This window comes from Phyllobates terribilis, unplaced genomic scaffold (assembly GCF_046119375.1).
Source record: "Phyllobates terribilis strain yellow unplaced genomic scaffold, ASM4611937v1 Scaffold_9__5_contigs__length_417890890, whole genome shotgun sequence".
Lineage (NCBI taxonomy): Eukaryota > Metazoa > Chordata > Amphibia > Anura > Dendrobatidae > Phyllobates > Phyllobates terribilis.
In genome coordinates this window covers 387,700,026-387,844,204 of record NW_027362769.1, presented here as the reverse complement: position 1 = coordinate 387,844,204, position 144,179 = coordinate 387,700,026, and the positions used below count along the sequence as shown (strand labels likewise).

At 46.2% G+C, this 144,179-nt stretch overlaps 1 protein-coding gene across 1 annotated transcript; it reads left to right on the top strand.

Moving 5' to 3' along the window:
• Positions 1-30,426: 30,426 nt before the first annotated feature.
• Positions 30,427-125,365, top strand: LOC141162491 (uncharacterized). The gene is made up of 9 exons (XM_073648659.1): positions 30,427-30,545; positions 53,488-53,817; positions 62,429-62,728; positions 64,595-64,699; positions 72,910-73,272; positions 75,474-75,782; positions 92,404-92,757; positions 98,191-98,272; positions 122,037-125,365. Exons 1-9 carry the CDS (start codon positions 30,497-30,499, stop codon positions 122,182-122,184), a joined length of 2,040 nt encoding a protein of 679 aa, XP_073504760.1. The 5' UTR covers positions 30,427-30,496; the 3' UTR covers positions 122,185-125,365.
• Positions 125,366-144,179: the final 18,814 nt, after the last annotated feature.

Genomic DNA, 144,179 nt, shown 5'->3' with positions numbered 1-144,179 from the left:
AATAGATCACTCTGCGTGTAATGGCTCTATATAATAGATCCCTCTGTGTGTAATGACTCTATATAATAGATCCCTCTGTGTGTAATGACTCTATATAATAGATCCCTCTGTGTGTGATGACTCTATTGCGTGTAATGACTCTATATAATAGATCCCTCTGTGTGTAATGACTCTATATAATAGATCCCTCTGTGTGTAATGACTCTATATAATAGATCCCTCTGTGTGTAATGACTCTATATAATAGATCCCTCTGCATGTAATGACTCTATATAATAGATCCCTCTGCGTGTAATGACTCTATATAATAGATCACTGTGTGTAATGACTCTATGTAATAGATCCCTCTGTGTGTAATGACTCTATATAATAGATCACTCTGTGTGTAATGACTCTATACAATAGATCACTCTGTGTGTAATGACTCTATATAATAGATCCCTCTGTGTGTAATGACTCTATATAATAGATCCCTCTGTGTGTAATGACTCTATATAATAGATCACTCTCTGTGTAATGACTCTATATAATAGATCCCTCTGCGTGTAATGACTCTATATAATAGATCCCTCTGTGTGTAATGACTCTATATAATAGATCCCTCTGTGTGGAATGACTCTATATAATAGATCACTCTGCATGTAATGACTCTATATAATAGATCCCTCTGTGTGTAATGACTCTGTATAATAGATACCTCTGTGTGTAATGACTCTATATAATAGATCAGTTTGTGTGTAATGACTCTATATAATAGATCCCTCTGTGTGTAATGACTCTATATAATAGATCCCTCTGTATGTAATGACTCTATATAATAGATCACTCTGCGTGTAATGACTCTATATAATAGATCCCTCTGCGTGTAATGACTCTATATAATAAATCCCTCTGTGTGTAATGACTCTATATAATAGATCCCTCTGTGTGTAATGACTCTATATAATAGATCCCTCTGCATGTAATGACTATATAATTAATCCCTCTGTGTGTAAAAACTCTATATAATAAATCCCTCTGTGTGTAATGACTCTATATAATAGATCCCTCTGTGTGTAATGACTCTATATAATAGATCCCTCTGTGTGTAATGACTCTATATAATAGATCACTCTGCGTGTAATGACTCTATATAATAGACCCCTCTACGTGTAATGACTCTATATAATAGATCACTCTGTGTGTAATGACTCTATATAATAGATCCCTCTGTGTGTAATGACTCTATATAATAGATCCCTCTGTGTTTGATGACTCTATATAATAGATCCCTCTGTGTGTAATGACTATATAATAGATCCCTCTATGTGTAATGACTCTATATAATAGATCCCTCTGTGTGTAATGACTCTATATAATAGATCCCTCTGTGTGTATTGACTCTATATAATAGATCCCTCTGCGTGTAATGACTCTATATAATAGATCACTCTGCGTATAATGACTCTATATAATAGATCCCTCTACGTGTAATGACTCTATATAATAGATCACTCTGTGTGTAATGACTCTATATAATAGATCCATCTGTGTGTAATGACTCTATATAATAGATCCCTCTGCGTGTAATGACTCTATATAATAGATCCCTCTGTGTGTAATGACTCTATATAATAGATCCCTCTGCGTGTAATGACTCTATATAATAGATCACTCTGCGTATAATGACTCTATATAATAGATCCCTCTACGTGTAATGACTCTATATAATAGATCACTCTGTGTGTAATGACTCTATATAATAGATCCGTCTGTGTGTAATGACTCTATATAATAGATCCCTCTGCGTGTAATGACTCTATATAATACATCCCTCTGCGTGTAATGACTCTATATAATACATCGCTCTGCGTGTAATGACTCTATATAATAGATCCCACTGTGTGTAATGACTCTATATAATAGATCCCTCTGTGTGTAATGACTCTATATAATAGATCCCTCTGTGTGTAATGACTCTATATAATAGATCCCTCTGTGTGTAATGACTCTATATAATAGATCCCTCTGTGTGTAATGACTCTATATAATAGATCACTCTGCGTGTAATGACTCTATATAATAGTTCCCTCTGCGTGTAATGACTCTATATAATAGATCACTCTGCGTGTAATGACTCTATATAATAGATCCCTCTGTGTGTAATGACTCTATATAATAGATCACTCTGCGTGCAATGACTCTATATAATACATCCCTCTGTGTGTAATGACTCTATATAATAGATCCCTCTGTGTGTAATGACTCTATATAATACATCCCTCTGTGTGTAATGACTCTATATAATAGATCCCTCTGCGTGTAATGGCTCTATATAATAGATCCTTCTGTGTGTAATGACTCTATATAATAGATCACTCTGCGTGTAATGGCTTTATATAATAGATCCCTCTGCGTGTAATTACTCTATATAATAGATCCCTCTGTGTGTAATGACCCTATATAATAGATCCCTCTGTGTGTAATGACCCTATTGCGTGTAATGACTCTATATAATAGATCCGTCTGTGTGTAATGACTCTATATAATAGATCCTTCTGTGTGTAATGACTCTATATAATAGATCCCTCTATGTGTAGTGACTCTATATAATAGATCCCTCTGCGTGTAATGACTCTATATAATAGATCCCTCTGCGTGTAATGACTCTATATAATAGATCACTGTGTGTGTAATGACTCTATATAATAGATCCCTCTGTGTGTAGTGACTCTATATAATAGATCACTCTGTGTGTAATGACTGTATACAATAGATCACTCTGTGTGTAATGACTCTATATAATAGATCCCTCTGTGTGTAATGACTCTATATAATAGATCCCTCTGTGTGTAATGACTCTATATAATAGATCCCTCTGTGTGTAATGACTCTATATAATAGATCCCTCTGCGTGTAATGACTCTATATAATAGATCCCTCTGTGTATAATGACTCTATATAATAGATCCCTCTGTGTGTAATGACTCTATATAATAGATCACTCTGCGTGTAATGACTCTATATATTAGATCCCTCTGTGTGTAATGACGCTATATAATAGATCCCTCTGTGTGTAATGACTCTATATAATAGATCCCTCTGTGTGTAATGACTCTATATAATAGATCCCTCTGTGTGTAATGATTGTATATAATAGATCCCTCTGTGTGTAATGACTGTATATAATAGATCACTCTACGTGTAATGACTCTATATAATAGATCCCTCTATGTGTATTGACTCTATATAATAGATCACTCTGTGTGTAATGACTCTATATAATAGATCCCTCTGCGTGTAATGACTCTATATAATAGATCCCTCTGTGTGTAATGACTCTATATAATAGATCCCTCTGTGTGGAATGACTCTATATAATAGATCACTCTGCATGTAATGACTCTATATAATAGATCCCTCTGTGTGTAATGACTCTGTATAATAGATCCCTCTGTGTGTAATGACTCTATATAATAGATCAGTTTGTGTGTAATGACTCTATATAATAGATCCCTCTGTGTGTAATGACTCTATATAATAGATCCCTCTGTATGTAATGACTCTATATAATAGATCACTCTGCGTGTAATGACTCTATATAATAGATCCCTCTGCGTGTAATGACTCTATATAATAACTCCCTCTGTGTGTAATGACTCTATATAATAGATCCCTCTGTGTGTAATGACTCTATATAATAGATCCCTCTGCATGTAATGACTCTATATAATTAATCCCTCTGTGTGTAAAAACTCTATATAATAAATCCCTCTGTGTGTAATGACTCTATATAATAGATCCCTCTGTGTGTAATGACTCTATATAATAGATCCCTCTGTGTGTAATGACTCTATATAATAGATCACTCTGCGTGTAATGACTCTATATAATAGACCCCTCTACGTGTAATGACTCTATATAATAGATCACTCTGTGTGTAATGACTCTATATAATAGATCCCTCTGCGTGTAATGACTCTATATAATACATCCCTCTGCGTGTAATGACTCTATATAATACATCGCTCTGCGTGTAATGACTCTATATAATAGATCCCACTGTGTGTAATGACTCTATATAATAGATCCCTCTGTGTGTAATGACTCTATATAATAGATCCCTCTGTGTGTAATGACTCTATATAATAGATCCCTCTGTGTGTAATGACTCTATATAATAGATCCCTCTGTGTGTAATGACTCTATATAATAGATCACTCTGCGTGTAATGACTCTATATAATAGTTCCCTCTGCGTGTAATGACTCTATATAATAGATCACTCTGCGTGTAATGACTCTATATAATAGATCCCTCTGTGTGTAATGACTCTATATAATAGATCACTCTGCGTGCAATGACTCTATATAATACATCCCTCTGTGTGTAATGACTCTATATAATAGATCCCTCTGTGTGTAATGACTCTATATAATACATCCCTCTGTGTGTAATGACTCTATATAATAGATCCCTCTGCGTGTAATGGCTCTATATAATAGATCCTTCTGTGTGTAATGACTCTATATAATAGATCACTCTGCGTGTAATGGCTCTATATAATAGATCCCTCTGCGTGTAATTACTCTATATAATAGATCCCTCTGTGTGTAATGACCCTATATAATAGATCCCTCTGTGTGTAATGACCCTATTGCGTGTAATGACTCTATATAATAGATCCGTCTGTGTGTAATGACTCTATATAATAGATCCTTCTGTGTGTAATGACTCTATATAATAGATCCCTCTATGTGTAGTGACTCTATATAATAGATCCCTCTGCATGTAATGACTCTATATAATAGATCCCTCTGCGTGTAATGACTCTATATAATAGATCACTGTGTGTGTAATGACTCTATATAATAGATCCCTCTGTGTGTAGTGACTCTATATAATAGATCACTCTGTGTGTAATGACTGTATACAATAGATCACTCTGTGTGTAATGACTCTATATAATAGATCCCTCTGTGTGTAATGACTCTATATAATAGATCCCTCTGTGTGTAATGACTCTATATAATAGATCCCTCTGTGTGTAATGACTCTATATAATAGATCCCTCTGCGTGTAATGACTCTATATAATAGATCCCTCTGTGTGTAATGACTCTATATAATAGATCCCTCTGTGTGTAATGACTCTATATAATAGATCACTCTGCGTGTAATGACTCTATATAATAGATCCCTCTGTGTGTAATGACGCTATATAATAGATCCCTCTGTGTGTAATGACTCTATATAATAGATCCCTCTGTGTGTAATGACTCTATATAATAGATCCCTCTGTGTGTAATGACTGTATATAATAGATCCCTCTGTGTGTAATGACTGTATATAATAGATCACTCTTCGTGTAATGACTCTATATAATAGATCCCTCTATGTGTATTGACTCTATATAATAGATCACTCTGTGTGTAATGACTCTATATAATAGATCCCTCTGCGTGTAATGACTCTATATAATAGATCCCTCTGTGTGTAATGACTCTATATAATAGATCCCTCTGTGTGGAATGACTCTATATAATAGATCACTCTGCATGTAATGACTCTATATAATAGATCCCTCTGTGTGTAATGACTCTGTATAATAGATCCCTCTGTGTGTAATGACTCTATATAATAGATCAGTTTGTGTGTAATGACTCTATATAATAGATCCCTCTGTGTGTAATGACTCTATATAATAGATCCCTCTGTATGTAATGACTCTATATAATAGATCACTCTGCGTGTAATGACTCTATATAATAGATCCCTCTGCGTGTAATGACTCTATATAATAACTCCCTCTGTGTGTAATGACTCTATATAATAGATCCCTCTGTGTGTAATGACTCTATATAATAGATCCCTCTGCATGTAATGACTCTATATAATTAATCCCTCTGTGTGTAAAAACTCTATATAATAAATCCCTCTGTGTGTAATGACTCTATATAATAGATCCCTCTGTGTGTAATGACTCTATATAATAGATCCCTCTGTGTGTAATGACTCTATATAATAGATCACTCTGCGTGTAATGACTCTATATAATAGACCCCTCTACGTGTAATGACTCTATATAATAGATCACTCTGTGTGTAATGACTCTATATAATAGATCCCTCTGTGTGTAATGACTCTATATAATAGATCCCTCTGTGTTTGATGACTCTATATAATAGATCCCTCTGTGTGTAATGACTATATAATAGATCCCTCTATGTGTAATGACTCTATATAATAGATCCCTCTGTGTGTAATGACTCTATATAATAGATCCCTCTGTGTGTATTGACTCTATATAATAGATCCCTCTGCATGTAATGACTCTATATAATAGATCACTCTGCGTATAATGACTCTATATAATAGATCCCTCTACGTGTAATGACTCTATATAATAGATCACTCTGTGTGTAATGACTCTATATAATAGATCCATCTGTGTGTAATGACTCTATATAATAGATCCCTCTGCGTGTAATGACTCTATATAATAGATCCCTCTGTGTGTAATGACTCTATATAATAGATCCCTCTGCATGTAATGACTCTATATAATAGATCACTCTGCGTATAATGACTCTATATAATAGATCCCTCTACGTGTAATGACTCTATATAATAGATCACTCTGTGTGTAATGACTCTATATAATAGATCCGTCTGTGTGTAATGACTCTATATAATAGATCCCTCTGCGTGTAATGACTCTATATAATACATCCCTCTGCTTGTAATGACTCTATATAATACATCGCTCTGCGTGTAATGACTCTATATAATAGATCCCACTGTGTGTAATGACTCTATATAATAGATCCCTCTGTGTGTAATGACTCTATATAATAGATCCCTCTGTGTGTAATGACTCTATATAATAGATCCCTCTGTGTGTAATGACTCTATATAATAGATCCCTCTGTGTGTAATGACTCTATATAATAGATCACTCTGCGTGTAATGACTCTATATAATAGTTCCCTCTGCGTGTAATGACTCTATATAATAGATCACTCTGCGTGTAATGACTCTATATAATAGATCCCTCTGTGTGTAATGACTCTATATAATAGATCACTCTGCGTGCAATGACTCTATATAATACATCCCTCTGTGTGTAATGACTCTATATAATAGATCCCTCTGTGTGTAATGACTCTATATAATACATCCCTCTGTGTGTAATGACTCTATATAATAGATCCCTCTGCGTGTAATGGCTCTATATAATAGATCCCTCTGTGTGTAATGACTCTATATAATAGATCACTCTGCGTGTAATGGCTCTATATAATAGATCCCTCTGCGTGTAATGACTCTATATAATAGATCCCTCTGTGTGTAATGACCCTATATAATAGATCCCTCTGTGTGTAATGACCCTATTGCGTGTAATGACTCTATATAATAGATCCCTCTGTGTGTAATGACTCTATATAATAGATCCTTCTGTGTGTAATGACTCTATATAATAGATCCCTCTATGTGTAGTGACTCTATATAATAGATCCCTCTGCGTGTAATGACTCTATATAATAGATCCCTCTGCGTGTAATGACTCTATATAATAGATCACTGTGTGTGTAATGACTCTATATAATAGATCCCTCTGTGTGTAATGACTCTATATAATAGATCACTCTGTGTGTAATGACTGTATACAATAGATCACTCTGTGTGTAATGACTCTATATAATAGATCCCTCTGTGTGTAATGACTCTATATAATAGATCCCTCTGTGTGTAATGACTCTATATAATAGATCCCTCTGTGTGTAATGACTCTATATAATAGATCCCTCTGCGTGTAATGACTCTATATAATAGATCCCTCTGTGTGTAATGACTCTATATAATAGATCCCTCTGTGTGTAATGACTCTATATAATAGATCACTCTGCGTGTAATGACTCTATATAATAGATCCCTGTGTGTAATGACGCTATATAATAGATCCCTCTGTGTGTAATGACTCTATATAATAGATCCCTCTGTGTGTAATGACTCTATATAATAGATCCCTCTGTGTGTAATGACTCTATATAATAGATCCCTCTGTGTGTAATGACTCTATATAATAGATCACTCTACGTGTAATGACTCTATATAATAGATCCCTCTATGTGTATTGACTCTATATAATAGATCACTCTGTGTGTAATGACTCTATATAATAGATCACTCTGTGTGTAATGACTCTATATAATAGATCCCTGTGTGTAATGACTCTATATAATAGATCCCTCTGTGTGTAATGACTCTATATAATAGATCCCTCTGTGTGTAATGACTCTATATAATAGATCCCTCTGTGTGTAATGACTCTATATAATACATCCCTCTGTGTGTAATGACTCTATATAATAGATCCCTCTGTGTGTAATGACTCTATATAATACATCCCTCTGTGTGTAATGACTCAATATAATAGATCCCTCTGCGTGTAATGGCTCTATATAATAGATCCCTCTGTGTGTAATGACTCTATATAATAGATCACTCTGTGTGTAATGACTCTATATAATAGATCCCTCTGTGTGTAATGACTCTATATAAAAGATCCCTCTGTGTGTAATGACTCTATATAATACATCCCTCTGTGTGTAATGACTCTATCTAATAGATCCCTCTGCGTGTAATGGCTCTATATAATAGATCCCTCTGTGTGTAATGACTCTATATAATAGATCGCTCTGCGTGTAATGGCTCTATATAATAGATCCCTCTGTGTGTAATGACTCTATATAATAGATCGCTCTGTGTGTAATGACTCTATATAAAAGATCCCTCTGTGTGTAATGACTCTATTGTGTGTAATGACTCTATATAATAGATCCCTCTGTGTGTAATGACTCTATATAATAGATCCCTCTGTGTGTAATGACTCTATATAATAGATCCCTCTGTGCGTAATGACTCTATATAATAGATCCCTCTGCGTGTAATGACTCTATATAATAGATCCCTCTGTGTGTAATGACTCTATATAATAGATCACTGTGTGTGTAATGACTCTATATAATAGATCCCTCTGTGTGCAATGACTCTATATAATAGATCCCTCTGTGTGTAATGACTCTATATAATAGATCACTCTGCGTGTAATGACTCTATATAATAGTTCCCTCTGCGTGTAATGACTCTATATAATAGATCACTCTGCGTGTAATGACTCTATATAATAGATCCCTCTGTGTGTAATGACTCTATATAATAGATCACTCTGCGTGCAATGACTCTATATAATACATCCCTCTGTGTGTAATGACTCTATATAATAGATCCCTCTGTGTGTAATGACTCTATATAATACATCCCTCTGTGTGTAATGACTCTATATAATAGATCCCTCTGCGTGTAATGGCTCTATATAATAGATCCCTCTGTGTGTAATGACTCTATATAATAGATCACTCTGCGTGTAATGGCTCTATATAATAGATCCCTCTGCGTGTAATGACTCTATATAATAGATCCCTCTGTGTGTAATGACCCTATATAATAGATCCCTCTGTGTGTAATGACCCTATTGCGTGTAATGACTCTATATAATAGATCCCTCTGTGTGTAATGACTCTATATAATAGATCCTTCTGTGTGTAATGACTCTATATAATAGATCCCTCTATGTGTAGTGACTCTATATAATAGATCCCTCTGCGTGTAATGACTCTATATAATAGATCCCTCTGCGTGTAATGACTCTATATAATAGATCACTGTGTGTGTAATGACTCTATATAATAGATCCCTCTGTGTGTAATGACTCTATATAATAGATCACTCTGTGTGTAATGACTGTATACAATAGATCACTCTGTGTGTAATGACTCTATATAATAGATCCCTCTGTGTGTAATGACTCTATATAATAGATCCCTCTGTGTGTAATGACTCTATATAATAGATCCCTCTGTGTGTAATGACTCTATATAATAGATCCCTCTGCGTGTAATGACTCTATATAATAGATCCCTCTGTGTGTAATGACTCTATATAATAGATCCCTCTGTGTGTAATGACTCTATATAATAGATCACTCTGCGTGTAATGACTCTATATAATAGATCCCTGTGTGTAATGACGCTATATAATAGATCCCTCTGTGTGTAATGACTCTATATAATAGATCCCTCTGTGTGTAATGACTCTATATAATAGATCCCTCTGTGTGTAATGACTCTATATAATAGATCCCTCTGTGTGTAATGACTCTATATAATAGATCACTCTACGTGTAATGACTCTATATAATAGATCCCTCTATGTGTATTGACTCTATATAATAGATCACTCTGTGTGTAATGACTCTATATAATAGATCACTCTGTGTGTAATGACTCTATATAATAGATCCCTGTGTGTAATGACTCTATATAATAGATCCCTCTGTGTGTAATGACTCTATATAATAGATCCCTCTGTGTGTAATGACTCTATATAATAGATCCCTCTGTGTGTAATGACTCTATATAATACATCCCTCTGTGTGTAATGACTCTATATAATAGATCCCTCTGTGTGTAATGACTCTATATAATACATCCCTCTGTGTGTAATGACTCAATATAATAGATCCCTCTGCGTGTAATGGCTCTATATAATAGATCCCTCTGTGTGTAATGACTCTATATAATAGATCACTCTGTGTGTAATGACTCTATATAATAGATCCCTCTGTGTGTAATGACTCTATATAAAAGATCCCTCTGTGTGTAATGACTCTATATAATACATCCCTCTGTGTGTAATGACTCTATCTAATAGATCCCTCTGCGTGTAATGGCTCTATATAATAGATCCCTCTGTGTGTAATGACTCTATATAATAGATCGCTCTGCGTGTAATGGCTCTATATAATAGATCCCTCTGTGTGTAATGACTCTATATAATAGATCGCTCTGTGTGTAATGACTCTATATAAAAGATCCCTCTGTGTGTAATGACTCTATTGTGTGTAATGACTCTATATAATAGATCCCTCTGTGTGTAATGACTCTATATAATAGATCCCTCTGTGTGTAATGACTCTATATAATAGATCCCTCTGTGCGTAATGACTCTATATAATAGATCCCTCTGCGTGTAATGACTCTATATAATAGATCCCTCTGTGTGTAATGACTCTATATAATAGATCACTGTGTGTGTAATGACTCTATATAATAGATCCCTCTGTGTGCAATGACTCTATATAATAGATCACTCTGTGTGTAATGACTCTATACAATAGATCACTCTGTGTGTAATGACTCTATATAATAGATCCCTCTGTGTGTAATGACTCTATATAATAGTTCACTGTGTGTAATGACTCTATATAATAGATCACTCTGTGTGTAATGACTCTATATAATAGATCCCTCTGTGTGTAATGACTCTATATAATAGATCCCTCTGTGTGTAATGACTCTATATAATAGATCCCTCTGTGTGTAATGACTCTATATAATAGATCCCTCTGTGTGTAATGACTCTATATAATAGATCCCTCTGAGTGTAATGACTCTATATAATAGATCCCTCTGTGTGTAATGACTCTATATAATAGATCACTCTGGGTGTAATGACTCTATATAATAGACCGCTCTGTGTGTAATGACTCTACATAATAGATGACTCTGTGTGTAATGACTCTATATAATAGATCCCTCTGTGTGTAATGACTCCATATAATAGATCCCTCTGCATGTAATGACTCTATATAATAGATCCCTCTGTGTGTAATGACTCTATATAATAGATCCCTCTGTGTGTAATGACTCTATATAATAGATCCCTCTGTTTGTAATGACTCTATATAATAGATCCCTCTGTGTGTAATGACTCTATATAATAGATCACTCTGTGTAATGTCTCTATATAATAGATCCCTCTGTGTGTAATGACTCTATATAATAGATCCCTCTGTGTCTAATGACTCTATATAATAGATCCCTCTGTGTGTAATGACTCTATATAATAGATCACTCTGTGTGTAATGACTCTATATAATAGATCACTCTGTGTGTAATGACTCTATATAATAGATCCCTCCGTGTGTGATGACTCTATATAATAGATCCCTCTGCGTGTAATGTCTCTATATAATAGATCCCTCTGTGTGTAATGTCTCTATATAATAGATCCCTCTGTGTGTAATAACTCTATATAATAGATCCCTGTGTTTAATGACTATATAATAGATCACTCTGCGTGTAATGACTATATAATAGATCACTCTGCACGTAATGACTCTATATAATAGATCACTCTGCGTGTAATGACTATATATAATAGATCCCTCTGTGTGTAATGACTCTATATAATAGATCCCTCTGCGTGTAATGACTCTATATAATAGATCACTCTGCGTGTAATGACTCTATATAATAGATCACTCTGTGTGTAATGACTCTACTGTATATAATTGATCACTCTGTGTGTAATGACTCTATATAATAGATAACTCTGTGTGTAATGACTCTATATAATAGATCCCTCTGTGTGTAATTACTCTATATAATAGATCCCTCTGTGTGTATTGACTCTATATAATAGATCCCTCTGTGTGTAATGACTCTATATAATACATCCCTCTGTGTGTAATGACTCTATATAATAGATTCCTCTGTGTGTAATGACTCTATATAATACATCCCTCTGCGTGTAATGACTCTATATAATAGATCCCTCTGCGTGTAATGACTCTATATAATAGATCACTGTGTGTGTAATGACTCTATATAATAGATCCCTCTGTGTGTAGTGACTCTATATAATAGATCACTCTGTGTGTAATGACTGTATACAATAGATCACTCTGTGTGTAATGACTCTATATAATAGATCCCTCTGTGTGTAATGACTCTATATAATAGATCCCTCTGTGTGTAATGACTCTATATAATAGATCCCTCTGTGTGTAATGACTCTATATAATAGATCCCTCTGCGTGTAATGACTCTATATAATAGATCCCTCTGTGTGTAATGACTCTATATAATAGATCCCTCTGTGTGTAATGACTCTATATAATAGATCACTCTGCGTGTAATGACTCTATATAATAGATCCCTCTGTGTGTAATGACGCTATATAATAGATCCCTCTGTGTGTAATGACTCTATATAATAGATCCCTCTGTGTGTAATGACTCTATATAATAGATCCCTCTGTGTGTAATGACTGTATATAATAGATCCCTCTGTGTGTAATGACTGTATATAATAGATCACTCTACGTGTAATGACTCTATATAATAGATCCCTCTATGTGTATTGACTCTATATAATAGATCACTCTGTGTGTAATGACTCTATATAATAGATCCCTCTGCGTGTAATGACTCTATATAATAGATCCCTCTGTGTGTAATGACTCTATATAATAGATCCCTCTGTGTGGAATGACTCTATATAATAGATCACTCTGCATGTAATGACTCTATATAATAGATCCCTCTGTGTGTAATGACTCTGTATAATAGATCCCTCTGTGTGTAATGACTCTATATAATAGATCAGTTTGTGTGTAATGACTCTATATAATAGATCCCTCTGTGTGTAATGACTCTATATAATAGATCCCTCTGTATGTAATGACTCTATATAATAGATCACTCTGCGTGTAATGACTCTATATAATAGATCCCTCTGCGTGTAATGACTCTATATAATAACTCCCTCTGTGTGTAATGACTCTATATAATAGATCCCTCTGTGTGTAATGACTCTATATAATAGATCCCTCTGCATGTAATGACTCTATATAATTAATCCCTCTGTGTGTAAAAACTCTATATAATAAATCCCTCTGTGTGTAATGACTCTATATAATAGATCCCTCTGTGTGTAATGACTCTATATAATAGATCCCTCTGTGTGTAATGACTCTATATAATAGATCACTCTGCGTGTAATGACTCTATATAATAGACCCCTCTACGTGTAATGACTCTATATAATAGATCACTCTGTGTGTAATGACTCTATATAATAGATCCCTCTGTGTGTAATGACTCTATATAATAGATCCCTCTGTGTTTGATGACTCTATATAATAGATCCCTCTGTGTGTAATGACTATATAATAGATCCCTCTATGTGTAATGACTCTATATAATAGATCCCTCTGTGTGTAATGACTCTATATAATAGATCCCTCTGTGTGTATTGACTCTATATAATAGATCCCTCTGCATGTAATGACTCTATATAATAGATCACTCTGCGTATAATGACTCTATATAATAGATCCCTCTACGTGTAATGACTCTATATAATAGATCACTCTGTGTGTAATGACTCTATATAATAGATCCATCTGTGTGTAATGACTCTATATAATAGATCCCTCTGCGTGTAATGACTCTATATAATAGATCCCTCTGTGTGTAATGACTCTATATAATAGATCCCTCTGCATGTAATGACTCTATATAATAGATCACTCTGCGTATAATGACTCTATATAATAGATCCCTCTACGTGTAATGACTCTATATAATAGATCACTCTGTGTGTAATGACTCTATATAATAGATCCGTCTGTGTGTAATGACTCTATATAATAGATCCCTCTGCGTGTAATGACTCTATATAATACATCCCTCTGCTTGTAATGACTCTATATAATACATCGCTCTGCGTGTAATGACTCTATATAATAGATCCCACTGTGTGTAATGACTCTATATAATAGATCCCTCTGTGTTTAATGACTCTATATAATAGATCCCTCTGTGTGTAATGACTCTATATAATAGATCCCTCTGTGTGTAATGACTCTATATAATAGATCCCTCTGTGTGTAATGACTCTATATAATAGATCACTCTGCGTGTAATGACTCTATATAATAGTTCCCTCTGCGTGTAATGACTCTATATAATAGATCACTCTGCGTGTAATGACTCTATATAATAGATCCCTCTGTGTGTAATGACTCTATATAATAGATCACTCTGCGTGCAATGACTCTATATAATACATCCCTCTGTGTGTAATGACTCTATATAATAGATCCCTCTGTGTGTAATGACTCTATATAATACATCCCTCTGTGTGTAATGACTCTATATAATAGATCCCTCTGCGTGTAATGGCTCTATATAATAGATCCCTCTGTGTGTAATGACTCTATATAATAGATCACTCTGCGTGTAATGACTCTATATAATAGTTCCCTCTGCGTGTAATGACTCTATATAATAGATCACTCTGCGTGTAATGACTCTATATAATAGATCCCTCTGTGTGTAATGACTCTATATAATAGATCACTCTGCGTGCAATGACTCTATATAATACATCCCTCTGTGTGTAATGACTCTATATAATAGATCCCTCTGTGTGTAATGACTCTATATAATACATCCCTCTGTGTGTAATGACTCTATATAATAGATCCCTCTGCGTGTAATGGCTCTATATAATAGATCCCTCTGTGTGTAATGACTCTATATAATAGATCACTCTGCGTGTAATGACTCTATATAATAGTTCCCTCTGCGTGTAATGACTCTATATAATAGATCACTCTGCGTGTAATGACTCTATATAATAGATCCCTCTGTGTGTAATGACTCTATATAATAGATCACTCTGCGTGTAATGGCTCTATATAATAGATCCCTCTGTGTGTAATAACTCTATATAATAGATCCCTGTGTTTAATGACTATATAATAGATCACTCTGCGTGTAATGACTATATAATAGATCACTCTGCACGTAATGACTCTATATAATAGATCACTCTGCGTGTAATGACTATATATAATAGATCCCTCTGTGTGTAATGACCCTATATAATAGATCCCTCTGTGTGTAATGACCCTATTGCGTGTAATGACTCTATATAATAGATCCCTCTGTGTGTAATGACTCTATATAATAGATCCTTCTGTGTGTAATGACTCTATATAATAGATCCCTCTATGTGTAGTGACTCTATATAATAGATCCCTCTGCGTGTAATGACTCTATATAATAGATCCCTCTGCGTGTAATGACTCTATATAATAGATCACTGTGTGTGTAATGACTCTATATAATAGATCCCTCTGTGTGTAATGACTCTATATAATAGATCACTCTGTGTGTAATGACTGTATACAATAGATCACTCTGTGTGTAATGACTCTATATAATAGATCCCTCTGTGTGTAATGACTCTATATAATAGATCCCTCTGTGTGTAATGACTCTATATAATAGATCCCTCTGTGTGTAATGACTCTATATAATAGATCCCTCTGCGTGTAATGACTCTATATAATAGATCCCTCTGTGTGTAATGACTCTATATAATAGATCCCTCTGTGTGTAATGACTCTATATAATAGATCACTCTGCGTGTAATGACTCTATATAATAGATCCCTGTGTGTAATGACGCTATATAATAGATCCCTCTGTGTGTAATGACTCTATATAATAGATCCCTCTGTGTGTAATGACTCTATATAATAGATCCCTCTGTGTGTAATGACTCTATATAATAGATCCCTCTGTGTGTAATGACTCTATATAATAGATCACTCTACGTGTAATGACTCTATATAATAGATCCCTCTATGTGTATTGACTCTATATAATAGATCACTCTGTGTGTAATGACTCTATATAATAGATCACTCTGTGTGTAATGACTCTATATAATAGATCCCTGTGTGTAATGACTCTATATAATAGATCCCTCTGTGTGTAATGACTCTATATAATAGATCCCTCTGTGTGTAATGACTCTATATAATAGATCCCTCTGTGTGTAATGACTCTATATAATACATCCCTCTGTGTGTAATGACTCTATATAATAGATCCCTCTGTGTGTAATGACTCTATATAATACATCCCTCTGTGTGTAATGACTCAATATAATAGATCCCTCTGCGTGTAATGGCTCTATATAATAGATCCCTCTGTGTGTAATGACTCTATATAATAGATCACTCTGTGTGTAATGACTCTATATAATAGATCCCTCTGTGTGTAATGACTCTATATAAAAGATCCCTCTGTGTGTAATGACTCTATATAATACATCCCTCTGTGTGTAATGACTCTATCTAATAGATCCCTCTGCGTGTAATGGCTCTATATAATAGATCCCTCTGTGTGTAATGACTCTATATAATAGATCGCTCTGCGTGTAATGGCTCTATATAATAGATCCCTCTGTGTGTAATGACTCTATATAATAGATCGCTCTGTGTGTAATGACTCTATATAAAAGATCCCTCTGTGTGTAATGACTCTATTGTGTGTAATGACTCTATATAATAGATCCCTCTGTGTGTAATGACTCTATATAATAGATCCCTCTGTGTGTAATGACTCTATATAATAGATCCCTCTGTGCGTAATGACTCTATATAATAGATCCCTCTGCGTGTAATGACTCTATATAATAGATCCCTCTGTGTGTAATGACTCTATATAATAGATCACTGTGTGTGTAATGACTCTATATAATAGATCCCTCTGTGTGCAATGACTCTATATAATAGATCACTCTGTGTGTAATGACTCTATACAATAGATCACTCTGTGTGTAATGACTCTATATAATAGATCCCTCTGTGTGTAATGACTCTATATAATAGTTCACTGTGTGTAATGACTATATAATAGATCACTCTGTGTGTAATGACTCTATATAATAGATCCCTCTGTGTGTAATGACTCTATATAATAGATCCCTCTGTGTGTAATGACTCTATATAATAGATCCCTCTGTGTGTAATGACTCTATATAATAGATCCCTCTGTGTGTAATGACTCTATATAATAGATCCCTCTGAGTGTAATGACTCTATATAATAGATCCCTCTGTGTGTAATGACTCTATATAATAGATCACTCTGGGTGTAATGACTCTATATAATAGACCGCTCTGTGTGTAATGACTCTACATAATAGATCACTCTGTGTGTAATGACTCTATATAATAGATCCCTCTGTGTGTAATGACTCCATATAATAGATCCCTCTGCATGTAATGACTCTATATAATAGATCCCTCTGTGTGTAATGACTCTATATAATAGATCCCTCTGTGTGTAATGACTCTATATAATAGATCCCTCTGTTTGTAATGACTCTATATAATAGATCCCTCTGTGTGTAATGACTCTATATAATAGATCACTCTGTGTAATGTCTCTATATAATAGATCCCTCTGTGTGTAATGACTCTATATAATAGATCCCTCTGTGTCTAATGACTCTATATAATAGATCCCTCTGTGTGTAATGACTCTATATAATAGATCACTCTGTGTGTAATGACTCTATATAATAGATCCCTCTGTGTGTAATGACTCTATATAATAGATCACTCTGTGTGTAATGACTCTATATAATAGATCACTCTGTGTGTAATGACTCTATATAATAGATCCCTCCGTGTGTGATGACTCTATATAATAGATCCCTCTGCGTGTAATGTCTCTATATAATAGATCCCTCTGTGTGTAATGTCTCTATATAATAGATCCCTCTGTGTGTAATAACTCTATATAATAGATCCCTGTGTTTAATGACTATATAATAGATCACTCTGCGTGTAATGACTATATAATAGATCACTCTGCACGTAATGACTCTATATAATAGATCACTCTGCGTGTAATGACTATATATAATAGATCCCTCTGTGTGTAATGACTCTATATAATAGATCCCTCTGCGTGTAATGACTCTATATAATAGATCACTCTGCGTGTAATGACTCTATATAATAGATCACTCTGTGTGTAATGACTCTACTGTATATAATTGATCACTCTGTGTGTAATGACTCTATATAATAGATAACTCTGTGTGTAATGACTCTATATAATAGATCCCTCTGTGTGTAATTACTCTATATAATAGATCCCTCTGTGTGTATTGACTCTATATAATAGATCCCTCTGTGTGTAATGACTCTATATAATACATCCCTCTGTGTGTAATGACTCTATATAATAGATCCCTCTGTGTGTAATGACTCTATATAATACATCCCTCTGTGTGTAATGACTCAATATAATAGATCCCTCTGCGTGTAATGGCTCTATATAATAGATCCCTCTGTGTGTAATGACTCTATATAATAGATCACTCTGTGTGTAATGACTCTATATAATAGATCCCTCTGTGTGTAATGACTCTATATAAAAGATCCCTCTGTGTGTAATGACTCTATATAATACATCCCTCTTTGTGTAATGACTCTATCTAATAGATCCCTCTGCGTGTAATGGCTCTATATAATAGATCCCTCTGTGTGTAATGACTCTATATAATAGATCGCTCTGCGTGTAATGGCTCTATATAATAGATCCCTCTGTGTGTAATGACTCTATATAATAGATCGCTCTGTGTGTAATGACTCTATATAAAAGATCCCTCTGTGTGTAATGACTCTATTGTGTGTAATGACTCTATATAATAGATCCCTCTGTGTGTAATGACTCTATATAATAGATCCCTCTGTGTGTAATGACTCTATATAATAGATCCCTCTGTGCGTAATGACTCTATATAATAGATCCCTCTGCATGTAATGACTCTATATAATAGATCCCTCTGTGTGTAATGACTCTATATAATAGATCACTGTGTGTGTAATGACTCTATATAATAGATCCCTCTGTGTGCAATGACTCTATATAATAGATCACTCTGTGTGTAATGACTCTATACAATAGATCACTCTGTGTGTAATGACTCTATATAATAGATCCCTCTGTGTGTAATGACTCTATATAATAGTTCACTGTGTGTAATGACTCTATATAATAGATCACTCTGTGTGTAATGACTCTATATAATAGATCCCTCTGTGTGTAATGACTTTATATAATAGATCCCTCTGTGTGTAATGACTCTATATAATAGATCCCTCTGTGTGTAATGACTCTATATAATAGATCCCTCTGTGTGTAATGACTCTATATAATAGATCCCTCTGAGTGTAATGACTCTATATAATAGATCCCTCTGTGTGTAATGACTCTATATAATAGATCACTCTGGGTGTAATGACTCTATATAATAGACCGCTCTGTGTGTAATGACTCTATATAATAGATCACTCTCTGTGTAATGACTCTATATAATAGATCCCTCTGTGTGTAATGACTCCATATAATAGATCCCTCTGCATGTAATGACTCTATATAATAGATCCCTCTGTGTGTAATGACTCTATATAATAGATCCCTCTGTGTGTAATGACTCTATATAATAGATCCCTCTGTTTGTAATGACTCTATATAATAGATCCCTCTGTGTGTAATGACTCTATATAATAGATCACTCTGTGTAATGTCTCTATATAATAGATCCCTCTGTGTGTAATGACTCTATATAATAGATCCCTCTGTGTCTAATGACTCTATATAATAGATCCCTCTGTGTGTAATGACTCTATATAATAGATCACTCTGTGTGTAATGACTCTATATAATAGATCCCTCTGTGTGTAATGACTCTATATAATAGATCACTCTGTGTGTAATGACTCTATATAATAGATCACTCTGTGTGTAATGACTCTATATAATAGATCCCTCCGTGTGTGATGACTCTATATAATAGATCCCTCTGCGTGTAATGTCTCTATATAATAGATCCCTCTGTGTGTAATGTCTCTATATAATAGATCCCTCTGTGTGTAATGACTCTATATAATAGATCCCTGTGTTTAATGACTCTATATAATAGATCACTCTGCGTGTAATGACTATATAATAGATCACTCTGCACGTAATGACTCTATATAATAGATCACTCTGCGTGTAATGACTATATATAATAGATCCCTCTGTGTGTAATGACTCTATATAATAGATCCCTCTGCGTGTAATGACTCTATATAATAGATCACTCTGCGTGTAATGACTCTATATAATAGATCACTCTGTGTGTAATGACTCTACTGTATATAATTGATCACTCTGTGTGTAATGACTCTATATAATAGATAACTCTGTGTGTAATGACTCTATATAATAGATCCCTCTGTGTGTAATTACTCTATATAATAGATCCCTCTGTGTGTATTGACTCTATATAATAGATCCCTGTGTGTAATGACTCTATATAATAGATCACTCTGCGTGTAATTACTCTATATAATAGATCACTCTGTGTGTAATGACTCTATATAATAGATCCCTCTGTGTGTAATGACTCTATATAATAGATCCCTCTGTGTGTAATGACTCTATATAATAGATCCCTCTGCGTGAAATGACTCTATATAATAGATCCCTCGGTGTGTAATGACTCTATATAATAGATCCCTCGGTGTGTAATGACTCTATATAATAGATCACTCTGTATGTAATGACTCTATATAATAGATCCCTCTGTGCATAGTGACTCTATATAATAGATCACTCTGTGTGTAATTATAATAGATCCCTCTGTGTGTAATGACTCTATATAATAGATCAGCTTGGGTGTAATGACTCTATATAATAGATCCCTCTGTGTGTAATGACTCTATATAATAGATCCCTCTGCGTGTAATGACTCTATATAATAGATCACTCTGCGTGTAATGACTCTATATAATATATCCCTCTGTGTGTAATGACTCTATATAATAAATCCCTCTGTGTGTAATGACTCTATATAATAGATCCCTCTGTGTGTAATGACTCTATATAATAGATCACTCTGCGTATAATGACTCTATATAATAGATCCCTTTACGTGTAATGACTCTATATAATAGATCACTCTGTGTGTAATGACTCTATATAATAGATCCCTCTGCGTGTAATGGCTCTATATAATAGATCCCTCTGTGTGTAATGACTCTATATAATAGATCACTCTGCGTGTAATGGCTCTATATAATATATCCCTCTGTGTGTAATGACTCTATATAATAGATCCCTCTGTGTGTAATGACTCTATATAATAGATCCCTCTATGTGTAATGACTCTATATAATAGATCCCTCTGCGTGTAATGACTCTATATAATAGATCCCTCTGCGTGTAATGACTCTATATAATAGATCCCTCTGTGTGTAATGACTCTATATAATAGATCACTGTGTGTGTAATGACTCTATATAATAGATCCCTCTGTGTGTAATGACTCTATATAATAGATCACACTGTGTGTAATGACTCTATACAATAGATCACTCTGTGTGTAATGACTCTATATAATAGATCCCTCTGTGTGTAATGACTCTATATAATAGATCCCTCTGTGTGTAATGACTCTATATAATAGACCCCTTTGTGTGTAATGACTCTATATAATAGATCCCTCTGTGTGTAATGACTCTATATAATAGATCCCTCTGCGTGTAATGACTCTATATAATAGATCCCTCTGTGTGTAATGACTCTATATAATAGATCCCTCTGTGTGTAATGACTCTATATAATAGATCAGTTTGTGTGTAATGACTCTATATAATAGATCCCTCTGTGTGTAATGACTCTATATAATAGATCCCTCTGCATGTAATGACTCTATATAATAGATTACTCTGCGTGTAATGACTCTATATAATAGATCCCTCTGCGTGTAATGACTCTATATAATAAATCCCTCTGTGTGTAATGACTCTATATAATAGATCCCTCTGTGTGTAATGACTCTATATAATAGATCCCTCTACATGTAATGACTCTATATAATAGATCACTCTGTGTGTAATGACTCTATATAATAGATCCCTCTGTGTGTAATGACTCTATATAATAGATCCCTCTGTGTGTAATGACTCTATATAATAGATCCCTCTGTGTGTAATGACTCTATATAATACATCCCTCTGTGTGTAATGACTCTATATAATAGATCACTCTGCGTTAAATGACTCTATATAATAGATCCCTCTGTGTGTAATGACTCTATATAATAGATCACTCTGCGTGTAATGACTCTATATAATAGATCACTCTGCGTGTAATGACTCTATATAATAGATCCCTCTGTGTGTAATGACTTTATATAATAGATCACTCTGCGTGTAATGACTCTATATAATACATCCCTCTGTGTGTAATGACTCTATATAATACATCCCTCTGTGTGTAATGACTCTATATAATAGATCACTCTGCGTTAAATGACTCTATATAATAGATCCCTCTGTGTGTAATGACTCTATATAATAGATCACTCTGCGTGTAATGACTCTATATAATAGATCACTCTGCGTGTAATGACTCTATATAATAGATCCCTCTGTGTGTAATGACTTTATATAATAGATCACTCTGCGTGTAATGACTCTATATAATACATCCCTCTGTGTGTAATGACTCTATATAATACATCCCTCTGTGTGTAATGACTCTATATAATAGATCACTCTGCGTTAAATGACTCTATATAATAGATCCCTCTGTGTGTAATGACTCTATATAATAGATCACTCTGCGTGTAATGACTCTATATAATAGATCACTCTGCGTGTAATGACTCTATATAATAGATCCCTCTGTGTGTAATGACTTTATATAATAGATCACTCTGCGTGTAATGACTCTATATAATACATCCCTCTGTGTGTAATGACTCTGTCATGAAAACAACACCCACTCTTGGGTCAGACCTTGCAGCTCTCTGGCGCCCCATTATCCTGCTGGTCAAACACGGTATTGACAGAGGATAAGCACCGGTGCAGCTGCTCTAATTTATGTCGACTATTGCGGCACGTGATGTGACAGGACATATATATATACCACCAGTTCCTTCCAGGAACGTATATATACCTCCGACCAGCCACCCTCAAACCACAATATCACATAAATACTGGTATACTGCCACCACCGATCGCTTAACAGGTGGATCGGGTACCTGGTAGGTAACGTGAATTAGCGAGTGAGGAACGTGTTTGCTCGACATAGGACAAGAAGAAAGAAACTGGTAAATAATTAATGATTTACTCCCAAAAGGTGGGCAGTGTTTACAAAATATATACAAGATATTATAAAGGAGACAATTTACATGTATGCATAAACAGTTATTAAAATAAAAGGGATAAGTAATAGCAAAACCTGCTTCACAAGGTGATGGTCTCAGATTCTGTGGGGGGGACGGCTCCCCGGAAATTAGACTTGATTCCTTCACGTAGCGTGTAGTGCATGCGTCTGCGTCCCTGGTTGGAATGGCTTGAAAAATGGCCGATCTGGTTTTTAGCAAGCAGCCAAAACTCTGGGGAACACCCCTTATTTACCTTACAAGGGGGCTCGGATTTGCGAGCCCACCCAGCTGCAGAAGACCTAAAAAATCCTTCAGATTCCATATCTTGGTGTGGGGGGGTCCCACATCCAAGAGGGAGACATCATCTTGACCGTCACCAATATTCATGAAGATAGATATTAAATATGAAACCTCTATGACGCTCAGAATCTCAGAATCCATTATCTCAGTTCCCGGTCATTTCTCAGTTATGCAAGTTATACTATTGTAATGGGAAAAAGGTGAGCATTCAAAAAACGTGGTTCCGATGTTTCTGTCAGACCTGTGCGTGATTAAAATTGGCATAAAACGTTTGTACAATTAAACAATGGGATTTTTTTGGAGGGATTTTCCGGTTTGCACCAGCGCTTGCCCTGGACTGAGGTTTTATGGCGGGTCATAAAAATTCCTGATTTGGGGAAAAGCAAAAGTGAGTTCTATGTCTTCACTTACAAACAGATAGGGGGTGTTTTTTTTTTTCCTTTTTTAAAACATCTCTCATTTTTAAAAACTCGGGCAAAAATACCTTTTGCCTGACAGACTCTATATAATAGATCCCTCTGTGTGTAATGACTCTATATAATACATCCCTCTGTGTGTAATGACTCTATATAATAGATCCCTCTGCGTGTAATGGCTCTATATAATAGATCCCTCTGTGTGTAATGACTCTATATAATAGATCACTCTGCGTGTAATGGCTCTATATAATAGATCCCTCTGTGTGTAATGACTCTATATAATAGATCCCTCTGTGTGTAATGACTCTATATAAAACATCCCTCTGTGTATAATGACTCTATATAATAGATCCCTCTGCGTGTAATGGCTCTATATAATAGATCCCTCTGTGTGTAATGACTCTATATAATAGATCACTCTGCGTGTAATGGCTCTATATAATAGATCCCTCTGCGTGTAATGGCTCTATATAATAGATCCCTCTGTGTGTAATGACTCTATATAATAGATCGCTCTGCGTGTAATGACTCTATATAATAGATCCCTCTGTGTGCAATGACTCTATATAATAGATCACTCCGCGTGTAATGACTCTATATAATACATCCCTCTGTGTGTAATGACTCTATATAATAGATCCCTCTGTGTGTAATGACTCTATATAATACATCCCTCTGTGTGTAATGACTCTATATAATAGATCCCTCTGCATGTAATGGCTCTATATAATAGATCCCTCTGTGTGTAATGACTCTATATAATAGATCACTCTGCGTGTAATGGCTCTATATAATAGATCCCTCTGTGTGTAATGACTCTATATAATAGATCCCTCTGTGTGTAATGACTCTATATAATAGATCCCTCTGTGTGTAATGACTCCATTGTGTGTAATGACTCTATATAATAGATCCCTCTGTGTGTAATGGCTCTATATAATAGATCCCTCTGTGTGTAATGACTCTATATAATAGATCCCTCTGTGTGTAATGACTCTATATAATAGATCCCTCTGCGTGTAATGACTCTATATAATAGATCCCTCTGGGTGTAATGACTCTATATAATAGATCACTGTGTGTGTAATGACTCTATATAATAGATCCCTCTATGTGTAATGACTCTATATAATAGATCACTCTGTGTGTAATGACTCTATACAATAGATCACTCTGTGTGTAATGACTCTATATAATAGATCCCTCTGTGTGTAATGACTCTATATAATAGATCCCTCTGTGTGTAATGACTCTATATAATAGATCCCTCTGTGTGTAATGACTCTATATAATAGATCCCTCTGCGTGTAATGACTCTATATAATAGATCCCTCTGTGTGTAATGACTCTATATAATAGATCACTCTGCGTGTAATGACTCTATATAATAGATCCCTCTGTGTGTAATGACTCTATATAGTAGATCCCTCTGTGTGTAATGACTCTATATAATAGACTCCTCTGTGTGTAATGACTCTATATAATAGATCCCTGTGTGTAATGTCTCTATATAATAGATCACTCTGCGTGTAATGACTCTATATAATAGATCCCTCTGTGTGTAATGACTCTATATAATAGATCACTCTGCGTGTAATGACTCTATATAATAGATCCCTCTGTGTGTAATGACTCTATATAATAGATCCCTCTGTGTGTAATGACTCTATATAATAGATCCCTCTGTGTGTAATGACTCTATATAATAGATCCCTCTGTGTGTAATGACTCTATATAATAGATCCCTCTGTGTGTAATGACTCTATATAATACATCCCTCTGTGTGTAATGACTCAATATAATAGATCCCTCTGCGTGTAATTACTCTATATAATACATCCCTCTGTGTGTAATGACTCTATATAATAGATCCCTCTGCGTGTAATGGCTCTATATAATAGATCCCTCTGTGTGTAATGACTCTATATAATAGATCCCTCTGTGTGTAATGACTCTATATAATAGATCCCTCTGTGTGTAATGACTCTATTGCGTGTAATGACTCTATATAATAGATCCCTCTGTGTGTAGTGACTCTATATAATAGATCCCTCTGTGTGTAATGACTCTATATAATAGATCCCTCTGTGTGTAATGACTCTATATAATAGATCACTCTGTGTGTAATGACTCTATATAATAGATCCCTCTGTGTGTAATGACTATATAATAGATCCCTCTGTGTGTAATGACTCTATATAATAGATCCCTCTGTGTGTAATGACTCTATATAATACATCCCTCTGTGTGTAATGACTCTATATAATAGATCCCTCTGTGTGTAATGACTCTATATAATAGATCCCTCTGTGTGTAATGACTCTATATAATAGATCCCTCTGTGTGTAATGACTCTATATAATACATCCCTCTGTGTGTAATGACTCTATATAATAGATCCCTCTGCGTGTAATGACTCTATATAATAGATCCCTCTGTGTGTAATGACTCTAAATAATATATCCCTCTGTGTGTAATGACTCTATATAATAGATCACTCTGCGTGTAATGACTCTATATAATAGATCCCTCTGTGTGTAATGACTCTATATAGTAGATCCCTCTGTGTGTAATGACTCTATATAATAGACCCCTCTGTGTGTAATGACTCTATATAATAGATCCCTGTGTGTAATGACTCTATATAATAGATCACTCTGCGTGTAATGACTCTATATAATAGATCCCTCTGTGTGTAATGACTCTATATAATAGATCACTCTGCGTGTAATGACTTTATATAATAGATCCCTCTGTGTGTAATGACTCTATATAATAGATCCCTCTGTGTGTAATGACTCTATATAATAGATCCCTCTGTGTGTAATGACTTTATATAATAGATCCCTCTGTGTGTAATGACTCTATATAATAGATCCCTCTGTGTGTAATGACTCTATATAATACATCCCTCTGTGTGTAATGACTCAATATAATAGATCCCTCTGCGTGTAGTTACTCTATATAATACATCCCTCTGTGTGTAATGACTCTATATAATAGATCCCTCTGCGTGTAATGGCTCTATATAATAGATCCCTCTGTGTGTAATGACTCTATATAATAGATCCCTCTGTGTGTAATGACTCTATATAATAGATCCCTCTGTGTGTAATGACTCTATTGCGTGTAATGACTCTATATAATAGATCCCTCTGTGTGTAATGACTCTATATAATAGATCCCTCTGTGTGTAATGACTCTATATAATAGATCCCTCTGTGTGTAATGACTCTATATAATAGATCACTCTGTGTGTAATGACTCTATATAATAGATCCCTCTGTGTGTAATGACTCTATATAATACATCCCTCTGTGTGTAATGACTCTATATAATAGATCCCTCTGCGTGTAATGACTCTATATAATACATTCCTCTGTGTGTAATGACTATATAATAGATCCCTCTGCGTGTAATGGCTCTATATAATAGATCCCTCTGTGTGTAATGACTCTATATAATAGATCACTCTGCGTGTAATGGCTCTATATAATAGATCCCTCTGTGTGTAATGACTCTATATAATAGATCCCTCTGTGTGTAATGACTCTATATAATAGATCCCTCTGTGTGTAATGACTCTATTGCGTGTAATGACTCTATATAATAGATCCCTCTGTGTGTAATGACTCTATATAATAGATCCCTCTGTGTGTAATGACTCTATATAATAGATCCCTCTGTGTGTAATGACTCTATATAATAGATCCCTCTGCGTGTAATGACTCTATATAATAGATCCCTCTGTGTGTAATGACTCTATATAATAGATCACTGTGTGTGTAATGACTCTATATAATAGATCCCTGTGTGTAATGACTCTATATAATAGATCACTCTGTGTGTAATGACTCTATACAATAGATCCCTCTGTGTGTAATGACTCTATATAATAGATCCCTCTGTGTGTAATGACTCTATATAATAGATCCCTCTGTGTGTAATGACTCTATATAATAGATCGCTCTGTGTGTAATGACTCTATATAATAGACCGTTCTGTGTGTAATGACTCTATATAATAGATCCCTCTGTGTGTAATGACTCTATATAATAGATCACTCTGTGTGTAATGACTCTATATAATAGATCCCTCTGTGTGTAATGACTCTATATAATAGATCCCTCTGTGTGTAATGACTCTATATAATAGATCACTCTGTGTAATGACTCTATATAATAGATCCCTCTGTGTGTAATGACTCTATATAATAGATCCCTCTGTGTGTAATGACTCTATATAATAGATCACTCTGTGTGTAATGACTCTATATAATAGATCACTCTGTGTGTAATGACTCTATATAATAGATCCCTCTGTGTGTAATGACTCTATATAATAGATCCCTCTGTGTGTAATGACTCTATATAATAGATCCCTCTGTGTGTAATGACTCTATATAATAGATCCCTCTGTGTGTAATGACTCTATATAATAGATCCCTCTGTGTGTAATGACTCTATATAATAGATCACTCTGTGTGTAATGACTCTATATAATAGATCACTCTGTGTGTAATGACTCTATATAATAGATCCCTCTGTGTGTAATGACTCTATATAATAGATCCCTCTTGTGTGTAATGACTCTATATAATAGATCCCTCTGTGTGTAATGACTCTATATAATAGATCCCTCTGCGTGTAATGACTCTATATAATAGATCCCTCTGTGTGTAATGACTCTATATAATAGATCACTGTGTGTGTAATGACTCTATATAATAGATCCCTGTGTGCAATGACTCTATATGATAGATCACTCTGTGTGTAATGACTCTATACAATAGATCACTCTGTGTGTAATGACTCTATATAATAGATCCCTCTGTGTGTAATGACTCTATATAATAGATCACTCTGTGTAATGACTCTATATAATAGATCACTCTGTGTGTAATGACTCTATATAATAGATCCCTCTGTGTGTAATGACTCTATATAATAGATCACTGTGTGTGTAATGACTCTATATAATAGATCCCTGTGTGTAATGACTCTATATAATAGATCACTCTGTGTGTAATGACTCTATACAATAGATCCCTCTGTGTGTAATGACTCTATATAATAGATCCCTCTGTGTGTAATGACTCTATATAATAGATCCCTCTGTGTGTAATGACTCTATATAAATCCCTCTGTGTGTAATGACTCTATATAATAGATCCCTCTGTGCGTAATGACTCTATATAATAGATCGCTCTGTGTGTAATGACTCTATATAATAGATCACTCTGTATGTAATGACTCTATATAATAGATCACTCTGTGTGTAATGACTCTATATAATAGATCACTCTGTGTGTAATGACTCTATATAATAGATCACTCTGTGTGTAATGACTCTATATAATAGATCACTCTGTGTGTAATGGCTCTATATAATAGATCCCTCTGTGTGTAATGACTCTATATAATAGATCCCTCTGTGTGTAATGACTCTATATAATAGATCCCTCTGTGTGTAATGACTCCATATAATAGATCCCTCTGTGTGTAATGACTCTATATAATAGATCCCTCTGTGTGTAATGACTCCATATAATAGATCCCTCTGTGTGTAATGACTCTATATAATATAGGAGGTTCACTCTTCGTATTGAAGAACTGAAATAAATTAACTTTTTGATGATATTCTAATTTTGTGAGAAGCACCTGCACTATCTATACTGTACACAGAAATATACATCAAAATGCTGAATATATAGATCTAATACTCTACGATCATGGGTAGAGAAGAGATCTGAAACATGTCTGGAAAGAGTTAATTAAGAGAATAGAAAGTGAAAGTAGAAGATATTCCAAAGTTCAAGTTGGAGGGGGGGGTGGAAAAGTCTGAACTTTTGGATAAAATGGAGGCTGTCAGGACATTCCTGTTCTTCCTGCTTCTGCGTCCCTCAGGTCAGTAGGATTGTACAGGGACGGGCACTGAATAAGGGGACAATGCTGGTGACCTGGAGAACCTGCACTGCTAGGAGGTCGTGGTCACAGTGTGGTGGTAGATTGAGTCGGTGGTGGAGGGGGCCCTTCACAGATGGGTGGGGAGTGGCAGCAATGTGTACATTCATCTGCCCCCTGCCATCTTCTATAGTCGTTTTTCCTACAGTCCAGTGCAGATTTAGAATGTTAGAATCATTTTTTAGTTCTAGCTCCCCTTTTCCAGGGATAATACCCTGGGCCTGGTGTGTATTTTCCTTTACTTTACGGTGATTGAATCGTGTCCTTCTCCGCATATGCTGCTCCCTATAGCTTTCCGATCCTATACAAGTAGTAATGACGCACATGTTCCAGTGTTTTCACCTCTTGTGCAGCAGGGGATGTGGCACTGCGCTATGTGTCCTGGTCAGAAAGCTGCTTCCATTAAAGGGTTATTCCCATCTCCAAGATCCTTTCCCAATATGTAGTAGGTGAAATAATAATCTTAACAAATACCTTCAATTAGAAATGTATAGTTCTTCTGATTAGCTATGTCTCTTACCTCATGTGCAGGGCATTGCAGTAACTTATCCATGGTTACAACCACTAACAGCTAACTATATTAGTGGTCCTAACCATGGATACCTAAGCTACTGCCCTGCACATAGGGTAAGCAACATATCTAATCAGAAGAATATACTACATTTCTCATTGAAAGTATTTGCTAATATTATTACACCTACTATATATTGGGATAGGATCTTTGAGATGGGAGTACTCCTTTAAGAACTTACAGGTGTGTTCCTTACCTGGTTATTGATTTTTCGGAGTGTTTAATACTATTTGTGCACTAATTTAATAATCCCAGAAAAAGCAACTTTGAAAATTGTGCTGGGATGCAGTTGTCGATCCTGGTCTGTATCGCTGTGCTTTTTTTTTTTATTTATGGATGATATTTGACAGTTCTTTATGTAATTTCTATCATTTTATAATTTCCTCCATATTTAGTAGAGATGAACAACTCCATCCATACTGCCCTGGTCCGGCGGTCAGTCCGGTCCTCCATGGCACTTAATCACAGGGCGTAGTAAGCACAGAAGTGAAGACCGACCACCATGGAGGACCGAGCTGGACATCTGGCCAGCGCAGCACAAATGGAACTGATAATCTCAAGTTTTTATCTACCTTTTTACCTGATTATTTTGGTCACCACCTCCGCATAGTTTAGACTCACAAATATTTATGTGTATAAACTTCTTAAAATAGAAAATGCAACACTAAGGCCATGTTCTCACACTAGGTGCTTTTTCAGTGTTTTTTACGTGTTTTTTTTTTTAATGCAAATTTTCAGCTGCGTTTTACAGTACCAGCAAAGTCTTTGAGGTTTCAGATATCTCATGCACACACCTTGGTTTTTGTGTCATTAGTATTTTGTGCTTTGCATGCTTTTTTGCACAATAAAGAATGTCACTTCTTTCAGTGTTTTTTCTGCATTTTTTTTTCAGCGTTTTTCACCTATTGAAAGTATTGGGTAGTGAAAAAACGCCTAGTGTGAACATAGCTATCAGGTTTTGCTTCATTTTTAGTGAAAAAAAAAGGAAGTACAGCAACATGTGAAACTCATTTACTGCGATTTTAGCATCTTGTCTTGGTCACCTTAGATGGCAGTTTGGATTAGGACAGTTTAATCAACCCCTTTCTGACGTGGTACGTAATAGTACGCACCACGTCGGATCCCCCTGTTAGCGCAGGCTCCGACACTGAGCCCGCGCTAAATCGGGCACGTGTCAGCTGATCTATACACGTGACATGTGCCTGCAACAGCCGCGGGTGGAATCACGATCCGCCCGCGTCTGTTAACTAGTTAAATGCCGCTGTCAAACTCTGACAGCAGCATTTAACAGTGGGGCACCACCCATCTCCGCCCATCGGTGACCCTGTCACTTAATCGCGGGTCACCAATGGTTTTGCATGACAACCCGGGGTCTGCAGGAGACCCCTGCGGTTGTCATGTCCAGATTGCTATGAGCACGGCCCAGTGGTTAGTGCTCATAGCAAGTGAGCAAATCTGCTACATACAGGCGATCTGCTCATCACCGGTATGCAACAGAGCCGATCAGGAAAGTGCTACTTCTAGTCTCCCATAGAAACTATTGAAGCAAGCAAAAAGTAAAAAAAAAATGTTAAAAAAAATATTACAAAAATAAAAAAAATATATAAAAGTTTACATTTTTCGAGTACACAATATGGTAAAACCAGTAATGTCATTCAAAAGTACAACTCTTCCCCCAAAAAACAAGCCCTTACACGGCCATATTGACCCAAAAATAAAAGTTATGGCTCTGGGAACAAAGGGAGCAAAAAAATGAAAGCGCAAAAACAGAAATAGAGGATGTAAACCGCATTGAACGATTCCCCACGCATCCCTTGCAGTGCTATATTATTCATAGCTTGTAGTACTTGTCAGGGTAGGGTCACACAACCATTTTCTCTCCATCCAAGAAAAACAGTCCCATTATGCTGATCAGAATTTGATCAGAGTGGCATCAGTTTTTATCGGAGATGGAGAGAAAAAACAAAATTTCTCCACCTTCTCAATTGTGTCAGTCTGTGAAAATCGGACTACACCCAGATGTCATCTGGGCGCCTTTTGATGTTTTTCACAGGCACATAGACCTTTCCAATTTTGATAAAACACTTGGATCAAAATCAGGATGTCATCAATTTTTTCTTCGGCCCACTTGGTCCGAGGAAAAAAATCAGACGTGTGCACCGCCCGATATAATATGACGCGCCCCCTGGGCCGTGGGGAACTCGGTAGCTGGGCCGGTTGGTGCTGGGGGATGTCACGGTGGCAGTGACACGGTCCGTGACCCAGGGCGATCAATTAAAGGGAAAGTTAAAGGGGAATAAAGTTTTTAGAGATAATGTTCGTGACACCATCTGTGGTATGCAGCTATATGGGGCCGCCGCTGCGGTGCAGATCCACTGGAGCTGATGGTGACGCAGCAGAGTTGGTTCAGCTCTCCACAGGCAGAGCTAAGCTCCAGGGCAGAATATAGTGAATTGTGGAGGTAGATGTTGTTGGTGCTGTGTAGTGCAGGGCTGGTGATGGTGCAGCAATTATTCACAGACACAGTGGGGTGCAGTCTTCAGGTTTTACTCACAGTTGTTAAGGTTACACTTTCCGGATTATAACCACCCATGTCATCCTGTGTCCTCCTGGGTAGTGATCCCGCAATCTCTCAGGTACCTCAGGAGCACTTAAACGGGACCCCGTTCTATGTACCTCTCCAGGTCGTCTCACTGCGCTAGCTCTCGCCCTCCTGCCCTGTGCCTCACAATCAGTGTCCCAAACCAGTGACCTCGTCGGGTGATGTGCAGTCCCCTGGACCATATGCGGCCACCTTTTCGGCGATGTAATTGTGGCTGTTGGCTGCAGCACCTTGAAAATGCTGCAGCCTCAGGTTGTCTAGCTGAGCCTGGTTGTTCTCCACTAGTTTAGGGGCCTGTCCCCTCTCTGCAGCCTGATCCCTCCACGTCAGCGTAGATTCGGGCGCACGGGTGGCATCCGCACTCACCGTGCCCCTGAGATCCCCTCTGTTCCTCCTGGAGCCCTCCTCACTGTTCCTCTCTTCTTTCTTTCTTCCCCCTGGGCCTCTCTCACTGGGCCCTGCTCCTTTCTCCACTCCTCCTGAGCTCCTAGCTGTCTCTCCTCTGTACTGTCTCTCCTCAGAACTCCAACTCCCTCTAGAACCTTCCACCCTCTCTTTTATACTCCTACCCTCTGTGCTCCACTGAACTTCTTCTTCCTCCACCCACCTCCTCTACCTAGTTCCACCCTCCAGCTAGGGACCAGGGACTGTGCTCTCCCTTAGGAACTATCTCGTCCTTCCCTACTGAAGTGGAGTGTATTGGATGTGGGGATGTGGGATCCGGGTAGTGCTCCCTCCTTACCTGAGAGTGGGGTACCACACCTCTGGGTGAGATGCAGTACCTCTGTGGCGACTGGACCCGCAGGGGCGCCACAATAACATGGGTGCAAGAGCTATCTGTGAAAACCACAAATAGAACTTATCCAAGATAATCAGTCATGTGCACCAGCCATTGCACTAAGGCAGCAAGCTTTAGTGAGGGTTTCCATTTTTCCTTGAGGTCCACACAGGTCAAGGTGTGTTGCTGCAGCTCTCTATGAGAAACATGCTCCAGCCTGGCCAGTCTAGTCTTCATTCACTACGGCTTACAGGTCTGGCTAACACTTGACTTTCCAATGGGCATCACGCTTTCTAAAGACATCCCCGCTTGCCTGCTGTATGAGGTTACTTCTCTCATTTGGTACTTGGTTACTTCAGGACTTGCTACCTGAGTATAATCTTCTCTCTTCTTTACACACAACACCCTTAAATGATGCTGGTCTGCCAGTATGGCTGCCTTCTCCTTCAGTGCCTTCTCACTGACTGCTAAGAAGTAAGAACTAAGTTCCTAATGCCCACTCAACTCCTCCCAAACCATGGACCGACCCAGTTGTTAACCATGTCAGTATCAGGCTAACTAACCTGTTGCAGGCGACATAGATAAAATACACAGACAAAAGGAGATAAAAACAGATCTATATATTAAGTTAATACAGAGTCTTCAGAAGGGTGGAGATAGAGAATTAATTTATATACTGATCAGTTTTGATTTTAATATGAGACACCTGAGTGGCATTAAAGAGGCACTCCTATATATCTTTCCTATGATCAGGGTCGGACTGGGGTGCCTAGGGCCCACCAGGGGAACTGACTCTAGGGGCCCACACTACAGTCCACCATAAACGGTTTTATTACTTGTTATGCTTGTCTATAATGCACTATAGTTACATGATTGGCCGCGCTGTGAAGCACTGAGCGGCAGGACTTTCTTCGAACAGTCATTCCGTACTGCCGGAGTCCCTTTAATGGTAACTTGTCACCTTGAAAAACGCTATTTATCTGCAGATATAGGGGTAATCTGCAGGTAAATAGGGTTTAAAGCCTGGTTAGACGGCTTATTGGAAAAGCATTGGCTACACGGAGAAAATTACTGTAACGGGTCTGGGAGGCGGAACCTCTGAGCAACTTATACAAGGGGGCGGTCCTTGTAAGGAAGCGGGTGGCGACCAGGGAAGACAGGCAGGTAGTCACAGCAGGTGACCGGGACAGTCTCTGGGTAAACGGGCAGGAGATCACGGCAAGTGACCGGGACAGTCTCTGGGTAAAGGGTAGGTACGACCTGTGACGGCTGAGCTTCCAGGTAGGCTAGCAGGCAGATGGCAGATGTGTGCTCCCAGGTGAGCAGGCGAGAGTCTCTGGACAGGCAGGTGATCACAGCACGTGACGGCGGAGCCTCCAGGTAGGCTAACAGGCAGGTAGCAGATGAGCGCTCCCAGGTGAGCAGGCAAGAGTCTCTGGACTGGCAGGTGGTCACAGCACATGACGGCGGAGCCTCCAGGTAGACTAGCAGGCAGGTAGCAGGTGAGCGCTCCCAGGTGAGCGGGCAAGCTGGTCCATAGACAGACTGACAGGAGTCGGAAGGCAGACTGTCGGACCTCAGGCTAGCAAGCAGGTAAGCGGATAACAGGCAGGAATCAGACAGCAATCTGGCAGGAAACTGGCAGGTAACTGGCAGGTAACTGGAAACGGTACCTGAGGGCTGAAGCAGAGTAGTGAACAGTGCAACAACATTGCTCGGGCACCTCCATTTTGGAGGAGGTGCCTTATATATGGTGAAGTCCTCCGGCCATTGGCCGGGGACTCCTTAGGACGGCGCGCGCGGCCCCTTTAAGAGGGGGGGAGCGCGCGCGCCCTAAGCACCGTGGCCGGGAAGGAGCGCGCGCTGCCAGCAGAGCGGGAGGAGGACGCCGGGCTCGGAGCGGAGAGGTGAGGGGAACAGCGTCCCTGCCTAGCAGAGGGCAGGGACGCCGACGCTACAATTACATTTTATTCTCCCTGCCACCACTCGCTTCTTGTCATAGGGTCGGTGCAAGGAGGGAGACATTACAGTCACCACGAACTACAAAGTGAGGGTGCTGTTATAATGTCCGGCACCTTGATTGTGACATCTTCCATGAGCTTCATTGAATGACTAACATGGCAGCAGCACCTGGCAACTAGTGCTGAGCGAGCGTGGTCGGATAAGGTGTGATCCCAGCATGCTCGGGTGTTTTCCGAGTATCTTGTAGTGCTCTGCTACTATTCTCGAATCCCCAGGGTAGCATGTTTTGGGGCGGTAGACAGACGCAACACATGCGGTTTGTTAGGTAACCCCTGCATGTGTTGCGTCTGTCTACCGCCGCAAAACATGTTACCGCAGGGACTCGAGCATATTAGCAGAGCATTACAAGATACTCGGATAACACCCGAGCATGCTGGGATCACACCTTATCCGACCACACTCGCTCAGCACTAGTTGCCAGGTGCTGCTGCCATGTTAGTCATTCAATGAAGCTCAGCCTGAGGTTGGGCTCCATGGAAGTGTCACAATCAAGGTGCCGGACGTTATTGCAGCACGCTCACTTTGTAGTTCGCGGTGACTGTAATGTCTCTTATCCGACCACGCTCACTCAGCACTACTGGCAACCGAACAGCAACCTGCAACTGCGTCACAGGGGGCTGAAGGGAGCAGGTGACTGCATGCACCGGCCATTGTGCTATCTAAATGCCGCTGTCAGTGATTGACAAGGGCACTTAAATACTCAAAACAGCAGCAATCAAGGTGAGCTCTGATCACTGCTGTTACAGGCAGACGCCGGCTACGTAACACAGCCGACATCTGCCCGGTATGGAGCAGGCTCAGCTCCTGAACCTGCTCCATACAAGCACATCCCAATGGTGACAGTTATGACAAGGTTAGCAAATGTCACTTGTCTGTTCCTAAATGTGGAAAGAAAAATGGAATTCCCTAACACATGTGAAAGAGACCTAATAGATTTAGTAAAGGTGCCTCAAGCATATGAATGTTATTACACACCACAATGCACAGTTACATACACGCATCTTACAAAAATACATATTATTCCAGATACGCAGAAGCGCACAAACACATCAGTACATGAATACATCATCTGAACCACCATCATTTGTAATGTCAGGTCAGACCCATATATCTTTGTATCGCATAAACCTACAACTCCCAGTATGTAATTAACAATAGAGATACTGGGAGTTATCAGTCATCATCAGACTGCGGACCATACAGGAACCACAGTACTGATGAGACACAGGCAGGATCACAGATGAACATTTACATCCAGGTATCTTACCTGAGACGTCTTCTCTGATTAGAGTTGTTCTCTTTCTTTTCTTCCTCTTGTCCAGACTCCATGGTGACTTTTCTCATCCACAGCTCGTCTCTGCAGACTTCCATCTTCTCCGGTCTTCTGCAGCACATCCCCACACGATGCCCTTAAAGATAGCAGTGTCATTATAATGCTCCTGAACAAAAATATCTACACTGAGCCCCTGAATAAACCTAACTCTTACAATGCTCCCTGCACAAAACATGACATACACTGTATCCCTCTTATGATACCTGCTCTCCACACTGTCCTCTCCTTACCATACTGGGCCCCCTCTCCACACTGTCCTCTCCTTACCATACTGGGCCCCCTCTCCAAACTGTCCTCTCCTTACCATACTGGGCCCCCTCTCCACACTGTCCTCTCCATTCCATACTGGGCCCCCTCTCCACACTGTCCTCTCCTTACCATACTGGGCCCCCTCTTCACACTGTCCTCTCACTCTGTGTCCCCCCTATACTGTCCAGTCTCTATACTGTGCTCCTTCATCACACTCCCCCTCCTCAGCATACTGTTCCCCCCTTTCTGTGCCCTCACACTGTTTCCCCCATACTGCCGCATCTCCATTCCTTCCCCCACACTACCTAGTCTCTGTGCTGTGTCACCTCACACTTTTCTCCCTCCATACTGTCTCCTCACACTATTCCCCCACTCTCCATACTGTTTCCTCATACATCCCCCTTCCCCATTCTGTTACTGCACTCATTCCCACCCCTCCTCTGGTTCACCATACTGTTTCTTCACACATCTCCCCATTCTGTCTCCTAAAATTTCTCTCCCATCTCTCCCCAAATATAATAAATCTTCGGAAGACCACACAGACATGCAGAAACGCGCTTACACACACGAAAACAAGCGCACACAGACACATACTAAGGGCTCTTTCACACGTCAGTACATGCGGTGACAGTTTCCACACGTACCAGAGACATTGGTACATGTAGACCCATTCAAATGAATGTTTTTACCTGCTGCACCTCCCACAAAACATCCCGCACACTGCTGACAGCGCTCTTCCTAAGCACCAAGTGCTGAACGCTGCTCTCATCATAGATCCCTGCCGGCGCTGCGATCAGCAGCAGCAGAGTCAATGATGAGAGTAGTAGTCTACTCCCGCCGTGTAGAACTGTAAAAATAGGAATAAAATAAAAAAATCCTTATACTCACCTCTCCTAAGCGTCACCCGCTGTAATCCGTGCTAGCGCTCACGCCGAGGTGAACGACTCCTGCAGCGAGTGGGCCCCGGAGCTGCGCTCAACAAGGGGTGCCCTGTCAATCACTGAGCGCAGCTCCGGGGCCCGCTCGCTGCAGGAGTCATTCTCCTCGGCGTGAGCGCTCACACGGATCACAGCGGGTGACACTTAGGAGAGGTGAGTATAAGGATTCTTTTATTTTATTCCTATTTTTACAGTTGGACACGGAGGGAGTAGACTACTACTCTCATCATTGACCCTGCTGCTGCTGATCGCAGCATCGGCAGGGATCTATGATGAGGGCAGCGCTCAGCACCCGGCTCTTGGGAACAGCGCTAACTGTACACTGATTCCCAAGCGCCGATACGTGTCACACGGATGACACACAGGTGGACACGGATATCTCCAGTCCCGTAAATATCATGACATGTGAAAGAGCCCTAATATACACACGCAGATACACATACTCACAGAAATGGGGACAAGTACACACACAGGCAAGCACACACAGAAATGCACACGCAGTCATGCTCAGACAATCACACACAAAAATGCAGACACACAGGGAAGTACGCACACGTGTGAAGACACATATACACACGTAGACATGCAGGCACTCAAATACATACACACAAACACATGCAGGCATATACAGTACACACACACGCAGGCATATACACACACACTGTACACACACAGGCATATACACACACAGGCAGGCATATATACACACAGGCATATATACACACACAGGCAGGCATATACACACACACACACAAGCATATACACACACACGCATGCCGTCATATACACACACATGCAGGCATAAACACACACACGCAGGCATATACACACACACACACGCAGGCATATACACACACAAACAGGCATATAGACGCAGGCATATACACACACAGGCATATACACACACACACACAGCCATATACACACACACACACATGCAGGCATATACACACACACACATGCAGGCATATACACACACACACACACACAGGCATATACACAGACACACACACACACAGGCATATACACACACACACACATGTAGGCGTATACACACACACACATGCAGGCATATACACACACACAGGCATATATACACACACACACATGCAGGCATATATACACACACACAGCCATATACACACACACACATGCAGGCATATACACACACACACACAGCCATATACACACACACACATGCAGGCATATACACACACACACATGCAGGCATATACACACACACACACAGCCATATACACACACATACAAGCATATACACGCAGGTGACGCGCCCCTGGGCCTGCTGTGTCGTGCGGCATCGCGCGCACGGGGGCTTACCCGGAGCCGGATCAGATGGGGGTAGTAGTCTCGTGGCGGCGACCCGGTCCGTGCCCAGGGAGTCAAGCTGAGCGGCAGTGTCTTGAATAGTAGGGTGTTGTACGACTACGCCACCCGTTGAATGCAGCTTTAGGGCTGCTGCTGCAGGACAGTCCGCTGAGGCTGGTGATATGGTTGTGCAGCGTAGATGGTATAACCCCCAACGGGAGGGGTACGGCCTCAGGGCAGCAAGAGTAGATGATGGTGGTAGCGATGGTGCAGCAAGAAAGCTCAGAGACATGTGATGCAGTTTCAGGGTTTTTACTCACAGGTGTTGCCCGGTCACTCCGGCCTTTAGTGACCACCCGAGCCGTGCTGCGTCCACCAGGTGTGGGACTCGGCCAACTCCCAGGCAGTTCCAGAGCGTGGTCCTGAGCTCCCCTCTCTTCCTTCCTACTGGCCGTTCCCACCAGGGACCCACCTTTGTCCGGCTCCCTCAGGCCTCTTGGTGGTAAAACCTTCTCTGGCTTTCCTGACCCTATTCGTGGTATGCCTTCCTGGTGGGTGTGGTGAGGGTCGTGCCAAAGCTTGACCACGACCTCCGGTTCCTGGTTAAGGATATCTTGCCTCTGCCAGTTTGGGATCCGGTACCCTCTTCTGCCAACCCTTCACCCTTTAACTTGTGGGATCTCAGGGTTCCCTCTTGTCCTGCGTCTCTGGGCCTTTCTTCCTCCTCCTCTCCACTACAGGCCTGGCCCTGGAGCTGGGCCCAGCCGGAGCCACAGCTTCCTGTCAGCCCTCTCTGGCTGAGCTCCTTTCTGAACTCTCCCTCTGACTCTCCCTGTCTCAAGATGGTGCCCACCATATATACTCCCTCTATGTGTGAGCCCAGGTGACTAGCACCCAATGGGCTCCTACCTCTATGCCCAGAGTCCCTCCCCTATCTGCCCCTACACTACTGGGATGTTCCTCCCCCCCTCCCACTCCAGCCAGGGACAGACGCTGTCGTACCTGCACATCTATTTGGTGGGAGTACCGTTGTTCTGTCCCCCGGAAATGGGGTGAGTGTAGTGCATGCAGCTATCTGAGCTCAGTCCCACACTCCATCCTTACCCGGGAGTGGAATACCACACCTCTGGTTCGAGGTGCAATACCCCTGTAGCAGCCGAGTCCTCAGGGTGCTACATTCCCCCCTGGTAAATCACAGCACGTCCTCGGGCTGTAAAAGAGTAAAACATACCAAAACATACAAACTTTTTAAAACATACACTAACAAGTAAAACATCATAAACATTATCAGCAAATATAACATGACAGGTAACTTCTTATATATTATTCTAGCAGTATAAACTTTTGATATAAAACTTTTTCATATAAAATGTTCTTGATCTTCTGGCCACGGTGCCACTTGTGACCAGGTAAAGTGCCACAGTCACTGGAAGAAAAACAGCAGTTCTCCTATAAAACCGGTAGGGGGCGCCTTAGGAAGCGCAACTATTTACAGGGTATGGCCGCTCTCAGTCCTCGGCCAGTGGGGATAAGGGATGGCTGCTCACAGTCCTCAGCCTGATTAGGGATAGGGACACACAGATAAACAGTTCACACTAGTCCCAACGGGGACCACACTTAAATTGACAACAGTTCTTGTACCCCGACGGGTAACTTTATACAGTTCTCTTTACCGTTCAGTGATAACGATGCCCTCCTGCTCCTTCCTGAAGGTAATCTTCAAACCCGTCCGGGTCCTCTTGATCTCCCTCATACCGCAGCTCTTCTTCCGTCAATCGGTGCACGTGAAGGGCGTACGGTCCTTTGGCACACTGATGCCGGGTGAAGGTGACCTCGTCACCCAGGTAAAGGTCACGTCCACGGTGTCCCTCTGGCAGATGGGACTCGACATCCCTGCGGGTAACAAAGACGTCGCCGGGGGTTCTGTGATCCCTGATAAAGCCCCAGCCGTGCTCCAGTTGGAACTTGATTACAGTCCCGGTGGCGCGGGGACCGTGGGCTGCACGGGGGTTTCGCCGGGTCCGGCTTTTCTGCTCCGCACTTTGGACCTGCAGCCGCTCCTCGCGGACCCGCCTCTCTCGCCGTTCTTTGTTGAAGACCTCTAGTTGTTGTCGGCAGCACTCCGCACGCTGGGCTGCGGCCGCCCGGGTCTCTTGGGTGAACCCCATGAGGTTTTCACCGGTGGGGTCCCATGCGAACTGCGCCTCCTCCAACGGGAGTGGGGTGATCTTGGCGGGCGCCGGAGCCGGGATCAGGGGCTCACACAGGGGCCTTTCCTTCCGGTGTCGGGGACTGAGGTACTCCGGTGGCCATTCAAAGGGCTGCCCATCCGGGCAAGTATGTTGCGCAAATAGGTCTTCGCCTAGGGGCAGCACTGTGGAGGTTGAGGGCGCGATGGGGGCAACGGCGCCCGGATTCACCAGGCCTTGCGACCAGGCCGGTGGCACTCTAAAGGTGAAGGGCACTGTGGAGACGGCGGCGCCCGGGGGTACTCGGCCTTGCGACCAGGCCGGTGGCGTTTCCTGCTTGGCCGCGCTCAGGGTTAAGGCGCGTGACGTCACAGGGGGCGTGGCCGCGGCGACGGCCGCTTGGGGCCTAGTTCGGAGCGGTGGCGGTGCAGCAACGGGCACGGTCGGTGGGATTTCGGGCTCTGCGACGGGGAGCTGGGGCAGGCTTACAGCTACTAGGCTTGGGGTGGTGACGTCCCCTTTACCTGCTTCCATCTCTTCAGCTTCTTCCACGGCGTCGTCTCCGGCCGTCGTCCCTTCTGCACCATCTTCAGGGGCAGGCGTGCTCCTCGTTGCGGGTGGCGTCCTTTACTGGCGGGTTCCAGCCTGCAGGGCCATTTCTCTGCTCCACTCGGTCAGTACTTCTTGTTGCACTCGAGCCATCTTCCGAGCCAGGCCCTCCAGCGCGGTCTGTGCATGCTCCCGATCTCTGGGTTGCTGTGTCAGGATCTCCACCAGGCCTTCTGGGGTGGCGGCCTGCAACAGGCTCCTGACCAGAGGATCGGTGCTGCCTGACTCTCCCTCCATCTCCGGGTGCGATCTTTCCAGACTCCTCCAGGCTGCACCCATCCTCTCCCTTTTGTTCTTGATCCGCCCACACAGAGGGTGGTCTCGGGGCAACTTGGTGATTGTCAGTTCCAGGGGCAGACCCCCCACTCTGATGGACATTTCTATCCTTGCAGTCTCTGCTGGTGGGGGCGGTCTTTGCTTTTGGCGCTCTTCTGGGACCAGGCCCACGATGGGAGGTCGTCTCTTACCACCCTCTGGCACGCCCACAATGGCGTCCGCTCTGCCAGGGCGGGAAATCGTCTCAGATGGCGGGAATCGTCTCCTTATGGCGGGAAACTCCGTGGATGGCGGGAAAAGGCTGCAGATGGCGGGCAAACGGCGGGAAACGATCCGAGATGGCGTCCGATGGCAGGGACCCTCCGGAATTGGCGGGAGACTCCTTTTTACGGTAAATGTGAACTTTCCTTCAGGCACGCAGTACCCGTCGGTTGCGGGCACGTAATCCTGCCGACTACGCCAAAGTTGACGCGCCCCTGGGCCTGCTGTGTCGTGCGGCATCGCGCGCACGGGGGCTTACCCGGAGCCGGATCAGATGGGGGTAGTAGTCTCGTGGCGGCGACCCGGTCCGTGCCCAGGGAGTCAAGCTGAGCGGCAGTGTCTTGAATAGTAGGGTGTTGTACGACTACGCCACCCGTTGAATGCAGCTTTAGGGCTGCTGCTGCAGGACAGTCCGCTGAGGCTGGTGATATGGTTGTGCAGCGTAGATGGTATAACCCCCAACGGGAGGGGTACGGCCTCAGGACAGCAAGAGTAGATGATGGTGGTAGCGATGGTGCAGCAAGAAAGCTCAGAGACATGTGATGCAGTTTCAGGGTTTTTACTCACAGGTGTTGCCCCGGTCACTCCGGCCTTTAGTGACCACCCGAGCCGTGCTGCGTCCACCAGGTGTGGGACTCGGCCAACTCCCAGGCAGTTCCAGAGCGTGGTCCTGAGCTCCCCTCTCTTCCTTCCTACTGGCCGTTCCCACCAGGGACCCACCTTTGTCCGGCTCCCTCGGGCCTCTTGGTGGTAAAACCTTCTCTGGCTTTCCTGACCCTATTCGTGGTATGCCTTCCTGGTGGGTGTGGTGAGGGTCGTGCCAAAGCTTGACCACGACCTCCGGTTCCTGGTTAAGGATATCTTGCCTCTGCCAGTTTGGGATCCGGTACCCTCTTCTGCCAACCCTTCCCCCGTTAACTTGTGGGATCTCAGGGTTCCCTCTTGTCCTGCGTCTCTGGGCATTTCTTCCTCCTCCTCTCCACTACAGGCCTGGCCCTGGAGCTGGGCCCAGCCGGAGCCACAGCTCCCTGTCAGCCCTCTCTGGCTGAGCTCCTTTCTGAACTCTCCCTCTGACTCTCCCTGTCTCAAGATGGTGCCCACCATATATACTCCCTCTATGTGTGAGCCCAGGTGACTAGCACCCAATGGGCTCCTACCTCTATGCCCAGAGTCCCTCCCCTATCTGCCCCTACACTACTGGGATGTTCCTCCCCCCCTCCCACTCCAGCCAGGGACAGACGCTGTCGTACCTGCACATCTATTTGGTGGGAGTACCGTTGTTCTGTCCCCCGGAAATGGGGTGAGTGTAGTGCATGCAGCTATCTGAGCTCAGTCCCACACTCCATCCTTACCCGGGAGTGGAATACCACACCTCTGGAGTGAGGTGCAATACCCCTGTAGCAGCCGAGTCCTCAGGGTGCTACACAGGCATATACACACACACACACGCAGGCATGTACACACACACATACGCAGGCATGTACACACACACATACGCAGGCATGTACACACACACACACAGGCATATACACACACACACACGCAGGCATATACACACACATGCAGGCATATACACACACACACATGCAGGCATATACACACACACACACGCAGGCATATACACACACACACAGCCATATACACACACACACACATGCAGGCATATACACACACACACATGCAGGCATATATACACACACACACAGGCATATATACACACACACACAGGCATATACACACACACACATGCAGGCATATATACACACACACAGGCATATACACACACACACACACAGCCATATATACACACACAATGCAGGCATATATACACACACACAGGCATATACACACACACACAGCCATATATACACACACACACAGGCATATACACACACACACAGGCATATACACACACACACACAGCCATATATACACACACACACATGCAGGCATATACACACACACACACACGCAGGCATATACACACACACACACGCAGGCATATACACACACACACAGCCATATACACACACATACAAGCATATACACACAGGCATATACACACACACACACGCAGGCATGTACACACACACATACGCAGGCATGTACACACACACACACAGGCATATACACACACACACACGCAGGCATATACGCACACACGCAGGCATATACACACATACACATGCAGGCATATACACACACACACATGCAGGCATATACACACACACACATGCAGGCAGGCATATACACACACAGGCATATACACACACACACAGCCATATATACACACACACACATGCAGGCATATACACACACACACACGCAGGCATATACACACACACACACGCAGGCATATACACACACACACACGCAGGCATATACACACACACACAGGTATATACACACACACACAGGCATATACACACACACACGCAGGCATATACACACACACACACAGGCATATACACACACACACAGGCATATACACACACACGCAGGCATATACACACACACACACAGGCATATACACACACACACACACACAGGCATATACACACACACACAGGCATATACACACACACACGCAGGCATATACACACACACACACACAGGCATATACACACACACACACAGGCATATACACACACACACACAGGCATATACACACACACACAGGCATATACACACACACACGCAGGCATATACACACACACACACACAGGCATATACACACACACACACACACAGGCATATACACACACACACGCAGGCATATACACACACACAGCCATATACACACACATGCAGGCATATACACACACACACACGCAGGCATATACACACACACACGCAGGCATATACACACACACACACACGCAGGCATATACACACACACACACACGCAGGCATATACACACACAGGCATATACACACACACACACGCAGGCATATACACACACAGACACACACACACACAGGCATATACACACACACACATGCAGGCATATACACACACACAGCCATATACACACACACACATGCAGGCATATACACACACACACACACAGCCATATACACACACACACATGCAGGCATATACACACACACACATGCAGGCATATACACACACACACATGCAGGCATATACACACACACACATGCAGGCATATACACACACACACAGCCATATACACACACACACATGCAGGCATATACACACACACACATGCAGGCATATACACACACACACACAGGCATATATACACACACACATGCAGGCATATATACACACATACAGCCATATACACACACACACATGCAGGCATACACACACACACACACACAGCCATATACACACACACACATGCAGGCATATACACACACACACATGCAGGCATATACACACACACACATGCAGGCATATACACAAACACACACAGCCATATACACACACACACATGCAGGCATATACACACACACACATGCAGGCATATACACACACACACATGCAGGCATATACACACACACACAGGCATATATACACACACACACACGCAGGCATATACAAACACACACACAGCCATATATACACACACACACATGCAGGCATATATACACACACACAGCCATATACACACACACACATGCAGGCATATACACACACACATGCAGGCATATACACACACACACATGCAGGCATATACACACACACACATGCAGGCATATACACACACACACAGGCATATATACACACACACACATGCAGGCATATATACACACACACAGCCATATACACACACACACATGCAGGCATATACACACACACACACAGCCATATACACACACACACATGCAGGCATATACACACACACACATGCAGGCATATACACACACACACATGCAGGCATATACACACACACACATGCAGGCATATACACACACACACACACAGGCATATATACACACACACACACGCAGGCATATACAAACACACACACAGCCATATATACACACACACACATGCAGGCATATACACACACACATGCAGGCATATACACACACACACATGCAGGCATATACACACACACACATGCAGGCATATACACACACACAGGCATATATACACACACACACATGCAGGCATATATACACACACACAGCCATATACACACACACACATGCAGGCATATACACACACACACACAGCCATATACACACACACACATGCAGGCATATACACACACACACATGCAGGCATATATACACACACACACAGCCATATACACACACACACATGCAGGCATATACACACACACACACAGCCATATACACACACACACATGCAGGCATATACACACACACACATGCAGGCATATACACACACACACACAGGCATATATACACACACACACACGCAGGCATATACAAACACACACACAGCCATATATACACACACACACATGCAGGCATATATACACACACACAGCCATATACACACACACACATGCAGGCATATACACACACACAGCCATATACACACACACACATGCAGGCATATACACACACACAGCCATATATACACACACACATGCAGGCATATACACACACACACACACAGCCATATACACACACACACACACAGCCATATAACTCACCCATAAAAACGTTATTGACTATTTGGCACGGTGCTCTTGACATGAAATTGAAGCAGTGAGAGCTGTAGGCCTGCAGGCTTGTTTCCAATTCCAGGCCAGGCCACATTCCACATATCCAGCCCCGGAGCCGGTATTAAAAAGCCCAGAGTCAGAGCAGGAGAGAAGGGGGCGGTGCGCCGGTGCCACCACCCGGGAGCCGGTATTACTACAGGGGAGCAGGTCAGAGCAGATATGGAGCCGGGATGGGACCGTATCAGAAGCCCGGGAGCAGGGAGAGCAGAGCGAGACGTCGGGTTCGGTGGCGCTGGCGTATCATAGGACGGCCCCGGAGCAGAGAGAGCACTGCAGAGCGCGGGCGCGCGTATCAGAGGCCAGGAGAGAGCGGCGTCAGCGTCACCACAGTCTGCCAGCCAGCGGGAAAGCAGAGCGCGGTGCGTGTCACCGCCCAGAAAGAATCCATCCTCTTAGTGCCAGGGACTCACGTGGTAAGTATGCTGCATGCACGTCACTGCAGGCCCGCTGTCACCAATGAATGTGCCGTGCGCGCGACGCTACATTTGATTCAGCCGCTCTTTTAAAGGGCTCACACTTTTAAAGGGCCCCCGCCACCAATTTTCTCACTCTCATATCGGGGCCCACCGGGAAATTTCCCGATTTCCCGCCAGGCCAGACTGACCCTGCCTATGATAATAATGTTGATCATGAAAAAAAGTAGTGGAGCCACTTATATTACCGGTTTCTTTATTAAGGAATTATCCAACACTTTCCGGTCCTTCTGTTGTCCCACACGACCTCACTGACTCTCAGAATCCCACAGACAATTATATGAGGACTAGTGCTTTACCCATTGTGCTATCTACATTTCTCTACCCTGGTAAACCTCTACTTTCCTTGCAATCTTTCTTTCCTTTTATTATGATGAAGGTTCAGATAAAGGAACAAAATGTTAATCATCTTTTTAGGATTGTGCCCACGATGCAGATTTGAAGCAGACATTTCCTGAGCGTTTTTGCCTCTCCCTGGCAGGAAAAAAAGCATGCGGATTTGCATGCGTTTTTAGAAGCATTTTTGAGCATCACTGAATGCTTTTTGGAGCTAAATAAAGTTGGTGGGACATTGCTTAAACCATTGGATTACTGGGGTGAGTATATTGGTTCATTTAAATTATTAAAGAATGGGTCTGCTTTATTTCAAATAAAGTGTTTACACTGTGTCTGTGTGTTTCTTTACTAAAGTTTGGTCATGAAAAGGTCTGACACCTTGACATCACAAAACAAAAGAGCTGGGTGTCAGCTGGTCCCATTCACCTAGCCTTCATTAGCATTTCTATTCATGTAATTTATGTGGCTGCTGTGAGCTGCTTTTTTTTTTAGCCTGGGAAGGTGTCACTAGGCAAACATTTTCCCTGGTCATGAATAAACATCTCACAGCTGGTTTATTAGCCACTACATCCCCCCCGATCAGCACTCCGCAGCACTTTGGACACAACATATTTATGTTCTGTTCAAAACGTGGTGTTCTAATGCCGCACTTTTGTTGTCGGTACATGTGAATCCACCGAAAATAATGACACTTCAATCGGTCAAAATCTGCAGCGGAGACTAGCGTGTCCGCTACAGAAGTTGACATGCTGCGGGTGAGTTTTGGGGACGTGGCCACGGTCAGGAGCCGCTGCAGGTTTGACGCTGCGTGTTTATACAGCATCAAGCCCGCAGCGTCCAGATGTTACAGCATAGTGGATGGGATCTCTAGAAATCCCATGTCCACTATGCGTGCATCAGAGGCTGCGGATCACCTGTGGACACTGACATGCGGTGCGTCTTTCAGAACCGCAGCATGTCAAATTCTCTTGCGGAGTCTCTAGTCTGCGCAACAGAAATTTGACCACTAGAAAGTATGGAACGCGGTAAATCCGCATGGTTCAGTGGATTTACCTGCTTTCAATAGAATGCAACGTATTGGACGCAGCAAAAATATGTGTCCAAAGCGCTGATAAGTCTGGATCGTGGGCACAGAGCCTAAAATTAAAAAAAAAAAAAATGGTGTGGGCTCCCGCGTCATTTTTATAACCAGCAGAGGGAAAGCCGACCGCTGGGAGCTGATATTAGTAGCTGCGAAAGGAGCCATTAGCCATAAATGTTCCTTGGCTATTAATATCAGCCCACAGCTGTTTGTTTAGCCTTTACTGGCTAAATTACAGGGGGAACCAGAAAAAAATTGATGTGGGGTCCCCCTATAAAATCTAACCAGAAAAGGCTAAACAGACAGCTGTGGGCTGATATTAATACCCATGGAAGGGGCCATGGATACTAGCCCCCTTCGCGGCTGTTAATATCACCCCTAAGTAGTCCCAGAAATGGCGCATCCATAAGATGCACCAAAACTGGCGCTTAGCCTCGCTCTTCCCACTACCGTGTAGTGGTGGTAATGGGGTTGGGGTTCATGTCAGCCTTGTATTGGCGGCTGACGTGAAGCCCAGGTTAGTAATAGAGGGCGTCTATCAGACGCCCCATTCCTAACTGCGTGGTAAAATAGTCGCTGCCCTTTCAATAAAAACACGGCCAGAATAAAGTATTTCAATGAAATAAAATAAATACGTTTTTTAATTTATTTTTTTTATTGTACGCCTCCGAGAAAGCCCTCGATCTCCTGAAAAATATGTAAAAAACAAACAACCGTATCCCTCACCTGTCCACCATCAACGACGCAGTCCACAATCACCGCCAGCGAGTGTCCCACGAAGATCTGTGTCACTTCTACAGCATTGACATCCGCAATCACTGGTGTCACTGCTGTAGAATACAGCACTGTATACCGACAGGGGTGTAAAATCACTGCTGTCAGTATACATGCTGCTGCAGGAGGTCATTGGGGTTGATCAGCTGAAGATCAGCTGATCAGCCCCGGTGAATTTACCAGGTGACTATCAGCTGATGGTCACGTGACTATCAACTGATGGATGACGTCACCGCAGGTCCTGGCAGCTCAGTACACTGCAGGCCCGCAGTGTACCACTGGCCGCCGGGAGCAGCGCATCGCTGCAGGGGACCAGGAGGACACCGGCGGCCGCCAGACAGGTGAGTATATGGGTTTATTTTTTTATTTTTACTTTATTTTTTATTTTTTTTTACCGCGGCATGGACAGAGCAGACTACTGTCCTCCGATCCACGCCTCTCTCGCTGTTATCAGCCAGAGTGGCGGTCGGATGAGAGGGCTAGTAGCCTCCTCTCGGACACCTGCATTTCAGCCGCATGGCGTTTGCGGCGAGAATTCGTGAACATAGACTTTCATTGTAATCACATAAAATCCGCAAGCATACATAGTATGCTTGCGGGTTTGATGCGATTCAGTGCAAGTCAATGGGCGCGAATTCACTGCGGAATCGCGCTAGAAATGGTCCTGCTGCGGTTTGTACCGCAATGCGAATCCGCAACAGAAGTTTCCGCATCATGTGCACAGAACATGCGGATTTGCATTGTCGTACATGGCAGACCTATTAACAAGCGATTTTAATGCGTTTTCGCAGTGGAAAAACCACCGCGAAAACGCATTAAAACTGCATCATGTGCACTCAGCCTTACTGATCATCTAAACTAACAAAGAATAATACAAAGTGTATGTAATGGAATATTCATTTATCATAAATGCAAAACCTACTCAATAAATAATGAATAACCATAAAATCATTTAAAATATTTATTTAAATTTAAAAAAAAAAAATATACAAATGTAAATAAAAATACACATAAACAAGAAAACAGACTCAGGGATATATAATAAATACCTAACTTGATTAACTGTAGGGCATATATATATACTCCTTGAGAAAGCCATTCGGCGAAACGGCGATGGAGGTTGTGAGGCCTAATTATATGGTATTTATTCCCCTCTATGTGTTTATTTAGGCATGTTAAGTATTTAGTTTAGCACTCTAATTTATATATATCCACTGATTTACTTACCTTTATTTTTAGTTGCTGCTATTCATATTTATTGCTCTATGCACTTCAACACATAGTCTGGATTTGCCTCTTATCTGATTTCCATTGTTTTATGCCCTACAGTTAATCCATTTGGGTATTTATTATATATCCCTGAGTCTATTTTCTTGTTTATGTGTATTTTTATTTACATTTGTATATTTAAAAAAAAAAAAAATATTAAATAAATATTTTAAATTATTTTCTGGTTATTCATTATTTATTGAGTAAGTTTTGCATTACTGATCATCTAGTCGAATGCCGACTTTTACATTTATATGAGGACCAGACTTCAGTCTCTACACTTTCCCAGGTAAGTTGTGCCATGGCTCTCATAGAAATACATAGAGGAACAAGACTCCGAGAGCCGTCGTGTGGGACAATGGAATGGCAGATAATTCACTAATAAAGTGATAAGTAATGAAACTAACTCTACTACTGTTTTCATAACGTACGTTACTATCAAAGAACACAATACATATTTTTGTAGGAGTGTCACTTTAACATACCTAAGTCAGAGAAAGGAGAAGTTTGTGTGACATCTGGAGCCAGGATCCCATGATCGTGATCATTGAAAAAAATAGTTTTACCAATATTTTCCAGTAACGGTACAAATAAGTGCACAATGGTTTACTGTGCTATGTACGATAACCACCTCCCCCCATCATAACCACTTCTGGGATAGCAGCCCTACGGCAGCTGCACTGCATATCAGCTGAGTATGTTGGCATTTGGCCAACGAGGTTGGATTGTTGTATCTATCATTTGACAGATAACAATCTAAAAATGTTTTGACGACTTGTGTTGTAAAGCAATGTTACCCCGGGATCTCCAGTCTAAGAGGTCTACTCTCTACACTGGATAACAGAAGTTGGTCACCAATGTGAACCCTCTTCTGCAAGATCCATATGTAGCCCAGCCAGTTATCCCATCAATATGTTTTTCGAGTATGGATAAAAACTGGGGAACCCAAAGATAATCCACACAAATAGGGGGAGAATATACTGTATGAACTCCATGTAGTTGGATTCAAGCCTGGGACCCCAATCCAGAATGGCACATAATGATGTTTAAACGTGTGATTGTCCACAGTGTTGTCACTAGAGTTGACCGGACCATCTGTACATGCCACCATGCTGGGATCTGATGCTCGGATACCTTGTTGGTTCACAGTGGACGAACCTCCTGTCGATCCCAATCAGCTCACCATAACCTGGGATTTTCTAAACAAGGAAATTCTGAGCTACAATAAAACTATGAGGACAACATCTCCTAGATATTCACTGACCACAGAAGCATCAAGAACCGGGGTAGCCAATCTTACCATTTCTAATATACAAATACCTGATGGTGGAATGTACAAGTGTTCAGTGATCTACAGCTCGGAGAGGAAGGAGAAGGAGGTCAGGTTGGACATTGGAGGTGAGTCAATTTATTAAAGTGTTCGTATGATTTTGAAAAACCTTTAAAAGCTTCTCACACATCGTGGTTAGATATTTGATGGGTGAAGATCCAGTTGCAATCCCTACCGATCACTAACTAAAGGGGATAAGGCACCCAGCCGATCGTTGTGATCATTATTTTTTTCTACTCTGCTCGAAATTTACTATGGATCTGTACACAGCCAGCTATCCGAAGAGATTTGAGCAAAGTGGCATTGTGCCCCTTCATTTTAATAATCAACGGGGGTCTTAGCATCTGAATTGCCACAGTTCATAACTTTTAACAAGTCACTAAGACATGTCCAAAGGTTTTAATAATTACAGGTACAGAATGGTCCTAATAGATGATCTTCTTTATCATTGGTATTCTTGTAGCCAATATCATAGAAGGTCATCACAAGGCACATTTTTCATGCACGAGTTTTTAAGAGCCCAGTTTGTTAGTCAAATGATTTTTAGCACTTTTACGTTGTGACCAAATTTTAATGATTTTTTATTATCTGTATTTTTACGTTCATTTATTTGTAAAAAAAAGAAAAGTGTGTCTGGTTTTAAAATATTTTATTTATATTTATTTAAGGGTTTTTTTGTGACCTCAAAGGACCACTAAATTACATTTCAACTTGTTTTCCCCTTTCCATATCAAATATATATATATATATACATGCATACATACAGTGGTGAAAATTAAGTATTTGATACGCTGCCGATTTTGCAAGTTTTCCCACCTACAAAGAATGGAGAGGTTTGTAATTTTTATCGTAGGTCACTTCACCTGTGAGACAGAATCTAAAAAAAATCCTGAAAATCACATTGTAAGATTATTACATAATTAGTTTGCATTTTATTGCATGAAATAAGTATTTGATACAATAAAAAAAACAGAACTTAATATTTGTTTGCATTTATAGAGGTCAGACGTTTCCTGTAGTTCTTGACCAGGTTTGCACACACTGCAGCAGGGATTTTGGCCCCCTCCTCTATACAGATCTTCTCCACATCTTTCAGGTTTCGGGGCTGTCGCTGGCAACATTGAGTTTCAGCTCCCTCCAAAGATTTTCTGTTGGGTTCAGGTCTGGAGACTGGCTAGGCCACTCCAGGATCTTGAAATGCTTCTTATGGAGCCACTCCTTAGTTGCCCTGGTTGTGTGTTTCAGGTCATTATCATGCTGTAAGACCTAGCCACGACCCATCTTCAATGCTGTTACTGAGGGAAGGAGGTTGTTGGCCAAAATCTAGCGATACATGACCCCATCCATCCTCCCTTCAATACGGTGCAGTTGTCCTGTCCCCTTTGCAGAAAAGCACCCCCAAAGTATGATTTCCCCCACCATAATTCACAGTTGGGACGGTGTTCTTGGGTTGTACTCATCCTTCTTCTTCCTGCAAACATGGCGAGTGCAGTTGTTACCAAAAAGTTCTATTTTGGTCTCATCGACCACATGATCTTCTCCAATGCTTCCTCTGGATAATCCAGATGGCCAATGGCAAACTTCAAATGGGCCTGGACATGTGCTGGCGTGAGCAGGGGGACCTTGCGTGTCTTGCAGGATTTTAATCCATGACAGCGTAGTGTGTTACTAACAGTAATGTTTGAGACTGTGGTCCCAACTCTCTTCAGGTCATTGACTAGCTCCTCCCGTGCAGCTCTGGGCTGATTCCTGACCTTTCTCTGAATTATCCCTCCTAGTGATGAGTGAGCGTTTTCTGTTAACCCTTTCGGTGTGTCCATGATTGTCCATGATTTGTAACTGTTTGACAGCTTTAATACTTATTTTCCCCACTATATATATACACTGCTCAAAAAAATAAAGGGAACACTTAAACAACAGAATATAACTCCAAGTAAATCAAACTTCTGTGAAATCAAACTGTCCACTTAGGAAGCAACACTGATTGACAATCAATTTCACATGCTGTTGTGCAAATGGAATAGACAATAGATGGAAATTATTGGCAATTATCAAGACCCCCTCAATAAAGGAGAGGTTCTGCAGGTGGGGACCACAGACCACATCTCAGTACCAATGCTTTCTGGCTGATGTTTTGGTCACTTTTGAATGTTGGTTGTGCTTTCACACTTGTGGTAGCATGAGAAGGACTCTACAACCCACAGAAGTTGCTCAGGTAGTGCAGCTCATCCAGGATGGCACATCAATGCGAGCTGTGGCAAAAAGGTTTGCCGTGTCTGTCAGCGTAGTGTCCAGAGGCTGGAGACGCTACCAGGAGACAGGCCAGTACACCAGGAGACGTGGAGGGGGCCGTAGGAGGGCTACAACCCAGCAGCAGGACTGCAACCTCTGCCTTTGTGCAAGGAGGAACAGGAGGAACACTGCCAGAGCCCTGCAAAATGACCTCCAGCAGGCCACAAATGTGCATGTGTCTGCACAAACGGTTAGAAACCGACTAATTGAGGGTGGTATGAGGGCCCGACGTCCACAGATGGGGGTTGTGCTCACAGCCCAACACCGTGCAGGACGCTTGTCATTTGCCACAGAACACCAGGCTTGGCAAAGTCGCCACTGGCGCCCTGTGCTCTTCACAGATGAAAGCAGGTTCACACTGAGCACATGTGACAGAGTCTGGAGATGCCATGGAGAGCAATCTGCTGCCTGCAACATCCTTCAGCATGACCGGTTTGGCAGTGGGTCAGTAATGGTGTGGGGTGGCATTCCTTTGGAGGGCTGCACAGCCCTCCATGTACTCGCCAGAGGTAGCCTGACTGCCATTAGGTACCAAGATGAGATCCTCAGACCCCCTGTGAGACCATATGCTGGTGCAGTTGGCCCTGGGTTCCTCCTAATGCAGGACAATGCCAGACCTCATGTGGCTGGAGTGTGTCAGCAGTTCCTGCAAGATGAAGGCATTGAAGCTATGGACTGGCCCGCCCGTTCCCCAGACCTGAATCCGATTGAGCACATCTGGGACATCATGTCTCGCTCCATCCACCAACATCACGTTGCACCACAGACTGTCCAGGAGTTGGCGGATGCTTTAGTCCAGGTCTGGGAGGAGATCCCACAGGAGACCGTCCGCAACCTCATCAGGAGCATGCCCAGGCGTTGTAGGGAGGTCATACAGGCACGTGGAGGCCACACACAATACTCAGCCTCATCAGGAGCATGCCCAGGCGTTGTAGGGAGGTCATACAGGCACGTGGAGGCCACACACAATACTCAGCCTCATCAGGAGCATGCCCAGGCGTTGTAGGGAGGTCATACAGGCACGTGGAGGCCACACACAATACTCAGCCTCATCAGGAGGATGCCCAGGCGTTGTAGGGAGGTCATACAGGCACGTGGAGGCCACACACAATACTCAGCCTCATCAGGAGCATGCCCAGGCGTTGTGGGGAGGTCATACAGGCACGTGGAGGCCACACACAATACTCAGCCTCATCAGGAGCATGCCCAGGCGTTGTAGGGAGATCATACAGGCACGTGGAGGCCACACACAATACTGAGCCTCATTTTGACTTGTTTTAAGGACATTACATCAAAGTTGGATCAGCCTGTAGTGTGTTTTTACACTTTAATTTTGGGGGTGACTCCAAATCCAGGCCTCCATTGGTTAATAAATATGATTTCCATTGATGATTTTTGTGTGATTTTGTTGTCAGCTCATTCAACTTTGTAGAGAACAAAGTATTCAATGAGAATATTTCATTCATTCAGATCTAGGATGGGTTATTTCAGTGTTCCCTTTATTTTTTTGAGCAGTGTGTGTGTAGCACCCCGAGGGCTCGGCTGCTACAGGGGTATTGCACCGCTGCCAGAGGTGTGGTATTCCACTCCCGGGTAAGGGTGGAGTGTGGACTAGGGCTCAGTAAGCTGCATGCACCACACACACCCCATTTCCGAGGGACAGCTCAACGGTGCTCCCACTAGACAGAAGTGCAGGCACGACAGCATCTGTCCCTGGCTGGAGTGGGGTGGGGGGTGGAATACCCAGTGGTGTAGGAGCAGATAGGGGTGGGTCTCTGGGCATAGGTAGGAGCCCATTGGTTGCTAGTCACCTGGGCTCGGGTGTCAGAAGGAGGTATAAAAGGTGGGCACCATCTTAGATCAGTGTTCAGTTCAGTGGAGACAGTCTGAGGAGAAGACAGGAAGCAGAGCCTTGTCAGGAGGCTGGAGCCTGAGAGAGAGAGAGAGAAGAAGGAACAGAAAGGAAAGTAGGAAAGGAACTGGAACAGAGGAGAAAGGAAGTAAGGAACACAGAGAAAGGCCCAGAGACATGAGGACAGAAGGAACCCCATATGCCCAGAGGAGATACAGGGTGAAGGGTTGGCAGAACAGGGTACCGGAACCCAAATTGGTGGAGGCAACAGATTCCTCAGCCAAAGACCGGAGGTTGTTACCACATCTTGGTGCGACCCCTCACTACATCCACCAGAAAGGCATACCGTATAGGGTCAGGGAAACCGGAGAGAGGTTTCGCCAACAGAAGGCTCGAGGAAGCTGGACAAAGGTGGGTCACTGGTGGGGACGGCCAGAGAAAGGAAAGGAAGGGAGCCCTGTGCCACGCTCTGGAATTGCCTGGGAGTTGGTCAAGTCCCTTGCCTGGTGGACGCAGCACGGCTCAGGCGGTCCTAACTGCGCATAAATGACCTGATAAAGAACTGTGAGTAAACCATTGAAAACTGCAACTGCACGTCTCTGTGATTCCTCGCCGCACCGGCACCATTATTACTGGGACGCTCACACCATCACCACCATCATCCACATTAGCTGCCCTGAGGCAATACTTCTCCCGTGGGGAGTTACCCCATACTCGGCTGCGCAAACAACATCAGCCTCAGCGGTCGGCAGCGCAGCGGCGGTCCCCACTGACCGCAATCCACGGGTGGCGTAGTCGGACATTGTTATTACCTAAGACTGCCACTGGTTTGACCGCCCTGGGCACGGACCGGGTCACCGCCACGGAGAACTACAACCCCCAGCATTCTACAACAGGCCCGGTTCCGGGTTCCCCTGCACAACACAGGCCCAGGGGGCGCGTCATGTGTATATAATATATATATACAGGGTGGTCCAAAAGTAGGTGGACAGAAAGTGTAATAAGGTTATGAAGGGGGGGCATTATCAAACATGGTGTAAAGTGAAACTTGACCCCAATGGATTTTTTCTTTTGGGGAATACTCAAGGACAAAGTTTATAGTCGAAAACCAAAAAGTGTCAGTGATTTGAAAAATTACATAAGAGATGCATTTCAAGAAATTAATACTCAAAGAGACTTGTGCCAAAAAGTTTGTTGAAACGTAAGAGGCGACTTCAAAGCTGTGCAAATTGTAAGGGTAAACAGTTTGAGCACCTGCGGTGATATAATTTAAGGGCTTTTGTATTATTGTTCAGAATAAAATTTAATTGTCAATGTTATGCTTGTGTTAGTAAATATAATTTTATATATAAATGTTATTATTTTCTGGCCTCCTACTTTTGGACCACCCTGTGTGTATGTATATATGTGTATATATATATATATATATATATATATATATATATATATATATATATATATATATATATATACAGTACAGACCAAAAGTTTGGACACACCTTCTCATTTAAAGATTTTTTCTGTATTTTCATGACTATGAAAATTGTACATTCACACTGAAGGCATCAAAACTATGAATTAACACATGTGGAATTATATACTTAACAAAAAAGTGTGAAACAACTGAAAATATGTCTTATATTCTAGGTTCTTCAAAGTAGCTGACTCGCCCCCTGGACCGTGGGGTACCCGGAACCGGGCTTCTGTACGATGCTGGGGGTAGTAGTGGCAACCCGATCCCGTGGCTCAGGGTGGTCAGACCAAATTGTGGCAGTCTTTTTATAGATTTATGAATGTCCGACTACACCACCCGTGGATTGTGGTCAGAGATAACCGCCGCTGCGAGGCAGACCACTGAGGCTGATGTTGGTGCGCAGGAATGGGATAACTCCCCACGGGAAGAGTGTAGCCTCAGGGCAGTGTAAGTGGATGCTGGGGGTGATGGTGCCGGCGCAGCAGAAATCACACAGAGTCCAATGATGCAGTCCAAGGTCTTTTACTCACAGTTGTTATCCAAGTCACTTCCGTCGGCAAGGACTGCCCGAGCCGTGCTGCGTCCACCAGGTGAGGAGCTCGGTCAACCCCCAGGCAATTCAGGAGTGTGGCACAGGAACCCCTTCTGTCCTTTCTCTGGCCTCTCGTGCCCCACCAGTGACCAAACTTCTGTCCAGCTACCGCGGACCGTGTCGGGCAAGCTTTGGCCTCCGCTTCCCGCTATCCTATATGGTGCCTTCCTAGCAGGTTTGGCGGGGGGTCGCACCAATAAATGATCACGACCTCCGGTTCTTGGCTGAGGGATGATTTACCTCCACCAACTTGGGAATCCGGTACCCTTCTATAGCCTGACCCTTCACCCGATATAACGCGGGTTTGCAACGGTTGCTGTCCGTACTGCTCTCTTAGAGTCCCCTCTGCCTTTTTGTTTCTGGAGCCTTTCTACTCCTCTGTCTCTTCTCCTTCCTTCCTTCTCCTTCTTCTCTTTTCCTCTCTGGCCCCGGCCTTCTCTCTAGGCCTGCCTCGTGGAGCTGAGCTCAGGCTGAGCCACAGCTCCCTGTCAGCCCTCTCTGGCTGAACTACTTCTCTCTCTACTCACTGACTTAAGATGGCTCCCACCTTTTATCTGCTTCTCTGTGTCTGAGCTCAGGTGACCTGCACCCAATGAGCTCCTTCCTATGCTCCAGAAACTGTCCCCTTCTGCTCCTACATCACTGGGTTCTCTCCCCCGTCCCCACTACAGCCAGGGACATGGTCAGTTGTACCTGCATAAATGGGAGCACCGTCAAGCTGTCCCCCGGAAATGGGGTGAGTGCGTGTATGCAGCTAACTGAGCCCTGGTCCACACTCCATCCTTACCTGGGAGTGGAATATCACACCTCTGGTTGAGGTGCAATACCCCTGTAGCAACCGAACCCTAGGGGCGCTACATAGCCACCTTTTGCTTTGATGACTGCTTTGCACACTCTTGGCATTCTCTTGATGAGCTTCAAGAGGTAGTCACCGGAAATGGTCTTCCAACAATCTTGAAGGAGTTTCCAGAGATGCTTAGCACTTGTTGGCCCTTTTGCCTTCACTCTGCGGTCCAGCTCACCCCAAACCATCTCGATTGGGTTCAGGTCTGGTGACTGTGGAGGCCAGGTCATCTGGCGTAGCACCCCATCACTCTCCTTCTTGGTCAAATAGCCCTTACACAGCCTGGAGGTGTGTTTGGGGTCATTGTCTTGTTGAAAAATAAATGATGGTCCAACTAAACGCAAACCGGATGGAATAGCATGCCACTGCAAGATGCTGTGGTAGCCATGCTGGTTCAGTATGCCTTCAATTTTAAATAAATCCCCAACAGTGTCACCAGCAAAGCCCCCCCACACCATCACACCTCCTCCTCCATGCTTCACGGTGGGAACCAGGCATGTAGAGTCCATCCGTTCACCTTTTCTGCGTCGCACAAAGACACGGTGGTTGGAACCAAAGATCTCAAATTTGGACTCGTCAGACCAAAGCACAGATTTCCACTGGTCTAATGTTCATTCCTTGTGTTCTTTAGCCCAAACAAGTCTCTTCTGCTTGTTGCCTGTCCTTACCAGTGGTTTCCTAGCGGCTATTTTACTATGAAGGCCTGCTGCACAAAGTCTCCTCTTAACAGTTGTTGTAGAGATGTGTCTGCTGCTAGAACTCTGTGTGGCATTGACCTGGTCTCTAATCTGAGCTGCTGTTAACCTGCGATTTCTGACGCTGGTGACTCGGATAAACTTCTCCTCAGAAGCAGAGGTGACTCTTGGTCTTCCTTTCCTGGGGCGGTCCTCATGTGAGCCAGTTTCTTTGTAGCGCTTGATGGTTTTTGCAACTGCACTTGGGGACACTTTCAAAGTTTTCCCAATTTTTCGGACTGACTGACCTTCATTTCTTAAAGTAATGATGGCCACTCGTTTTTCTTTACTTAGCTGCTTTTTTCTTGCCATAATACAAATTCTAACAGTCTATTCAGTAGGACTATCAGCTGTGTATCCACCAGACTTCTGCACAACACAACTGATGGTCCCAACCCCATTTATAAGGCAAGAAATCCCACTTATTAAACCTGACAGGGCACACCTGTGAAGTGAAAACCATTTCCGGTGACTACCTCTTGAAGCTCATCAAGAGAATGCCAAGAGTGTGAAAGCAGTCATCAAAGCAAAAGGCGGCTACTTTGAAGAACCTAGAATATAAGACATATTTTCAGTTGTTTCACACTTTTTTGTTAAGTATATAATTCCACATGTGGTAATTCATAGTTTTGATGCCTTCAGTGCGAATGTACAATTTTCATAGTCATGAAAATACAGAAAAATCTTTAAACATCTATATAAATATAAATACACTGATTCTGACTGACAATGGATTATTTATAATTTTTTTTAGTTCTATTTATTTTTTTGTGCTTTTTCTTTTTATTTCTTGCTTTGTTTTCACATATTTCACACATTGTGCCCTTCTATAAGGTCATGCACAGGTTTGCATTTCCCTTTGTCAGTGGTGTTTTACACGTAAGCTTTTAGCTCCTCCGCAGGTGACAATCACAGATAAGATGGCTGTAGTGAATGTAGAGAGTGTCCTGCGCTGCTCCGTCACTGGATTCTACCCGGTGGACATTGATATTAGATGGTTCAAGGACACAGAGAGGCTGAGTGATGTTATTGTGGATCAACCCCAGAGGAACCAAGATGGATTGTACAATGTGAACAGCGCCGTGACCATCACACCCACTGAGGAGGACAGAGAGCGGATCTTCTCATGTAGAGTCCAACATGACTTCCTACGGGGTCATCTCCAGAGAGACTTCCATCTGGAGTATGGAGGTAAATTTGTGAATATCTCTGATTCTTCTACACCTTGTCGCTGGCTATTAGCGCACAAATTGACCAATTCTTGTTTAGCCAAATACCTTCTTTTTTTTTAACATGTTTTCTACAGCAGTAATGTAATTCCAATTTCATATATTCAATGTTTGCATACTATAGCGTTTCAGAGTAATTTGTTAGTTCTATAGAGTGGCTCTCTTAGTTAGGACCTGTTCACACTTGTCTTTTTCTGGTTGGAAGTGCCGGTCAGTTTTTCAGTGATATTTGTAGTCACTGGATTAGGCTGCAAAAATAATGGAGCTCCAGATCTGTCAAATGATGGGCACTAATGGTGTTCAACACTGACTTGTAATGAGATCCATCAGTCTCTATGATGGTCCGTAATTATGATGGTTCTGTATGTTGCGCTTGTCTTTTTGTCAAAAAGGAGGGAATCTTCTGGTTCCAGGACCTTTCGCCTGTAAAGGTGTATTCACATATGATAATTCTATTGCAAAAAAGACTCTGAGATTTTGCCCAACCAATTTTTGCTACAATTTTTGCTACAATTTTTGCTACAATTTTACAAAAATTGGGTGAAATAAAAATGACATAATTGGCGCATGTGACTACACAAAGACTGGTGCTGCCTCACCATATGGATATGGAGAGATAAGTGATGTGAACAAATGTAATAAAACAATTAAGTTTCCCCCAAAAAAATTTGTGTTATTTTGGGACAAGTAATACAACATAGTAAAAAAAAATCTAATAGATTAAAAGAAAAAAAATTATTAAAGGGAATCTCGGCAGGTTTTTGTCACCTAATCTGAGAGCAGAATGATGTGCTGGCAGAGACCCTGATTTCAGAGATGTGTCACTTACTGGGCTACTTGCTGTAGTTTTGATAATCTCCTGCTAATAAAACTGTGATTTTATTACTAGAGGATTAGTAAACCTGCGGCCATGTAGTCCTCCATTTTCAAGAGCTCTGCATAACCTTACCCCCACCACTGATTCACAGCTTTCTGCCTATGCACAGTGAGCAGAGAAAGCTGCCAATCAGTGGTGTCGGATACATGGCTCATCATTCAGAGAACAGTTTGATCTGCAGCAGAAAAAAACATCAAAACTGCAGCAAGTAGCCCAGAAGGTAATGTATCTCTGGAATCAGGGTCTCTGCCCCTAGGTCATGCCACTCTAAGATGGGTTAGCAAATACCTGGTGACAGATTCTCTTTAAATAGGTTTGTTAAATAGCAACATTTATCAACAATCCTTGAGATAAATGATAAATGTTTGAGTAGGACCTTATATGATCATGATTATGGGGATTTGACGTTCCTCCCCACCTCTATACTTTCATGTGAGGGCATGACTCTCAATTCCACTCTCCTGTCAATAGGTGGTAAATGTGGTTGGTCGGCTAACCCTTTGAGACTGTTGAGCTGACACAGGCACCTCTATGCCCACACGTTGAGTCCCCTTCAAGTTTTCCTGATCTTATGGCCTCTGTATTTTCGTACATTTTCTGGACCAGGAGATTCTCGGTGAGGTGGTCTTGAGTTGGCTCCCAAAGGTTTCTCATATCCTTAATACTTTGGAATCAATGTTTTCCCTTCTCTACTCCCAGGATGACTATATGATTATTATTAATTTAGTTTACTATATTGACTATATTGACCATAGACCTAGGCAGAAACAATGACACAATCTCTGTCTCTCCACTCTTAGAATAGGTCATCGTTCCAGAAGTCAAACCCCATAATATGATGTCGATTCCAAACAACAAGCTCTGACATTCCCTAATCAAACTATTGGAGTAGCAGTTTGTCATGTAAAAGTTTCTGCTCTCTATAGTTCTGTTCTTCTTCCATTTCTCCAGACGGAAGCTCGGCCGGGATCATCGCTGCCTGTTCTGTCTCTGTGGTTTTACTGATAATTATCATCGCTGCCGTTCTGTGGTGGAAACTAAAATCAAGGAGGAAAGGTAATGAAGTGGCATGAGGACTTTCAGATGAGTCCTATACAAGGGGGCGGTCCTTGTAAGGGAGCGGGTGGCGACCAGGCAGGCAGTCACAGCAGGTGACCGGGACAGTCTCTGGAAGAACGGGCAGGAGATCACGACAAGTGACTGGGGCAGTCTCTGGGTGAACGGGCTGGAGGTCACGGCAAGTGACCGGGGCAGTCTCTGGGTGAACGGGCAGATGGTCACGGCAAGTGACCGGGACAGTCTCTGGAAGAACGGGCAGATGGTCACGGCAAGTGACCGGGGCAGTCTCTGGGTAAAGGGTTGGTACGACCTGTGGCGGCTGATGGTAGACTTGAGCTCCCAGGTGAGCAGGCGAGAGTCTCTGGATAAACGGGTGGTCACAGCATGTGACGGCGGAGCCTCCAGGAAGACCAACAGACAGGCGGCAGATGAGCGCTCCCAGGTGAGCGGGCAGAAGTCTCTGGACAGGCGGGTGGTCACAGCACGTGACAGCAGAGCCTCCAGGTAGGCTAACGGACAGGCAGCAGATGAGCGCTCCCAGGTGAGCGGGCAGGAGTCACTGGACAGGCAGGTGGTCACAGCACGTGACGGCAGAGCCTCCAGGTAGGCTAGCAGGCAGGTAGCAGATGTGCGCTCCCAGGTGAGCGGGCAAGCTGGTCCATAGACAGACTGACAGGAGTTGGAAGGCAGACCGTCGGACCTCAGACTAGCAGGCAGGTAGCTGAAGTGCGCTCCCAGGTGAGCAGGCAAGCTGGTCCTTAGACAGACTGACAGGAGTTGTAAGGCAGACCGTCGGACCTCAGGCTAGCAAGCAGGTAGCAGGAATATCAGGCAGGAATAAGACAGCAAGCTGGCAGGAATCTGGCAGGTATCTGGCAGGTAACTGGCAACGGGACCTGAGGGCTGAAGCAGAGTAGTGAACAGTGCAACAACATTGCTCGGGCACCTCCATTTTGGGGGAGGTGCCTTATATATGGTGAAGTCCTCCGGCCATTGGCCGGGGACTCCTTAGGACGGCGCGCGCGGCCCCTTTAAGAGGGAGGGAGAGCGCGCGCACACGCCCTAAGCACAGTGGCCGGGAAGGAGCGCGCGCTGCCAGCAGAGCGGGAGGAGGACGCCGGGCACGGAGCAGGGAGGTGAGGGGAACAGCGTCCCTGCCTAGCAGAGGGCAGGGACGCCGGCGCTACAGTACCCCCCCCCTTTAGGCCCCCCCTTTTTTAGGCCAGACAGAAATTTAGCAAGGATAAGAGGGGCATGGATGTTCTCCCGGGGCTCCCACGTTCTCTCCTCAGGACCAAACACCTTCCAATCTACTAGAAAAAAGGTCCTCTTACCCTTTTGGTGGCAAGAATGTTCTCTACCTCAAACTCGTCCTCAGCAGAAACCGGAGCAGGAGGCGTACCTGTAGACTTGGAAAAAGAGTTAAGTACCACAGGTTTGAGGAGAGATACATGGAAGGAGTTAGGGATCCGTAAGTTGGCCGGGAGTTTCAATTTATAGGCCACCGGGTTGATCTGACTGATGACCTCCAGGGGGCCGATGAACCGAGGCCCTAACTTGTAAGAAGGTACCTTGAGTCGGACATATTTAGATGAGAGCCAGACTTTATCTCCGGGACGAAATTGTGGAGGATCCAGGCGTTTTTTGTCAGCGTGTCTTTTCATCCGTTCGGACGACTGAAGGAGTGCGGATCGGGTACTCTCCCAAATGGAGGAAAATTTGCTAACGAGAGATTCCGCAGCCGGGTTGTCCACAGAGGTGGAGACAGGAAAAGGAATCCGAGGATGCTGACCGAAGACTACAAAAAACGGGGATTTGGAGGAGGATTCGCTCTCGTGATTGTTGTAAGAGAACTCGGCCCATGGTAGGAGATCCACCCAGTCTGAATGATGGGCATTAACGAAGTGCCGGAGGTAACTGGTCAGGTTCTGATTGATCCGCTCCACTTGACCATTGGACTGTGGGTGGTAAGCGGAGGAGAAGTTCAGGGTGACGTCTAGCAGTTTACAAGTAGCTCTCCAGAAGCGTGAGGTGAACTGTACCCCACGATCCGACACGATGTGGAGGGGCAGGCCATGAAGACGAAAGATGTGATGAATAAAGTCTTTAGCTAGCTCGGGTGCAGACGGGAGGCCTGGCAGGGGAACGAAATGAGCCATCTTGGAGAAGCGGTCAGCGACCACCCAAATGACCGTACAACCGGCAGAGACTAGGAGGTCAGTTATAAAGTCCATTGCTATATGCTGCAGCAGGTACTGGGAGCGGAAGGAGGCAACCGGCTGGCAGATGTCTCGGAACCTTGTTGCGGGCGCAGGACACACAGGCAGAAACAAAGTCTATTACGTCCTTGTGCAGGGTAGGCCACCAGTAGTGCCGGGTAATAAGCTGGAGGGTCTTTTTCTGACCGGCATGGCCAGCCAGTTTAGACGAGTGACCCCAGTGAAGGATCTTCTCCCGATCAGGTACTGATACGAACGTCTTTCCGGGAGGGAGACGATTTAGACTTACGGGAGCCACCTGCATTACTCTGGCGGGATCGATGATGTGTTTCGGATCTTCCTCGAGATCAGACACCAGAAAGGATCGAGACAGGGCGTCCGCCTTGACGTTTTTGTCAGCCGGGCGAAAATGAAGAACAAAATCAAAGCGAGCAAAAAACAAGGACCACCGGGCTTGGCGCGGGTTAAGTCTCTGGGCATGCTGGAGGTAAGCCAAGTTCTTGTGGACAGTGTAAATTATTACCGGGTGAAGAGCCCCCTCGAGCAGGTAACGCCACTCCTCCAATGCCAGTTTGATGGCCAATAACTCTCGGTCTCCTATGGAATAATTGCGCTCTGAGGAGGAGAAGAGTTTAGAGAAGAAGCCGCAAGTTACCATTCTCCCGGAAGATGATTTTTGAGTAAGTACCGCTCCGGCTCCAGAGGAGGAGGCGTCAACTTCCAGGAAGAACTGCTTGTTGCCGTCCGGGCGATGCAGCACCGGGGCGGAAGAGAAGGCCTGTTTTAAGGAAAGAAAGGCCTCCTCTGCTTCGGGCGGCCACTCTTTGGGATTAGTACCCTTACGGGTGAGCGCGGAAATTGGGGCAGTCCGGGAAGAGAAGTGTGGTATGAAGAGGCGGTAGTAGTTGGCGAAGCCCAGGAACCGCTGAATGGCCTTCAACCCCTCCGGTCGAGGCCATTTCTCGATGGCAGACAGTTTCTCTGGATCCATTCGTAGGCCGGTCTGAGAAATAATGTAGCCCAAAAACGGAAGCGAGGTCTGCTCAAAGAGGCACTTCTCGTATTTAGCGAAGAGGTGATTCTGCCTGAGCCTGAGCAGGACCTGACGAACGTCCCTCCGGTGAGTCTGGAGATCCGGAGAGAAGACCAAGATGTCGTCCAGGTACACCACTACGCAGGAGTAGAGAAGGTCCCGGAAGATGTCATTGACCAACTCTTGAAAGACAGCAGGAGCGTTACAGAGACCAAAGGGCATTACCAGATATTCATAGTGGCCGTCCCGGGTGTTGAATGCCGTCTTCCATTCATCCCCCTGACGGATACGAACCAGGTTGTACGCCCCACGGAGGTCCAGTTTGGTGAAGATTCTAGCCCCTCTCAGACGATCAAATAACTCCGGAATGAGCGGAAGGGGGTACTTATTCTTCACCGTGATCTGGTTAAGGCCTCTATAGTCTATACAGGGACGGAGAGAGCCGTCCTTCTTTTTTACGAAGAAGAAGCCTGCTCCCGCCGGGGAGGTAGATTTCCGGATGAATCCCCTGGCCAGATTCTCCTCAATATATTCGGCCATCGACCGGGTCTCAGCAGCGGATAATGGATAAATACGCCCACGGGGAGGAGTAGTACCGGGTAACAAGTCGATAGGGCAGTCGTATGGTCTATGAGGGGGTAGTGTCTCTGCTTCCTTTTTATTAAAGACATCAGCATAAGACCAATAAGGAATCGGAAGTCCAGGTAGATTAGCTGGGGTAGGAGAAGGACGGACGGGATGGACGGGAACCAGACAGGTCTTATGGCAGTCCTGTCCCCAGCGAAGGACTTCTCCGGTCTGCCAGTCAAGCACGGGTGCATGTCTCTGGAGCCAAGGTAGACCTAGCAAGAGGGCATGAGAGAGTCCAGGCAGAACATGAAAGGAGATACTCTCAGAATGCAGCATTCCCACCTGCAGAGTAATGGATTCGGTGATGAGTTGGATGGGGCGTGGTAAGAGGCCCCCATCCACGGCAGCAACAGACAAGGGTACAGCCAGAGGTCTGGTGGGGATGCGGTATTTCTCTACCAGGGACTGTGAAATAAGATTCCCGGCTGCTCCAGAGTCCAGTTGGGCTAGTTCGAAATAACGGTTCTCCCCGCAGACGATTGAAACTGACAGCAGCAGAGATGGAGAGGATTTATTCTTGTCTAGGTCGACCTCTCTGAGCGAACCTAGACACAGGCGTTTCCCGACCTCTCTGGGCAGGCACGGATCCGGTGCTCCTTACTGCCACAGTAGAAGCAGCTCCCCTCGGCACGGCGTAAGTCCTGACGGGTTTTGACCATCTTGGTCTGGTCGACCTGCATAGGCTCAGGAGAGTGTACCTGGGGAGAGACGGAGGGAGTGACGGGTTTCTGAAAAGTAGGAGCTAGACGTGGAAACCTCCTCTCACGGGTGACCTCTTTGGCACGCTCCTGGAACCGTAGGTCAATCCGGGTGGCAAGAGATATTAGGTCATCGAGAGTGGTAGGAACGTCCCGACCGGCAAGTTCATCTTTAATACGGCCGGACAGACCCTCCCAGAAGACGGATACCAGAGCGTCGTTATCCCAGGCCAGCTCCGAGGCAAGGGTACGGAACCGTATGGCATATTGGCCCACGGTGAGACTTCCCTGACGGAGGCGTAGCAGAGATGATGCGGATGAGGTCTTCCGTCCGGGTTCGTCGAAGACTTTCCGGAAAGCCGTGAGGAAGGCAGGCAAGTCGGACACCAGGGGGTCTCCTCTCTCCCATAGAGGATTTAGCCAGGCCAGGGCCTCCCCGGTGAGATGGGACATGATGAAGGCAATTTTGGCCCGGTCGGAGTTAAACTGGTGGGACAATAGTTCAAAGTGCAGGGTGCACTGATTTATGAAGCCCCGAGCTTGGGCGGAGTCGCCTCCGAAGCGAGGAGGTGCAGAAAGCCGGGGTCCGGGGTAAGATACCATGGTATTGGTGGGCAGCGGAGCTGCCGGGTTGCGAGTCATGGCACTGGCGGTGGTTGCTGGTGGAGCAGTCAGAGTGTCCAGGCGAGAATTGAGATTCCGCAGGTGACCCAGGATGGACTCCTGTTGGGACCTCTGACGGGACAGTTCATGACAGAGGTCCGAGAGCGAGGGAGCTTGGGTGCCACCGGGTTCCATGGCCCGAGCAAACTGTAACGGGTCTGGGAGGCGGAACCTCTGAGCTACTATACAAGGGGGCGGTCCTTGTAAGGGAGCGGGTGGCGACCAGGCAGGCAGTCACAGCAGGTGATCGGGACAGTCTCTGGAAGAACGGGCAGGAGATCACGACAAGTGACTGGGGCAGTCTCTGGGTGAACGGGCAGATGGTCACGGCAAGTGACCGGGACAGTCTCTGGAAGAACGGGCAGGAGATCACGGCAAGTGACTGGGGCAGTCTCTGGGTGAACGGGCAGATGGTCACGGCAAGTGACCGGGGCAATCTCTGGGTGAACGGGCAGATGGTCACGGCAAGTGACCGGGGCAGTCTCTGGGTAAAGGGTTGGTACGACCTGTGGTGGCTGATGGTAGACTTGAGCTCCCAGGTGAGCAGGCGAGAGTCTCTGGATAAACGGGTGGTCACAGCATGTGACGGCGGAGCCTCCAGGAAGACCAACAGACAGGCGGCAGAAGAGCGCTCCCAGATGAGCGGGCGAGAGTCCCTGGATAAGCGGGTGGTCACAGCACGTGACAGCAGAGCCTCCAGGTAGGCTAACGGACAGGCAGCAGATGAGCGCTCCCAGGTGAGCGGACAGGAGTCACTGGACAGGCAGGTGGTCACAGCACGTGACGGCGGAGCCTCCAGGTAGGCTAGCAGACAGGTAGCAGATGTGCGCTCCCAGGTGAGCGGGCAAGCTGGTCCATAGACAGACTGACAGGAGTTGGAAGGCAGACCGTCGGACCTCAGGCAAGCAGGCAGGTAGCTGAAGTGCGCTCCCAGGTGAGCGGGCAAGCTGGTCCTTAGACAGACTGACAGGAGTTGTAAGGCAGACCGTCGGACCTCAGGCTAGCAGGCAGGTAGCGGAATATCAGGCAGGAATAAGACAGCAAGCTGGCAGGAATCTGGCAGGTATCTGGCAGGTAACTGGCAACGGGACCTGAGGGCTGAAGCAGAGTAGTGAACAGTGCAACAACATTGCTCGGGCACCTCCATTTTGGAGGAGGTGCCTTATATATGGTGAAGTCCTCCGGCCATTGGCCGGGGACTCCTTAGGACGGCGCGCGCGGCCCCTTTAAGAGGGAGGGAGAGCGCGCGCGCGCGCCCTAAGCACAGTGGCCGGGAAGGAGCGCGCGCTGCCAGCAGAGCGGGAGGAGGACGCCGGGCACGGAGCAGGGAGGTGAGGGGAACAGCGTCCCTGCCTAGCAGAGGGCAGGGACGCCGGCGCTACAGAAGTTCAGACTTTCAGCTTTCATTTGAGGGTTTCCACATTAAAATTGGATGAAGGGTTTAGGAGTTTCAGCTCCTTAACATGTGCCACCCTGTTTTTAAAGGGACCAAAAGTAATTGGACAGATAAAATAATTGTAAATAAAATGTTCATTTCTAGTACTTGGTTGAAAACCCTTTGTTGGCAATGACTGCCTGAAGTCTTGAACTCATGGACATCACCAGACGCTGTGTTTCCTCCTTTTTGATGCTCTGCCAGGCCTTCACTGCGGTGGTTTTCAGTTGCTGTTTGTTTGTGGGCCTTTCTGTCTGAAGTTTAGTCTTTAACAAGTGAAGTGCATGCTCAATTGGGTTGAGATCAGGTGACTGACTTGGCCATTCAAGAATATTCCACTTCTTTGCTTTAATAAACTCCTGGGTTGCTTTGGCTTTGTTTTGGGTCATTGTCCATCTGTAGTATGAAATGACGACCAATCAGTTTGGCTGCATTTGGCTGGATCTGAGCACACAGTATGGCTCTGAATACATCAGAATTCATTCGGCTGCTTCTGTCCTGTGTCACATCATCAATAAACACTAGTGACCCAGTGCCACTGGCAGCCATGCATGCCCAAGCCATCACACTGCCTCTGCCGTGTTTTACAGATGATGTGGTATGCTTTGGATCATGAGCTTCGCCATACTTTTCTATTTCCATCGTTCTGGTAGAGGTTGATCTTGGTTTCATCTGTCCAAAGAATGTTCTTCCAGAACTGTGCTGGCTTTTTTAGATGTTTTTTAGCAAAGTCCAGTCTAGGCTTTTTATTCTTGATGCTTATGAGTGGCTTGCACCGTGCAGTGAACCCTCTGTATTTACTTTCATGCAGTCTTCTCTTTATGGTAGATTTGGATATTGATACGCCTACCTCCTGGAGAGTGGTGGTAACTTGGTTGGCTGTTGTGAAGGGGTTTCTCTTCACCATGGAGATTATTCTGCGATCATCCACCACTGTTGTCTTCCGTGGGCGCCCAGGTCTTTTTGCATTGATGAGTTCACCAGTGCTTTCTTTCTTTCTCAGGATGTACCAAACTTTAGATTTTGCCACTCCTAATATTGTAGCAATTTCTCGGATGGGTTTTTTCTGTTTTTGCAGCTTAAGGATGGCTTGTTTCACCTGCATGGAGAGCTCCTTTCACCGCATGCTTACTTCACACCAAAACCTTCCAAATGCAAGCACCACACCTCAAATCAACTCCAGACCTTTAACTGCTTAATTGAGAATGACATAACGAAGGGATTGCCCACACCTGTCCATAAAATAGCCTTGGAGTCAATTGTCCAATTACTTTTGGTCCCTTTAAAAACAGGGTGGCACATGTTAAGGAGCTGAAACTCCTAAACCCTTCATCCAATTTTAATGTGGATACCCTCAAATGAAAGCTGAAAGTCTGAACTTCAACTGCATCTGAATTGTTTTGTTTAAAATTCATTGAGGTAATGTCTAGAACCAAAATTAGAAAAATGTTGTCTCTGTCCAAATATATATGGACCTAACTGTATGTTATTTCCCTATAAATGTTGATAATGTTCTTCTGTCCCAACAGATATTGGACCATTCGCAGTAGGAGACATTGCTGGTTCTCCTACACTGATTGATGGAGAGGAGGCCACTCTGTGCTGTACAGTGGATAACGCCCGAAAGAAACTGTGTGTGACTTGGCTGATAAGAAAAGATGGACAGGAGCAGGAGATCCAGACGTCTCAGATGAGAGAACATTCAGAAGAAGAAAGGAAGAGTTTACTGGATACATCCTATGTGATCAAATCACAACAGGAGGGGCGTCAATATTTATCATCCCTCATCTTCATACCCCATATAGAGAGACATAAAGACGTCACCTTCATCTGTAGAGGGGTCTCCGGTAAACGTAAGGACGAGAAGACGTTTCTCTGCAAGAGGATTTATGGTGAGACATTACCTTATAGCAGTGTCCAGTATGTGTTGCATCAGTGAATACAGATTATAGTTATCAATAAAGCAACAATAAAAAACAAGAATGACTAGAAAGTAACTAAGCCGCCATCATCACAGAGACGAGAGGGGTGGGTGCAAAGAAAACTTATAGTGAGGACCCTAATTACACATAATGGATTTAAGGAATTTTCAGGATATTTTTTTTTAAATTCCCAAGTAGTGGAAAATGTTATAAAAAAAATATATAACCATTACTTATCCTCCACTATACTGAGGCCAATACTGTGCCAGTACTGCTGATCTGGTGGTCTCCAGCAGTGTTGAAGTAATGACGTTCCAGGCATCATTTCCGTAACCACTGCAGCCAGTCACTAGCCTCAGTGGTGATGCCTGCATGTACGGCACATGGCAGCTGAGGCCAGTGATTAGTTCCAGTGGTGATGTGAATGATGGATGGAATAACACCATGGCAGAGCTGGTGGGGGATCACCGGAGCAACACCTTAAGGGGTAAAGTAATATTTTATTTGCTTATGTCCTTATGTTATGACATTCTCTATTATTTGGTAATTTTTGGTTAGGCTCCCTAAAGGAAAGCATCATCCACCCCAATCGTGTTGCTGGGATGGGATGGTTGACATCATGCTCCTCCTCTTCCTTCTGTCATACACCTTAAATGCTAGTGACCATGGCTTCTAAGGGTTTGACGAACCAGAAAACAACTTTATTATTATTATCTATCACCATTAAATAAAGGAGCCTCAAAAGATGTCCTCCCAATGGCCGCCATAAAAACATGAAATACTCTTGGAGTTATAATTGGGCTCATTGACCTACATACCTTGTCAAAAAAAGTCCAATAGAAAGAAAAAATATCACTTCTCCACAAAGACGCGTTAGCCCGTTCACTTTTGATGGTGCTCAGCAATGAATATGTAGAAAGTCCAATAGTATTGTAGAAGAAAAGATATTGCGGCACTGACCCGTGCATAAAATTCAGAGACTTTATTTCCAGGTAGATAAAAATAACAGCATGGTAGTGAATGGCCTACTCCTACGTATGGAAAACAGACGTTTCACACCGAGCAGGCCCTTCTTCCTGGTCCCAAGAAAAGCCGCCTTGTTGTTTGATCAGATGGTGTTCTCCTGAGCTTGGTTTTCCTTTCCACTATGGAGAATTCTTGTAAGCCCAGAGCAGAAAAGTCACCATGTCAATGCCAAGAATATGTCTTATCCTATACGGTGAACGCCATCACTCCGCATCATCTGATAGTTATCACTTCCAGCTGTTCTAACTTGATGAAGGCCCCACCATGAGTCTTTACCAACCCTAAGGTTTTGAGGACCTCTCTAAAGTGCACCATTCTAGATCACTCGCTACATGGTATTGGAATAAACTATGATTACGCCTCTCATAAAGATATTAATACATCAAAATACATAATTGTTTAGTTCAGTTATCCGAATTGATGTCAGAGATCGATATTCTTGCATGAATGACAATAATAACCAGCCATCCTACAGGAGCTAAGCTATGGGGCTTCAAACAAAGTCTGCGAATTTTGACAGCAATCGCCCAACGGTTACATTTTATAGTTACTTTGGCGAAAGAACCGTCAAGAGAAAAGAAGAACTGGCATTAAAATTAACGTTCACTAACATAAAAAGGGATGTCTGGGATTATTTTTCCATAGGGTTGCAGAAACCGTAAAATAACAAACACACCAATACTCGTCTTCAGGTGCTGCCCTTTTGATGCTGATCCGGTCTTTGTTCAAAGGATGCTGCAGTGACGTAATGCCTAAACCACATGTGACTGCTGCAGCCAATCACTGAGCTCAGAGATCTTATGTCATACCCGCTAGCATCACCACTGAAATCAGTCATTGGCCTCAAGGGGGTGTATGCCATGTCATCACTCCAGAAAAAATAAGTGTGTCAGGGACTGGAGTGGTGGGGTTGGAGTTTATCAAGTGCATTAAGTAATTTTACATTTTTTTTTTTGTTGATTTCTTGCTTTTAGTTTAATTTCGGAAATTACCAGGAAGCCCAAGTAACAAATAATAATTCCCCATCTTTTCTTTGCAATTGTTTAACTAAGTGAACGATATCATCCAGACAGGAGGGATGTAATATCATCCATGACCCCGAGTACAGACATTGGAACAAACTTCTTCTGCTTCTCCTCTTCCAGGTAAACCCCAGATGTCGGCCCCTATAGAGATCACTATGGCCGATTCATCTCGTGTTCAGTTCTCTCTGAATCTACAGAAGTTTTACCCTAAAGATATAAACATCTCCTGGTATAAAGAGCCGTCTGGTAAATATGGATTATCACATCAGGAAATAATCAATACAAAGGACAGTGATGTCACGTATGAGGTCACCAGTGTCGTCCAGATTCCTGATTATACATTCGGAGTTCATCCAGAGATGAAAATCATTGTAGAATGGGAACACGAGAGTATGGAGACACCGGAGAGAAGATCACTGAGTGTCAGAGGTAAGGATGATATTTGGAGTAGTCACTGATTGCACTGACTGGAGACAGATATAGTAGTGTTCAAAATAATAGCAGTGTGTTCAAAAACATGAGTTAAGCCCAAATTCTTTACACTAGTTTTTATTTCCAGCATTGGGAACATCGCTCACTGTTTTCTAATTCAAAACATGAAGAGAAATGTAGATAATTATTAACTACTTTACAGAATATAACAAAAAATGAGCATTGGGCTGTTCTAAAAAATAGCAGTGTCTGCATTTGTCTTTACAAACTTATAATATGTCTTTTTTTTTGAGAATTTTGCATTCCTGTGAATCACTAACCTAATATTTAGTTTATAACCACCGTTTTTTAGAACTGCTTCACATCTATGTAGCATAGAGTTAACCAACTTCTGGCACCTGTTATTCCAGCCCTGGATGCTTTGATTACATCCCAGAATTTTCTGGCATTTGTTGGCTTTGCCTCAGAAACGGCATTTTTTATGTCACCCCACAAGTGTTCTATCGCTTTAAGGTCCGGGGATTGGGCTGGCCACTCCATAACCTCAATTTTATTGGACTGGAACAAAGATTTTGCTCGTTTACTGGTTTGTTTAGGGTCGTTGTCTTGGTGAAACACCCATTTCAAGGGCATATCCTCTTCAGCATAAGGCAACATGACCTCTTCAATATGTTAATATATGCAAACTGGTCCATGATCCCTGGTATGTGGTAAATAGGTCTGGCACCATAGTAAGAGAAACATGCCCATATCATGACGCTTCACCACCATGCTTCACGGTCTTCAGAGTCTACTATGGCTTGAATGCAGAGTTTGGGGGTCTTGTGACGAACTGTCTGGGGCCCTTGGACCCAAAGACAACAATTTTACTTTCGTCAGTCCACAAAATGTTTCTCCATTTCTCTTCAGGCCAATTGATGTGATCTTTGGCAGATTGTATCCGATTCAGTACATATCTATTTTTTAATAGTGGGACTTTGCGGGGACTTCTTGCTAAGAAATTAGCTTCACACAGGCGTCTTCTAACTGTCACAGTCCTCAGAGGTAACTGAAGACTGTCTGTGATCATCCTGGAGCTGATCGTTGGCTGAGCCTTTGCCATTCTGGCTATTCTTCCATCCATTCGAATGGTAGTCTTCCGTTTTCTTCCACGACTCTCGGGTTTTGCTTTCCATTTTAAAGCATTGGAGATTATTTTGTCTGCACTTCTTTATACGTTTTACCTTCTCCAATCAACTTTTTAATCAAAGTACGCTGTTCTTCTGAACAATGTCTGCAACGACCCATATTTCTCAGGCTTTCAAGGAGAAATGCATGTACAACATGTGCTGGCTTCACCCTTAAATAAGGGCCACCTGATTCACACCTGTTTCTTCACAGAATGATTGACCTCACTAATTGAACTCCACACTGCTATTATATTGAATTCACCCCTGTACAATTAATTATTCACATACACAGACTCAGAAATCTGCAGATTATGAATGCGGAGTCTGGGGGTTTTCTTAGAATCTACTGCACCAACTGGTAAATTGTTTGACATGTGGTGATAGAATTTATACCAAAAACAGGGATTCATTTGGTCAGACATATGGGACTGCTAGTATTTTGCACACTACTGTACATTACTGAGGATGTCAGACAGTGATGTGACAATGATATGGAGCACGTCAGGATAGCTTGGAGTCAATAAATGCAATAGCAGTCAGATAGAAGCACAGACTAACGAGAAGCCTTAGGACCAATAACCTGAGGATCGGGGACATTTACAAATGTCTCCATTCATGACATCACTGGGCAAGAGGGTCACCTGTCAGGAACAGACTGCATTAGAGAAGTAGGAGTTAAATAAGACCATTTTATTATTTTTAGGAGAACAAACTATAGGAAAAAAATAAAACTAGAAAACTTCTTGAAATTTCGTTCATTAAGTTAAAATGGACTTAAATAGAGTTTGTCACTAGGTGTTTGCTCCCCCATCTGAGAGCAGTATAACATAGGGACAGAGATCCTGATTCCAGCAATCTATCACTTAATGGGTTACATACTGCAGTTTTGATAATATCTATGTTTTATCTGCTGCAGATCTAGCAGTTCTCTGAATGCTGAGCTCTGCATAACCCCACCCACACCATTGATTGGCAGCTTTTTGTGTACAGTGTGCATAGGCAGAAAGCTGCCAATCAGTTGTGGGGGCGGGGTTATGCAGAGCTCATGAATATGGATGACTTCATGGCTGCAGGTTTACTAGCCCTCTAGTGATAATCTACTGCTGATAAAACTACATAAAGTAGCCTAGCAAATGACACATCACTGGAATCAGGGTTTCTGCCCCTACATCATGGTGCATTATAATAATAATTTTTAATTTTATAGCACCAACATATTCCACAGCACTTTACAATTTTAGGGGGGTCTTTTACCGACAATATAAAATACGCATATCTCATATCGAAAGGAGTGAGGGTCCTGCTCGCAAGCTTACAGTCTATGAGGAAATAGGGGAGACACAAAGGGTAAAATGTACAAATATTGTATAATATAGCCGTAATATACTAAATAGGGTAAGTACATAGCACTACATGAACTGGTCACCAGCCAGTATGTGCACAGTACAGACAGAGGCTAATCAGTGCATGGATGGTATGAGCATGATTTTGAAGGAAATTTTAATATGGGCCAAACTGGGACAGTTAGATAAGTGTGTTGAGGCGATAGGCCAGTCTAAAGAAATGGGTTTTTAGGGCACGCTTAAAACTGTGGGTATTGGGAATTAATCAAATTGTCCTGGGTAGTGCATTCCAAAGAATTGGTGCAGCACATGTGAAATCTTGGAGACGGGAGTGGGAGGTTCGGATTATGGAGGATATTAGTTTTAAGTCATTGGCAGAATGGAGGGCACTAGAAGGGTGGTAGACTGAGATGAGGGAGGAGATATAGGGTGATGCTGAAGCATGGAGCGCTTTGGATGAGAGTGATAAGTTTATATTGAACTCTATATTGGATGGGAAACCAGTGCAATGACTGGCACAGGGAAGAGGCATCGGTGTATCGGATGGCGAGGAATATTATCCTGGCTGCTGCGTTAAGGACGGATTGGAGAGGGGAGAGTTTAGTAAGAGGGAGACCGATTAGTAGAGAGTTGCAGTAGTCCAGACAAGAATGAATAAGAGCGACAGTAAGGCTATGTACCCACGATGCAGAAATGCTCCGGATTTTTTCCTGAGCGTTTCTGCATCTCCCTGGCAGAAAAAACGCATGCGGATTGTACATGCGGATTGTACATGCGGATTTTACATGCAGATTGCGCATGCGTTTTTCCTGCCAGGGACATGCGGATGTGAAGCGTTCTTCACATGCATTTCCGCATGCGGGTTGACAAGCGCTTTCCAAGCGATTTTAGCATCACTTGGAAAGTGCTTGACAACTTGGTCACACTATATAAATCCATGCAACCGGCATATATAGTGTGACCGAAAAAGAATGGTTAAAAATAAAAAAATAAATCTATACTTACCTTCTGATGGCCCCCAGAGTCTTGCTTCGCTCCGTCCTGGCTGCCGGCAGATAGCGGTACACTGAAGGACCTGCCGTCACATGACTATGACATCAGCGCAGGTCCTTCAGTCCACCGCGATCTGCCAGCAAGGGAGGACGAGCGCAGCGGGGGCCATCAGAAGGTAAATATAACATTTATTTTCTATGTTATTCTTTTTTTCACAGGTTCTGTGGTACCCGGGTCCAGAGTAGAGTCTCCTGTCCTCCAGACCCAGGTACCATCCGCACATTGAAACGCATGGAATGCGCATCTACATATACAGTGATGCGTAATCCATGCATTCCAATGCAAGTCAATGGCGGCGAAAACGCCGCGATTCCGCAAAATAATTGGTAGTGCTGACTCCATAACCAGCTGTGAGTGTGCGGCTCCTGAGACCTTGTTTCTGTGGATGTCTGTATGAACCAGTACTCACACCAAGACCTTCATCAGACATTGTCATCTCAGCTGCAGAGACGACTATGAAGAGAAGGAGAAGTTTATTCTCAGGCTGAATTCTTCTATTATGCACAATAGTAACAGCAGCAGGGGAAAATCTTATTCTTAGCCAGAGATGTACAGAAGATGAACAGGAGGAGAGGAAGAGGGGAAGAGATACAAGCATCAGAGCAAAACTACAGGGAGAGAGACAGGACAAACGTCAAAAGGCAAACCTGATTGTATAGCAGTATAACAACAATAATACAATACTGAATAGTTCCCAAGTTGTGGGACATGACAGTTTGGTTATTGTCTCTCTTGTGTGTTTTCTATCAGCATTTTTTAGGGATTATTTTCTAACATTTTTAAAATCCATTAAGCAATGAATCTAATGCTAGCATGTTTTTAGCCTTTCAGTTGACTTCTATTTTAAACTATGGCGCAGTTTCAGGCGATGTACACACAACATCTTTTTCAGGTCTGAAAAGCATTGAATGGCCACTGCAAAAAATGGACATAATGACAGCAATGTCAAAACAACATTGCTGTGCTCGTTGAGTCTTTAGGGTTGGGAAACCCAGGAGTGACATGCTGATTCTTCGGGCGGCTTTGTTTCTAAGCCATCCGCCTCCTGTTATAGAACACACAGGAGAAGGATGCTGGCAGTGCAGCCGCAGTGAAGAATACGACAAAACCACCAGTGTAGCCACTTCAGGAAGAAAGATGCCATTTTTATTTTGAAGCAACTTTGTGATATAAAACTCTGGCAGCTTTAGATTGAAGATGTCGTGTGCACATAACCTCATCATAGAAAATGCCTGAAGAACGCTTCTTTTAATTGTTTTGGAAACCAGAAAACAGTAAAAAAAAAATGCCTGAACGTACAGTATGTATAACAAGTCATTTTACAATACAAATAGGAAGACTCTCAGCTGTTCAGGCTCCAAAAGGCTCCTCAAAAATGCAGTGTGAACAAAGCCTTACACTATGTTGAAATGTTTTCTCATCCAGAAACTGCTTCAGGAAACATCCATTTTTGGGGGTGTTTTGAGCAGATTTCCGGTGTCTTCACGCTGTTTCTTTTTCAAGTCTTTATAATCATCCATTTTTCAAACAGAAGACGCCTTAAAAAAACTCCTCCCTTTTGTAGTTTTTTTCTCCTGAAGCATCTTTTGCTAGTGTTTTATTCCAGCATTTTTTCTACACTGGCATTTTTTGCGTGTTTTTTGGACTTTTTTCTGACATTTTCTAGAATTTTTTTGGAACTTTTTTAAGCAATGAAGATAACGCTATTGAATTTGCATTGGAAACACACAAAAAACATACACTGCTCAAAAAAATAAAGGGAACACTGAAATAACACATCCTAGATCTGAATGAATGAAATATTCCCATTGAATACTTTGTTCTGTACAAAGTTGAATGTGCTGACAACAAAATCACACAAAAATCATCAATGGAAATCAAATGTATTAACCAATGGAGGCCTGGATTTGGAGTCACCCCCAAAATTAAAGTGGAAAAACACACTACAGGCTGATCCAACTTGGTAATGTCCTTAAAACAAGTCAAAATGAGTCTGAGTATTGTGTGTGGCCTCCACGTGCCTGTATGACCTCCCTACAACGCCTGGGCATGCTCCTGATGAGGCTGAGTATTGTGTGCGGCCTCCACGTGCCTGTATGACCTCCCTACAACGCCTGGGCATGCTCCTGATGAGGCTGAGTATTGTGTGTGGCCTCCACGTGCCTGTATGACCTCCCTACAATGCCTGGGCATGCTCCTGATGAGGCTGAGTATTGTGTGCGGCCTCCACGTGCCTGTATGACCTCCCTACAACGCCTGGGCATGCTCCTGATGAGGCTGAGTATTGTGTGTGGCCTCCACGTGCCTGTATGACCTCCCTACAACGCCTGGGCATGCTCCTGATGAGGTTGCGGATGGTCTCCTGTGGGATCTCCTCCCAGACTGGACTAAAGCATCCGCCAACTCCTGGACAGTCTGTGGTGCAACGTGATGTTGGTGGATGGAGCGAGACATGATGTCCCAGATGTGCTCAATCGGATTCAGGTCTGGGGAACGGGCGGCCAGTCCATAGCTTCAATGCCTTCATCTTGCAGGAACGGCTGACACACACCAGCCACATGAGGTCTGGCATTGTCCTGCATTAGGAGGAACCCAGGGCCAACCGCACCAGCATATGGTCTCACAAGGGGTCTGAGGATCTCATCTCGGTACCTAATGGCAGTCAGGCTACCACTGGCGAGCACATGGAGGGCTGTGCGGCCCTCCAAAGAAATGCCACCCCACACCATTACTGACCCACTGCCAAACCGGTCATGCTGAAGGATGTTGCAGGCAGCAGATCGCTCTCCACGGCGTCTCCAGACTCTGTCACGTCTGTCACATGTGCTCAGTGTGAACCTGCTTTCATCTGTGAAGAGCACAGGGCGCCAGTGGTGACTTTGCCAATCCTGGTGTTCTGTGGCAAATGCCAAGCGTCCTGCACGGTGTTGGGCTGTGAGCACAACCCCCATCTGTGGACATCAGGCCCTCATACCACCCTCATGGAGTCGCTTTCTAACCGTTTGTGCAGACACATGCACATTTGTGGCCTGCTGGAGGTCATTTTGCAGGGCTCTGGCAGTACTCCTCCTGTTCCTCCTTGCACAAAGGTGGAGGTAGCGGTCCTGCTGCTGGGTTGTTGCCCTCCTACGGCCCCCCTCCACGTCTCCTGGTGTACTGGCCTGTGTCCTGGTAGCGCCTCCAGCCTCTGGACACTACACTGACAGACACAGCAAACCTTCTTGCCACAGTTCGCATTGATGTGCCATCCTGGATGAGCTGCACTACCTGAACAACTTCTGTGGGTTGTAGAGTCTGTCTCATGCTACCACGAGTGTGAAAGCACAACCAACATTCAAAAGTGACCAAAACATCAGCCAGAAAGCATTGGTACTGAGATGTGGTCTGTGGTCTCCACCTGCAGAACCACTCCTTTATTGAGGGGGTCTTGATAATTGCCAATAATTTCCATCTATTGTCTATTCCATTTGCACAACAGCATGTGAAATTGATTGTCAATCAGTGTTGCTTCCTAAGTGGACAGTTTGATTTCACAGAAGTTTGATTTCCTTGGAGTTATATTCTGTTGTATAAGTGTTCCCTTTATTTTTTGAGTAGTGTATAAACAAATGTCTGGGTGTTTTTTTACTCTTCCATTGTTTGTCTTAGAATCATAGAATCATAGAATGGTAGAGTTGGAAGGGACCTCCTGGGTCATCTGGTCCAACCCCCTGCTCAAAGCAGGATTCACTAGATCATCTCAGACAGATGTCTGTCCAGCCTCTGTGTGAAGACGTCCATTGAAGGAGAACTCACCACCTCTCGTGGCAGCCTGTTCCACTCATTAATCACCCTAACTGTCAAAAAGTTTTTTCTAATATGTAATCTGTATCTTCTCCCATTTAGTTTCATCCCATTGCTTCTAGTCTTTACTTGTGCAAATGAGAATAAAGATGATCCTTCTACAGAGTGACAGCCCGAAGAGATATTTGTAGACAGCTATTAAGTCTCCTCTCAGTCTTCTTTTTTGCAAGCTAAACATTCTGTTAGTTGCTCCAGTTTATTTAGGTCTTTTTGAATCCTCTCTCTCTCTTCTCTAGTGTTAGCTATCCCTCCTAGCTTTGTGTCATCAGCAAATTTAATCAGTTTACCCTCAATTCCTTCATCTAAATCATTGATAAAGATGTTGAACAATACAGGTCCCAGGACGGAGCCCTGTGGTACCCCACTTGAGACATTCATCCAGCTGGATGTGAAGCCATTTACAACCACCCTTTGAGTCCGATCACTAAGCCAGTTGTCTTTTAAGTATTGATTGTCTTCTGAGTGGAGAATGCCTTAGACTATGTGCCCACGATGCAGAAATGCTGCGGATTTTTCCTGAGCGTTTCTGCATCTCCCTGGCAGAAGAAAACGCATGCGGATTGTACATGCGGATTGTACATGCGGATTGTACATGCGGATTGTACATGCGGATTGTACATGCGGATTTTCTGCCAGATAGAAGCGTTTGTGAAGCGTTTTGATCATGCGATTTCACATGCGGGTCGTCAAGCGCTTTTCCAAGCGATTTTAGCATCACTTGGAAATGTGCTTGACAACTTGGTCATTTAGTCATGTGACAGGTCACGCAACCGCTGACGTCGGCGGTCGCGTGACCTGTCACATGACTAAATGAAGTCATTGAAGGTCCTTTAACCACCACGAGCAGCAGAAGAGCCAGCAGCACCGCTGTGAGTAGACAGGGGGCCATCAGAAGGTAAGTATATGGTTTTTTTTTTTTATTTTAATTCTTTTTTAACTACAGGTACTATGGTACCTGGGTCTGGATGAGAGTCTCCTCTTCTCTAGACCCGGGTACCATCCATGCACTGAATCGCATAATATCTGCATGTGTATGTGTAGTCATGCGGATATTATGCGTTCCAATGCAAGTCAATGGCGGCGATTTCGCTGCGATTCTGCAAAATAATTGGTAGTGCTGCGGATTTTTCTGCAATGATAATCCGCAGCGGAAATTTCCGCAGCATGTGCACAGCACAAATGCGGATTATCATTGGGGAACATGGCAGACTACTTAACAAGCGTTTTTAATGCGTTTCTCGGCGGAAACGCATTAAATCCGCATTGTGGGCACGCAGCCTTAGGGTATGTGCACACAAAGTCTTTTCCAGGCGGGCGAACTCGAAAAGGTTTCAAAATGGAAACTGCTATAAGAAATGATGGCAATGAATAAAATGTAAGTGTTTTTTTGTGGTGAAAACACTGTGAAAAGATGGTCAAAAAGAAGCCCAAGCATCTTTTATTTTTCCCTTTGACTTCAGTTCTAAAGTAAGGAAAATGCCCAAGGAACGGACCGGTCACTCCGTTTAACCGTCCATGGAGACTTGAAGTGGTTAAAAGAAGCATCGAGGGAATCTGTCAGCAGGTGTTCACTATTTAATTTGATAGCAGCATTATGTAGGGACCTGATTCCAGGGATGCATCATTTATTAGGCTGTGTGTTGTAGTTTCCATAGAATCAGTGTCTTCTCAGCAGGAGATTATCACTGCAGGGCTAGGTGTCTTCTGCCAGACAGTCGGCTAATCTGTGTAACCCCACCTCCCACTATTGATTGGCTGCTTTCTGCTTATGTACAGTGTACACAGCAAGCTGCCAATCAGTGGTGTGGGCGGGGCTATGCACAGCTCAGCATTCCAAGATCTGCTACATCTAAAGCAGAGGAATTTCATCAAAACTGCAGGAAGCAGCCCAGTAAGTGATATATATCGCTGGAATAAGTCTCTACATCATGCTACTTTCGGATTACATAAGAAAAAAACTTGCTGACAAATTCCCTTTAAGTCCGTAACAGCAAGTTATGTTTACATAGAAATGCATACAGTGGCTTGAAAAAGTATTCATACCCCGTGATCTTTTCCACATTTTGCACATTACTCCAACAAACTTACATGTATTTGATTGGGATTGTCTGTGATACCAACACTAAGTAGTTGCGACATGTAAAGTAAATGATATGAGGCTTTTTAAACATTTAAAAAAATATAAATCTGAACATTGTGCCGTGCATTAGTATTCAGCCTCGAGTCAGTACTTTGTAGGACCACCTTTTACTGTGCAAGTCTTTTGGGGTCTGTCTCTCCAGCGTTCTCTGCTGCAGTCTTTTGGGGTCTGTCTCTCCAGCTTTCTCTGCTGTAGTATTTTGGGGTCTGTCTCTCCACCTTTCTCTGCTGCAGTCTTTTGGGGTCTGTCCCTCTAGCTTTCTCTGCTGCAGTCTTTTGGGGTCTGTCTCTCCAGCGTTCTCTGCTGCAGTCTTTTGGGGTCTGTCTCTCCAGCTTTCTCTGCTGCAGTCTTTTGGGGGCTGTCTCTCCAGCTTTCTCTGCTGCAGTCTTTTGAGGTCTGTCTCTCCAGCTTTCTCTGCTGCAGTCTTTTGGGGTCCGTCTCTCTAGCGTACTCTGCTGCAGTCTTTTGGGGTCTGTCTCTCCAGCTTTCTCTGCTGCAGTCTTTTGGGGTCTGTCTCTCCACCTTTCTCTGCTGCAGTCTTTTGGGGTCTGTCTCTCCACCTTTCTCTGCTGCAGTCTTTTGGGGTCTGTCTCTCCAGCTTTCTCTGCTGCAGTATTTTGGGGTCTGTCTCTCCACCTTTCTCTGCTGCAGTCTTTTGGGGTCTGTCCCTCTAGCTTTCTCTGCTGCAGTCTTTTGGGGTCTGTCTCTCCAGCTTTCTCTGCTGCAGTCTTTTGGGGTCTGTCTCTCCAGCTTTCTCTGCTGCAGTCTTTTGAGGTCTGTCTCTCCAGCTTTCTCTGCTGCAGTCTTTTGGGGTCCGTCTCTCTAGCGTTCTCTGCTGCAGTCTTTTGGGGTCTGTCTCTCCACCTTTCTCTGCTGCAGTCTTTTGGGGTCTGTCTCTCCAGCTTTCTCTGCAGTCTTTTGGGGTCTGACTCAGCTTTGCTCATCTAGAGGTGACATTTTGCCCCTTCTTCTTTGCACATCGCTCTCGCTCAGTGATCGGATGGAGACGTCTGTGATCAGTAATTTTCACATCTTGTCACAGATTCTCTGGGATTTGGGTCTGGATTGTGACTGCGCAATTCACACACATTAATATGCTCTGATGTAAACCCTCCATTGTAGATCTGACAGGATGTTGAGGGTCGTCCGGCTGGAAGGTGAACCTACGCCCCAGTCTCAAGTATTCTGCTGCCTCTAATAGGTTTTCCTCCAGGATTGCCCTGTATTTAGCTCCATCCATCTTCCCATCACCTCTGACCAGCTTCCCTGCCCCTGCTGAAGAAAAGTCTCCCCACAGCAGGATGCTGCCACCATACCCAAAAAAAATAGATTTTTCCCCTCCCCCATGACAGCACACCTTGAGAGAGGGATCCGCCCCACCAAGGACAGGAAACCGTCTGAAATAAAAGGGCGGCACCTCTCACTCGCTTCAGTTGGTTTCCTGTCCTTGATGGGGAACCTGTCTGGAAGAAAGAAGACTTACCTGGGGCTGTCCGGGTGTGGAAGAGCGGGCACTGGCCTGTGCACCGGGTTCAGTATCCCAGAAGCGCCGTCCGCAGCTTCCCCTGGGGTCTCTGCGCCGATCGAGGCGCACGCGGTGAGGCAGGCTCTGTCCTCCTGGAGACCGCGGAGCCGTCCTCCCCCTGCAGTGTGGAACGCTTCCGGGTGTGACGCGCCTGACATCACGGCGCAGGGCACGCTGGGGCGGCGCGCTGGGTGACGTCAGGAGGCGGCGCCGATCCAAGATGGCGGCGCCCATCGGAGCGTTCCAGGCTGTTTTTTTTCGACGGCGCTCTGGCCTGAGGAAGGGGGAGGGCCCACAGACCGGAGGAGGCTGGATGGCCCTATTTTTAAGGGGGGGGAGCTATCCTGGAAGCGTGGTGCGCTTTTGAAACATGGCTGACCCGGATAGCCAGGAGCAGCAGCTTACCCCCCCCCATCAGCAACAGAAAAAGCAGAGGGATGCATCGCATACAGACAGCCGCTCGAGTAATCGTAGTGGCAGCCGCAGGAGTAAGGCTTCAAGTGCCTCAGGACCATCCAGAATGGAATCATCAGTTCCGCGGCAGCCTCCGAATCCGGTACCAGTTTGTGACCTCCGGGGGTGAGTGAGCTTCGTGAATGTCACTGGTTAGTAACGGGAAGTCTCTTATTTGCTTCCTTTTTTTAGGAGCCTAAGAAGAGTGCCAAGCAAAAGCATAGAATGTGTGCCCTTTGCCAAGCTTCTCTCTCAGTAGAGTGGCAGAAACCACTTTGCCAGGGCTGTGTGACCAAAACCATAGCTGAGAATTCCCGGGATTTTGCTGCAAATTTAAAGTCCATAGTACATGCAGAAGTTCAGGGGTCCCTGAAAGGGTTCCTTAGAGGGAAGAAAAGACCCCGTAGAGAGGTTTCCTCCGTCTCTGATTCCTCCCAGTCCGAGGAGCAGTGGGATTCATCGTCCTCTTCCTCATCGGGGGGCAGTAGACCCTGCTTGACCTATTGAGAATACAGACAGACTGGTTAGGGCAGTAAGATCAACCATGGGTCTGGAGGAAGAGAGAGCATCTAAATCCCGGGAGGACATCATGTTTGCGGGCTTGGGAGAGAAAAAGAGACGCTCATTTCCGGTTAACAGTAAGATTCAGGGTCCTTGACCGGGAGTGGAGGAGACCAGAGAGATCAGGGGCTTTACCCTCCTTCTCCAAAAGAAGGTACCCCTTCGAAGAGAAGGATGCGGAACCTTGGGATAAGATCCCCAAGGTGGACGGGACTGTGGCAAGGTCATCGAAAAGATCTTCCCTGCCCTTGTAGGACTCTGGCGTCCTAAAAGATGCCCTGGCGTCCTAAAAGATGCCCTGGATAAAAGAGCTGACTCCTTCCTGCGCCACACGTGGGAGGCGGCGGCAGGCGGCCTAAAACCAGCGGTGGCTAGCACCTGTGTGGCGAGGTCCTTGATGGAAGACCAGCTTAAAGATAAAAAGGTCTCCAGACAGGCAATACTTGCGGATCTACCTCTAATACAAACAGCATCGGCCTTCCTGGCCGACTCTTCAGCAGACTCGGTCAGACTGTCAGCTAGGGCAGCGGGACTATCCAACGCAGCCAGGCGGGCCTTGTGGCTCAAAGGTTGCCCAGGCGACCTACCTTCGAAACAGAAGCTGTGCTCCCTCCCTTGTGACGGTAGACTCCTATTTGGCCAAAAGTTAGAAGACCTGTTAGAGAAAGCAGGCGATAAAAGCAAAGGGTTCCCGGGATTTTCGGGGGAACAAAGAAGATTTAGTTTTCGGAGGAGGAAATTTAACCGGGGTCGTCCTCCGGGAGACAAAAGGAGATGGGAAGCCAAGTCCAAAAAAGAGTCGGGCTACATGTTTGGAGGACCAACCTCGAGTTCGAAGAGATCCTCCCAATGACGCCAGGCTGGAAGTGGGTGGAAGGCTTTCCCACTTTCTTCCAGCTTGGGACTCGATAACAACAAACCCCTGGATTCTGAAGATTATCAGTGGGGGCTTGAAGATCCGGTTCAGCCAGACCCCCTGGCGGACCTTTGTGGTTACCCCCCTACGAAAGGTCCAGGAAGAACAGTTAGCCCTGGAAACAGAAGTGTTAGAGTTAGTAGGAAAGCAGGTCCTTCTCGAAGTACCAGCACCACAGAGAGGGAAGGGGTTCTATTCCCCACTATTCATGATAAAAAAAACAAACGGGTCCTTAAGGACCATCATCAACCTCAGGAGTCTGAACCAAGTAGTAAAAAACCAGACTTTCAAGATGGAGTCAGTAAGCTCGGCAGTGAAGCTCTTACATCACAACTGCTTTATGGCTGTAATAGACTTGAAGGACGCATATTATCACGTCCCAATCCATCCGGAGTATCAGAAGTATCTGAGAGTAGCCCTGTTTATTCAGGGGAAGCTGAGGCATTTTCAGTTTGCTGCCCTACCCTTTGGCCTCTCCATTGCCCCGAGAATATTTACGAAACTAATAGCAGAAGTGACAGCCTTCCTACGGATCAAGAATGTAGTGATCGTGCCATATTTAGATGACTTCTTGATAATAGGGAAAACAGAAGCCCACTGCTCCAGTCAGCTCCTAGTGGTCACGGAAGTGTTGCATCAGCTGGGGTGGTTAGTGAATTTCCAAAAATCAAGACTAACCCCCTCCAGGACTCAGACCTTTCTGGGTCTAATCCTAGACTCTCGTCACCAAACCTGCTTCCTTCCAGAGGACAAAATCTGCAGGTTGATTGCATTAGTCTCGAAGGCCATTCAAGCTCCAGAGATGTCTCTGAGAGAGGCAATGTCCCTCATGGGTTCTATGACGGCCTGTCTCCCAGCAGTAATGTGGGCCCAGGGGCATATGAGGCGGCTTCAGTGGGAGGTCCTGTCAGCACAGAGGTCCTGCAACAGGCATTTAGAAGGCAGGCTCTCTCTCTCCCCAGAAGTAGTAGATTCCCTTTTGTGGTGGACAGTCAGGGGAAATCTGACCGCAGGCGTTCAGTGGTCCTGACCAGTAGATCGGGTAATTACGACCGACGCAAGCAGTTCCGGATGGGTGGGTCATCTGGCAGAACTGTCAATACAGGGTCACTGGGCTTACCACGAGAGGGGAGCATCCTCAAACATAAAGGAGCTTTGGGCAGTAGAAAGATCCCTCAGGGGCTTCCTCCCTCGCATCCAAAATCACCATGTCCAGGTCAGGTCCGACAACCGGACAGCAGTAGCCTATGTGAATCACCAGGGAGGGACAAGGTCACGCCCTCTGATTGTGGTGGCAGACAGGATCCTTTGTCTAGCAGAGCGAAACCTCCTATCCCTCAGTGCCCTTCACATAAAGGGGGTAGAAAACGTGAAAGCAGATTTTCTAAGCCGCCATACCCTAAGACAGGGGGAGTGGGGGTTAAACCCGGAGGTCTTCCATCAGATTGTCCAGGTATGGGGGCAGCCAGACATAGACCTGTTCGCCACAAGGGCAAACAGGAAGGTGCAGAGATTTTGCTCCCTAAATCCGGCAGAAAATCCCCATGCCGTAGATGCCCTCCAGATTCCTTGGGGGTTCAGGAAGGCCTATGCCTTTCCGCCATTAGTGATGATTCCAGTAGTGGTGAGGAAGATCCGGGAGGAAGGCGCCAGGGTGATTTTGATAGCCCCTTTTTGGCCCAAGAGGCCTTGGTTCTCTCTGCTTCGGCTAATGTCGGTGTCAGATGCCTGGATTCTATCAGAGAGGCCGGACCTTCTCATGCAGGGACCAGTATTCCATGCCCAGGCCAGGGGGTTCCATCTTTCGGCATGGAATTTGAGAGGTCACTATTGAGTAGCAAGGGGTTTTCACCAGGTTTAGTTTCTACTTTATTTTGGAGCAGAAAACCAATTACAACTAAGATTTATAGCAGGGTTTGGGATAAATTCCTAGAGTTTATAGATATCCCGCTATCGAGCAAACCTCCGATCAGAGGGATCCTGGAATTTCTGCAAAAGGGGCGGGACCTGAGTCTAGCTACAGGGACCCTTAAGGTTCAAGTTTCAGCTTTGGGAGCACTCTACAATTGCAATCTGGCTGGGAATAGGTGGATCTCGAGGTTTATCAGGTCCTGTGCCAGAGCAGGACCGGTTAGGTCCATGGGTGTTCCTCCTTGGGACCTGAATTTAGTCTTGAATGCTCTTACTAGTGAACCATTCGAACCCCTACACAAGGTCTCTCCAAAAATTCTCACCCTTAAGACCATCCTCCTAGTGGCCTTAACGTCAGCCCGTAGGGTGGGTGATCTGCAGGCCCTCTCGGTTAATCCTCCTTACACACAAATCTTTGAGGATAGGGTCACCTTGCGGCCAGATCCAGCATACCTTCCCAAGGTGGTATCTAGATTTCACCATAGTCAGGAGATTGTGCTACCCTCGTTCTGCAGCAATCCCAAGAACCCAGGGGAAGTCAGGTTCCATAGCCTAGATGTTAGGAGGTCCCTGCTACAGTACATTCACGTGACTAGTCTGTGGAGGAAAGACTATTCTTTGTTCCTGGCCTTTCAAGGGTGTAGGAAAGGTCACGGGGTGTCCAAGGGTACCGTCTCTAGGTGGCTCAGGGAGGCCATTTGCTTAGCCTATACGTCCACAGGGGTTCCAGCCCCGGACAATGTGAGGGCTCATTCCACCAGAGCCGTCGCAACCTCCTGGGCAGAGAGAGCAGACGTCTCGATCGAGCAGATATGTAGGGCTGCTACTTGGTCTACACCATCCACCTTCTTTAAGCACTATCGGTTGGATCTGTCCTCTTCTGATCTCACCTTTGGGAGAAGGGTACTTCAGGCGGTGGTCCCTCCCTAGGGTGCTCATAAATTCTCCAAAATTCTCTCAAGGTATGCTGTCATGGGGGAGGGGAAAACACCAAGGTTACTTACCGGTAGCCAGTTTTTCCTGAGCCCATGACAGCACCCGTAGTTTCCCCCCCTATTTTTTCTATGTTTCACACACCCTGGTGTGCACTGTTTTGGGTGGTGTGTATATGTATATTGTGGTGCTGGTTATGTGCCTAACCTGTTTAGGGAGGTCCTCTCAATGCTCTGTAAACAACTGAAGCGAGGGAGAGGTGCCGCCCTTTTATTTCAGACGGTTTCCTGTCCTTGGTGGGGCGGATCCCTCTCTCAAGGTGTGCTGTCATGGGCTCAGGAAAAACCGGCTACCGGTAAGTAACCTTGGTGTTTTTTACTGAAGCAGCTTTTGGTTGAAAACCAGAAAAAAACATGAGTGATACATAAGTTGTGACTTGTTTCTATTATACTTTTCCTCTGATTGTTCCTCTCCTGATTTTGGCTTACAAATACTAATGTAAAATATTCACCAAATACTGAGAGTGTGAACGTGGCCTTAGTTATCAATTTCATTGCTAGAATTAGTGTGCTAAAGCTGAACGAGTCCTAAAAATACTCATTTACTAGACAAATTGATTCCAGAAAGAAACGTCATTGTATCTCGCCCAAGAATTGCACCAATTGCAGAAAGTAAACTCTTGTCTTTCATTAGGGGTTTCCCACTCTGATATTATCGGTGACACTTATACAGGACCCAGCTTAAATCCTCATCTTCTTCCATACGTTACAGATTTTCCCTGGCATCCAGACGTCAGATCTATCAATGTCCCCGAGCTGGAAGATGGTAAATCAGCCACACTGACCTGTAATATCTCCGGATATTTCCCTGATCTTCTATCTATTATTTGGTTCACGAAGAAGGATGGAAATGTGACCGATCTGCCCAGAGAACCATCAAAGAAGGACAGAAATTACAAGATCTCACATAAGGGGAAGAGACAGACAGATAACACTTATTCCTGTGAAGCTTCAGTGACTTTTATCCCAATAATAAGTTTAGACCAAGGATCAGAAATCATCTGCAGAGTGGAGCATCCCAGCGAGGAGGGTCCCATAGAGCGGAGCACCGGACCCCTACACATCGGTGAGTGCCCCCGGACTTACAGGTGGATTTTACGATTCTTGACTTTGGAGCAAAGTCAAATTATCTCACATTATTGTAGGTAATATAGAGTTGAGTTGATCACTGGACTCGAGCCTGTGCCGATGCCCCTGCTGACTATAAAGCACAATGGAGAATGTTGAGCTATTTATAGACCCCATGAAGGATACAGTATATCAATAGTGGTCAGCAGTAGATGGATAGATATCAGAGAGATCAGTAACTGACTGAGTCTTGTTCCTGTATCTCTATAAACAGGAATGTCAAACTTAAACGCACAGAGGGCCAAATTGAAAAACTTGGACAAAGTCGCGGCATATAGTATACATTATATTGGGCCTCACAAAGTCCTCCATACAGAATAATGGGCCCCACATAGTCCTCCATACAGAAGAATGGACCCCACATAGTGCTCCATACAGAATAATGGGCCCCACATAGTCCTCCATACAGAAGAATGGACCCCACAAAGTCCTCCATACAGTATAATGGCCCCACATAGTGCTCCATACAGAGTAATGGGCCCCACATAGTCCTCCATACAGAAGAATGGGCCCCACATAGTCCTCCATACAGAATAATGGGCCCCACATAGTCCTCCATACAGTATAATGGGCCCCACATAGTGCTCCATACAGAATAATGGGCCCCACATAGTCCTCCATACAGAAGAATGGACCCCACAAAGTCCTCCATACAGTATAATGGTCCCACATAGTGCTCCATACAGAGTAATGGGCCCCACATAGTGCTCCATACAGAATAATGGGCCCCACATAGTCCTCCATACAGAAGAATGGGCCCCACATAGTCCTCCATACAGAATAATGGGCCACACATAGTCCTCCATACAGTATAATGGGCCCCACATAGTCCTCCATACAGAAGAATGGACCCCACATAGTCCTCCATACAGAATAATGACCCCACATAGTGCTCCATACAGAATAATGGGCCCCACATAGTCCTCCATACAGTATAATGGGCCCCACATAGTCCTCCATACAGAATAATGGCCCCACATAGTGCTCCATACGGAATAATGGGCCCCACATAGTCCTCCATACAGTATAATGGACCCCACATAGTTCTCCATACAGAATAATAGCCCCACATAGTCCTCCATACAGAATAATAGCCCCACATAGTCCTCCATACAGAATAATGGGCCCCACATAGTCCTCCATACAGAAGAATGGACCCCACATAGTGCTCCATACAGAATAATGGGCCCCACATAGTCCTCCATACAGAAGAATGGGCCCCACATAGTCCTCCATACAGAATAATGGGCCCCACATAGTCCTCCATACAGTATAATGGGCCCCACATAGTGCTCCATACAGAATAATGGGCCCCACATAGTCCTCCATACAGAAGAATGGACCCCACATAGTCCTCCATACAGTATAATGGCCCCACATAGTGCTCCATACAGAGTAATGGGCCCCACATAGTCCTCCATACAGAAGAATGGACCCCACATAGTCCTCCATACAGTATAATGGCCCCACATAGTCCTCCATACAGAATAATGGGCCCCACATAGTCCTCCATACTGTATAATGGGCCCCACATAGTCCTCCATACAGAAGAATGGACCCCACATAGTCCTCCATACAGAATAATGACCCCACATAGTGCTCCATACAGAATAATGGGCCCCACATAGTCCTCCATACAGTATAATGGGCCCCACATAGTCCTCCATACAGAATAATGGCCCCACATAGTGCTCCATACGGAAGAATGGACCCCACAAAGTCCTCCATACAATATAATGGCCCCACATAGTGCTCCATACAGAGTAATGGGCCCCACTTAGTGCTACATACAGAATAATGGGCCCCACATAGTCCTCCATACAGAAGAATGGGCCCCACATAGTCCTCCATACAGAATAATGGGCCCCACATAGTCCTCCATACAGAATAATGGGCCACACATAGTCCTCCATACAGTATACTGGGCCCCACATAGTGCTCCATACAGAATAATGGGCCCCACATAGTCCTCCATACAGAAGAATGGACCCCACAAAGTCCTCCATACAGTATAATGGCCCCACATAGTGCTCCATACAGAGTAATGGGCCCCACATAGTCCTCCATACAGAAGAATGGACCCCACATAGTCCTCCATACAGTATAATGGCCCCACATAGTCCTCCATACAGAATAATGGGCCCCACATAGTCCTCCATACTGTATAATGGGCCCCACATAGTCCTCCATACAGAAGAATGGACCCCACATTGTCCTCCATACAGAATAATGACCCCAGATAGTGCTCCATACAGAATAATGGGCCCCACATAGTCCTCCATACAGTATAATGGGCCCCACATAGTCCTCCATACAGAATAATGGCCCCACATAGTGCTCCATACGGAATAATGGGCCCCACATAGTCCTCCATACAGTATAATGGACCCCACATAGTTCTCCATACAGAATAATAGCCCCACATAGTCCTCCATACAGAATAATAGCCCCACATAGTCCTCCATACAGAATAATGGGCCCCACATAGTCCTCCATACAGAAGAATGGACCCCACATAGTGCTCCATACAGAATAATGGGCCCCACATAGTGCTCCATACAGAATAATGGGCCCCACATAGTCCTCCATACAGAAGAATGGGCCCCACATAGTCCTCCATACAGAATAATGGGCCCCACATAGTCCTCCATACAGTATAATGGGCCCCACATAGTGCTCCATACAGAATAATGGGCCCCACATAGTCCTCCATACAGAAGAATGGACCCCACATAGTCCTCCATACAGTATAATGGCCCCACATAGTGCTCCATACAGAGTAATGGGCCCCACATAGTCCTCCATACAGAAGAATGGACCCCACATAGTCCTCCATACAGTATAATGGCCCCACATAGTCCTCCATACAGAATAATGGGCCCCACATAGTCCTCCATACTGTATAATGGGCCCCACATAGTCCTCCATACAGAAGAATGGACCCCACATAGTCCTCCATACAGAATAATGACCCCACATAGTGCTCCATACAGAATAATGGGCCCCACATAGTCCTCCATACAGTATAATGGGCCCCACATAGTCCTCCATACAGAATAATGGCCCCACATAGTGCTCCATACGGAATAATGGGCCCCACATAGTCCTCCATACAGTATAATGGACCCCACATAGTTCTCCATACAGAATAATAGCCCCACATAGTCCTCCATACAGAATAATAGCCCCACATAGTCCTCCATACAGAATAATGGGCCCCACATAGTCCTCTATACAGAATAATGGCCCCACATAGTCCTCCATACAGAATAATGGGCCCCACATAGTCCTCCATACAGTATAATGGCCCCACATAGTTCTCCATACAGAATAATAGCCCCACATAGTCCTCCATACAGAATAATGGGCCCCACATAGTCCTCCATACAGAATAATGGGCCCCACATAGTGCTCCATACGGAATAATGGGCCCCACATAGTCCTCCATACAGAAGAATGGACCCCACATAGTCCTCCATACAGTATAATGGCCCCACATAGTGCTCCATACAGAGTAATGGGCCCCACATAGTCCTCCATACAGAAGAATGGACCCCACATAGTGCTCCATACAGAATAATGGGCCCCACATAGTCCTCCATACAGAAGAATGGACCCCACATAGTCCTCCATACAGTATAATGGCCCCACATAGTGCTCCATACAGAGTAATGGGCCCCACATAGTCCTCCATACAGAAGAATGGACCCCACATAGTCCTCCATACAGTATAATGGCCCCACATAGTCCTCCATACAGAATAATGGGCCCCACATAGTCCTCCATACTGTATAATGGGCCCCACATAGTCCTCCATACAGAAGAATGGACCCCACATAGTCCTCCATACAGAATAATGACCCCACATAGTGCTCCATACAGAATAATGGGCCCCACATAGTCCTCCATACAGTATAATGGGCCCCACATAGTCCTCCATACAGAATAATGGCCCCACATAGTGCTCCATACGGAATAATGGGCCCCACATAGTCCTCCATACAGTATAATGGACCCCACATAGTTCTCCATACAGAATAATAGCCCCACATAGTCCTCCATACAGAATAATAGCCCCACATAGTCCTCCATACAGAATAATGGGCCCCACATAGTCCTCTATACAGAATAATGGCCCCACATAGTCCTCCATACAGAATAATGGGCCCCACATAGTCCTCCATACAGTATAATGGCCCCACATAGTTCTCCATACAGAATAATAGCCCCACATAGTCCTCCATACAGAATAATGGGCCCCACATAGTCCTCTATGCAGAATAATGAGCCCCACATAGTCCTCCATACAGAATAATGGGCCCCACATAGTCCTCCATACAGTATAATGGCCCCACATAGTCCTCCATACAGTATAATGGACCCCACATAGTTCTCCATACAGAATAATAGCCCCACATAGTCCTCCATACAGAATAATGGGCCCCACATAGCCCTCCATACAGAATAATGGGCCCCACATAGTCCTCCATACAGAATAATGGGCTCCACATAGTCCTCCATACAGTATAATGGTCCCCACATAGTCCTCCATATAGTATAATGGGCCCCATATAGTCCTCCATACAGTATAATGGTCCCCACATACTCCTCCATACAGTATAATGGGCACCACATAGTCCTCCATACAGTATAATGGTCCCCACATAGTCCTCCATATAGTATAATGGGCCCCATATAGTCCTCCATACAGCATAATGGTCCCCACATACTCCTCCATACAGTATAATGGGCACCACATAGTCCTCCATACAGTATAATGGTCCCCACATAGTACTCCATATAGTATAATGGTCCCCACATACTCCTCCATACAGTATAATGGTCCCCACATAGTCCTCCATACAGTATAATGGGCCCCACATAGTCCTCCATACAGTATAATGGGCCCCACATAGGGGTGGTGGTTCTGGTGTCGTGGACCAAAAATAACCACACTATGGACCAGACTATTGACAGTAACATTTATTGGCTGCCTGTGCTGAATAATGTTACTCATCTCTTTATAATGTACAGAAGAAATAACAAATACGAAATCCATTTCTATGTCTCGTTCCATTGACTTTCATGCGATAAAAATATAAAAGTATAAATATAAAAGTATGTAACCTCTCATTACAGTAACAGAGTCATATAGAAAATAGCAGCCGTGGTAACCTAATGAAGTGAATGAATGCAACGTGCAAAATTAGAGTTTCTGCCTAATATTTGTCACTAACTGGTGACACAAGTCCTATATAATCATTTCAGGGATACAGAAATTATTGGCGTTATCGGTTTCGGGAATGTTTCTTAGATTCATGTTATAATTGTGAAGTTTAATTTGTACTAAATTGATCTGATTCTGTTTCAGATGTAAGAAAGCAAAGATTTGTTCAAAATACAAAACAATTATTCGAAAGTGGAAAACAATACATTGGAAGCTTCAGTAATCCGTAAGTTCCTCTTCCTCCTGACCTCGTACAGTAAATGACGCCGTGTGATCAGTTACCGGTGACGGCCAGTGAGGAGACAGTCAGTGATCACTGATACATCTGTCTACACCGGCGGTGGGCAATTCATTACCCAAAGAGGCACATAAGAAGTTGTGACTGCCCGGACTGACTGGTGTGAGCGTGATTAGTGATCCCACTGTACCATGAACCGAGGAGTGCCTGGAGGGGCGTAACTAAGTATCTACCCGATCCGACCAAGGTCGCTCGGCGGCTAACGACTCCGTGAACCAAGGAGGAACCGAGCATAGGGACCAGGTGCTACTCCAGGTCAGACCCCAGTCACAGTTGTTGACCCACACCAGGGAATGCAGGAACAGGCAGGTTAGGCTGGCATACAGACAGGTGGGTATTGGCAGGCACGGCTGGCTTGCAGACAGGTGGGTACTGGCAAGCACGGCTGGTATGCAGACAGGGGGGTACTGACAAGCACGGCTGGAGTGCAGGCAGGGAAATACTGGCGAGCACGGCTGGAGTGCAGACAGGTAGGTACTAGCAGGTTGGAGCGCAGGCTGGATAGAGTCCAGTACAGACTGGGAGACAGGAACAGAGCCGCAGATGCGGTAGACAAGCAGAGTAAAGCGAAACCGCCGGAGCGGAGGGCAAGGCAGAGCAGAGCGGAACCGCAGATGCGGTGAACAAGGCGGAGCAGAGCGGAACCACCGGAGCGGTGGACAAGGCAGAGCAGAGAGGAACCGCCGGAGCGGTGGGCTAGGCAGAGCAAAGGGGAACCGCCGGAGCGGTGAGCAAGCAGAGCAGAACTAAACCGCAGGTGCGGTGAACAAGGCAGAGCAAAGAGGAACCGCTGGAGCGGTGGGCTAGGCAGAGCAGAGAGAAGCCGCTGGAGCGGTGGGCAAGGCAGAGTGGAGAGAAACCGCTGGTGCGGTGGGCAAGTCAGAGCAGAGAGAAGCCGCCGGAGCGGTGGGCAAGTCAGAGCAGAGGGAAACCGCTGGAGCGGTGGGCAAGTCAGAGCAGAGAGAAACCGCTGGTGCGGTGAGCAAGGCAGAGCAGAGAGAAGCCGCCGGAGCAGTGGGCAAGTCAGAGCAGAGAGAAACCGCTGGTGCGGTGAGCAAGGCAGAGCAGAGAGAAGCCACCGCAGCAGTGGGTAAGTCAGAGCAGGGGGAAACCGCCGGAACGGTGGGCAGAGCAGAGAGAAACCGCCGGTGCGGTGAGCAAGGCAGAGCAGACAGAAGCCGCCGGAGCGGTGGGCAAGTCAGAGCAGAGAGAAGCTGCCGGAGCGGTGGGCAAGTCAGAGCAGAGAGAAGTCGCCGGAGCGGTGGGTAAGTCAGAGCAGAGGGAAACCGCCGGAGCGGTGGGCAAGTCAGAGCAGAGAGAAACCGCTGGTGCGGTGAGCAAGGCAGAGCAGAGAGAAGCCGCCGGAGCGGTGGGCTAGTCAGAGCAGAGGGAAACCGCCGGAGCGGTGGGCAAGTCAGAGCAGAGGGAAACCGCCGGAGCGGTGGGCAAGTCAGAGCAGAGAGAAACCGCTGGTGCGGTGAGCAAGGCAGAGCAGAGAAAAGCCGCCGGAGTGGTGGGCAAGTCAGAGCAGAGGGAAACCGCCGGAGCGGTGGGCAAGTCAGAGCAGAGAGAAACCGCTGGTGCGGTGGGCAAGTCAGAGCAGAGAGAAGCCGCCGGAGCGGTGGGCAAGTCTGAGCAGAGAGAAGCTGCCAGAGCGGTGGGCAAGTCAGAGCAGAGAGAAACCGCTGGTGCGGTGAGCAAGGCAGAGCAGAGAGAAGCCGCCGGAGTGGTGGGCAAGTCAGAGCAGAGGGAAACCGCCGGAGCGGTGGGCAAGTCAGAGCAGAGAGAAGCCGCCGGAGCAGTGGGCAAGTCAGAGCAGAGAGAAGCCGCCGGAGCGGTGGGCAAGTCAGAGCAGAGAGAAGCCGCCGGAGCGGTGGGCAAGTCAGAGCAGAGGGAAACCGCTGGAACGGTGGGCAAGGCAGAGCAGAGAGAAACCGCCGGTGTGGTGGGCAAGGCAGAGCAGAGAGAAGCCGCCGGAGCAGTGGGCAAGTCAGAGCAGAGAGAAGCCGCCGGAGCAGTGGGCAAGTCAGAGCAGAGGGAAACCGCCGGAGCAGTGGGCAAGGCAGAGCAGAGAGAAACCGCAGGTGCGGTGAGCAAGGCAGAGCAGAGAGAAACCGCTGGTGCGGTGAGCAAGGCAGAGCAGAGAGAAGCCGCCGGAGCGGTGGGCAAGTCAGAGCAGAGGGAAACCGCCAGAGCGGTGGGGAAGTCAGAGCAGAGAGAAACCGCTGGTGCGGTGGGCAAGTCAGAGCAGAGGGAAACCGCCGGAGCGGTGGGCAAGTTAGAGCAGAGAGAAACCGCAGGTGCGGTGGACAAGGCAGAGCAGAGCGGAAGCGCAGGTGCGGTGAACAAGGCGGAGCAGAGCGGAACCACCGGAGCGGTGGACAAGGCAGAGCAGAGAGGAACCGCCGGAGCGGTGGGCTAGGCAGAGCAGAGGGGAACCTCCGGAGCGGTGAGCAAGCACAGCAGAACTAAACCGCAGGTGCGGTGAACAAGGCAGAGCAAAGAGGAACCGCCAGAGCGGTGGGCTAGGCAGAGCAGAGAGAAGCCGCTGGAGCGGTGGGCAAGGCAGAGCAGAGAGAAACCGCCGGTGCGGTGAGCAAGGCAGAGCAGACAGAAGCCGCCGGAGCGGTGGGCAAGTCAGAGCAGAGAGAAGCTGCCGGAGCGGTGGGCAAGTCAGAGCAGAGAGAAGCCGCCGGAGCGGTGGGCAAGTCAGAGCAGAGAGAAGCCGCCGGAGCGGTGGGCAAGTCAGAGCAGAGGGAAACCGCTGGAACGGTGGGCAAGGCAGAGCAGAGAGAAGCCGCCGGTGCGGTGGGCAAGGCAGAGCAGAGAGAAGCCGCCGGAGCAGTGGGCAAGTCAGAGCAGAGAGAAGCCGCCGGAGCGGTGGGCAAGTCAGAGCAGAGAGAAGCCGCCGGAGCAGTGGGCAAGTCAGAGCAGAGGGAAACCGCCGGAGCAGTGGGCAAGGCAGAGCAGAGAGAAACCGCAGGTGCGGTGAGCAAGGCAGAGCAGAGAGAAACCGCTGGTGCGGTGAGCAAGGCAGAGCAGAGAGAAGCCGCCGGAGCGGTGGGCAAGTCAGAGCAGAGGGAAACCGCCAGAGCGGTGGGGAAGTCAGAGCAGAGAGAAACCGCTGGTGCGGTGGGCAAGTCAGAGCAGAGGGAAACCGCCGGAGCGGTGGGCAAGTTAGAGCAGAGAGAAACCACAGGTGCGGTGGACAAGGCAGAGCAGAGCGGAAGCGCAGGTGCGGTGAACAAGGCGGAGCAGAGCGGAACCACCGGAGCGGTGGACAAGGCAGAGCAGAGAGGAACCGCCGGAGCGGTGGGCTAGGCAGAGCAGAGGGGAACCTCCGGAGCGGTGAGCAAGCACAGCAGAACTAAACCGCAGGTGCGGTGAACAAGGCAGAGCAAAGAGGAACCGCCAGAGCGGTGGGCTAGGTAGAGCAGAGAGAAGCCGCTGGAGCGGTGGGCAAGGCAGAGCAGAGAGAAACCGCCGGTGCGGTGAGCAAGGCAGAGCAGACAGAAGCCGCCGGAGCGGTGGGCAAGTCAGAGCAGAGAGAAGCTGCCGGAGCGGTGGGCAAGTCAGAGCAGAGAGAAGCCGCCGGAGCGGTGGGTAAGTCAGAGCAGAGGGAAACCGCCGGAGAAGTGGGCAAGTCAGAGCAGAGAGAAACCGCTGGTGCGGTGAGCAAGGCAGAGCAGAGAGAAGCCGCCGGAGCGGTGGGCTAGTCAGAGCAGAGGGAAACCGCCGGAGCGGTGGGCAAGTCAGAGCAGAGGGAAACCGCCGGAGCGGTGGGCAAGTCAGAGCAGAGAGAAACCGCTGGTGCGGTGAGCAAGGCAGAGCAGAGAGAAGCCGCCGGAGCGGTGGGCAAGTCAGAGCAGAGGGAAACCGCCGGAGCGGTGGGCAAGTCAGAGCAGAGAGAAACCGCTGGTGCGGTGGGCAAGTCAGAGCAGAGAGAAGCCGCCGGAGCGGTGGGCAAGTCTGAGCAGAGAGAAGCTGCCAGAGCGGTGGGCAAGTCAGAGCAGAGAGAAACCGCTGGTGCGGTGAGCAAGGCAGAGCAGAGAGAAGCCGCCGGAGTGGTGGGCAAGTCAGAGCAGAGGGAAACCGCCGGAGCGGTGGGCAAGTCAGAGCAGAGAGAAGCCGCCGGAGCAGTGGGCAAGTCAGAGCAGAGAGAAGCCGCCGGAGCGGTGGGCAAGTCAGAGCAGAGAGAAGCCGCCGGAGCGGTGGGCAAGTCAGAGCAGAGGGAAACCGCTGGAACGGTGGGCAAGGCAGAGCAGAGAGAAGCCGCCGGAGCAGTGGGCAAGTCAGAGCAGAGAGAAGCCGCCGGAGCGGTGGGCAAGTCAGAGCAGAGAGAAGCCGCCGGAGCAGTGGGCAAGTCAGAGCAGAGGGAAACCGCCGGAGCAGTGGGCAAGGCAGAGCAGAGAGAAACCGCAGGTGCGGTGAGCAAGGCAGAGCAGAGAGAAACCGCTGGTGCGGTGAGCAAGGCAGAGCAGAGAGAAGCCGCCGGAGCGGTGGGCAAGTCAGAGCAGAGGGAAACCGCCAGAGCGGTGGGGAAGTCAGAGCAGAGAGAAACCGCTGGTGCGGTGGGCAAGTCAGAGCAGAGGGAAACCGCCGGAGCGGTGGGCAAGTTAGAGCAGAGAGAAACCGCAGGTGCGGTGGACAAGGCAGAGCAGAGCGGAAGCGCAGGTGCGGTGAACAAGGCGGAGCAGAGCGGAACCACCGGAGCGGTGGACAAGGCAGAGCAGAGAGGAACCGCCGGAGCGGTGGGCTAGGCAGAGCAGAGGGGAACCTCCGGAGCGGTGAGCAAGCACAGCAGAACTAAACCGCAGGTGCGGTGAACAAGGCAGAGCAAAGAGGAACCGCCAGAGCGGTGGGCTAGGCAGAGCAGAGAGAAGCCGCTGGAGCGGTGGGCAAGGCAGAGCAGAGAGAAACCGCCGGTGCGGTGAGCAAGGCAGAGCAGACAGAAGCCGCCGGAGCGGTGGGCAAGTCAGAGCAGAGAGAAGCTGCCGGAGCGGTGGGCAAGTCAGAGCAGAGAGAAGCCGCCGGAGCGGTGGGCAAGTCAGAGCAGAGAGAAGCCGCCGGAGCGGTGGGCAAGTCAGAGCAGAGGGAAACCGCTGGAACGGTGGGCAAGGCAGAGCAGAGAGAAGCCGCCGGTGCGGTGGGCAAGGCAGAGCAGAGAGAAGCCGCCGGAGCAGTGGGCAAGTCAGAGCAGAGAGAAGCCGCCGGAGCGGTGGGCAAGTCAGAGCAGAGAGAAGCCGCCGGAGCAGTGGGCAAGTCAGAGCAGAGGGAAACCGCCGGAGCAGTGGGCAAGGCAGAGCAGAGAGAAACCGCAGGTGCGGTGAGCAAGGCAGAGCAGAGAGAAACCGCTGGTGCGGTGAGCAAGGCAGAGCAGAGAGAAGCCGCCGGAGCGGTGGGCAAGTCAGAGCAGAGGGAAACCGCCAGAGCGGTGGGGAAGTCAGAGCAGAGAGAAACCGCTGGTGCGGTGGGCAAGTCAGAGCAGAGGGAAACCGCCGGAGCGGTGGGCAAGTTAGAGCAGAGAGAAACCACAGGTGCGGTGGACAAGGCAGAGCAGAGCGGAAGCGCAGGTGCGGTGAACAAGGCGGAGCAGAGCGGAACCACCGGAGCGGTGGACAAGTCAGAGCAGAGAGGAACCGCCGGAGCGGTGGGCTAGGCAGAGCAGATGGGAACCTCCGGAGCGGTGAGCAAGCACAGCAGAACTAAACCGCAGGTGCGGTGAACAAGGCAGAGCAAAGAGGAACCGCCAGAGCGGTGGGCTAGGTAGAGCAGAGAGAAGCCGCTGGAGCGGTGGGCAAGGCAGAGCAGAGAGAAACCGCCGGTGCGGTGAGCAAGGCAGAGCAGACAGAAGCCGCCGGAGCGGTGGGCAAGTCAGAGCAGAGAGAAGCTGCCGGAGCGGTGGGCAAGTCAGAGCAGAGAGAAGCCGCCGGAGCGGTGGGTAAGTCAGAGCAGAGGGAAACCGCCGGAGCAGTGGGCAAGTCAGAGCAGAGAGAAACCGCTGGTGCGGTGAGCAAGGCAGAGCAGAGAGAAGCCGCCGGAGCGGTGGGCTAGTCAGAGCAGAGGGAAACCGCCGGAGCGGTGGGCAAGTCAGAGCAGAGGGAAACCGCCGGAGCGGTGGGCAAGTCAGAGCAGAGAGAAACCGCTGGTGCGGTGGGCAAGTCAGAGCAGAGGGAAACCGCCAGAGCGGTGGGGAAGTCAGAGCAGAGAGAAACCGCTGGTGCGGTGGGCAAGTCAGAGCAGAGGGAAACCGCCGGAGCGGTGGGCAAGTTAGAGCAGAGAGAAACCACAGGTGCGGTGGACAAGGCAGAGCAGAGCGGAAGCACAGGTGCGGTGAACAAGGCGGAGCAGAGCGGAACCACCGGAGCGGTGGACAAGTCAGAGCAGAGAGGAACCGCCGGAGCGGTGGGCTAGGCAGAGCAGAGGGGAACCTCCGGAGCGGTGAGCAAGCACAGCAGAACTAAACCGCAGGTGCGGTGAACAAGGCAGAGCAAAGAGGAACCGCCAGAGCGGTGGGCTAGGCAGAGCAGAGAGAAGCCGCTGGAGCGGTGGGCAAGGCAGAGCAGAGAGAAACCGCCGGTGCGGTGAGCAAGGCAGAGCAGACAGAAGCCGCCGGAGCGGTGGGCAAGTCAGAGCAGAGAGAAGCTGCCGGAGCGGTGGGCAAGTCAGAGCAGAGAGAAGCCGCCGGAGCGGTGGGTAAGTCAGAGCAGAGGGAAACCGCCGGAGCAGTGGGCAAGTCAGAGCAGAGAGAAACCGCTGGTGCGGTGAGCAAGGCAGAGCAGAGAGAAGCCGCCGGAGCGGTGGGCTAGTCAGAGCAGAGGGAAACCGCCGGAGCGGTGGGCAAGTCAGAGCAGAGGGAAACCGCCGGAGCGGTGGGCAAGTCAGAGCAGAGAGAAACCGCTGGTTCGGTGAGCAAGGCAGAGCAGAGAGAAGCCGCCGGAGCGGTGGGCAAGTCAGAGCAGAGGGAAACCGCCGGAGCGGTGGGCAAGTCAGAGCAGAGAGAAACCGCTGGTGCGGTGGGCAAGTCAGAGCAGAGAGAAGCCGCCGGAGCGGTGGGCAAGTCTGAGCAGAGAGAAGCTGCCGGAGCGGTGGGCAAGTCAGAGCAGAGAGAAACCGCTGGTGCGGTGAGCAAGGCAGAGCAGAGAGAAGCCGCCGGAGTGGTGGGCAAGTCAGAGCAGAGGGAAACCGCCGGAGCGGTGGGCAAGTCAGAGCAGAGAGAAGCCGCCGGAGCGGTGGGCAAGTCAGAGCAGAGAGAAGCCGCCGGAGCGGTGGGCAAGTCAGAGCAGAGAGAAGCCGCCGGAGCGGTGGGCAAGTCAGAGCAGAGGGAAACCGCTGGTGCGGTGAGCAAGGCAGAGCAGAGAGAAACCGCTGGTGCGGTGAGCAAGGCAGAGCAGAGAGAAGCCGCCGGAGCGGTGGGCAAGTCAGAGCAGAGGGAAACCGCCAGAGCGGTGGGGAAGTCAGAGCAGAGAGAAACCGCTGGTGCGGTGGGCAAGGCAGAGCAGAGGGAAACCGCCGGTGCGGTGGGCAACTCAGAGCAGAGAGAAACCGCAGGTGCGGTGGACAAGGCAGAGCAGAGCGGAAGCGCAGGTGCGGTGAACAAGGCGGAGCAGAGCGGAACCACCGGAGCGGTGGACAAGGCAGAGCAGAGAGGAACCGCCGGAGCGGTGGGCTAGGCAGAGCAGAGGGGAACCTCCGGAGCGGTGAGCAAGCACAGCAGAACTAAACCGCAGGTGCGGTGAACAAGGCAGAGCAAAGAGGAACCGCCAGAGCGGTGGGCAAGGCAGAGCAGAGAGAAACCGCTGGTGCGGTGAGCAAGGCAGAGCAGAGAGAAGCCGCCGGAGCGGTGGGCAAGTCAGAGCAGAGAGAAGCCGCCGGAGCGGTGGGTAAGTCAGAGCAGAGGGAAACCACCGGAGCGGTGGGCAAGTCAGAGCAGAGAGAAACCGCTGGTGCGGTGAGCAAGGCAGAGCAGAGAGAAGCTGCCGGAGCAGTGGGCAAGTCAGAGCAGAGAGAAACCGCCGGAGCGGTGGGCAAGTCAGAGCAGAGGAAAACCGCCGGAGCGGTGGGCAAGTCAGAGCAGAGAGAAACCGCTGGTGCGGTGGGCAAGTCAGAGCAGAGAGAAGCCGCCGGAGCGGTGGGCAAGTCAGAGCAGAGAGAAGTCGCCGGAGCGGTGGGCAAGTCAGAGCAGAGAGAAGCCACCGGAGCGGTGGGTAAGTCAGAGCAGAGGGAAACCGCTGGAACGGTGGGCAAGGCAGAGCAGACAAACCGCCGGTGCGGTGAGCAAGGCAGAGCAGAGAGAAGCCACCGGAGCGGTGGGCAAGTCAGAGCAGAGAGAAGCCGCCGGAGCGGTGGGTAAGTCAGAACAGAGAGAAGCCGTCGGAGCGGTGGGTAAGTCAGAGCAGAGGGAAAACGCCGGAGCGGTGGGCAAGGCAGAGCAGAGAGAAACCGCTGGTGCGGTGAGCAAGGCAGAGCAGAGAGAAGCCGCCGGAGCGGTGGGCAAGTCAGAGCAGAGGGAAACCGCCGGAGCGGTGGGCAAGTCAGAGCAGAGAGAAACCGCTGGTGCGGTGGGCAAGTCAGAGCAGAGGGAAACCGCCGAAGCGGTGGGCAAGTCAGAACAGAGAGAAACCGCTGGTGCGGTGAGCAAGGCAGAGCAGAGAGAAACCGCCGGAGCGGTGGGCAAGTCAGAGCAGAGGGAAACCGTCGGAGCGGTGGGCAAGTCAGAGCAGAGAGAAACCGCTGGAGCGGTGGGCAAGTCAGAGCAGAGAGAAGCCGTCGGAGCGGTGGGCAAGTCAGAGCAGAGAGAAGCCACCGGAGCGGTGGGCTAGGCATAGCAGAGGGACACCGCCGGAGCGGTGGGCAAGTCAGAGCAGAGAGAAACCGCAGGTGCGGTGGACAAGGGTGAGCAGAGCGGAACCGCAGGTGCGGTGAACAAGGCGGAGCAGAGCGGAACCACCGGAGCGGTGGACAAGGCAGAGCAGAGAGGAACCGCCGGAGCGGTGGGCTAGGCAGAGCAGAGGGGAACCTCCGGAGCGGTGAGCAAGCAGAGCAGAACTAAACCGCAGGTGCGATGAACAAGGCAGAGCAAAGAGGAACCGCCTGAGCGGTGGGCTAGGCAGAGCAGAGAGAAGCCGCTGGAGCGGTGGGCAAGGCAGAGTAGAGAGAAACCGCTGGTGCGGTGAGCAAGGCAGAGCAGAGAGAAGCCGCCGGAGCGGTGGGCAAGTGAGCAGAGAGAAGCCGCCGGAGCGGTGGGCAAGTCAGAGCAGAGAGAAGCCGCCGGAGCGGTGGGCAAGTCAGAGCAGAGGGAAACCACCGGAGCAGTGGGCAAGTCAGAGCAGAGAGAAACCGCTGGTGCGGTGAGCAAGGCAGAGCAGAGAGAAGCTGCCGGAGCAGTGGGCAAGTCAGAGCAGAGAGAAACCGCTGGTGCGGTGAGCAAGGCAGAGCAGAGAGAAGCCGCCGGAGCGATGGGCAAGTCAGAGCAGAGGAAAACCGCCGGAGCGGTGGGCAAGTCAGAGCAGAGAGAAACCGCCAGTGCGGTGGGCAAGTCAGAGCAGAGAGAAACCGCCGGAGTGGTGGGCAAGTCAGAGCAGAGAGAAGCCGCCGGAGCGGTGGGCAAGTCAGAGCAGAGAGAAGCCGCCGGAGCGGTGGGTAAGTCAGAGCAGAGGGAAGCTGCCGGAGCGGTGGGCAAGTCAGAGCAGAGAGAAACCGCTGGTGCGGTGAGCAAGGCAGAGCAGAGAGAAGCCGCCGGAGCGGTGGGCAAGTCAGAGCAGAGAGAAGCTGCCGGTGCGGTGGGCAAGTCAGAGCAAAGAGAAGCCGCCGGAGCGGTGGGTAAGTCAGAGCAGAGGGAAACCGCCGGAGCGGTGGGCAAGTCAGAGCAGAGAGAAACCGCAGGTGCGGTGGACAAGGCAGAGAGGACAGGGCTCTGTTCACATGGAACAGACTGGAAAATACAGGAAGATATGGAGGAAGGGAAAAGGGACAAGCAGAACCAGATACACACAAGGTACTTACTATGAAGTAGCGAGTGGACACAAAACTCACAAACAGAAGTACAGAGACAATGAGTTGGAGTTAGGTGCAGGTTCAGACAATGCAAGAAAAGGGAGGGTACGGACACAGAGACAAAACAGGTAACAGGCTAGGATACAATTCAGACCGGAACTGCTACTGCAATGAGATACAAGAACGAGGCTGGGTATTCAACCCCCAGAGAGGCGGAAACAGACTAGAAGTCAGAGATAACAGGCCTGGGTATACAGCCCCCAGAGATGGCGGAAACGGACAAGAAGTCACAGAAAACAGGTCTGGGTATGCAGCCCCCAGAGATGGCGGAAACCGACAATAAGCAGAACTGGACCTGGCAACTTCAGAGTCAAGGCGCACACTGAATGTTAATGTTGCTCAGGCATCTCCTACTGGGTGGAGGGGGTTTAAATATCCAGTGACTCACAGCAATAGGCTGGAGACTCATTATGGGGTGTGCCCACAGCAGCTATAAGAATCAGGAAGTAACCGGGCTGCCGCCCTAAGCAGTCAGTCAAGAGACATGCACATAGCATGAACAATAGCACGGTTTGCAGGCTGCACTGACAGGTAAGATTGCGGTCTTGCATAGTGGGAGGTGGTGCACTATGCAAGCACGCCGCCAGGGATGTTACAACTGTCGTGAGGCCCGAACCAAGAGGCTGAAATTAATTTTGTTGAATATTAAAATATTATTATTTTATATTAACTTTAACTTCATCCCTTAACCCCTTTAACCCCGAGGGTGGTTTTTACGTTAATGACCAGGCCAATTTTTACAGTACTGACCACTGTCACTTTATGAGGTAATTACTCTGGAATGCTTCAACGGATCCCCCTGATTCTGAGATTATTTTTTCTAGACATATTGTACTTCATGATTGTGGTAAAATTTCTTCGATATCACTTGCATTTATTTGTGAAAAAAATGGAAATTTTGCAATTTTCAAAATTTGAATTTTCATGCCCTTAAATCAGAGAGATATGTCACACAAAATAGTTGATAAATAACATTTCCCACATGTCTACTTTACAACAGCACAATTTTGGAACCAAATTTTTTTTTGTTAGGAAGTTCTAAGGGTTAAAAGTTGACCAGCAATTTCTCATTTTTCCAACAAAATGTACAAAACCATTTTTTTAGGGACCACATCACATTTGAAGTGACTTTGAGGGTACTTTATGACAGAAAATACCCAAAAGTGACACCATTCTAAAAACTGCACCCCTCAAGGAGCTCAAATCCGCATTCCAGAAGTTTATTAACCCTTCAGGTGTTTCACAGGAATTTTTGGAATGTGGAAGAAGAAAATGAACATTTAACTTTTTTCACAAAAATGTTACTTTAGACCCAATTTTTTTTATTTTTGCAAGAGTAACAGGGAAAAATGGACCCCAAAATTTGTTGAGCAATTTTTCCTGAGCACGCCAATACCTGAGTGCTCCCACTGTTTGGGCGCACTGCAGGGTTCGGAAATGAAGGAGCTCCATTTGACTTTTTGAATGTAAAATTTGCTTGAATAATTAGTGGACGCCATGTTGCGTTTGGGGAGCCCCTGCCTAGTCAGTGGAAACCCCCCACAAGTAACACCATCTTGGAAACTAGACCCCTCAGGGAACTTATCTAGATGTGTGGTGAGCACCTTTTCAGCCCCCAATTTTGCATTTTCATAAGGGTAAGAGGAGAAATTGCACCATGCAGTTTGTTGTGAAATTTCTCCTGAGTAAGCAGATACCCCATATGTGGGGGAAAACCACTGCTTGGGCGCACGGCAGGGCTCAGAAGGGAAGGAGCACTGTGTGACTTTTTGAATGCAAAATTGGCTGGAATTGAGAGCGGACGTCAAACAGTGCAAGCCCCCCACAAGTGACCCCATTTTGGAAACTACACCCCTCAAGGATTTGTTCAAGGGGTATAGTGAACATTTTGAACCCAGAGGTACGACACAGAATTTGATAACATTAGGTCATCATATTGAATAAGTTGTCATTAGTCTTGAGCGCAAGGTTTCGCAACTTGAGTTTGCATCGGGTGCTCGGATATGCACCAAGTATCGCGGATGCTCGAGTGACATGCTCGTGTCCCCACCCCGCATGTTTCATGCTTGTTAACAGCCACGAAACATGCAAGGCGGAGACTCGAGCATGTCACTTGAGCACCCGTGATACTCAGTGCATACCTGAGATCCTGATGCAAACTCAAGTAGCGAGCACTTGCACTCAACACTGGTTGCCATATTGTCAGCATTTTCTTTCTTTACTTTTGAAAAGCTCACAACACAACCCTAACCCCAACCCTAATACAACCCCAACCCTAACCCTAATACAACCCTAACCCTAATACAACCCTAACCCTAGCACAACCCTAACCCTAGCGTTTATTTTCCTTGTGCGGTATAAGTGATTAGATTACTTTATTCTTCAGGTCGGTGCAACTACAGTGATACCAGATTCATATGGAGTTTTTATGATTGGCAGCTGTCACACTAAAAAAAACCTTTTTTTTGCAACAACTAGTTTTTGCATCGCCATATTTTAAGAGCTATAATTTTTCCATATTTCGGCCAGCAGATGGCTTTTTTTGGGGGGGACAAGTGACATTTTTCTTGGTACCATTTTCAAGCATGTGACATTTTTGACCACTTTCTATTCCAATTTTTGGGAGGCTGAATGAACAAACACCAGCAACTGAGGAATTTTTTATTTTTTTTTAATGTCTTTCCACGGGTGGTAAAATTGATAAGGCAGCTTTATTCTTCGGATCAGTACGTTTACAGAGGTACTACATTTTTATTGTTTCTTTATGTTTTGGCGCTTTTCTTCTTCAGGCAATATTACAAAACTGAAGGAGAACTGCCTGAAGAAGGAGCCTCTGTGCTCTGAAAGCTTTCTTATATATTTTTTTTCTGGTTAGTCAATAGAGGTATCACTCCGAGAATACTTTTGTCATTTTTGGGCATAAAAGTATTTACATCGATTTTTTTGGCTAAAACGGTACTACAATAAAACTTTGTATCGTACATCTTCAGACCAAAATCCAGCGAGTGAGGAGATACCAGCGATGTGGTGTAATTAAAATTTCCATTTACAGTTATGTCCATATACAGTTATATGAAAAAGTTTGGGCACCCCTATTAAGCTTAAGCTTAATGTTTTACAAAAATTGGTGTTTTTGCAACAGCTATTTCAGTTTGATATATGTAATAACTGTTGGACACTGTAATGTTTCTGCCTTGAAATGAGGTTTATTGTACTAACAGAAAATGTGCAATCTGCATTCAAACAAAATTTGACAGGTGCATAAGTATGGGCACCCTTATCATTTTCTTGTTTTAAATACTCCTACCTACTTTTTACTGACTTACTAAAGCACTTTTTTTGGTTTTGTAACCTCATTGAGCTTTGAACTCCATAGCCAGGTGTATGCAATCATGAGAAAAGCTACTTAAAGTGGCCACTTGCAAGTTGTTCTCCTGTTTGAATCTCCTCTGAAGAGTGGCATCATGGGCTCCTCAAAACAACTGTCAAATGATCTGAAAACAAAGATTATTCAACATAGTTGTTCAGGGGAAGGATACAAAAAGCTGTCTCAGAGATTTAACCTGTCAGTTTCCACTGTGAGGAACATAGTAAGGAAATGGAAGAACACAGGGAAAGTTCTTGTTAAGGCCAGAAGTGACAGGCCAAGAAAAACATCAGAAAGACAGAGAAGAATAATGGTGAGATCAGTCAAGGACAATCCTCAGACCACCTCCAGAGAGCTGCAGCATCAACTTGCTGCAGATGGTGTCACTGTGCATCGGTCAACTATACAACGCACTTTGCACAAGGAGAAGCTGTATGGGAGAGTGATGCGAAAGAAGCCGTTTCTGCAAGCACGCCACAAACAGAGTCGGCTGAGGTATGCAAAAGCACATTTGGAGAAGCCAATTTCTTTTTGGAAGAAGGTCCTGTGGACTGATGAAACCAAGATTGAGTTGTTTGGTCATACAAAAAGGCGTTATGCATGGTGGCAAAAAAACACAGCATTCCAAGAAAAACACTTGCTACCCACAGTAAAATTTGGTGGAGGTTCCATCATGCTTTGGGGCTGTGTGGCCAATGCCGGCACCAGGAATCTTGTTAAAGTTGAGGGACGCATGGATTCCACTCAGTATCAGCCGATTCTTGACAATAATGTTCAAGAATCAGTGATAAAGTTGAAGTTACGCAGGGGATGGATCTTTCAGCAAGACAATGATCCAAAACACCGCTCCAAATCTACTCAGGCATTCATGCAGAGGAACAATTACAATGTTCTGGAATGGCCATCCCAGTCCCCAGACCTGAATATCATTGAACATCTGTGGGATCATTTGAAGAGGGCTGTCCATGCTCGGCGACCATCAAACTTAACTGAACTGGAATTGTTTTGTAAAGAGGAATGGTCAAAAATACCTTCATCCAGGATCCAGGAACTCATTAAAAGCTACAGGAAGCGACAAGAGGCTGTTATTTTTGCAAAAGGAGGATCTACTAAATATTAATGTCACTTTTCTGGTGAGGTGCCCATACTTATGCACCTGTCAAATTTTGTTTGAATGCAGATTGCACATTTTCTGTTAGTACAATAAACCTCATTTCAAGGCAGAAACATTACTGTGTCCAACAGTTATTACATATATCAAACTGAAATAACTGTTGCAAAAGCACCAATTTTTATAAAACATTAAGCTTAAGATTAATAGGGGTGCCCAAACTTTTTCATATAACTGTATATTTGGACAGATACCACATTTTTTAATTTTGGTTCTAGACATTACCACAATGAATTTTAAACAAAACAATTCAGATGCAGTTGAAGTTCAGACTTTCAGCTTTCATTTGAGGGTATCCACATTAAAATTGGATGAAGGGTTTAGGAGTAGAGATGAGCGTTGTTCTACTCGAACTGTTCGCCAATCTCAAATTCGAGCTGTTTTGGGCGGTGTTCGAGCCGGTCGGCGAACACGAACAATTTGAGAAAAATTCGGCTGTTCGAGGTTATGTTCGATAACTGTTCGTGCACCAAAATCATAACTGGATTTTTTCTCAGTAATGATGAAAATTAATGTTAATACGCAGTTTGAGTGTACAGCGGGGCGGGGGGAGGGGCAGGGGATGGATCTCTGCAGGAACAATGAAGATCTCCATTTTTTTTTCTCTTTCCCGCATTTGCAGTGGGGAGGTGCAATCTGTCAGCCTATCAGCAGCGCACACACGGAGCGAAGTGCTTTTTTTCACACAAGCAAGGGCATGTGTCATTGGCAGTGTATGTCACATGTCCTTGCCCTATAAGACCAAGCCATTTTCCCCGTCGCCACCATTTTCTCACTGCTGCAGCTGCGTGTTAGACGGCACCGCTGTTGCTGTGTGCGCTATACCTTGTTAATTTCAAGCCAATGTTCGCACAAATCTACAGATAGCTTGGGAGTAGGGAATAGTTGTGATTGCAGTCCTTTTAAGGACTAGGTTACAGCATTTCCTATGACTTTTATCAAGCAGGTCTGTGCTCTTAAATAGATAGATTGTGGGAGTAAAGACTAATTGTAATTGCAGTCCTTTTCAGGACTAGGTTACATCAGTTCCTATCAGTTTTTGCCAGGCAGGTCTGTGCCAGTGCTGTGCAAGTTTTTTTCACAGCATTTGGCTGAATCTAGCAAAGCTAATCCTTTTTGGCCTATTGCAGAGTGTGTTAGTCAGTGGAGTAGCCTATCTGTGTTGCAAGATATACCACCTGTGTATAGAATACCAATTTTTTTACTGCACCTAGTGAAGTAAAATCTTTTGGGCATAGCATCATTCTATTAGTCCATCTATACTGACCTCCATCAGGTTGCAAATTGAATATAATTTTTTTCTGCATCTAGCTCTGAAAAAATATTTGGGCTTCTAGCGGTGTGTGGGACTTGGTCTATTAGTCCATCTATACTGACCTCCATCAGGTTGCAAATTAAAAATAATTTTTTTCTGCATCTAGCTCTGAAAAAATATTTGGGCTTCTAGCAGTGTGTGGGACTTGGTCTATTAGTCCATCTATACTGACCTCCATCAGGTTGCAAATTGAATAAAAAAAATTTCTGCATCTAGCTCTGGAAAAATATTTGGGCTTCTAGCGGTGTGTGGGACTTGGTCTATTAGTCCATCTATACTGACCTCCATCAGGTTGCAAATTAAAAATAATTTTTTTCTGCATCTAACCCAGCCAATAGTTTTGGCCTAATACCACAGTTTGGCCACTCAGCTCTGCTCGGTTACCATCCATTGTTTTTTTGTGCAAACAACTCCAGAGTTGTGAATTAGTTAACCACCAAAATGAGTGGAGAAAGGCCTGCTGCTGGTGGAAAGGGGAATAGGCGTGTTGGGAAGGGGAAAAAAGGTTGTGTCCGTGGGGTAGGTGCAGAAGAAAGACCATCTTCCAGCCAAACTAAAATGTCTACTTCTTTTAGCGGACAATGTGATAAGATCCCTTTCTTACGGCCACGCCAATCGCTACAAATTCCAGATGAGGCACAAAAACAGCAGGTGCTTCAACGGATATCAAGTGCTCCTTTAAGTGGGCTCTCCTCCACATCAACTTCAACATCACAAATACTCCAGTCCTCAAAGGTGTCACCCAAATCGCACTTGCTTCCTCACAGCTCCCAAATCTCCAGCTGCCCGTCTGAGTATGAGGTAGAACAGATGGTTGAGTCTGCAGAGCTGTTTACTCATACTATAGCCTGGGAATCAGAGGTCGACTCCAGCGCTTCTGTGAATCCAGACGAGGAAATGATCTGCACTGATGCCCAGAATCTTTATGAGTCGGATCCAGGACCAGACGCAGAAGGTTCTGACCATAATGTAGACCCTCATTCCCAAACTGTAACTCCTGTTGGTGGAGACAATGAGGAAGACGATGATAAGACTCAAATACCTGATTGGAGCGACAACTTTAGTTTTTTGTCAGGGCAGGAACAGGTTGGCTCTGAGGACGACGGGTGTGATAACGCACAGGGTGATGATGATGAGGTCGGAGATCCCACTTACTGTCAACCCACAGTCAGCCAAGAGATGAGGTCAGCAGAGGAGGTGGAGGAAGATGCTAGTGACGACGAGGTCAGGTTGCGCCTTCCTGGACAGAGACGTAGTACTGGAAGCACGTCAACAACTGCATCCTCAAACACAACTCTGCCTCTCACCACAAGTCGTGGTGGCTCTTCAGGTCGCATGGGTGCTAAGCCTTGCATAGCCTGGGCATTTTTTCAGATCGATAAAGATGACCCAACTCGTGTTATCTGTAACATTTGTCAGCAAAAGCTAAGTAGAGGCCAAAAAATACATAGTTTGAGTACTTCATGCATGAACCGGCACATGGACATGAAGCATAAGTTGCAGTGGGAAGCTCAGTGTGCTACAATGCGGCCTAGCCGGCCGGGCCAACCACCGTCTGCCATATCTTGTGCATCCGCGGCCTCTTCATCCTCTGTGACTGGGGGGACAGCAGTCACACCTGTTTTGGGGCGCAGACCTGCCACCTCTTTACCCGCAACAGCCAGCGTGATTGGCAGGTCATCATTTTCTTTGGAGGTGGTAACACCAGCTGGTCTTGAGCGCTGTCCGACATCGATAGCACCACCTTTGGATCAAGGCAACCTAACATGTCCGCCTGCATCTTCCTCACAGACCGGCAGTTTGCCGGGGACACCCTTATCAACCCCGTCTAAGCACAATAGCCAGCCCTCGGTCCCTCAGATGTGGACAAGTAAAAGACCATTTCCTCCTAGCCATGAGAAAGCTAAGAGGTTGAATTTCACCATCTGCAAGCTCTTGGCTACAGAAATGCTGCCTTTCCGCCTGGTGGACACAGAGGATTTTCGAGACCTTATGTCCGTCGCAGTGCCCCAGTACCAGATGCCCAGTCGGCACTACTTCTCAAAGAAAGGTGTGCCTGCGCTCCACCAGCATGTCGCACACAACATCACCGCTTCTTTGAGAAACTCTGTGTGTGACAGGGTGCATTTCACCACAGACACTTGGACGAGTAGGCATGGACAGGGGCGTTACATGTCGCTGACTGGGCACTGGGTAACTATGGTGACAGCAGGACAAGGGGCTGCTGTCCAAGTCTTGCCGTCCCCACGAGTTGTGCGTCAATCCTCTTTATGTCAAAGTTCCTCCACTGCTTCTGCCTCCTCAACCTCCTCTCGGTCTTCCACCTGCACCCAAAGCCTGTCTGGTCATGCCACAAGCTTTCTAACTGCGCAGAAGGGATCCTGCACACCTCCTTACTATGCTGGCAGTAGGGCTCAACGTCATCAGGCGGTTTTTACATTGAAATGTCTGGGAAATGTGAGTCACACAGCTGAGGAGTTGTGGTCAGCTCTGGAGAACCAATTTCATGAATGGTTGTCTCCACTGGACCTGAAACCAGGGAAGGCCGTGTGCGACAATGCTGCAAACCTGGGTGCGGCCCTTCGCCGGGGCAATGTCACACACGTGCCTTGTATGGCTCACGTGTTGAACCTGGTTGTCCAGCAATTTTTAGCCCACTATCCCAGACTAGATGGCCTTCTGCAGAGGGCACGGTCGCTGTGTGCTCACTTCCGCCGTTCGCATCCCGCAGCTCAGCGACTTACATCTCTACAGAAGTCGTTGGGCCTGCCACTTCACCGGCTAAAATGCGATGTGCGTACCAGGTGGAATTCAACTCTGCACATGTTGCAGCGACTGTGGCAGCACCGACAAGCCCTGGTGCAATACGTTCTGACGTATAGCCTGGGCCAACGAGATTCAGAGGTGGGGCAAATCACGCTGGAGGAGTGGTCTCAGATCAGGGACCTATGCACCCTTCTGCACAGTTTTGAAATGGCGACGAAGATGTTTAGTGCTGACGATGCCATTATCAGCATGACTATTCCGGTGATTTACATGCTGGAGCACATGTTAAACAGAATTCGGAGTCAGGTGGTGGCACAAGAGGAGGTGGAGGAAGTAGAGGAGGAGGAGTTGTATGCGGAAGGGCTAACATCTGCAAGGTCCAGACGGTCGGCAGCACCAAGGCGGCAGGCATGTGAGGGTGGGGGAGATGATTTTACCAGGGCGCATGGTAGCAGCCAAACTAGTGAGGAAGGTGCAGGAGCCCAGGAAGAAGTGGAGGACGAACTGATGGAAGACTCATCAGATGAGGGAGACCTTGATCACATTTCTGTTGTGCGAGGTTGGGGGGAGAGGACAGAGGAAGGAAGCATGATTGTTACCTCGCCACCAACACAACAGGGACTTGGTGCTCCTGGATGCGCAACACACATGAGTGCCTTCTTGCTGCACTACCTGCAACATGACCCTCGAATTGTGAGAATTAGAAATAATCCTGACTACTGGGTTGCCACACTGTTAGATCCCCGGTACAAAAGTAAATTTGCAGAAATTATTCCTGCCATAGAAAGGGATGCACGCATGCAGGAGTATCAGCAGAGACTGTTGCAGAATCTTACATGTGCTTTTCCACAAAATACCAGTGGTTCACGGATGAGTGCCAGTTTTGAAATCAGTCTTCATGTAATGTTTGGCCCACTGGAGCCGTTTCTGCTTGTGTGAAGTGGATAGAGGAGGTCGACAGGATGGCGTATGCACAGCTGCAAACCTCTGAAGGACCCTGCATCTTGTTGTTCGGGGGACGTTGGAGGCACAAGCAGCTTCAAAAACTTGTCTGCTGCTATGACAAGGCTTTTTTGCCGCTGCTCTTTCAACCTGACGTAATTGCCTGTAGGAAAGAGTCCTCAATTTGCCCTTATCAGCACGCACACGTGTGTACTGTGAATCAGCTACATACTTCTTGATTGCCAAGACACTTCATCCTGATCATCGCACAATGTTGATTGTAGTCATGCCTTGACCTAAACACTCCACAATTTGTTGCTTCTCAGCAGCCGACACATCCTTTTTCTTTCCCATTTTGGCAGAAAATGTAGGCTGCTTAATAATGTGAGAGAGCCTTCTTAAGTAGTCTTGCCTTTCATTGGACACACCTGCCAAACTAATTAGCACAGGTGTCTGCAATTGCTTACAGTGATATAAAGAGCCCTGACACACATCACCATCAATGAGTTTAACTGACAAACAAACAAATTCTTCCCTTATCACTCCTAAACACTTTTTGCATAATAATTTGGAACGCGGTGTACATGTGCTTTTCCACAAAACACCAGCGGTTCACGTAGTGAATCTTACAGTTCTAACTTGCCAACCGTGGTCTGTATGGAATTGTTCAATAAAGGGCCCAAAATTAAGATAACATAGATGGGAGAGGTCTCTATGAATAGGAATTCCTAAGTATTTGATACCCTGTGAGGGCCAGGCAAAGGGAAAGTTGGACTGGATGGAATCCTATATGGATTTAGGGAGGGAGACATCGAGGGCCTCAGACTTCGCTGCATTGATTTTAAAATTTTACCATGTAACAAAGTGATCTATTTCAGCCATAACAGCAGGGATGGATATATGTGATTGAGTGATATATACTAGGACATCATCAGCAAATAGAGAGCACTTGTACTCGGTGCCTCCCACTTTAATCCACCTAATATTGGGGTTATGGCGAATTGATGAGAGCAGGTGCTCCGTCACTAGGATGTATAAGAGAGGGGACAGAGGACATCCCTGCCTTGTCCCATTGGTGATTGTGAAAGGTGATGAAAATGTTCTGACGCACCCCCTGGGCCTTGGGACACCCGGAGCCGGACCCTTTTTGGTGGATGCTGGTGGTTGTAGTTTTCTTGGCGGCGATCCGGTTCCGTGGCTCAGGGCGGTCAAACCAGTGGCGGAACTATTTATGTGGTTTTGATGTTTAAATGTCCGACTACGCCACCCGTGGATTGCGGTCAGAGTGAACCGCCGCTACAGGGCAGACCGCTAAGGCTGGTGTTGTGGGTGCAGCAGAGCGTAGCATAACTCCCCACGGGAGGAGTATAGCCTCAGGGCAGTGTATGCGGAGGATGGGGGTGATGGTGCAGGGCAGCAGCAGTAACGACACGGAGTCAGTGATGCAGTTCAGGGCCTTTACTCACAGTTCTTATTATCCAGACCACGTCTGCAGGTAACGGCTGCCCACGTCGTACTGTGCTCACCAGGTGAGGGGCTCAGACAACTCCCAGATAACTTTGGAGCGCTTCACAGGACCCCCTTTGTGTGTCCTTTGTCTGGCCTTTCTTACCAACACTTCTGTCCGGCTGCCTCGGGCCTCCTCTTGGTAAACTTGGCGCCAGTTTCCCTGACCCTATGTGGTGCCTTCCTAGCGGGTGGAGCAAGGGGCTGCGCCACATAAAATGTCAGAGCCTCCGGTTTCTAGCTGAGGGTCGTTTCCTGCCTCCACTAGTTCGGGGACCGGTCTCCCCCTTTGGCCTGACCCCTCCACGCAGGTGGATTCGGGCGTGCGGTGGCGACTCGCCCGTCCGCACCCCTGGATCCCTTCATTCCTCGTTCCTGGAGCCTTCTCCGCTCCTCTTCCTTCCTTCTCCCTCTTGCAGGCCTGGGCCTCTGTTACTAGGCCCGCCTCCGGAGCAGAGCTCATGCAGAGCCCCTGCTCCCTGCCACTTCTGCTCAGACTTCTCTGCACTGAACTAAGATGGTGCCCACCTTTTATACTCCCTTCTCAATGCACCCAGGAACTGCTTCCTCCCTGCTCCTGCACTTCAGGGTTCCCCTTCCTCAGTGTTCCCTCCCCCCACTCCAGCCAGGGACAGGGACTGTCGTGCCCATCTCAGGGGCATATTGGTCGCCCTGCCCCACGGCAATGTGGTGTAATGCATGCAGGTGTCGGGTCCTGATCCACACTCCATCCTTATCTGAGAGTGAGATATCACACCTCTGGGTGAGGTGCAATACGTCTGTAGCAACCGAGCCCTCGGTGCTACAGTTCCATTTGTCTTCAGCCTAGGTGACGTATTGTGATACAGGGCCGTGATTTTGGCTATAAAAGTGTCCCCTAGACCCCTACCCCAAGCTTTTTAAGAGAATCATATATGGCGTGCCAGGAGACTCTATGGAATGCTTTCTCAGCATCCAACGAGAGTATCTACTTACAAATTTTTAACTGCATCTAGCCCAGGAAATACTTTGTGCCTAGTAGCAGTGTCTGCTAGTCAGCGGATTATCCCGGCTGTTAAGCAAGCTACACCACCTGTAGTTTGGACACTTAATTTTTTCAAAGGAAATGCTTCGGGACCACGGGATACTCAGTGAAGAGCATCAGGAGGCACCCCAAGGCATATGGGCTGGGACTGGCACTAGGATGCCTTGCGGTGGACAGCCGAGCTCGATCCTTATAAAAGCTTTTTAACTGCAGCAGCTTTAGTGGACGCTACTGGAGCTGGAATTACGCGGCTGCTGGCATGAGACTTGCCCTCCAATAGATCCTTGTAAATGGATTTAAAGTGTATTCATTCAAATTAGAGGGACAATTTAAATTAAAAAGCTTAGAGCTGCCTCCACCACAGGGGGGCTCTCTCGACCCACCAGCGGACAGGCACCAGTATTGGGAGAGGGGGGCTGGCCGTCAGGGTTCACCGCGGCTCTGGCACAAACCCGGCGACACGGAGGTGGCACGGGCAGGAGCGGACTGGCCGTCTCGGCTTCTCACTTTTTGGATTTTAGAAGGGCATGACATGCCTATATCTGTGTCTCCCCCTCCTTTTACTCCTCCACCTCTTTTCTTTTCGCATGACTATATGTACTTGTCACTTTTCCATGTGTTAGTTGTGTTTTCTGAGCAGTTTGTCAGCTTTTGGACACCTTTGAAGGTGTTTTCTATGTGTTTCTATGTGTTTTTGTTTGCCTGCCATTGGTTTTAACGGTGTTCGAAGGTGTTCGACGAACAGTTCGACGAACAGTTCGGCGAACACACGGGTGTTCGACGAACCGAACCGAACTCGAACACTACGGGGGTGGCTCAACACTATTTAGGAGTTTCAGCTCCTTAACATGTGCCACCCTGTTTTTAAAGGGACCAAAAGTAATCGGACAATTGACTCCAAGGCTATTTCATGGACAGGTGTGGGCAATCCCTTCGTTATGTCATTCTCAATTAAGCAGATAAAAGGCCTGGAGTTGATTTGAGGTGTGGTGCTTGCATTTGGAAGGTTTTGCTGTGAAGTAAACAAGAGAAGTGTGAATAATTTATATTCCTAATACAAACAAAAAAATAAGTCAAGAAATGAGAAATATATAATGTGTATGTATACAATCTCTACAGGAAAAAACAAATATACAAAACAAAGCAATGGTCACACACAAGTCCTATTATGTGCATGTTCTTGTATCTATTTCATTTAACCTCTCAGGGGTATTTTTATGTATTTTTTCTTCACAATTATTTTTCATCTAGAAATTGTATATATAATTTTCATTTATTTATTTGTATTATGATTATAAGCTATTCATATGTTGTTCTATTGTGTATCCAGGTTTTGATATTCATCAGTGGACACCTCCTCATTCTTGTCTTCCTTGTGACTGCGCCCACCACGACGGTTTTATTTCTCATTTTTTGTCTCGCAATTGTTTGAACAAGCAGCTCTGTCTATACAATGAATACCACTTAACTTCAGAGTTTTGCCTGACCTGCACACCTCCACCAGGTGAACAGATTCCCTCATTCTTCCCTGTTTCTTATCACCAGGAGAGATTCTATTTTTTCTTCAAATAACAAGGATAAGAAGCCTGAGAAAGGAGAGGCGACCACTGAGACCACCGGAACAGGAGAGGCCACCGAGAGCAAGGGAGCAAATTGTCACAGATTGTCAAGAAGGAACCAAAATCCTGACTGATGAGAAGGACGGAGGACGTTAATGTCGTCCTTGTATTACTGTATCTGAGGTTACAGACAGAACGATAAATGTCTTTGTGTTATTACTTCCCACAGTTATGAGATGAAAGGTGAGATAAAAGGGGTTGTCTCGATTATCAAAATTATACCTAACGGGGTTCAGGCCTGATCAAAATAAAAAAAGAAGAATTACCCTCGCCTTCCCCTGTGGGTCCAGTACTCACTCGATCCCACTGGCTTGTGCTTTCGGATCCTGTGCTGAATACTCCAGAAATGTCCATCAGCCAATCACTGACTGAGGCGAATCACCACCGGCCAAAGTCATGTAGCTGTTCATGCTCCCAGAGTTTTGTTTCCCAAGTGGCACCATCACAGAGATTTCCTGCTGTCCATACTAGGCCACAGCTGAAGCCTCTGCTGCCATAGCAACCGAGCCATAGAGATTAGAAATACATCACATCATGTAATGGCCGCCATTTCTCACACCAACCACCAAGAGAGAATCGTATTGCATAACATGAATTTACATTTTTTTATGCTAAGTCACACCGCTAACCTTGACCAGCCTTTATTTTGCACCCACACAGAAAAAAGCACTTAGTGAAGACCCTCACTGCTCCCAAACAGTATGATACCCTATCCATGGCCTCCACACAGCATGATGCCCCCACAAAGCTCATCCCCACAGGACAATGTGTAAGATTCCCCCACACAGTATGAGGCTCTCACAGTACTTCCCATACAGTATGATGCCCCCTTAGTGCCTACCACACAGTATGATGCCCCATTCTGCCTACCACAGAGTATGATGCCCTCATTGTGCCTACCATACAGTATGATGCCCCCATAGTGCCTACCACACAGTAGGATGCCCCCATAGCGCCTCCCACACAGTTTATGCCCCCAAAGTCTCTCACATAGTATGATTCATTCATAGTGCTGCCCACTCAGTATGATGTTCACAGTGACCTTCACGCATAATGCCCCCTACCACGCACACACACACAGTATGAGTGGAGCAAATCTAATAACTTGGCTAATGGTTCCCTGCTGCACCATTGTATTCACCTATATGTGTATCCAGGCAACACATATATAATTGAAATAGGAACATAACACCAACATGCAGCTTCCCAAATCTAGGACTGTCCCACCAGATTAGTGATGGTTGGAAGTAAAGGTGGTGTGAATTAATTCTCGTGACCCCTCCATTCGCCACGTCCGTACTCCCTGGCTGCCAGATGGGAGCCCTGTGAACCACCTCTTATCTAATTGCATTTGAGACTCTATTTTGATTAGCCATCCAGGTGGTACGCCGTGAAGCACATGTGAAGCTGTGCCAGGCCGACTAATTAAAAGAAGAACTTTGAATGTCATCAGTTAATAGACAGTTTTCATGGCTTCCATACCGCAGCCACAGACTACCGACGTGGCTGATGGACTGGATTGTGCAAATAGATTGGCTCCAAATCTCATTGGAGGGTATGATGACCACTCCTTCGTAGAGTACTACCCATCGTGTTACAATGATGACTACTCCCCCACAGGATTCCATATATTGAGTTACATTGATGACTGTTAAGTTCTACTTATCATGTACCAGGTAGATAAAGTGAGATTCACGTATGTGAAGCTCCATGACACTTAGTGTCTGATGGCCATTTTTCATAATTTTTTTGAAGGTTTTATTGTGTGACTGGCCTTTATGTAGGGAGAGTTAATTAGTATACAGCTGAATTCAAGAAACCTCCTGGTAAGAACTGGAGTTGGTAAATTTCCTGGACACCACCTAAAGCTATGAAAAGTACAGTATTGCTTTCAAAATATTTATTTTGCCTGATGAGGGAATCACACACGAGTATAAGGATCCGAAAGCACATTTAGGGGGCGGGTAATGGGGCATGGACGGGTGTAACATAGAAAGGGGCATGATCAAGAAATGTACTGCAACATGCCTTGCCTATCCCTCAAACCTGGCAAGTATGACTGGGACAATGTAGTAAAAAATAGCGAGGGTAAAAAAAAACCTACAAACGAGTAAAAGGCAAAATGTTGACCCTTTAACAAGTAATTGGGGAGAAATGTTGAAGGATGGCGAGGAGAGTGCGAGGGACACAGTAAATGTTATTTGTCTAACCTAGAAAGACAAATCGCCATGTCAAAGATGGCATCAACCCAAGTGAATCAAGTACCTGCTTATCAATGTTTTCAAGCAAAAACTGAGATATTACAGCCTGGCCTGTAGGTCTGCCCAAAATAACTCCAAAACCACCAACAACACTCCTAAAATGTGCACTTTGTGGGGCTGTCCAGGCAAAAAAAGACTGTTGGCAGTATATCTGTAGTGTGGGAGATCACTATTTCTAATATATAAGGATTTCTTTTTGCTTTTACTGAACTGTCTATTAGCAAATATGGTGGGAATAATCCGAAAGGGGTCAAAATTTAACACAGAGATTTTAGGCCTGTAAGTTGGACTTCTGTTTTGAGAAAAAAAACATTTGAAAGTTTTTTTAAGAGATGCTATCCTGAAATATCTCAATGAAAATAACCTCTTAACTCAGCGTCAATGTGAGTTTGTGAGGGATCCGTCCTGTCAGGCGACGCTGATCAGCTTTTATGATGAAGTTCCAGCCTGGTCAGTAAACTTTATGGCAGAAACTAATGTCAGGCAGCTGCTGCTAAGGCAAATCGGATCATGGGATGTATGAAAAGCCGGGGTTCACTTTTTTTTTTTTTCCAAGAGTCAAACTCTTAAGGACTGAAATAAAACTTAAATGGATAGTGCCAGAAATTTATGGCACTTCCAAAGTATATACCATAAATTCATGATATGTAGGAGTCCTAAGAATTCGAAACTACTCATACTTCTTGGGAGAATTTTCTGCTGTGTTTTTTTATAAATAATGTAACAAAACAGGCATGTATGAATAGGTGGATACACAAAGATTTATCTGAGAAACCTTAAAGTGAGATTTAAAAAAATTGTCTATAATGTTTACAGCATTGATAACTTTTCAAGTTTCAGTTTGCGTTACTTTATGATTCAGTACGCAGCTTTAGCTCATGGAACAGATTTTAATTTGCACTTTAAAAAATTATTTAGCATTATTTTGCATTATTTAAGTTTTTAATATGTTCTTATAATGGTGATGAATCTAATAAACATTATATACATGAAAGATTTTATACATTTGTTGTGTTCTTCAGCTTGTGTTGTGTGCTCTGGAGTAATGGGTAGAAGTCATTTTATTATCAGAATATAATGAAGTCATGGCTCCATGATGATATATATTGCTAGTTATGTGATACAGTTTCATGTATCTTGCTACTAACACTAGTTTTAAGTAGGAGAATTATATTAAATAGGACCTTTTGCATAATTTTTCATGTTGAACTGGGTACATGATGTACTGTAATAGTGGCTGCATTATCAATCAAAGTATTGGGACCTAATGAGTTAACTTTTGCTAAGTCCAAATATGTAGTATCAGGTAGTTTTCACTGGGGGCATATACTTAACCCCCTGTATAAGGTGCCCATTCATAAGCTGGCAGCAACACAGCAGAAACCCCCCTCTCCACCTCCACACTTTGTGTTTCTCTTTGTGTGAGATGTAAGGACACATCTCTGATCTCCTGGTCTAACCTCCTGTATGATTACAAAGTGCAGCTGAATTTACCTGTATCACATTTCAAAACCAGCTCTCCTCATCTCATAGCATTGTCAGCTCTGCTGCACTGCTCTTCCCCTGTCCGGAAATGAGTCACACTTAAGGCCCCGTCTCACATAGTGATATCGCTAGCGAGATTGCTGCTGTGTCACGGTTTTGGTGACGCAACAGCGACCTCACCAGCGATGTCGCTATGTGTGACACTTTGCAGCGATCAGGCCCCTGCTGTGAGGTCGCTGATCGCTGCAAAGTGTCCTGGACCATTTTTTGGTCGTTGGCCTCCCGCTGGCCAGCACACATCGCTGTGTGTGACCAGCGGGACCAACGATCAGGCTGGTATCCATGGTAAACATCGGGTTACTAGGGGCACTCGCGCACTTAGTAACCCGCTGTTTACCATGGATACCACTCTGCTACGGTGCACAGGAGGTTACCGCTCACGGTAGCAGAGTCGTATCCATGATAAACATCTGGTTACTAAGTGCGCGCGTGCCCCTAGTAACCCGATGTTTATCATGGATACGGCTCTGCTAAGGTGAACGGTAACCTCCCGCGCACCGTAGCAGAGTGGTATCCATGGTAAACATCGGGTTACTAGGGGCACACGCGCACTTAGTAACCCGATGTTTATCATGGTTACGAGCCTGCTCCTGCTTCAGCAGCAGGCTGGCAACCGGGAGCAGGACATCGTGGAACGATTCTTTCCACGATGTCGCTGCTCCCCTGATCGCTGGTGAGCCTGCCTGTTTGACAGCTCACCAGCGATGTATTAGCGACGCAGCAACGATCCCTGACAGGTCGTATCGTTGTCGGGATCGCAGCTGCATCGCTTAGTGTGACGGGGCCTTTAAAGCAGGGAAAATAAGTATTGAACACGTCACCAATTTTCTAAGTAAATCTATTCACTCCTCTGTCTGAAATCTTGCAGGGAGCGCCTGGTCATGGCCAGTTTATGGTTAAATAATCAATAAAGTTGCAAAGGTCTTGAGACAGCTCACTGGTTTTATCCATTATGAGATGTTTCTTTTGTGGCATCTTGGTAATGAGACACCTTTTTATAGGCCATCAGTTGAACCAGCTGATATTATTTTTCACTAAGTGGCAGGATTTCTTTCTAAGTACTGATAGATTTCAGCTGGTGTCATGAGTTTTAAAGGCTTTTTGCACCTCTCTTTCTTCATGTTTTCAATACTTTTTTTCCTGTGTAATTTCTCATTAATTATTACACATAACTTAATTTATGGACATCTATGGTTTGATTTCTTTGCCTGTGTGGATTGAATGGGTTGTTACCAACATCTTTTGAGAATTTCATGTCGATAGCACCTTTAGAAATAGATTTACTTAGAAAATTGGTGATATGTTCAATACTCATTTCATCTGCTGTATATCTGTTGTGCTCACAGCATCTTATAATCTAGCATTAAGAACACAGCTAGATGTAATTACATCTCACAAAGGAGTAGCTTGTTGTACTTTCGATGCAGAGCATTACAAGTTATCCTTAGCAAAACAAACATAGATATGACTCATCTCCAGACAGAAAGTGTGTGGGAGGGGCAGTACAGCAGAGCTGACAGTGCTATGAATGGATAAGAGCTGATAGATTGGTTTGTAATGTGACTGAACTAAACACAACTGTGCTTCCCCTCCTTCCACATCAACCTTAACTGAAAGGTGTGAGTCATCTGTGCTCTAATATCCTAGCACCTTCTAATCATGTAGAAGGTTAGACGAGTAGATCAGGGGTGTAGCCTTACATCTGACATACTGAGAAACTTGCTCTAAGCTATTGGTGGGAACGTGTTCTTTTTCTACTGTGTTGCTGCCAGCTTATGATTGGGAAACTACCTGGAGAAGTACACATCCCCAGTGAAAACTATCTAATAACACCCACTTGGTCTTACCACAAGTTAACTCATTAGCTGACAAATGTTGTAATGTTTTGTTTTTTTTTAAAGTTTGATTCTGCCTTGCAGCCACAATTACATTGTGTGTCCAGTTCAACATGAAAAATTTGGTGAAAGGTCCTCTTTCTATAGGTCTATACAATTATCAAAAACTTTTACATTTTTGTGATCTGAGTATTATTAGTGACGCGCCCCCTGGGCCTAGTGTACACGTGTAGTGGGTTACCCGGAGCCGGGTCTCTGTGGTTTGTAGTCTCCGTGGCGGCGACTCGGTCCCGTGGCTCAGGGTGGTCACTACTTCAGTCCAGCTGCCTCGAGTCTTCTCCTGGGAGGACTGGGTGTCCACTTCCCTGACCCTATGTGGTGTGCCTTTCTAGTGGGTGTAGTGAGGGGTCGCATCATTAAATGGTCACGACCGCCGGTTCTTTGCTAAGGATTAGTCGCCTCTACCAACTTGGGATCCGGTACCCTGTTCTGCCAACCCGTCACCCGCAATCTCCTGGGTCCTTAGGGTTCCTTCTGCCTTCGTGTCTCTGGGCCTCCCTTGGTGTTCTGTTCCTTTCTGTTTCTGTTCCATTCTGTTCCTCTCTTACTTTCCTTTCTGTTGGCTCTGGCCTTCACTCTAGGCCTCCTTTGTGGAGCTGGGCCCAGACTGAGCCACAGCTCCCCGTCAGCCCTCTCTGGCTGAACTCTCTCCTTCTCCTCCTCCACTGACTGAACTGAACTTCTTCTCCTAGAACTAAGATGGTGCCCACCTTATATACCTCCCTGTCTGTGTATGAGCCCAGTTGACTTGCAACCAATGGGCTCCTACCTATGCCCAGAAACCGTCCCCTCCTACTCCTACATCACTGGGTTTTCCTCCCCCCTCCCCACTCCAGCCAGGGACATGTTCTGTCGTGCCTGCATTACTGTCTGTAGCATCGGCGTCTCTGCCCCGTACTAGGCAGAGACGCCGTCCCTCTCACCTCCCCGCTCCTGGCGCGGCGTCCTCCAGCGCTTCTCTCCCTGCTGCTTCCGGCACGCGCTCCTTCCCCGGCAGTGTGCTTAGGGCGCGCGCGCTCCCCCTCTCTTAAAGGGACCGCGCGCGCCGTCCTAAGGAGTCCCCGGCCAATTGCCGGAGGACCTCCCATATATAAGGCACCTCCTCCAAAATGGAGGTGCCCGAGCAATGTTGTTGCACTGTTCACTACTCTGCTTCAGCCCTCAGGTCCCGTTTCCAGTTACCTGCCAGTTTCCTGTCAGTTTGCTGTCTGATTCCTACCTGTTATCCGCTTACCTGCTTGCTAGCATGAGGTCCGACGGTCTGCCTTCCGACACCTGTCAGTCTGTCTATGGACCAGCTTGCCCGCTCACCTGGGAGCGCTCACCTGCTACCTGTCTGCTAGCCTACCTGGAGGCTCCGTCGTCACGTGCTGTGACCACCTGCCAGTCCAGAGACTCTTGCCCGCTCACCTGGGAGCGCTCATCTGCTACCTGCCTGTTAGCCTACCTGGAGGCTCCGCCGTCACGTGCTGTGACCACCTGCCAGTCCGGAGACTCTTGCCCGCTCACCTGGGAGCGCTCATCTGCTATCTGCCTGTTAGCCTACCTGGAGGCTCCGCCGTCACATGCTGTGACCACCTGCTTATCCAGAGACTCTCGCCTGCTCACCTGGGAGCACACATCTGCCATCTGCCTGCTAGCCTACCTAGAGGCTCAGCCGTCACAGGTCGTACCTACCCTTTACCCAGAGACTGTCCCGGTCACTTGCCGTGACCTCCTACCCGTTCACCCAGAGACTGCCCCGGTCACTTGCTGTGACCTCCTGCCCGTTTACCCAGAGACTGTCCCGGTCACTTGCCGTGACCTCCTGCCCGTTTACCCAGAGACTGTCCCGGTCACTAGCCGTGACTACCTGCCCGCCTTCCCTGGGAGCCACCCGCTTCCTTACAAGGACTGCCCCCTTGTATAGTTGCTCAGAGGTTCCACTACCCAGATCCGTTACAGTTTGCTCGGGCCATGGAACCCGGTGGTTCCCAGATCTCCAATCTGCACCAGGAAGTCTTACGTCAGAAAACTCAGCAGGAGCTGGTACTGTCCTATCTACGGTCCGTTAACTCTCGTCTAGGCGCATTGTGTGACTCGTCTTTGTCTACCTCTGGTCCAGCCGTGCCCATTCCTGCGGTACCGCAATCCAGTCCCTTCATGGTACCCGACTATGGACCTCGGCTTCTGGCACCTCCACGCTTTGCCGGCGAACCCACCTTAGCTCGGGGTTTCATAAACCAGTGCACCCTGCACTTTGAGCTATTGGCATACCAGTTCATCTCCGACCGGGCCTTCATCATGTCCCATCTCACTGGGGAGGCACTGGCATGGCTAAATCCCCTGTGGGAGAGAGGGGATCCCCTGGTGTCCGACCTGCCGTCTTTCCTCGCTGCTTTCCGGAAAGTCTTCGATGAACCTGGACGGAAAACCTCTTCTGCCTCCTCTCTGCTACGTCTCCGCCAAGGGAGTCTCACCGTGGGCCAATATGCCATACGGTTCCGCACCCTCGCTTCTGAGCTTTCCTGGGAAAATGAGGCTCTGGTGTCCGTCTTCTGGGAGGGTCTTTCCGGTCGGATTAAGGACGAGTTAGCTGGTCGGGACATTCCTTCCACTCTGGATGACCTGGTGTCACTAGCTACCCGGATTGGCATCCGGTTCCAAGAGCGTGCCAAAGAGACTGCCTGGGAGAAAGACTTTTCTTGCTCTGCTCCTACTTCCCTGAGACCTGCCTCTCAACCAGTCACTCCGCGGGCGCTCTCGCCTGAACCTATGCAGATCGACCAGACCAAGATGGTCAGATCTCGCCAAGAATCTCGCCGAGTCGAGGGAAGCTGTTTCTATTGTGGCAGTATGGAGCACTTCATCCGTTCCTGCCCGGAAAAGCCGGGAAACGCCAGTGTCTAGGACCGCTCGGAGAGGTTGTCCTAGACAAAAGTAAGCCCTCTCCGTCTCTGACTTTACCAGTCTCTATTGCTTGGGGAGAGAACCGTCACTTTGAACTCGCCCACCTGGATTCTGGAGCTGCTGGAAACCTCATCTCCCAGTCTCTGGTCGAGAGATACCGTATTCCCACCAAGTCCCTGGCTGAACCATTATCAGTCGCCTCCGTGGATGGAAGACTTCTCTCGGAGACCATCCTGCTCGTCACTGAACCCATAACCCTGCAGGTGGGAATGCTGCACTCTGAGGAGATCTCATTCCATGTGCTGTCCGGACTTTCTCACTCCCTGTTGCTAGGTCTACCTTGGCTCCAGACACACGAACCCGTATTGAACTGGCGATCCGGTGAAGTACTCCGATGGGGTCCAGACTGCCATAGGACCTGCCTGGTTCCGGTCCGCCCACTTCGCCCTCCGCCTACTCCAGCTAATTTACCTTGTCTCCCGGCTCCTTACTGGCCCTATGCGGACGTCTTCGGTAAGAAGGAAGCAGAGACGTTGCCACCCCATAGGCCATACGACTGCCCGATCGACCTGGTACCTGGCACCACTCCTCCCCGTGGGCGTATAACCCGTTGTCTGCAGCCGAGACCCGGGCCATGTCTGAGTACATTGAAGAGAATCTGGCTAGGGGATTTATCCGAAAATCTACCTCCCCGGCTGGAGCCGGATTCTTCTTTGTCAAAAAGAAAGACGGCTCGCTACGTCCCTGTATTGACTACAGAGGACTCAATCTCATCACTGTAAAAAACAAATACCCCCTGCCGCTCATCTCCGAATTGTTTGACCGTCTCAAGGACGCCAGGATCTTCTCCAAGCTGGATCTACGAGGAGCATATAACCTGGTCCGTATCCGTCAAGGAGACGAGTGGAAGACGGCATTCAATACCCGGGACGGTCACTATGAGTACCTTGTGATGCCCTTTGGTCTCTGTAATGCTCCCGCTGTCTTTCAGGAACTAATCAACGACATCTTCCGTGACCTCCTGTACTCCTGCGTAGTGGTATACCTGGACGATATCTTGGTCTTCTCTCCGGATCTCCCCACACACCGAAGGGATGTTCGTCAGGTCCTGCTTAGGCTTCGGCAGAACCACCTCTATGCCAAATACGAGAAGTGCCTCTTCGATCAGACCTCCCTACCGTTCTTGGGCTATGTCATCTCCCAGACAGGTCTGCAAATGGATCCCGAGAAGCTCTCTTCCGTTCTAAAATGGCCTCGTCCTGAAGGTTTGAAGGCGATACAGCGATTCCTGGGCTTCGCTAATTACTATCTTCTTTTCATCCCACACTTCTCGTCTCGGACTGCTCCCATATCTGCACTTACCCGTAAGGGGGCTAACCCCAGGACATGGTCGCCTGAAGCCGAGGAGGCCTTCCTTTCCTTAAAGAAAGCCTTCGCCTCTGCTCCCGTCCTGCACCGTCCGGACTGTAATAAACAATTCTACCTGGAGGTTGATGCCTCCTCCTCCGGAGCCGGAGTGGTGCTCACCCAAAAATCTTCTACCGGGAGAATGGTAACCTGCGGCTTCTTCTCCAAAATCTTCTCCTCGTCTGAGCGCAACTACTCCATAGGAGACCGTGAATTGCTAGCCATCAAATTGGCACTGGGGGAGTGGCGCTATCTGCTTGAAGGGGCTCTCTACCCGGTAATTATCTACACGGATCACAAAAACCTGGCATATCTCCAAAATGCCCAGAGACTCAATCCTCGCCAGGCCCGGTGGTCGTTGTTTTTTGCCCGCTTCGACTTCATTCTTCATTTCCGTCCGGCGGACAAGAACGTCAAAGCTGATGCCTTGTCCCGGTCCTTCCTGTCCTCCGATCAAGAGGAGGAGCCTACGCACATCATCGACTCCTCCAAAGTGATGAATGTGGCCCCCTTGGATCTGACTCGTCTCCCACCCGGTAAGACGTTTGTAGCTGTACCAGATCGGGAGAGGGTTCTTCGCTGGGGACATTCTTCTAAACTAGCTGGCCATGCTGGCCAAAAGAAGACCTTCCAACTCATTACCCGGCATTACTGGTGGCCTACCCTGCGTAAGGACGTGGTAGACTTCGTCGCGGCCTGCTCATCCTGTGCTCGTAACAAAGTTCCCAGACATCTACCAGCCGGCCATCTCCTGCCCCTTCCCGTACCTGCTGCTCCTTGGCAACACATCGCTATGGACTTTATCACCGATCTTCCTATTTCTGCCAGTTGTACTGTCATTTGGGTTGTCGCTGACCGCTTTTCTAAGATGGCCCACTTCATTCCCCTGCCTGGTCTCCCATCTGCACCCGAGCTGGCTAAAGACTTTATCAGCCACATCTTCCGTCTCCATGGCCTGCCCCTCCACATCGTGTCGGATCGTGGGGTTCAGTTCACCTCATGCTTCTGGAGAGCCACATGTAAGCTGCTAGACATTACCCTGGACTTCTCCTCCGCTTACCACCCTCAGTCCAATGGTCAAGTGGAGCGGATCAATCAGATCCTGACCAGTTTCCTCCGGCACTTCGTTAATGCACACCATTCGGACTGGGTGGATCTCCTACCATGGGCTGAGTTCTCTTACAATAACCATGAGAGCGAATCCTCTTCCAAATCCCCGTTCTTTATAGTCGGTGGCCAACATCCCCGGATTCCACTTCCTGTCTCCGTGTCTGTGGACAACCCTGCTGCGGAGTCTCTTGTCAGCGAATTTTCTACTATTTGGGAGAGTACCAGGTCCGCTCTTCTTCTGTCCTCTGAGCGGATGAAGAGATATGCTGATAAGAGACGTCTGGATCCGCCTCAATTCCGTCCGGGAGACAAGGTTTGGCTCTCGTCCAAACATGTGCGGCTCAAAGTACCCTCCTTCAAGTTGGGCCCTCGATTCATCGGTCCCTTTGAAGTCCTCAGGCAAATTAACCCTGTGGCCTACAAATTAAAACTCCCGGCCACCCTACGGATCCCCAACTCCTTCCACGTATCTCTCCTCAAACCCGTTGTCTTTAACTCTTTTTCCAATAATCCAGGTGCCCCTCCTGCTCCGGTTTCTGCTGATGACTTCTTTGAGGTAGAGAGTATTCTGGCCTCCAAGAGGGTAAGAGGAAAAACCTTTTTCTGGTAGATTGGAAGGGGTTTGGTCCTGAAGAGAGAACTTGGGAACCCAGGGAGAACATCAATGCCCCGCTTCTCCTTGAAAAATTTCTTTCTGGCCAAAAAAAGAGGGGGCCTAAAGGGGGGGGTACTGTAGCATCGGCGTCTCTGCCCCGTACTAGGCAGAGATGCCGTCCCTCTCACCTCCCCGCTCCTGGCGCGGCGTCCTCCAGCGCTTCTCTCCCCGCTGCTTCCGGCACGCGCTCCTTCCCTGGCAGTGTGCTTAGGGCGCGCGCGCGCGCTCCCCCTCTCTTAAAGGGACCGCGCGCGCCGTCCTAAGGAGTCCCCGGCCAATTGCCGGAGGACCTCCCATATATAAGGCACCTCCTCCAAAATGGAGGTGCCCGAGCAATGTTGTTGCACTGTTCACTACTCTGCTTCAGCCCTCAAGTCCCGTTTCCAGTTACCTGCCAGTTTCCTGTCAGTTTGCTGTCTGATTCCTGCCTGTTATCTGCTTACCTGCTTGCTAGCCTGAGGTCCGACGGTCTGCCTTCCGACACCTGTCAGTCTGTCTATGGACCAGCTTGCCCACTCACCTGGGAGCGCTCACCTGCTACCTGTCTGCTAGCCTACCTGGAGGCTCCGCCGTCACGTGCTGTGACCACCTGCCAGTCCAGAGACTCTTGCCCGCTCACCTGGGAGCGCTCATCTGCTACCTGCCTGTTAGCCTACCTGAAGGCTCCGCCGTCACGTGCTGTGACCACCTGCCAGTCCGGAGACTCTTGCCCGCTCACCTGGGAGCGCTCACCTGCTACCTGCCTGTTAGCCTACCTGGAGGCTCCGCCGTCACATGCTGTGACCACCTGCTTATCCAGAGACTCTCGCCTGCTCACCTGGGAGCACACATCTGCCATCTGCCTGCTAGCCTACCTGGAGGCTCAGCCGTCACAGGTCGTACCTGTTATGTTCTGCTACCAGAGCTAAGGAAAGAGAGGAGATCTGTCCCTACGATAGAACTCAGCTGAATCCCTACGATGTAACAGGGAACCTGATCCTGCGATCAGACCTGCTAAAGTCCTAAGCTAGTCTGTACGGAGACCTATAGATGTGGGGAAGGAATCCCTACAAGTACTAAGGACTGGAAGGAAAATGGGACACCTCCTAACAGAAATAGTAGCAGACAGACGAACAAACAAAATATATAGAACATAGAGGTCCGTAGGCCAAGCAAACTAACAGAGTTAGATACAGAGCACAGGCTAGCTAGAAAGTAGTTATACAATGAAGTCCAGCAAAGCCAGAAGGGCGGAGCAGGATTAAATAGGCCAACAAGGTCATGTGACCAGCAAAGGAAAAAACCTAAGAGCAAGGTTCTAACAGTACCCCCCCTTCTAAGAGGATCCTCCGGATCCCCTAGGACCAGGCTTATCAGGAAATCTCCTGTGAAACGCTCTGATAAGTCTGGACGCGGAAACATCATCTGACCTCACCCAAGAGTTATCCTCGGGTCCGAAACCTTTCCAGGCCACAAGATACTGCAAACTACCTCTATACCGTCTAGAGTTAAGGATGCGAGAAATTTCATATTCCCCGTCCTCCACCACCGGAGGAACAGAGGCAGAGGCGTCACCATCCGACACAACAGCTTTTTTTAACAGAGAGACATGAAATACCGGATTAATTCTCCAGGAGGTAGGAACCTCCAACCTAACAGCAGATTGGTTGACAACCTGAAGCACCTTAAAGGGCCCTACAAACTTGGGACCCAATTTCTTAGAAGGAATCCTCAACCGCAGATTCCTAGAGGACAACCAAACCATGTCACCAACAGCGAACAAAACCTCCTGTCGTTTCCTATCAAAGTAGTCTTTAGATTTTCTGTTGGCCTCCTGAAGATTACCACGCACATCTGTCCAAACTCTCTCCAAATCACCGGAAAAATTCTCCTCCTCAGGCACGGCAGATCCCAACTTGGAGAACGACCCAAACGACGGATGTCTCCCAGAACAACAAAAAAAAGGCGAACAACCAGCAGAAGAAGATGTATGATTGTTCAGAGCAAATTCAGCAAGTGGCAGAAACTCAGACCACCCCTCTTGATTGTCTGCCACAAAACAACGTAAGAACTGCTCAACATCCTGGTTTTTCCTTTCTGTCTGGCCATTAGATTCAGGATGATATCCGGACGAGAACGACAAATGAACTCCCAACCTGTCACAAAAGGCACGCCAAAAACGAGCCACGAACTGAGGACACCTATCAGAAACAATGTCAGTAGGAACGCCATGAAGTCTGACAATTTCCTTGACAAAGGCCTTAGCGAGAGTTTTAGCGCAGGGCAGTTTGACAAAGGGAACCAAGTGACACATCTTGCTAAAACGGTCCACGACCACCCAGATAACAGTAAAACCCTCAGAGGGGGGAAGGTCAGTTATAAAGTCCATAGCCAAATGTGTCCAAGGAGCACTGGGAACCTCCAAAGGACAAAGCAACCCCACAGCAGGAGTATGTGAGGACTTAGATCTAGCACATATAGTACATTGACGCACCCACTTAATGACCTCCTTCTGCCATCCAGGCCACCAAAAACTGCGACCCACCAGTCTCTTGGTCTCAGAGATTCCGGGATGACCTGCCAACCGAGACTCGTGACACTCAACAAACAAATCTCTCCTAAAGGTCCCAGGCACAAACAACCTCCCATGAGGAGTGTTAGATGGGGCATTCTCCTGTGCTTTAAGAATCTCATCTTCCAAAACAGAGTCCAAAGCAGCTATCACAACACCTTCTTGTAAAATGTTCTCCTCTTTCTCAGCACCGACTATGGGAGAAAAACTGCGAGACAAGGCATCCGCCTTAACATTCTTAGTACCAGGGATGTAAGTAACGGAGAAATTAAACCGCGAGAAAAACAGTGCCCACCTAGCCTGACGGGCATTCAGGCGCTTGGCAGCATCAAGATATATCAGATTTTTATGATCCGTAAGAACCTGAACGGGAAATTCCGCACCTTCCAAGAAGTGGCGCCAGTGTTCAAATGCGAGTTTAATAGCCAGCAATTCCCGATTACCAATATCGTAATTCAGTTCAGTCTCCGAAAATTTTTTTGAAAAAAAGGCACAGGGATGTAATCCATCCCCGTTATCCTGAGACAATACTGCGCCAACCCCCACAGAGGAAGCATCAACCTCAACCAAAAACGGCTTAGTCACATCAGGCTGCATAAGGATGGGAGCAGAGGTGAACCTCTCCTTGAGATACACAAAAGCTTCAATGGCCTCAGAAGACCACTGAACCGCATCAGCACCTTTCCTGGTGAGATCGGTCAGAGGTTTGACAATACTAGAAAAAATTTTTATGAATTTTCTGTAATAATTGGCGAAACCTAAAAACCTCTGTATCGATTTCAAACCAATAGGCCTAGGCCATTCCTGTACAGCTTGAACTTTCACCGGGTCCATCTCAAAACCATCGCTGGAGATAATGTAACCCAAAAAACTAATTCTCTGTACAGCGAACTCACATTTCTCCAGCTTAGCAAAAAGCGAATTGTCCATTAATAACTGTAATACCACACGTACGCTCCGCCAATGAGACTCCAGATCCGGCGAATAAATCAAAATGTCATCCAAATACACAACCACATTTTTGCCGATCAAAGGTCTAAGGATGTCATTAATAAGATTCTGAAAAAATGCAGGAGCATTAGTAAGACCAAAAGGCATAACCAGATTCTCAAAATGACCCACAAGAGTGTTAAAAGCAGTCTTCCATTCGTCACCCTCCTTCATGCGCAACAGATTGTATGCCCCCTTAAGGTCAATTTTAGAGAACCATTTGGCCCCCATTAACTGGTTAAACAGATCAGGAATCAATGGCAGTGGGTAAGGATTGCGTACAGTAATTTTGTTAATCTCACGAAAATCCAGACAAGGACGTAAACCGCCGTCCTTTTTTTTTACAAAAAAAAATCCAACCGCCACAGGAGACTTAGAGGGCCTAATGTGACCGGCGGCCAAACTTGTCTGTATGTATTCCTCCAAAGCCTTCCTCTCAGGAATAGTAAGGTTAAATAAACGACTTTTAGGAAGAGTCGCTCCAGGGACAAATTCAATAGAACAATCATAGTCTCTATGGGGAGGCAAAACCTGCGATTCCTTCTCAGAAAAAACTCTCCAAAAATCCTGAATAGGAACAGGCAATTCTCCCCTATCCAAAGCTGCAATACGCCCGTTACAACACTTGTCATAACATTTATGGCTCCAGGATTTAATTTCACTGGTAGACCAATCCAGTACAGGATTGTGAAATTTTAACCAGGGCAATCCCAATATTACTGGAGAAGGCAAGTTATTCAAAACTACCAAATCCAATTTCTCATGGTGAACACCATTAATAGTGAGAGGAAATTCACAGACCTTGAGAGTAATATTCTTCAAAGGGGAACCATCCACAGAAACCACAGCAATGGGGGATGATAAAGGTTCGGGTTTTAAATTGAGTCTTTCCAAGAATCCACCATCAATTACATTCAGAGTAGACCCGCAATCAACAAACACCCGAAATTCCATTAATTTTTCCTGAGCAATCGTGGAAGCAGCTAAAAATACACCCTTGGAATTTAAACAGGCAATACGGGCATGACTGACCATTTTTTTTTCTTTCTTCATACGAAGCTCACAGCCTTTAATCAAATGACCAGATTTTCCGCAATAGAAACACAAGCCTTCAAAAAATCTACGGTCTTTTTCTTGAGAGCGAGGTGCCACCGATCCAATCTCCATCGGCTCTCCACTGTTAGTACACACATTCTCATAACCAGAAACTGACATAGCAGAGGATTTGCTCTCATTAACCCTTGCACGCAGTCTCCTATCCACCCGTATAGCTAATTGCATAGCCTGTTGCAAATCTTCAGGTGTAGGATAAGCAATTAGCAGGTCTTTAACCCTTTCATTGAGCCCAGCAAGAAATAGACTTTTCAGAGCAGAATCGTTCCACCCTGTTTGAGTAGACCAACGACGGAAATGAGTACAATATTTTTCCACATTACCTGATCCCTGTTTCAAACGTCTCAACTCAGTCTCAGCTGATGCGACACGGTCAGGATCATCACATAATAGTCCCAAAGCAGAAAAAAAACTATCCACTGATCTGAAGCATGTATCACTAGGTTGCAAAGAAAAGGCCCACTCCTGAGGCTCTTTGCGCAAAAGTGACATTATGAACCCTATGCGCTGGGATTCATCCCCAGAGAACTTGGGTCTCAAACGAAAATACAATAAGCAAGCATTTTTAAATGAAAAAAATTCTCGGTGTTCACCAAAAAATAAATCCGGCAAACATACCTTAGGCTCCAAGAAATGTGCTCCAGGACAGTTACTCACGTGCTGACGGAGCTCGGCCACCTCCAGAGAGAGTCCCTGCAGGCGATGAGCCAAATCCTGAACCGACACCATGATGAAACAGAAAAATCTTTCCTTAGAGAATTTGCAGGCTGGACTTACTGTTATGTTCTGCTACCAGAGCTAAGGAAAGAGAGGAGATCTGTCCCTACGATAGAACTCAGCTGAATCCCTACGATGTAACAGGGAACCTGATCCTGCGATCAGACCTGCTAAAGTCCTAAGCTAGTCTGTACGGAGACCTATAGATGTGGGGAAGGAATCCCTACAAGTACTAAGGACTGGGAGGAAAATGGGACACCTCCTAACAGAAATAGTAGCAGACAGACGAACAAACAAAATATATAGAACATAGAGGTCCGTAGACCAAGCAAACTAACAGAGTTAGATACAGAGCACAGGCTAGCTGGAAAGTAGTTATACAATGAAGTCCAGCAAAGCCAGAAGGGCGGAGCAGGATTAAATAGGCCAACAAGGTCATGTGACCAGCAAAGGAAAAAACCTAAGAGCAAGGTTCTAACAGTACCTACCCTTTACCCAGAGACTGTCCCGGTCACTTGCCGTGACCTCCTGCCCGTTCACCCAGAGACTGCCCCGGTCACTTGCTGTGACCTCCTGCCCGTTTACCCAGAGACTGTCCCGGTCACTAGCCGTGACTACCTGCCCGCCTTCCCTGGGAGCCACCTTCCTTACAAGGACTGCCCCCTTGTATAGTTGCTCAGAGGTTCCACCTCCCAGATCCATTACACTGTCTAATGGGAGCACCATTGAGCTGTCCCCCGGAAATGGGGTGTGTGTGATGCATGCAGCTAACCGAGCCCTGGTCCACACTCTATCCTTACCCGGGAGTGGAATATCACACCTCTGGTTGAGGTGCAATACCCCTGTAGCGGCCGAACCCTCGGGGCGCTACATTCCCCCCTGGTAAACCACAGCACGTCCTCGGGCTGGAAAAGAGCAAAGACAATTGATTTTACAAGACATGCAAAACTTTTTCAATAACTTTTTACATAGAAAATGGACGACATTGTTTAATTCCCTTTATGGGAAACACTTTTCTCTTTTTCAACATTTTTCTTTCACTAGATATGGTCAATACTACCGGAACTCTTTTGTCATATAAAACACCTTCCAAAACATTTGCATTATTACTTTAGCAGCATATAAAACTTTTCAATATTAAACATTCTCAAGTAAAACACATTCTTGGGTACTGGCCGCCGTGCATCTTGCGACCAGGTGTCCTTTCTTCTTAAAGGTGCAACAGTCCAGTAAACTTGTCTTGAGGTAGACGTTGCAGTCTTTTTATAAAACCAGTAGGGGGCGCTTTAGGAAGTGCAACTATTTACAGGGTGGCCGCTCTCAGTCCTCGGCCAGGTAGGGAAGGGGATGGCTGTTCTCAGTCCCCAGCCAGATTAGGGAAATAGGGGGGGGTAACTTTCACACAGTCAACATCAGTACTTATACCCAGACGGGTAACTATATACATTTGGGCGCTGCCATTTTTCAGTAGCGGTGTCCTCTTTGCGCACCTTTTTCCGGGTAGTCTTCAGGCCCGTCCTGGCCCTCTAGGTACTCGGGGTCCGAGTAGTACTGCTCCTCTTCTCCTACCACTCTATGGACGTGGAGGGCGTACAGTCCTTTTGCACCCTTGTGCCGGGTGTAGGTGACCACGTCGCCAGGATATAAATCTCGTCCGTGATGTCCCTCTGGCAGGTGGCTCTCGACGACCCTGCGGGTCACAAAGACGTCGGTGGTTTCAGGGTCCTTGATGAAGCCCCAGTCGCGATCCATCTGAAATTTCACCACGGTCCCGGTGGCTCGAGGACCGCGGGCGGCTAGGGCATCCTGTCGGGCTCGGGCACTCCGTGCTTGGAGCCGCTCCTCCCTGACATGTCGCTCCCGCGCCGCTCCCTCTCAAATGTCGCCAGCTGGTGGCGGCAGGACTCCAGTTGACGGGCTGAGTCCGCCCGGGTTTCCTGGGTGAACCCCATCAGGTTTTCCCCAGTGGGGTCCCACTCGAACTGGACGTCCTCCAGCGGGGGGTGGCTTATTTCTCTGGGCTCCGGAGCTGGTATCAGGGGTTCGCGCGAGGGCTGGTCTCCATTAGTGGCTGCTGACCAGGTCGGCCGGCCATACTAGGGGCAGTCCATCCGGGCCGGTGTGCTGGGCGAATAGATCCGCACCCAGGGGTAGTAAGGCAGGGGGCCCCGGTTGGGGAGCAGCACCCGGGGGCACTCGGCCTTGCGACCAGGCCGGTGGTCGTCTGCTGGTCGTGCCCGGGAGTGGCGCAGTCAAAGCAGGGGGCGCTGGTGAGGCAGCGACGCCCGGGTGCACTAGGCCTTGCGTCCCGGCCTGTGGCGCCTGTTTCTTTATTGCGCCCGGGGTTAAAGGGCACAGCGCGGGGCGGGGCGCGACAGCAGTGCTTGCAGCCTGAGGCCTAGCTGGTAGCGGCGGAGGCGTGGCGACAGGTGCGGTTCCCGCGGCTTCGGGCCTTGCAACGGGAGGCTGAGGTATACTCGCGGTTTCAGGGCTGGGGGTGGTGACGTCCCCGTTACCTGCCTCGGTTGTTGCGGTCTCCTCCGCGTCGTCGTCCCCGGACTCCGGTCCACCTTCACCGCCCTCAGAGGCAGGTGTGCTGCTCGGCCCTGGCGATGTCTCCTGCTGGTGTGTTACAGGCTGCCGGGCCAACTCCTCCTTCCACCCGGCAAACACATCCCGCTGCGCCCGGACCATCCTCCGGTCCAAATCCTCCAGCGCAGCTCGCGCACACTCGGGTCCCTGGGGAGCTGTGCCAGCAATTCAGTTAGGCTGCATGGCGGTTCAGCCGGCAACAGGCTACGGGCCAAGGTGCTGGTGGTGTTTGGCGTTCCTTCCATTCCCGGGTGCGGTCCGTCCAGACTGATCCAGACCGCACCCTGCCCCACAGTTTTCTTTCCTGTCCGCCCCCATTGGGGGTGGTCTTGGGGCCACCTGCTGACAATCACTTTCAGGGGCAGCCCCCCCACGTTGATGGACATCTCCACAGCCGCACTCATGGCTGTTGGGGGTGGGCTCCTTCTTTGGCGCCATTCTGGGACCTGGCCCATGATGGGAGGTTGCTTCCTGTTGTCTTTTGGCGTGCACATTATGGCGCTCGTTCTTCTGGGGCGGGCGCCATCTTTAATACAATAAAACAGTCTCTTTTCAGGCACGCAATACCCGTTTGTGGCGGGTTGGTAACGATCCTGCCGATTACGCCAAAAGTTGACGCGCCCCCTGGGCCTAGTGTACACGTGTAGTGGGTTACCCGGAGCCGGGTCTCTGGGGTTTGTAGTCTCCGTGGCGGTGACCCGGTCCCATGGCTCAGGGTGGTCAAACCAGTGGCGGTCTTTTATAAGTTTTAAGTTAATTGTCCGACTATTCCACCCGTGGATTGCGGTCAGTGCGAACCGCCGCTGCAAAGCCGACCGCTGGGGCTGATGGTGTATGCAGCTGAAGTAGTGTAACTCCCCACGGGAAGAGTGCAGCCCCAGGGCAGTGTAGTAGATGGTTGGGGTGATGGTGTACGGGCGTCCCAGCACTAGTAGTGCTGTATGCGGTGAGAAAGCACAGATACAAGGTGTTGCAGTTCAGGTTCTTTACTCACAGTTCTCATCCAGGTCACTTGTGCACAGATAGGACCGCCCGAGCCGTGCTGCGTCCACCAGGCAGGGGGCTCGATCAACCCCCAGGTAATTTCGGAGTGTGGCACAGGACTCCCTACTATCCCTTCGTCAGCCGTGCCCCACCAGTGACACTACTTCAGTCCAGCTGCCTTGGGTCTTCTCCTGGGAGGACTGGGTGTCCACTTCCCTGACCCTATGTGGTGTGCCTTTCTAGTGGGTGTAGTGAGGGGTCGCACCATTAAATGGTCACGAACGCCGGTTCTTGGTTAAGGATTAGTCGCCTCTACCAACTTGGGATCCGGTACCCTGTTCTGCCAACCCGTCACCCGCAATCTCCTGGGTCCTTAGGGTTCCTTCTGCCTTCGTGTCTCTGGGCCTCCCTTGGTGTTCTGTTCCTTTCTGTTTCTGTTCCTTTCTGTTCCCCTCCCCACTCCAGCCAGGGACATGTTCTGTCGTGCCTGCATTACTGTCTAATGGGAGCACTGTTGAGCTGTCCCCCGGAAATGGGGTGTGTGTGTGATGCATGCAGCTAACCGAGCCCTGGTCCACACTCTATCCTTACCCAGGAGTGGAATATCACACCTCTGGTTGAGGTGTTATACCCCTGTAGCGGCCGAACCCTCGGGGCGCTACATTAGCACATAACAATATTACACAAAATCACAAAGCATTTTCCAGATATGTGTTTGGGGTACTTTCCCAAAAGTAAAGGATAACACCACCAGCAAGTTGTGCTAAAAGAAACTTCTATATAAAATACTGGTGTACCAAATATCCAATTAACCCAAAAACCGGACAACAAATTTAGAGGCATATCCCATACATAAATCCCCTCCCTTGCCAATTATTTGGCAGTAATCCCATTAAAAATAATAGCCTAGTGGTCACAAGTATCCATGGGGGTGTTGAGCAGATCCAGATGAATCTGCTAATGCAATGGCATCAGAAACACCAAAGAAAGTTAAGCTTTGTCAAAGTGTAACCTCACAATGACCCCCGGAACATCAGTGAAGTTCAAGTGAAAGCTGTAAGTCACTTCGGATGCCACTTGTGGAGTTAATTTACCAACTGTGACCTGTAAACACCAAGCTTATGGTGTCACGTCATGTGAATAGTAACCACCAAGCTTATGGTGCCACTTTATGAGAGTAGTAACCACCAAGCTTCTGGTGCCACTTGATGTGAGCTGCAACCACCAAGCTTATTGTGTCACTTCATGCGAGCTGTAACTACCAAGCTTATTGTGTCACTTAATGGAAGCTATAACTATCAGGCGTATGGTGCCACTTCATGTGAGCTGTATCTACTAAGCATATTGTGGCACTTCATGG

Excerpts from the sequence above, each read along its gene's own strand:
- LOC141162491 (XM_073648659.1), top strand. The coding sequence starts at position 30,497 with ATGGAGGCTGTCAGGACATTCCTGTTCTTCCTGCTTCTGCGTCCCTCA. Across the intron at positions 30,546-53,487 it reads CCTGCTTCTGCGTCCCTCAG|TGTTGTCACTAGAGTTGACC; the intron begins GTCAGTAGGATT and ends GATTGTCCACAG. Across the intron at positions 75,783-92,403 it reads AAGATCACTGAGTGTCAGAG|ATTTTCCCTGGCATCCAGAC; the intron begins GTAAGGATGATA and ends CATACGTTACAG.